General features: G+C 40.4%; 1 protein-coding gene and 1 non-coding gene across 3 annotated transcripts; one reads left to right on the top strand and one right to left on the bottom strand.

The window, feature by feature from the left end:
• Positions 1 to 31939: 31939 nt before the first annotated feature.
• On the bottom strand, positions 31940 to 95850 carry LOC126252997 (tRNA N(3)-methylcytidine methyltransferase METTL2). 2 transcript variants are annotated; one of them, XM_049954029.1, is made up of 6 exons: positions 95667 to 95841; positions 76677 to 76829; positions 76183 to 76593; positions 54108 to 54221; positions 48760 to 48932; positions 31940 to 32155 (listed from the first exon to the last, which is right to left on the bottom strand). In XM_049954029.1, exons 1-6 carry the CDS (start codon positions 95759 to 95761, stop codon positions 32010 to 32012), a joined length of 1092 nt encoding a protein of 363 aa, XP_049809986.1. In that variant the 5' UTR covers positions 95762 to 95841; the 3' UTR covers positions 31940 to 32009. The 2 variants fall into 2 exon arrangements, with proteins under 2 accessions (XP_049809986.1, XP_049809987.1); XM_049954030.1 differs by lacking the exon at positions 54108 to 54221 and having other exon boundaries at positions 95667 to 95850.
• Positions 82756 to 82830, top strand: Trnal-caa (transfer RNA leucine (anticodon CAA)). The gene has a single exon. It is a non-coding gene; the product is annotated as a tRNA-Leu (tRNA).
• Positions 95851 to 144179: the final 48329 nt, after the last annotated feature.

Raw genomic sequence — 144179 nt, 5'->3', positions numbered from 1 at the left:
GTTAGTTAGGTTTAAGTAGTTCTAAGTTCTAGGGGACTGATGACCTTAGAAGTTAAGTCCCATAGTGCTCAGAGCCATTTGAACCATTTTTTGAAGAATAATAAGAGGACGACAGCTGTAAAAGTCACTGCAGCACTGAACTTCGCAAAACCAAACTCTGTCAGGCCTGAAACATCACCAAGCGATCTGCTTAAGCAGGGAATTGCACGGCGAGCTGGAATTCCAAAACCACTCGCCAGCGATGCAGATGCCCGTAACAGGAAAATGTGGTGCCGAAAACATAAAATCTGAACTGTGGACCAATGGAAGAGAATCATTTGGTTGGATTAGCGTTGTGTACATAGTTTCGCGTAGTCAGCGCGTACACAACTTTCCCACTAGAGCGTGCCCCGCTAAGCACAACAGCGCAGGCGCAGCGCTCGTCCGTCTCCACACTACGAGATGGCGCTGCCTTAGAGACGGACCAAATTCTGCTTCCGCCGATCCGCGTATTAATATGTAACGCAGCCAATAAGATTGCTGCTAAAGTAGAACCTTTTCTCCTCGCGGATCACACTCGTGCAGTGATACCTGAACACGCAAGGTATTATAACGAGTGTACAGACCTCCGATTAGTCAGTCTGCATTAGTCTGTATGAGTCTGCATTTATCTGCACCTGTCTGTACCAGTCTGCATTAGTCTCCATGAAGATAAATGAATAGACACTTTGTCAAGTACCAGAGATATGTGAGAATAAGATTAACGTACCAAGACCAAAGGAACTTCAGATTTTCAATTGTAAACAGCATCCAGAATCAAGTTATGCTTTTTATGCTTTTTATTATTTTAATAAATGTGTGTGAAAATTAATCAAGTTCTGTTTAAAGTTGGTCACCGTCAATCTGCTACTCTAAGCGCGCAAGTGGCATTTCTATTGTCTGACCTAACGGCAGAAGATAAACACGCCACAATAAGACCATATTGTTTACATTCGCCTACTTCGTTAGAGCGACAAGTCAAATAATCTGATGGTGTGTGTACCGAAGGTCTTACAGTACGCACACCACAATGAGTCTCGTTGAACACTGTTTCCAACTCGAGTTTACGTCCCAAGAGTGAAACATACCGGGGGTCGGTGACTGTTGGGGCAGCCATATCTTGGTATTCCAGTGGCCTCATGGGTACCCGGCCAGGTCACATTATTGCCAAGGATTATGTGACCATTTTGATTGACCAGAACCTTCCCATGGGATAATATTTCTTCCCAGTGCTGATTCCATGTTCCAAGATGACGGGGCCCTGATGGGCACAGTTCACATTGTCCAGGACTGATTTTGTGAGCACGAGGATGAATTTTCGCATCTCCCCTAACCATCACAGTCTCCAGGAAGACGGTATAAGATACCCTTGAAAATAATACCGAACCTGCATTTATCCATTTCGAAAAGACTGGAAGCCGTTTTTATTGTCAATGCTTTTCCTACACCGTGTTATGTATTGTACTGTATTGTTTTTGTTTCTTTTTTTGTGTGTGTGTTTCCATATTTCTGTCCTCACCCTGTATACGCTCGTGTCAGTGTATTTGTGTGTCCACAGAAAGGTGCAGTCGATTTCACACCTGTGTTTTGGGTGTCAAAGATCGGCAGAACTTAAATTTTTGTTGACGGGTTACCTTCTGACTGCTGTCGTTTCTGCGTGCTGTTATTGTATTATACCTTTTTCTTATGAGTTTTCTAACTGGGGACAAACACATTCGCGTCACTCGCCAACTGTCTCATCTCAGACTGATGCTAAGCAACTCTGTAGGCCCCTGCAGGGATCCCTCCATTGTTGAGGACTGCTTCACGTCGCCTACTCTTAGACGACATGCGGAAAATAATCACAGCATAACTAAGGTAACTATCCAGCGGTGACAGCAGGGCAGACACAGGCCGGGGCACCCTAAACAAAGCCCTGGGACCCCCGAGGACAAAGAGAGCGGAAGAAAGAAAGGAAAAATTGAAATGAAAAGGAAAATGTAAAATTAGTAAAGTGGATCAGTCACGTGAACTTTTACACTACGTTCAAAGCAATCGATGTTGGTTCTGGATATACTTCAGAGGCAAAAGTCTGTTGATCATTTGCCTCTTTCTGCCAAGTCCAATCTGCAGCAGGACTGGAACACCTGTGAACTGAATCTACAGAACGAAAGGGGCTAGAAGTGAGCAAATATTGCAGCCAAATCTATGGCGGGGCATCCTTCATAAGTGGCACGTACAGCTGTGTGCAATCACAATTTAAATTTACACTGAAGAATCAAAGAAACTGGTACACCTGCCTAATATCGTGTAAGCCTCCGTGAGCACGCAGAAGCGCCGCAACACGACGTGGCATGGACTCGACTAATGTCTTGAAATAGTGCTGGATGGAACGGACACCATAGGCTTTCCATAAATCCGTAAGATTACGAGGGGGTGGAGATCTCGTTTGAACAGCACGTTGCAAGGCATCCCAGATATGCTCAATAATGTTCATGTCTCTGGAGTTTAGTGGCCAGCTGAAGTGTTTAAACTCAGAAGAGCCTTACAAGAGCGTTACTGGAGCTACTCTGTACCAATTCTGGACGTGCGGGGTGCCGCATTGTCTTGCTGGAATTGCCCAAGTCCGTCGGAGTACGCAATGAACATGAATGGATGTAAGTTCAAAATGGTTCAAATGGCTCTGAGCACTATGGGACTTAACATCTGAGGTCATCAGTCCCCTAGAACTTAGAACTACTTAAACCTAACTAACCTAAGGACATCACAAACATCCATGCCCGAGGCAGGATTCGAACCTGCGACCGTAGCGGTCGCGCGGTTCCAGACTGAAGCGCCTAGAACCGCTCGGCCACCCTGGCCGGCGAATGGATGTAAGTGATCAGACAGGATATTTACGTACGTTTCACCTGTCAGAATCGTAAATAGACGTATCAGGAGTCCCATATCACTGCAACTGCACGCGCCCCACGCCATTACAGGCCCTCCACCAGCTTCAACAGTCCCCTGCTGACATGCAGGGTCCATGGATTCATGAAGTTATTTCATACCCGTACACGTCCATCTGCTGGATACAATTTGAAACAAGACTTGTCCGACCAGGCAACATGTTTCCAGTCATCAACAGTCAAATGTCGGTTTTGACGGGCCCAGGCGAGGCGTAAAGCTTTGTGTCGTGCAGCCATCAAGGGTACACGAGTGGGGCTTCGGCTCCGAAAGCCCATATCGATGATGTTTCGTTGAATGGTTTGTACGCTGACACTTGTTGAAGGCCCAGTAGTGAAATCTGCAGCAATTTAAGGAAGGATTGAACTCCTGTCATGGTGATCGATTCCCTTCAATCGTCCTTGATCCCGTCCTTGCAGGATCTTTTTCCGCCCGCAGCGATGTCGGAGAATTGATGTTTTATCGGATTCCTGATACTCACGGTACACTCGTGAAATAGTCTTACTGGAAAATCCCCGCTTCATCGCTACCTCGGAGATGCTGTGTCCCATGGCTCGTGAACCGACTATAATACCACGGTCAAACTCACTTAAATCTTAATAACCTGCCAATGCAGCAGCAGCAACCGATCTAACAACTGCAGCAAACACTTGTCTTATATAGGAGCTGCCGACCACAGCACCGTATTCTGCCTGTCTGATGAAACTTTCAGAATCTGCGAAAGACAATGTATCTACGGTAAGTTCTCTAACAAACGAAGAACAACAATAAAGAAATATGAATTTAAATAACCTTAGAATGACGCTTCTTTTACCCCATGGTTGACAACATTTTTTCGCGACTAAATACCAGATTTTAAGTACCGGTAGGTAATGAAGTAAGTTACAAACACAGACAGTTACTTGTCACGGTACGCTAATGTTGGTAAGAACTTCATCGTAACAGTTCGCTGTATAAGACTCAGCAGAACCGGTACCGTGTTATCCCGATGTACGCACAGCCGTTCTGATGTATCTAGTAGAACTTGTGTCTCTTGCAAAAGCCGAGCGTTTCCACGCTAAAAATATTTTAAAAACATAAGCTTTATGCACTCACTCGCGAATGGTTATCTAGTTTCGTAGTACTGTTAGTAGGGGAAGGGCGGTGCGTATGGTCACAGGATTGTTTGACTGGTGAGCGAGTGTAAAAGTAGGTGGGAGAACTCGAAGGAAGACGCCACGGATGTTTCCAGGACGTACTTGGAAATTTGTGAAACCCTCTTAGGACGTAATGCTGCAGGTTCACATTGTCGCCAATCGATGTGGTCACTGTGACTTCTGTACGTTGACAACAGCCTGTGAGGCGCTGCTACTCTGAACAATCGGTATCAGGCACGCAGTCACATAAAAATTACAACTTCTGACGTATTGAATATGTGTATGTCCAAAACACTGAATAATTCGATAACACAAATACTCAACTGCGAACAAGGCACCGATGGCCCTAGCCCGCACCAGTGTCCCGTTCAGAGAGGAAGTCCATATTGGTGAATAGGAGTAAATTCCTCCTGTCTTAAACACTGTTCCGTGGCGATCTCTGACGCCGTCTCTGGGCTGCTGATTTCCTTCGGACTCGTCATCAGCGTGGGTGGCGATTCCTTCGACGAATAGGTCGATGCTCCTCGGCGGTTGAGATGCAAAGGAACTGCTGAATTCGGTGGAACAAGAGCTCCCTGTTACGACACGGAATGGGCATATATCCTGGTTTGCGCAGTGGTATGAAACTGTGCCCTACTTGTTCCACGTGATTGCTGACGTGCAACACCGCTTCACCTTTGTTATATACCGCTTGAATGGCTAACGATCTCACTTCGCCTGGCGAGTAGGTCGCCCGTGCAACCCGCGTTACTAGAGTGAAGGCTAGCTTATAAAGAGGAGTTAACATCACGTAACTCGCGATCACGATGTTTAACTGATCTTGAATTTCCCCCTTTTGAGGGGTATTTTTGTACTTCTATTTCATGTATGCCGACGGCCTTGCCGCAGTGGTAACACCGCTTCCCGTCAGATCACCGAAGTTAAGCGCTGTCGGACTGGGCTAGTATTTGGACGGGTGACCATCCTGTCTGCTGAGCACTGTTGGCAAGCGGGGTGCACTCAACCCTTGTGAGGCAAACTGAGGAGCTACTTGATTGAGAAGTAGCGGCTCCGGTCTCGGAAACTGCCATACGGTGTGCTGACCACATGTCCCTCCGTATCCGCATCCGGTGACGCCTATGGTCTGAGGATGACACGGCGGCCAGTCGGTACCATTGGGCCTTCATGGTCTATTCGGGGGGAGTTTAGTTTAGTTTTACTTCATGTATAGTCGGTCATTCTCCCTACACTCCTTCTGCGAATGGAACAGGAACAGATTTTAATATGTGATTCGATAAAAAAATGTAATAGATGAGCGTGTAGATATTTCCACGGAAAATGAAAGAGTACCAAGTATTAATTTTTCTAAAGTAATAGATCAGTCTGCATATACAAGAACGCATTGAAGTTACATCACGAATTAAGGTCACTAAGCAGTAGCAGTAGCAGTTTACATCTTTTAATTACAATGATGTATTAGAAATTGTTTCACGTCTCATCTGAATGTTCTGTGTTGTAATTCATTTACTTCTTACGTTTTCATTCTGAATGTATAATGATGTCTAACTAGCTAAATACACATTATCAAATGAAACAGTTTGGTTTTATTGTTAGTTAAAATGTACCTTTGGTAGTGTGCAATAGTTGTTATGTGCAATTATGTAGTGATGGATAGCTGTTTCAGGCAATGATAAAAGAGATAAAAATTGTTGAGGCTGCATTTCACTTTACTAAAACATTAAAAACAAAATTTAATGTTTTATTTTTATTATTTATTTTAACTTTTTACTCTAGCCAGAGGAGAGCTTCCAGGATGCAGTGTAGTGTAGTGTAGTGTAGTGTGTGTGGCTGTGAGGGGAGGAGGTGGGAGGAGGAGTAGGGAATGGGGAGGGAGCAGGGTGCAAGAGGGGGAGGGACCTTCACTTTGTGTACTTCACTTTATGTTCGTGTATAAGCATAACAACTTCGTGATGCAGCCTAAGGGGACGGAATTAGATAGCTAGTAAATAATAAATAAAATAAACCAAAAGGAAAGCTTATAAAAGAAAATGACTTCTCTTTAGAAAGTATGTCATAATACTTCGAAAGTTTTATATTCTACTTTTGTAATGGTCTCCCAACCTTTGCTGTTATTAGTATTCCATGAATGTGAGATTCTATTTTCAATCAAACGCGCCTTTCTTCTGCTCCACATCATATCCTGTCTTATACAACTTACATTGAACCAGATTGTGATCTTTTTCCCGTCTTTTATTTCACACAAACCGACATATCGTCTGATCTGGAAGCAATGTTCTTCGTGAGTTGGATAGTAGGGGGTGATCCAGAAACAAAAAGACCAAGTTCGGAGTAGGATGTTCCCCCCATTACTACGAACAAAAAGGGAAAAAAAACATTTACGAGGGATTCAAAAGTAAAAAAAAAAAAAGAAATAATATATATTTGACTTTGTATGAAATGCCCACATCCATTTACTGGATTACTCGAGTGAAAGGATTGTGTGCGTCCACCCAGAATTCCAGTCAATCTGCAACCTGCATCAAAGAGTCGAGACACATTGGGTGTGACGGATTGTTTATATCAACCATCATGATCTATTGTTAATATCTGATCACGCGATATAGCGCCCGGGTTTTTAATAACACGACTGCTGAGAGGTCGACGAACTACCAGCGCAGGGGATTCTATGAGTAGTAAACGAATTATTACTGTTCCAGAAAACTGTAATTCCTTGAACTAACCTGCCGGTGATGCGGCCAGTGGAGCGATAGTAACTGGTCGTTGACAGAGGGCTGCAGGACACTGTCGCGATAATGCTGCAGTGGTCAAAGAACGCCAGACTGCGCCCTCACTCATCTGAAAGGATTTGAAAAAACAGGGTGTATCAAGAAGAATGATTCGATTTAAAAAAATCATAACTATAATGTTATTTAAGATATTTGCGTGAACAACGTACTGTTGGAAAGAGCAAACTCTCAAGTTTCACATGGGTCCCGCTAGGTGGCAGCAGTGTGCTCCCACTTCAGTTCTAGTAAAAATGGTGACGGAACAACAGAACGCGTTTTGTGTCCTGCGTTTTGCACAGTGCGGGCCAGTAATAACTGTTCGGGGTGACTTTCGCACTATGTATGGTGTAGGTTCTCTTCCAGCACAGAGCATTAGACGATGGCATGAACAATTCCGAGAAACAGGTTGTTTGCGTAAAGGCAAATCACCGGGCCGTCCCCGAGTGTCTCACAGATGTCGAACGCAGCCGCCAAAGTTTCACAAGGAGTCCACAGGAATCCACACTCACCGTGCATCTCGATAACTCAACATGCCCCCCAATATCAGTCTGGCGTGTGTTGCGTTGACATTTGCACATGACACCATACATAAGTCAGCTACTGCAAGCTCTTCGAGAAGGTGCAAGCAGCAACCTGTGGATTTCTGCAAATTTCGTTCTTCACAAGACAGAGGATGGCAGTTTCCTTCCACACTTAGTGTTTAGCGATGAGGTAACATTCCATTTAAACTGTAAGGTGAAGCGTCATAATACGATAATATCAGGTAGGCCTACGGAACAATCACATGAAGTTGTACAACATGAGAAGAACTCTCCAAAATTTAACGTATTATGCGTAGTTTCACGGGAAAGGTATATGGTCCATTGTTCTTTGCCGAGGATGCTGTTACAGAAAGCAGATATCTCGGTATGCTTGACAAATTTCTTTTCCCACAGCTGGTAACTGATTCGAACTACTTCGTTTACCAACAGGATGGGGCACGCCACACTGGCATCTGGAAGTGTGGGAATTTTTAAATCAAAGGGTTACTGAATGATGGATAGGTTGGACTGGACCAAATGGTTCAGCCCTACATTACTGGCCTCTGAGGTCACCGAGCCTGACTGTACGTGATTAGCCGGCCACTGTGACAGAGCGGTTCTAGGCGCTTCAGTCCGGAACCGCGCTGTTGCTGCGGTCTCAAATTCGAGTCCTGCCTTGGGTATGGATGTGTGTGATGTCTTAGCGTAGTTAGGTTTAACTAGTTCTAAGTCTAGGGGACTGATGACCTCAGATGTTAAGTTCCATAGTGCTTACAGCCATTTGAACCATTATTTTTTACGTGATTATTTCTTGTGGGGGTTTATAAGAGACTCTGTTTACTTACCTCTGTTATCAACAACAATGAATGAACTGAGACATCGTATAACAGCAGTTGCGGAAGCTGTAACTCAAGGCATGCTCGCTGCAGTGTGGGAACAATTTGAATACCACATTGACATATGCCGTGCATCTCAAGGGGGGCGAGTCAAAAAACAAAATTCATTGGGGGGCGGTCTTGAGTGCCTGTGTGTGTGACAGATTAGGTTTACTTGACTGGAATTTGAACTGAATATTACTGATAGCTAGGGAATTACAGCACGGTACCTGTATAACACTAAGAATGATATATCGCTACTGATTTTCTAAAATTCTTGACCTGTGATTGGTAGTGGACTTCATCGAGTGATTTTATTAATGTGCTTGCTTGGTTGAAGTTTTATATAGAGAAGGAATATTCTTTGTTGTGTGTAAAAATATTAAAGTTACAGATTCTTTATTCTTTGCAAGAGCTATAGCTTCCGTGGAAGTGACAACTTTTAGCAGTTGCAATAGTTGATGTCTCCACACATTGAGTAGGAAGTCAGATTATTGGAGAGAGTATCCAGGGCTGCTTAACTGAAATAGTTAACAAAAATTACTAGGGGGGATGTATATTTTTAGGCCTGTTTGTGTAGCATCCACTTGGATCAATGATTCTAACTAGGCATGTCCATGTTCGTGAGGGGTGTTGGTGAACTGCGACCTAACCACTCAGGATAAATCGAAGCTCATCGATAGCTGGTGTGCCACAAAGTTGCACGACCACCTTACAATCCAAGGCTGGAACCATGCGACTTCTTTTGTCTCCTCGCATAAGATTTTACCTTTACTGAAAGCATTTTGCGCTACCGAAAACGCCCAAGCTGCTGAGACAAGCACTTTGAGTAGTATCTGTGTTGAAGAATGCCAGCCCTGTTACACAATCTGAGGACGTCGCGATGTCCCAGTTCAGTTCATGTCCGAAAGAACATACACCATTGATGACCTGCACCTGTCTAGAACGAAATTATAATTATATATTAATACCTTCAGCTGCTGACAGGCGTTGATGTACATCAATGGGGACAGGTGAAAATGTGTGTCCCGACCAGGACTCGAGCCCAGGACCTCCTGCTTACATGGCAGACGCTCTATCCATCTGAGCCACCGAGTGCACAGAGGATGGTGCGACTGCAGGGACTATCTCGCGTACGCCTCCCGTGAGACCCACATTCTCACCTTATATGACCACATACTATATCCGTTGTGTCCCCAGAGGTAGCTTTGGGTAGTTACTCCTAGATATTTCACGGCAGGTACTGTTTCCAGCATCGGTTATCATTAATCTAGCTATACAATAGGGGATTTCTTTTCCTACATATGCAAAATATGTTACATTTATTTAATATGTTACATTTATTTATGTTCAGGGTCAACTGCCAGAGCCTGCACCATTCGTCAGTCCTCTGGAGGTCATTACATAAACCATTAGTATCTTTTGGCGTTGCTACTTTGTTACAAACAACCGCATCATCTGCAAACAGCCACATAAAGCCTCCCACGCTTTTACTAGATCATTTATATGTACTGTGAACAGTAACGGTCCTGTCACGCTTCCTTGCCGTACTCCGGAAATTACCTTTACATCTGTCGATTTTGTACCGTTAAGACCGACATGTTGATTTCTGTCTACAAGGAAATCTTTAATCCGGGCGCAAATCTGCTCCGATGCTCAATAAGCTATCCCTTTTTTTTTTTTTTTTTTTTTCTTTCACTAAACAGCAGTGCGGGATGGTGTCAAATGCCTTGCTGGAGTCAAGGAACTTGGCACCAATCTGAGCGCCATTGTTCACGGAGCTGTGGATCTTGTGGAGGAACACAATGAGCTGAGTTTTGCAGGATCTCTGTTTGCGGAACCCATGTTGATTTTTATAGAGGACATTTTCCTTCTCTAAGAACTTCATAATTCGTGAACATAAAAAATTTTCAATAATTCTATGACAGATTAAAATGATCTGCAATAAATTACTGATAGATGGGGAGCAAGTTCTTTCGCATAATCTTTGTAGAATCTTATAGATATCTCATGTAGTCCTAACCTCGATGCTGAGCGCCCGTAGTCTCCAAACCATCACAAGTGGTCCTGACGCCTTTCCACTACTAAGCGATTGTTGTTGATTTCCTATTCCATGATCAGTTATCTCACTATCTGCCATTTCGAGCTCGTACAATGATTGAAAGGAGTGACTTTATTAACCTGACACGTTCCACAACATTACGAAGTGTCGTATTCATGATCTATGGAACAAGTATTAATCTAATCTAATCTAATCTAAGACTGTGTTGTGATCTTCCTCGGTGAAACAATTTCAGAAGACCAAATTCAGTATTTAGCCCTTCTCTCTGTTACCTTTCATTTCGGTACCAGTGTGATCACTGAGTGAATGAATAGATGATTTTGACCCTCTTTCTGATTTTATGTACGACCAAAAACGTCTTAGGGGTTTTTACTCAGATTGGTTGCAAAGTTTTACTTTCAAAGTCGGTGAAGACTTACATCATTGGTCTCCTTATGCTCATGTTCACTTCGTTCAGCTTTTGTTTGTCAGCTTGGTTTTTACTTCTCTTGAATCTGAGAGGAAGTTCTCTTTGTTAACGTAGCAGTTGTCTAACACGTCTATTAAACCCTGGTGGGTCTTTCTTATTTCTTAAAACCTTACTCAGAACATACTTGTCTACGGAATATTGCATGATTCCTTTGATTTTTTTCCACTTTTTTCCCCATATCTTCATCCTTGTCACCTAATATTTGATGCTGACTGCTCAGATACTCTGAATTTTGTATACCGTCACTCTTGCTGAGCAAAAATATCTTCCTGCCTTTCTTAACATTCTTTGTCAGACCAGTTGTCATAGATGCTATCACAGCCTTTTGATCATTGATACCTTCTTCTGCTTGTTAATGATACTCTGCAAGTGCAGTCTGAAGCACTCTACCCCTAGAGCTTCTGACCAAGGCAGTTCTTAAAAGCATCTGATTACCATAGCTCTGCTGTGACTGACAGGGGGGATCATTCCATTGATGTTCCAAAGCGGCAGCTTTGTGAGCTGTGATGGAATGGCGAAGGATGATGTTGAGGTGGCAGTCACATAGACTTGTACATGTTGTACGATTTGGGAGGCATGGGGTATCATTACAGATGTGGCTAGTATTGGTGACGATGCCAGGAAAAACCATTTCCATTGAGGGTGAAGGTGAGACAGCTGTGCGTCCCTCTGATGATCGCCAGGTCCCATCCAGTTTGTTGGCTACAGCCGTGTGCCCACACAGTGGTGCTGGCAGCATGTCAAGTGTGAGGTTGCTTCCTGTTATGAGGTGCCACCTGCACCATGTGGAAAAGGGTATCGGTTAGTTGATGGTGCATGAGTTCTAATAGGCACTTCATATTTGTTGGAATGGAATTTTGGGTTCTTAAAAAGACAGTTAATGCACCTTCTGTTTGCCCAGATTGAACAGGGGATTTCATTTCTTCTTTGAGGCCCTCAACACACAATCTGCTTCACCGTTCGATTGGGGGTTGACTGTTGTGATCAGTAACTGCCTATAACCCTGTTACAAGTGGAAAACTGATAATGAGGACTGAAGGCCAATATCTGGGACTATACGGTATGGGAGACCCCCTATGACAAGGTCAGAACGGTTCTTTACTATGTGGTGCAGTGGTAGAGATGAATATATAAAAGTTTTGAGTAGGCTTCCATGATAATGAGGCACATCGAACTTAAGAAATGACCCACAAAATCAATGTGGGCGCTGTCCTGTGGACTTGTGAGAGTTTTAGGCTGATGGTTGAAGTCAGGGCATGCATGGGCAAGGTGCTAGATGCTCTGTCCATTGCTCACCAACAAAAGTGGTTGTTGGTTGGACTCTCCTTTCTAGAGTGTGCATACAATAACTTGGTCTGTACCTCCATAGATAGGGCAATCTTAGACTGCAAGGAGCAAAACATCATATATAACAGACAAGAAGGGCAATAAAATTTAAAAGAAGATGACTGTGAAGAAGTGAATAGGTTGTCAACTGTGAAAGACAAAAATCATGTTGCAGAAGTTAATACAGAACTAAAAGTCAAAAAAAGAAGAGTTCATGAAAAATATTGATGAAAAACATTTGGAACACTAGGGCTGAATGATGAAGAAAATAATGAGTTAAAATGAAAATATAGACCATTTCAGTGCTATAGACAATAAAGACAATTTCAGTGCTATAGCAGGTAGTGTAAAGAATTTTGAATATGTACTAAAACTGAAACCTCATGGACCATTTTTTATAGAACAAAATAATGTGCCAATTGCAAGAAGACCAGCTGTTGAAAAGCAGTTGCAAAAGTTGTAAGGGTATGATATATCTGAGATGGGTAACAGTGATTAAAATAATCCTGTGGCACAGCATGCAGCTGATCATATTGTACTTGATTTGAATGGCTGCTTCACTACCTGTGTAATCTGGATCTTCTCCTCTAACACCAGATTTTCTAAACTGTGCAGATGGGAGTTATCCTTAAAAAATATTCTCCATTCCCATATGTACCCTGGAGGAGGGAGAATATAGAGTTTAAAATTATGTATTGGAATAGAGTTATAGATGAAAAATTAATTAGGACCATCTTTAAGGAGATCAATAGAAACCAGAATCATTATGATAATTGGAGACTAGGGGAAGTTATTTTGATAAAAACTATTGTGAGAAAATTGATAAATATTACAAAATACACAAGATAATTCTATTTTAAAGAAAAAATTTAAACTCAGATCATTGGAAATTCTGTTGGCCAGAACAGCATATTGTCAAACTTATCATATACATTCATAAAAATTATAGACAGCTTGGTGCTCAAAAATGCTTAAACAAACTACAGAAAAATGTATACTTTTATAATATGGCAAAAGGGACAGAAAACAGATGTCATCCTGTGAAAGATGTCAACAATGACAGCAAGTATCAGAACTTGTCAGGGATATGTACAGAGAATATTCCAGAAAAAACCATGAGTCTAGTTACCATTAATTTGTATGGTTCACTACTATGAACAAAATGTGGAGGGTTACTGTTTTATATTTGTTATGACAGACATATTTTCAAAATATATAAAATAGGATCCCACTAGAAAAGCAACAAGTAAAAACTGATTTTGAAAATATAAGAGAGTTACTTTAGACATGTAGGTACACATGAAGCAATGATGTCTGATAATGAATCACAGTTTGTCTGAAAATCTTTAAAGTCATTTATTGAAAGGGAAGGAATAAAATACATTTTAGTATCTGCTTACCTTCCAGCCATTAACCCTGCAGGGAGGTGCATGAAAGAAATCAGTAGGCTTTACCACACCTATTGTAGTCACAAAAACCCACCTTGGATTGAACACATAGCTAACTTTAAAGATGTGATGAATAGTTTTCAACATTCATCCATGCTATTCACCACATGAAATACTACTTCACACAAAACCTGCTAATCCTATTGATGAACTATCTACCCCTTCTTCCTTGGTTGATCGTAAATCTTCCTAATCTCTATCAAACTCACACTAATTTTGGATCCAGATTTTCTCCAATCATGTGAGTTTCAGGAATGTATACTTGAACCATTGTTGGGTTGGTTGCATTGTGATAAAAATACTCCCTCCATGAACTGTTTACAGCATTTTACTCTTTGTCCTGTCTTCCTATTCATAATGAATCTTTGGAGTGCCTGTATTCTATTATGTGACTGGGAAAGAGCAATGGCTATGTATGAAACACCTACTGAATAGGATCTTCAGTCCTAAGTTAAAGCATTAGTATTTGAAACAACATTATCATTTATGGTGTTTATGTGTTTTGATCCAAAATATTTGTTTAAAAAAAGACCCCTTGTATTTGCATTGCAGGTGTGACACAAAAAATTCTCAAAATTGTTTTTGAGGAAAGATGAGCCATACAATCACAGGTATGATTATAAAGTTTTTTTAAAATATTTCAGAGTTCTTGGTCTGGAATCAATGTTAATAAATTCATTACAAAAAAGTCAAGGAACTCATTGACCAAGTCGATTTTTCTCTCAAATATTCAATTCTGTTCAAGACAAGGGCACCCATTTAGCATTCTTAGTGAACTATGTTTATAGTATGTTGAGTTATTAGATTGAAACTCATTAAATTTAATGTTTTCATTTTTTTTTTTTTTTTTAAAAAAAAGAGTGTACTACTTGGGGGCATCTGGCAGTTTGAAGAGCACTCATACACTTTTCTAATACCTTTGAGTACTGCAGAATTTTGTGTACTGTTGCTCCTAACTGGGTTTTACTCAAAGTGTTGTTAACCATGAGCAGTTTAAGTGAAAGATAGTTAATTAACAAAAATAAAGTATTTTCAGTTTACCATGGGAAAATAAGTCACTTACCAGGGCATTCCAATGTGTAGGTAAGATTTGGCATCCTGAATTACCACAGTTAATATGACATTTCATTTTCTATTACACAGACCAGTGCTAAAATATTTATTATTTATGACATTATATTTTTTATCTTAGACTGACATCTAATGACCTGGCAACTGTAATACTGTTGTGAAATTAAAAATTTTCCTGGGTTACAGAGTGTTCCATAAACGCCTGGAAGAATGGCCGGATGTCTGCAACTTGCTGCTGTGATATTTTGGCACAAAGTCTTCTTGCCATCTTCAGGTGAACACTGATGACAATGCATTGATTTCACATATTTAATACTTCACTGGCACATGCATGGTATATCCAGTTAGCACTGTGCATATGCTGCTTGAGTGCATGTGCTTATGCTGTAAGTCTGTGCACTGCACTGCACGCCATCCTTGGTGAAAGCTCACCTCATCCATATCAATTTGATTGTCTACATACAGTAAAACTGCACAGTGATGCCAGCTATGCAGAGCATGGAGTTTTTCTATGACAGGATTCCATGCAGAATTTAACTGGATCAGACAGTCATATTTCGACTGATTCAATGATAATGGAGATCCAAAAGTTTGGCATATGAGACACAATTTTTGTTTCATTGTATTTCATCAAATGACCAGTAGAAATACAGTGTTTGATGATAGCAGACTGATTGACATAGAGGAGGCAAGTATGCTTCTGATGTGCTACAATGTGATCCTGCATAATGTGTGTCATTTGCCCTTGTAAGATATGCCACTCACACACAGAATCCTTTGAACACCTGCCTTACAGAGCTCTGTCTTCTTTAACAAATTCAGATAGGCCCAAGATCTTGGAACAAGGATGAAAGATGGCTTCAACTTTATTTCTTCATAATATTCTGCCTATTTTTGCTGAAACATTTTCAGTATATGGTATATGAGCAGTCCAGTTAAATGCTGCATGGAATCCTATCATAGAAAAACTTCATGCTCTGCATAGCCAGTGTCATTCTGCCATTTTACCATATGAAGGCAACTGATTTGATATTGACTAGGTGAGCTACGACCGTGGAGGGTGCATGGTACAGCACACAGACTTGCAGCAGGAACGCATGCTCTCAAGCAGTGCATGCATAGCACCAACTGGATATCTCATGCAAGTGCAGTTGCCGTCTTAAATACATGACCTCAGTGCCTCCCAATAGTTACTTCTATGATTGTTTTTCTATTAAAATACCCATCATTATCTCTGTTATTCCTATCCTGCTGATGTTCTAAATTTCTCTCTCTATTGACACTTTGATCCTGATAGACGTTAACATTATCTCTTTTTCTGAAGTTATTCCCATTGTGATTTCTATCATTCTAATAACTATGATACATACTTTTTTCTACTGCCCTATCCAGCCTGTCAACATATCATAAAAATTGTTCAAGATAATTATCAGGTCTGTGTACTAAATCCCACTGCAGCCTTTCCGGTATTCTCCTTTTAAGTGCATCAAGGTCATTTTGTCAAATGGTTTGTCAAGGTGTGTTAATTTTTGAAGTTAATTCTTACAAAACTCTCTCAAAGTATTGTCCCTATTCTTATTATTAGGACCATTAAAAAATTCACTTTTGATTATCCCTGTTCAGCTTCTGACCAAAATTAATTTAAAAAACTTTTCTCAAAACTTTGATATGTTTCCCACTGACTTAAATTTAAATTTACCCATGATAGAGCTTGGCCTTCAATACATCTTTAACAAATTTAATTTTTTGACTGTCATTCGTGCCTGACACAAAACTGTCTCTACCGTGGTGCAGAAAATATACTAGATGTAAATTGTCTGATGGAAAAGTTTTAATAGGAGTGTTGGATCACGCAATACCGTTGTTTGCACACAGATGTTTGTGAATGCAACCATCCTGAACTGCTGAAATTTTTTGATCTATAAAAGCTAGTTTGTATATTGTTTTCAACATTTAAAATTTTTTGGTTTAAACTGAAAATATTTTGTTCCATTTTTTCTGCTATGGCCTTCTGTTCATCTCTGATGTCATTAACATTCTTCAATTGTCTTGCCAATTTAACTACTAGTTCATTTTCCAAAACAATAAATTTATTTTCTACAACATCAACTTTTTCATTCACACTGTTTAATCCCTCTGACAATCCATTTTTTAGCCCTGAAACTTGATTACAAAGTTGTCCATTTGATGTCATACCCTGCTCATTTTACTATTGTTTTCAGTTTTCCGGTCATTTAATTGTCCTTGCAGTAAAGTAAATTTGCATCATTATCTGTTCTTATTTCAGTTAACTGATCATTATCTGCACTAAATTTGTTATTGTTATCTGTCTTCATTTCCTCTAGTTTTCCCAAAACTAACTACAAAATATCAGTTTTTACTGTTACTTTGCTGACTACAATTGCACTCGGCTCAGACATGTCCTGACTATATCCTACAGCTTTCACTTCTAGCTCACTCCTACCCTTGTCTAAAGTCATTTTGTTAACAAGCACATGAGTCCACAAACAGATTAACTTCACAAATAGTTTGTACTTATCTTTCCTTTTTGATGTCACTGGTTGTAGTTGTAAAGTGCTCTTTCATTCGATCCGGTCTGTCATTGTTGGTAGTACACCACCACTGTTGATGCGACTTGCTTTTTTGGGCAGTCCTTGATCTTCTTTCTTCATGTGATCAATTCGTACATGAGCTGCAAATGACACAAATCACTCTCCCTTCTTCTGCAACAGACAAAACTTCATTATTAGTCAAATGATCCCCGACGAGCCCCCACTTGTAATCTCCCCTTCCAAAAATGTGGTGTTGTTGTCACTACTACTTTTGATTGTATGGTCTCTTTTTTCAAAAATATGAGAGGAGTAAGATTTACAATAAACTTTTTACTTATCTTCTTTTCTCGTAGCTGGCTCCAGTTCTTCATGTCTAGGGTCTGATTCCTAAAGCTGAAATTTTCATATTTTAGGATCTTGTGGTTCCAATTGACATAATTAACTTTAAAGTAAGCCTCTGCAATTTTTTTGTTATCATCATAATTTATTCTCTCACTTTTTTCTATATCACACTGTCTTTTGCATTTTCACATCAATGAAGCTGAAAGTATATTGTTCTTCCAAAATAAAATAAAAACACATCAGATAACATCGGACATATACCCACTACTACCATCACACAGGAATTCCAAACTGCCCCAGGACACACTGCAAGAACTGTGACAGTTTGGTGGGAGGTAAAAAAACTTGGCCTGCATGGTTGAGTGGCTGCTCATAAGCCAAACAAAGTGCCGGTAAATGACAAATGAGGGCTCATTTAGTGTTAGGAGGGTAAACACTGGACAACTGAACAGTGGAAAAACGTTGTGTGGAGTGACAAATCATGGTACAAAATGTGGCGATCTGATGGCGGGGTGTGGGTGTGGCGAATGACGTGAACATCATCTGCCAGCATGTGTAATGTCAACAGCAAAATTTGGAGGCAGTGGTGTTATGGTGTGGTCATCTTTTTCAAGGAGGGGCTTGCACCCCTTGTTGTTTTACATGGCACTATCATAGCACAGGCCTACATTTATGTTTTAAGCACTCTCTTGCTTCCCACTGTTAAAGATCAATTTGGGGATGGCGATTACATCTTTCAATATGATTGAGCACTTGTTCATAATGCATGGCCTGTGGCGGAGTGGTTACATGACAATAACATCCCTGTAATGGACTGGCCTGCACAGAGTCCTGACCTGAATCCTACAGAACACCTTTGGGGTGTTTTGGAACATCATTGTCATGCCAGGCCTCACAGAACAATATCAATACCTCTCCTCAGTGCAGCACTCCATGAAGAATGGGCTGCCATTCCCCAGGAAACCTTCCAGCACCTGATCGAACCTATGCCTGCAAGAGTGGGAGCTGTCATCAAGGCTCAGGGTGGGCCAACACCATACTGGATTCCAGAACTATCGATGGAGGGCACCACCAACTTGTAAGTCATTTTCTGCCAGGTGTCTGGATACTTTTGATCACATAGTGTGCCTATTAAGCAGTTGTGGAATGTTTCATAAACTGTTTGGACATTGGAATCGCATATTTGAAATAATTTGTCCCAGTTAGTTATGTTCGGCTTGTGTTAGTTTTCTGAGATTGTTTTCTGTTAGTATTAAGGTATTAGATTTTTATAACTTTTGCACAGTCTGGTCCCCACACCCTTTTATAAAATTTCTTAACTCTACTGTTAACATGGAGTGGTCTGCGGAATCGAATTCCTTTACACTGGTGGAGTACGTAATCACAAGCCAGCATAAATGTTTGGGGAAGTATAGCCTTAAAGACCAATTTTGTGTTATACGCAAAACTGTCATCAAATGAAAAAGTAATAACAATTACCTTATAACAATTCTGTTGTGAAGGAAAGCAAATTAATTTAGGCTAGTGTGGATGCTGCTATGCTGCATTTCATGACATAAAACTTTGTATGTAAGTTATTAGGTAGTAAAAGTCCTGTTGTTTTCCTATGCTCATTAGTAAGTGAAATTTTATTTCTGATAGTTTTCCCTGTGTTACCAGCTCATACATCATGTTCAACTTCCCTGTGAGTGTGAATGTACCTTTCCTGTTTCAATCAATAAAAGAATTAAGGCTGCTGCAGAAGTTTAGATTGCACCAACAAACAACAGAAAGGTGGTTGACTGTCTGCAATTTGATACAGGTACAATACAGTGGCAAAGAAACAAATAAAATATAATCTTTTCACTGTGCAATACTGCAATTGTAGTAACCCACAGATTACTACAACTCCACCACCACTACTGTGGTGCATGCCACACATTTAAATATCAGGCTGTTCGGCTGCTCCAGACTCCCTCCAGAGGCCTGTGATCACGGACGGTGCCTTAATCATCTGCAACTGATAGCCAGTGGCACCTGGCAGAAAAATGCTCTTTGTATTGCTATATACAGGCTCTGACCAGCAGCCTTGTACATGTCATTAAACTGTATTGTCTTACTTATGTTTATGCTGTCATGTAGTAATATATTAAATAGTTGTTAGTTTTTCACAACCAGCACTTCATTGCATTTAGGGTGACAGATGCAGACACTTTTAAAACTTTTTTGTCTTGGATTTCTCCTCACATGTACCAGTTGTTGTGCCGATTAGTACCTTTGCAGCAACTGGCCTCACTCTTCTTTTGATGTATCTTGTTGTCTTCTTATCATTGCAACTGTGGTGGCTAATCTGCTAAGGCAGTGAGTTTTTTTACACAAACTGACTTCCGTCACGTGCTGTCCATTTTGCCATGCACCTCGATACCTGGACACTATAGCCATTGACTACTGGTTCAAAGAAGGTAGCTCAGGGTCTAGCGAGACTTCCACCAGCCTAGTCTCACTCAGTCTGGCTCTTCTTCTCATGGTGTCAACATTGTTCCAGACCAAACTCGCGTCTTGATCGACATGCCACATGGCAAGACACTCGAGGTTGAGAACACTAGCCGTCAAGTTCGAATTCCTCCATGCACACCATCCATGGAGCCTGGTGAATAACAAATTTCATGCCATAAACACTTCAACCAGCATGCATTTTGTGTCCGTATGGGTACCGCCATGCGAACTCTGTTCTTGATAATTTGTGTGAGGAATGATTGTTATACTCTCCTTTATTTAGCACTGTAGAATTTTCCAAGTGATATCCTCCAAGGACAGTTAAACTGTGAGACAAATTAATGCTTCCTTTGGTGTAATAATTTGGCTTTTAATAAAAGTGTCATATTCTAGCCATTTGCAGAACTGTTCTTTATACAGCACCTAGCATGCCACATTCCACTACATTGTACTTAGTTTTAGTAAATCGGGTAGGGAAACAGTTCTAACACTGGTGACCTGATGATAAAATCTGGCATGTTGTTGGGCACCTCAGTCCATTAGGTAAACATTCCAACTCCTGTGCATGTTCACAACCTACCACCAGTTTCGTTAAAGTGATACAGGCACTAGAGCGCTTTGCACCACTTCCCTACACTTGTGTTCCATGTGTTCATTCCCTGCGTAATCTGGCAATGGTGCCTGCCACCAATGCCTTGCCACACATGGGTGGTGCTCCATTGCCTCACAACATCGTCACTGATCTAGCTGCACACCCCACTGAGCTAAATACTGTAACAACAAGCTGTGCGTGCAACTCTACCACCGATGGACCAAATTACAGTGCTAGACTCCACAGCAGCGGCCACACTGATCTCTGCATCTGCTGCTGCCGCTGTACCTACCAGCCCCAACGAGTCAGTGTCCTACATCCGACTGCTGCTGTCACTCTGTCCGCTCCGGCCACAGCCCACTTACCACCCTTCAATTTCCAAGACCCATAGTTGTGGTTTTCCTCTACCAGTGCATCACCTAGGATGCCACCAATTTTGCTATGGTGATCAATGAGCTTGAGCCAACATATGTGATGGAGGTCCATAACGTCATCTCATCACACCCAGCCACAGACCGCTATGAGACATTCCAGCACTACCTCATGATACAAATTCATGTTATCAGAGATACAGCATGTCCAGGTCCTTCTTTCCCTCTAGCAGTATGAGGACTGGCAACCCTCACAATTCCTGTGCCACCTCTGAAGCCTGATGGAGTCACACATGGTCTCCAGTGGTTTCCTATACAACATCTGCCCTGCTTGTATCCCAGTCCTGATACAGAAAGCTGTGTTGTTGCATGCTGATCCCTCCCTCACCAATGCACTAGCCTTGCTGACAGGGTGCTTGAGACATTGGCCTCCCTGCCTACCACTGTTGCTACAGTGCACCAGCCACAACCCTACCTGGCACAATCAGCTCAAGATCATGCCACTCTCCCCACAATGGGTTCACTCCCACTATTCAGTGCACCACTAATGTTGTCACTGGCTGACATGCTCGCCCAAATCAGTGCCAACATGGCAACGCTGCAGGCAACTGTGACCTGCCTCAATTCCGACTGCCATCCTCTGTGCAGCACCAGCCACCAGCGTAACAACAGCAATCACAGCCACAGCTCTAGCCAGCCAGCCTGCTGACACTGCTTGAGACACAGTTGACCTCTCCTGTTACCAAGAGGATTTTGGCCTGGATGCTGAGAGCTGTAATGAACCCTGCCCTTGGCACCCAAACACAAATAGCCACTAGGATTAGGCATGCTTCTTAGTCTCCCAGTGCCTGTTCATCCATGCCACTCAACCTGCCACATTGTTCCTGAATGACACCAGCCCCAAGTTATCCATCTTTCCACAGTGTCTTTGATGGGGCCCTGGTGATGCCTCAGCCATCCTCCTGACAGTAGCAAATAAGTCTACCTTCACTACTTATGGCATACATCAATGTATCCTCAACGTCAGCCTGTAACAGTATCTCCCCTGGACTATAACCATCGCCAGTGTCACTGACCCCATTGTTGGAGTGGACTTAATGTGGCACTACCACCTGCTTCCTGAGCCAGTGCCTCATTGACAGCAATATGGGGACATCAACAACAGGCATCACTCATTTCACCGTTTTCTTCGATGTGAAGCAGGTATTTCAGCTCATATGCTGACCTCCTGGCACAATTTCCTGCAACTAAACATCTGTCAAAAGCACCTTGGTACGTCCACCATTCAACTGTCCACTACAACGGCAATCAGAGTGGCTGTTTCACTCCTCAGCTCTCAAATGTATGAATGGTTGGGCTACCCACCACTAGCTCCCATTAAACGCCATCTGGTAAGCTACAATAAACAGCAGATTCCCATTCTTTGTTGGTTTACTGCCACCGCTGCTATAGGACTGTAGTCAGCCCTATCACAAATTTGATTGTTAACAATGCCCATAATGAGAATCTGTTTAGGTTTGACATTTTTATTGCGTTTGAATTTTCGATTACTGATACTGTACATCTTGTGTCAGATCAGGTTCCTTATAAAGATCTAGATTCATTGTACTCTGAATTTAGGGATTTGTTTTCTGAGGGGTTAGGATATGCAAACAGCTTCATGGCTTGCATCACACTTAAACCTTCAGCTTAGTTACTTGTTTTCTGGGGGCAGCACTACCTGTGTTCTTATATGAACAAGATAATTCTGAGTTGGATCAGTTCATATCACTAGTCATAGTCTGAACAATTTCAACAGGAGTGTGGGCTATGCCACAGTTGATCATCAAAAAGCCATCAGGTCACTCTGACTTTGTGGAGACTTCAAAATTATCATCCATGCACAGTCTGTTATTGACACATACCCTCTGTCTCAAACTGACAAATCACTTTCAAAATTGGTCGGGGGCAAGTTCTTTTCCAAAATCAACTTAGCTGAGACCAACTGGCAGGTTCCATTACATAACAAGTCAAAACAATTTTTATCATGAACATGCCTTTTGGTCTTTATCAACATCAATGTTCAATATTGACAGTGGCTATTGCCTCAGCTATTTTCCAACACTCTTTGGAGCCACTGATGGCAGAAGTTCCTTGCTGCATCATCTATCTTGGAAATATTGTATTTGTCGACGCTACAACAAAAGAACACTTATGTAACTCCTATTCTCTCTCTATTGTCTTGCGATCTGCAGGCCATAAATGTAATTTTAGTAAGTCACAGTTTTTTGATCCTCTATTGTGTAAATCCATTATGAACTTTCCCAGCAGGGTGTCCGACCCCTGGAACAGGATGTTGTCACTATTATGGCTTTACCTCGTCAAGCCAATTTACTGGAATTCCAGGCATTCCTTCATAAAATAGCATACTATCACAGGTGTCTTCCAGGTGCAGCCACTCTGGCTCACCCTCTGCACCATTTGCTTCATAAAACATCCCTTTCTAGCGGTCATAGGTCTGCGAGTATGCATTTATGCATCTCAAAAACAATTTTGCTTCACACCTGGCCTTGTCATCTCCCAGATGCACAGATGCATCCCAGTATGGGGTGGGCCAGTTCTGGACCATCGTCATGCAGATGTCTCTTAGCAAACTATTGTGTGCCTAGGGAGATTCTCAAACTGTTACAATGATGTCACTGCAGAGCCTCTGGCACTAAACAACTGGCACATTGGCAAGTATGCTAGCCTTCTCTTGATCACAAGGTGGAGTGCCTGCTCACGGCTGCCACAAACTTTTCTCCCCTCCCCACCCGCCCCCTTGATCAGCACCCATACTACCTTGGGGAAAGAATCCATTTCGACTTTGCTGGACCTTGCTACACACTTTTTGATTGTTGGTTGTAGCTGCCTTTTCCGAGTTTCCTTATGTGCATTGTCTGTTTACCACATCATGTTGTTGTTGTGGTCTTCAGTCCTGAGACTGGTTTGATGCAGGTCTCCATGCTACTTTATCCTGTGTAAGCTTCATCATCTCCCAGTACCTACTGCAACCTACATCCTTCTGAATCTGCTTAGTGTATCCATCTCTTGGTCTCCCTCTTCAATTTTTACCCTCCACGCTGCCCTCCAATACTAAATTGGTGATCCCTTGATGCCTCGAAACATGTCCTACCAACCGATCCCTTCTTCTAGTCAAGTTGTGCCACAAACTCCTCTTCTCCCCAATTCTATTCAATACCTCATCATTAGTTATGTGATCTACCCATCTGATCTTCAGCATTCTTCTGTAGCACCACATTTCAAAAGTTTCTATTCTCTTCTTGTCCAAACTATTTATCATCCATGTTTCACTTCCATACATGGGCACACTACATACAAATACTTTCAGAAACGACTTCCTCACACTTAAATCTATACTCAATGTTAACAAATTTCTCTTCTTCAGAAACACTTTCCTTGCCATTGCCAGTCTACATTTTATATCCTCTCTACTTTGACCATCATCAGTTATTTTGCTCCCCAAATAGCAAAACTCCTTTACTACTTTAAGTATCTCATTTACTAATCTAATTCCCTTAGCATCATCCGTCTTAATTCGACTACATTCCATTATCCTCGTTTTGCTTTTGTTGATGTTCATCTTATATCCTCCTTTCAAGACACTGTCCATTCCTTTCAACTGCTCTTCCAAGTCCTTTGCTGTCTCTGACAGAATTACAATGTCATCGGCGAACCTCAAAGTTTTTATTTCTTCTCCATGGATTTTAATACCTACTCCAAACTTTTCTTTTGTTTCCTTTACTGCTTGCTCAATATACAGATTGAATAACATCGGAGAGACGATACAACCATTGCTTCCCTTTCATGCCCCTCGACTCTTATAACTGCCATCTGGTTTCTGTACAAATTGTAAATAGCCTTTCACTCCCTGAATTTTACCGCTGCCGCCTTTAGAATTTGAAAGAGAGTATTCCAGTCAACATTGTCAAAAGCTTTCTCTAAGTCTACAAATGCTAGATACGTAGGTTTGGCTTTCCTTAATCTTTCTTCTAAGATAAGTCGTACGGTCAGTATTGTCTCACGTGTTCCAGTATTTCTACAGAATCCAAACTGATCTTCCCCGAGGTCGGCTTCTACCAGTTTTTCCATTCGTCTGTAAAGAATTCGCATTAGTATTTTGCAGCTGTCACTTATTAAACTGATAGTTTGGTAATTTTCACATCTGTCAACACCTGCTTTCTTTGGGATTGGAATTATTATATTCTTCTTGAAGTCTGAGGGTATTTCGCCTATCTCACATATCTTGCTCACCAGATGGTAGAGTTTTGTCAGACTGGCTCTCTCAAGGCTGTCAGTAGTTCTAATGGAATGTTGTCTATTCCCAGGGCCTTGTTTCAACTCAGGTCTTTCAGTGGTCTGTCAAACTCTTCACGCAGTATCATATCTCCCATTTCATCTTCATCTGCATCCTCTTCCATTTCCATAATATTGTCCTAAAGTACAGGGCTATTACAAATGATTGAAGCGATTTCATAAATTCACTGTAGCTCCATTCATTGACATATGGTCATGACACACTACAGATAAGTAGAAAAACTCATAAAGTTTTGTTCGGCTGAAGCCGCACTTCAGGTTTCTGCCGCCAGAGCGCTCGAGAGCGCAGTGAGACAAAATGGCGACAGGAGCCAAGAAAGCGTATGTCGTGCTTGAAATGCACTCACATCAGTCAGTCATAACAGTGCGACGACACTTCAGGACGAAGTTCAACAAAGATCCACCAACTGTTAACTCCATTCGGCGATGGTATGCGCAGTTTAAAGCTTCTGGATGCCTCTGTAAGGGGAAATCGACGGGTCGACCTGCAGTGAGCGAAGAAACGGTTGAACGCGTGCGGGCAAGTTTCACGCGTAGCCCGCGGAAGTCGACGAATAAAGCAAGCAGGGAGCTAAACGTACCACAGCCGATGGTTTGGAAAATCTTACGGAAAAGGCTAAAGCAGAAACCTTACCGTTTACAATTGCTACAAGCCCTGACACCCGATGACAAAGTCAAACGCTTTGAACTTTCGGTGCGGTTGCAACAGCTCATGGAAGAGGATGCGTTCAGTGCGAAACTTGTTTTCAGTGATGAAGCAACATTTTTTCTTAATGGTGAAGTGTACAGACACAATGTGCGAATCTGGGCGGTAGAGAATCCTCACGCATTCATGCAGCAAATTCGCAATTCACCAAAAGTTAACGTGTTTCGTGCAATCTCACGGTTTGAAATTTACGGCCCCTTTTTCTTCTGCGAAAAAAACGTTTACAGGACACGTGTATCTGGACATGCTGGAAAATTGGCTCATGCCACAACTGGAGACCGACAGCGCCGACTTCATCTTTCAACAGGATGGTGCTCCACCGCACTTCCATCATGATGTTCGGCATTTCTTAAACAGGAGACTGGAAAACCGATGGATCGGTCGTGGTGGAGATCATGATCAGCAATTCATGTCATGGCCTCCACGCTCTCCCGACTTAACCCCATGCGATTTCTTTCTGTGGGTTATGTGAAAGATTCAGTGTTTAAACCTCCTCTACCAAGAAACGTGCCAGAACTGCGAGCTTGCATCAACGATGCTTTCGAACTCATTGATGGGGACATGCTGCACCGAGTGAGGGAGGAACTTGATTATCGGCTTGATGTCTGCCGAATCACTAAAGGGGTACATATCGAACATTTGTGAATGCCTAAAAAAACTTTTTGAGTTTTTGTATGTGTGTGCAAAGCATTGTGAAAATATCTCAAATAATAAAGTTATTGTAGAGTTGTGAAATCGCTTCAATCATTTGTAATAACCCTGTACATCGCCCTTGTATAGACCCTCTATATACTCCTTCCACCTTTCTGCTTTCCCTTCTTTGCTGAGAACTGGGTTTCCATCTGAGTTCTTGATATTCATAAAAGTGATTCTCTTTTCTCTAAAGATCTCTTTAATTTTCCTGTAGGCAGTATCTATATTACCCCTAGTGAGATAAGCCTCTACATCCTTACATTTGTCCTCTAGCCATCCCTGCTTAACCATTTTGCACTCCCTGTTGATCCCATTTTTGAGACGTTTGTATTCCTTTTTGCCTGCTTCATTTACTGCATTTTTATATTTTCTCCTTTCATCAATTAAATTCAATATTTCTTCTGTTACTCAAGGATTTCTACTAGCCCTCGTCTTTTTACCTACTTGATCCTCTGCTGCCTTCACTACTTCATCCTGTAAAGCTACCCATTCTTCTTCTTCTTCTTCTTCTTCTTCTTCTGTATTTCTTTCCCCCATTCCTGTCAATTGTTCCCTTATGCTCTCCCTGAAACTCTCTACAACCTCTCGTTCTTTCAGTTTATCCAGGTCCCATCTCCTTAAATTCCCACCTTTTTGCAGTTTCTTCAGTTTTAATCTACAGTTCATAACCAACAGATTGTGGTCAGAGTCCACATCTGCCCCTGGAAATGTCTTACAATTTAAAACCTGGTTCCTAAATCTCTGTCTTACCATTATATAATCTATCTGAGACCTTCCAGTATCTCCAGGCTTCTTCCATGTATACAACCTTCTTTTATGATTCTTCAACCAAGTGTTAGCTATGATTAAGTTATGCTCTGTGCAAAATTCTACCAGGCTCCTTCCTCTTTCAATCCTTGCTCCCATTCCATATTCATCTACTGTGTTTCCTTCTCTTCCTTTTCCTACTACCGAATTCCAGTCACCCATGACTATTAAATTTTTGTCTCCCTTCACTATCTGAATAATTTCTTTTATCTCATAATACATTTCATCAATTTCTTCGTCATCTGCAGAGCTAGTTGGCATATAAACTTGTACTACTGTAGTAGGCGTGGACTTCGTGTCTATATTGGCCACAATAATGCGTTCACTATGCTGTTTGTAGTACCTTACCGGCATTCCTATTTTTTTATTCATTACTAAACCTACTCCTGCATTACCCCTATTTGATTTTGTACTTATAACGCTGTATTCACCTGATCAGAAGTCTTGTTCCTCCTGCCACCGAACTTCACTAATTCCCACTGTATCTAACTTTAACCTATCCATTTCCCTTTTTAAATTTACTAACCTACCTGCACGATTAAGGGATCTGACATTCCACGCTCCGATCCGTAGAACGCCAGTTTTCTTTCTCCTGATAACGACGTCCTCTTGAGTAGTCCCCGCCTGGAGATCCGAATGGGGGCCTATTTTACATCCGGAATATTTTACCCAAGAGGATGCCATCATCATTTAATCATACAGTAAAGCTGCATGCCCTCAGGAAAAATTACGGCTGTAGTTTCCCCTTGCTTTCAGCCATTCACAGTACCAGCACAGCAAGGCCGTTTTGGTTAGTTTTTCAAGGCCAGATCTGTCAATCATCCAGACTGTTGCCCCTGCAACTACTGAAAAGGCTGCTGCCCCTCTTCAGGAACCACACATTTGTCTGACCTCTCAACAGATACCCCTCCATTGTGGTTGCACCTATGGTACAGCTATCTGTATCGTTGAGGCAGGCAAGCCTCCCCACCAATGGCAAGGTCCATGGTTCTTGGGGCCATATGCAACAGTGAAAGCACTGTCAGCCATTTTTCTTTGTTGAAGGGATACCTCACATGGCAGTTTTGGACGATGATCCTCAATTTTTAGCTCAGTTGTTGGAGGATTTTTGATCATGCAATGGCATTCGTCATGTCATGGCACCTCGCTTTCAACCACAATCCAATGATGGGGCAGAACGTCTTGTGCAGACTTCCAAAATGCAAATGACATGTAACTTATGGAGGAGGAGGCCCTTACATTCTTTCTCAGTTCTTACAGAATGGCTCCCTTCCAGTACAAGAGCCCAGCCGAACTCCTGCATGGCCAGCAGCCATGGATGCTGCTTCATCTCCTGCTGCCAGACACATGTCATGCAATGGCACTGATGTCATTGCGGTTTGCACCTGGAAATCTGGTCTGAGCATAAGTGTTCAGACAACACACACATAGAATTCCAGGCACCACCTACAGGCAGCCAAGTGCTATGTGATCATGGTGTGTACCAATGAATGGTGCTGCTTACATTACCTTCAATCACCACAGCTCCCCAGCTCCTGGCACTCAGGGACAAGTCCGACATCATAATGAGCCTGATTACTGGGTGCTGGGATCATTTGTCTACTCTCCTGGAGGGGGAGGAAGGGGTGTGTGTTAGCATTCATGCCACTTCTGCCCCTAAGTGCTGGTTCATTTGGTCCAGGAATTATTCATGCCCAGTACAACCATTCCAGACACTATGGATGTGTCAAGCATCAGTGCATCACGGTGGAGCCAGCATCTAGTCACTCTTCCTCCAAGGAGGGATGGATGTAGTGTAAGCTGCACATTACTACACCTCCACCACAAATAGTGTGATGCACACCATTTGGCTCCTCCAGGCCCCCAAAAGAGGCCGCTTACTATGGACGATATCTCAATTGCCTGCAGCCGACAGCTGGTGACCTCTGGCAGGCAAGTGCTTTTTATACTTCTGTGCTTCAGCTTGGGCCAGCAGTTTTGTGCATGTCATTAAACTGTATTGCCTTACTCATGTTTATGTTGTTTATGCATGACATAATAAATTATTATTGGTTACTCATGACCATGTCTCTTATTGCATTTGAAGTTAGAACAGTAATGACTGCCAAAGCCCTGCAAAGTAATACATTGCTCTAGTTGACAGCAATTACAAGCAGTAGGAAATGTTCAAAAGTCTGTTGTTCAATACTGTGGAGAACTTGTGGGAAGGGGAGGGAGGGGGCAAAGGGAGATGTTCATGGGGCAATATGGGGATCTCAAGGAAAAGTTAATACAATATCATTCTCATTGACTTTATTTTCTAGCACAAAGACAACCCTGACACACAGCATTAAGCAAAGAACACTTTTTTTTAATTAAACATCTGTTAACTAAACACATTTAATGTTATTGAGAAGAGTTGAGCTCAGAGCTTGACTACTACTTATGGAAAAAAAGGAACATCTATTTTCATCACTCCACAATTGTCTATAAGTGTTGCTTTAATAGCATCTCAATGTTTGGAGTGAGATTATGGGTTATCATACACACTGCTCCAGTCAGCTGAATGTCATTAAGACCATTCCTAACCTCAAATTTTGTTAATTTCATTGTTGAAAACACTTTCACACAAATATGTGGTGCTGACTACACTGCTTACTCAAGAAGCTATTCAAAACAACTGCAGGAACTGTTCTCGAGGGAAGTTCTTGTAAGACATTTCAATATTTTCTGCAGTATGGAACTTCTCTCTTAGCACACTGCTACACTGAAAGTAAATGAGCTGCAACTGAATTTCACAGGTGCACTTTCAATGTTCACTGGAAAAGGAATTGCAAAAGTACTAAAATCTAGTTCAAATTGATTTACATCACTAAATCTACTATCAAAGTTTTCTAACACTGCCTGTAGCACCATAACAAATTCATCAAAATGTCTACCCAATGTCTGATTTTCAAGATTTATTTCATTTATAACAGTTCAAAATTCAAAAAAATGTACAAATGACCTATTTGAAAGTGGCTTTATCCACAACAGCAATTTTCTTTTAAAACCAAGAATAGTGTCAAAAAAAATCAGTAATTAATTAATGTTTACCCTGCAAAGTTGTACTCAAGGCATTCAGGTGCTTTGTCAGGTGTTAGAAATGCGAGGGCTAATAATATCCACTGGGGTTCAATGAACTCTTTTACTGGCATTCCTTTCATGTCCACAAATAATGCTGTGTCTTTATGCAGAGTGAAAAAAAAAGGATCTAAAACAACACCTCGACTCAACTAGCATACTTAACAAGAAGGCACACTGCTACAATCACACTCCAGCTCTGCTGGCAGAATTTAAATTGCTGATGTCAGTTTATTAACTGTTTTTACAACAGCCATGACACCACTTATTTTGACACATTTTGCCAGCAGATTGGTACGATGTGGGACACAGTGTATTATTGGTACTTCCTGCTAGATATCAACTTCTTCCATCCCCCCCCCTCTTTTTTTTAAATCAAAGCCACATGTTACAAAACAGAAACTTTGGGCTGGTATGCATTCCAATAAAAAAGTAATTTTCCTCCCACTATGAGTTTATGTGTAGGGGTTTGACCGATTTTTGTTTTGAGGACCTTAACTCCTCCTCAGCCCTTTTCCCCCTCACTGATTTTGTCCTATCACAAGCCCAAAGGGACTTTGACAACAACAACACTAATGACACAAGATAAACAGGTCTGCTTTGCCATCTTGCCACAGACGTCATAACAAATGAGAGGTGTTTAGCAGAGAGGTAAAGTGTGAGCTGAAGGCTGACGGCGCTCAAAGGCAAGGAATGCTGGCACACATGGGCACAAACATTAACTCGATTGCCCAACCCTGTTCTAAAGTATGCATTTTACAAGATGCTATATACTATTAAGTTTTTTATTCATGGAAGTTTGCATTCAGAAAAGAGCGTGTGTTTATAAATCAAGACTATCAGTAAAACAATGTTCTTCTATATTTTTGCTTTGGACAGGGGCACTGTTAAACTGCAACAGTCAAGTGTATGAACAATAAAATGTAAGTTACAGCTCAAAGGTAATAAACATTTTATTTTTGAAAGTCCTGTAGAATAGTCCAGCAAATTCAAGGTAAGCCTAGTAAACAACAAACCCCAAGGGGGTAAAACTGGATTAATCATTAATTAAATGAAGTGTTAGTTTCAAACAAACAAAAAAAAAAAAAAAAGCCTCACAGAGGAAAACGACTTCTTTCAATAAATTATTAATGGCTACAGACCCAAGCTAAAAATAACTACTGGTTCATGTGTAGCTTCAGGGAAAATATCTGAATATTATTAAGCAAACCAGACTTGCCCATTTTATCAGTTCATCACATGTTGTACAAGATTATTTGCATTTGCAAGTTGTGATTTACTGAAGTGGATGACTGTAGTATAATATAAGTAAATGAAACCACCAACATTGTATTATATATAAATAATTAAATTTATTGTATTATATACAATCATGTCCATAAAATATGGAATATCAGTCAGCTGCAAACTGGTTTTCTATACTTTGCTTGAATCCAGACACGATACATTTTAAGCATTTTGCTGCGATTCACTTGAAGCCGTCTATCTATGAGATTTTGCTCTTCCAAGAAACCAGCAGCTGTGAAGATATTTCTCACTTCATCTGTAATGAAAAGAAAATACATCATGGTTAAATTTATCTGAAAGGCAACAAATATAACACAGTCAAGACAAAAAGAGAGACATGAAAGTAGTACTATCTGCCCACTACAACAGATCGGAACAAAGTTTGAAGTGGTGCAGTTCTTAAGTATTGGACTCAAACTTGGCAGGTACTGTGTACAGATCCATAAGTACTAATGCTGATTTAGTTGCTTTTTTCCCCTAGTTCCCTTGAATCACTTTACGTGATTGCCAAGACAATTTCTTCAACGTCTTTGACAAGACAGCAGTTGGGAACAAGTGTCATTATAATGCTTGTCAAAACATAAGTTTTGACTGTACTCATATTTTTATTCTTTCCTGTCTTTTTTTAATATCTTTTGCAATTTATTTCGTGGGTGTTATTGCAGGTTAGCCTGTACATTGAATTTCTGATAGTCATTTTCCAGGGCTGCCTTTTGTGTATATACTGAACTCAATCCTCATAAAAAGCTATGTATATTCCATATTTCTATAAATACCTTTTGCTGTGAATAGCTGCACAAGTGACTTCTTTATTGTCATACAAGGAAAGATTTAGTTTCTTTGTTTTAGGTTTAGCAAGTAACTAATCTTGTTTTAAATTTGTCAGGTATGACTTCTGTCACACATTTGTTTATATACAACTGACATTATCGAATAACCTTGTGTTTGACTTTACTGAGCTTGCAATGGTAAAAAACATGAGACATTATCAGAGGTTACATTCTTTTGTAGTGAAATAAACATACAAGGTGTGATGAAAAAGTAATGGAAATTTTTTAATTTTGCAAGCTTTATGCATCCAATTTTCAAAACTTTTTTTATCTTGTTCGTACACATGTTCCTGATGTATATTTGCATTTTCAGATGTTCTGAATATGTAGTTTATTGCTGACCATCAAAAAGGTTATATCTGTTTTCAAGTGCTTTTATGAAAAAGACGGATCGAGGAAGTTTCATTAAATTTTGCTTGAAAAGTGGAGTAAAGTACAGCACCACATTCGAAATGTTGACTGTGGCTTTTGGCAAATCTACTATGAGTAACACAAGACTTTATGTGTGATATAAATTTTTCAAAGCGGGTCGAGAAGACATTGAAGACAACCTGGATGGCCTAGCCCACCAATTATTGACAACAATGTGGAAGTAGTAAAGAAAATGGTTCTGGAAAATCACTGAATCACCATCAGAACGGTTGCTGATGATCTCTGCACATCCTTCGGCTCGTACCATCCAATGTTTTTGCATGTTTTGGGCATGAAATGTGTAACAGCAAAGTTTGTTTTGAAACTTGAATTTTGATCAAAAACAATGCTGCTTAGACATCGCTCAGGAATTACTGAATGAAGTCTACAATGATCCAGAACTTCTAAAGTAAGTTATAAGAGGTGACAAAACATGGATATATGGGTATGACATCGAAACCCAGGCCCAGTTGTTCCAATGGAAACTGTCTGAAGGGCCAAGACTGAAAAAAAACTCGACAAGTCTAATCAAATGTGAAGGTTCTTCTCACTGCTTTCTTCATTTTCAATGGGATAGTGCATCATGAGTTCCTGCCTTATGGTCACACAATCAATAAGGAATACGACCTGGAAGTTACAAGGTGCATTCAAGTTCTAAGGCCTCCGATTTTTTTTCTCCGGACTGGAAAGAGATAGAAACATACGCATTGTTTTAAAATGAGGCCGCGTTCATTGTCAATACGTCCCAGAGATGGCAGCACCGTATGGCAGATGGAATTTTACCGCCAGTGGCGAGAATGAGAACTGTTTCAAATACTTAAAATGGCGCCGTTTTCCTTACTTGAACAGCGTGCAATCATTCGTTTTCTGAATTTGGGTGGTGTGAAACCAATTGAAATTCATCGACAGTTGAAGGAGACATGTGGTGATGGAGTTATGGATGTGTCGAAAGTGTGTTCGTGGGTGCGACAGTTTAATGAAGGCAGAACATCGTGTGACAACAAACCGAAACAACCTCGGGCTCGCACAAGCCGGTCTGACGACATGATCGAGAAAGTGGAGAGAATTGTTTTGGGGGATCGCCGAATGACTGTTGAACAGATCCCCTCCAGAGTTGGCATTTCTGTGGGTTCCGTGCACACAGTCCTGCATGACGACCTGAAAATGCGAAAAGTGTCATCCAGGTGGGTGCCACGAATGCTGACGGACGACCACATGGCTGCCCGTGTGGCATGTTGCCAAGAAATGTTGATGCGCAACAACAGCATGAATGGGACTTTCTTTTCGTCGGTTGTGACAATTGATGAGATGTGGATGCCATTTTTCAATCCAGAAACAAAGCGCCAGTCAGCTCAATGGAAGCACACAGATTCACCGCCACCAAAAAAATTTCGGGTAACTGCCAGTGCTGAAAAAATGATGGTGTCCATGTTCTGGGATAGCGAGGGCATAATCCTTACCCATTGCGTTCCAAAGGGCACTACGGTAACAGGTGCATCCTACGAAAATGTTTTGAAGAACAAATTCGTTCCTGCACTGCAACAAAAACATCCGGGAAGGGCTGCGCATGTGCTGTTTCACCAAGACAACGCACACGCACATCGAGCTAACGTTACGCAACAGTTTCTTCGTGATAACAACTTTGAAGTGATTCCTCATGCTCCCTACTCACCTGACCTGGCTCCTAGTGACTTTTGGCTTTTTCCAACAATGAAAGACACTCTCCGTGGCCACACATTCAGCTGCAATTGCCTCAGCGATTTTCCAGTGGTCAAAACAGACTCCTAAAGAAGCCTTCGTCGCTGCAATGGAATCATGGCGTCAGCGTTGTGAAAAATGTGTACGTCTGCAGGGCAATTATGTCGAGAAGTAACGCCAGTTTCATCGATTTCGGGTGAGTAGTTAATTAGAAAAAAAAAATCGGAGGCCTTAGAACTTGAATGCACCTCGTATATGCCATTTGCATGAAGCAATCCAAAGAAAATAGAGGCAAAACCACTTGTGGAAATTCCTTCATGATAATGCTCCTGCTCACACCACAATGCTTTTCCATGTTGTTGTTGTTGTTGTTGTTGTTGTTTTAAGCAAGAAACACAAACATTATGTTGCCTCAGCCACTGTATTCACTGGACCCCTGTGACTTCTTTCTATTATTGAGGCTGAAATGAACCATTAAAGGACATCGTTCTGCTACCATTGATGAGATGAAAATAGAATTGCTGAAGGAGCTGAACACCATAACAAAAAGTGAGTGTTACAAGTGCTTCCACTATTGTTGATGATTAAACAAAGATACTTTAAGGAAAAAACAATTATTGTTACTTTTTGATTCCAACTCATTAATAAATTTTATATAGTCCTTTAGTGTTTCAAATTTAAGTCTGTTATAGGTATATTTCTCTGGAAGGTGTTGTACAAAAGTAAATAACGGGTTGCATTGTCGGAGTTGTTTGACTGGCGGGGGGCAAGGGGAATGTGACGAGGAGGATTCTGGGGAGGTCCCTGTGGCCCTCTCCTGGAACTGGAAAATACACAGCAGGAATACGTTAACAGAGGAACAGGACGGGACGTGTGCTCTTCAGGAAAAGCTGGACTGAAGTACAAGAGAGCTAGTGAGCATGAGAGAAGGCAGTGGTGAGTGGGGTGGTTAGGAACTGGTAGTTCGCAGGAGGACTGGTAGTTCGCAGGAGGACTAGCAGGGGGATGATATGGTCTGACAGTTTTGCTGGGTCTACAAGCAACAGGTTCCAGCTGCTAGAGTTGAGGGCAGAGGAGCCTCAAAATGTAGAAGTAGGACATGTGCAGCAGACTCTAGCCATGAGTAGGAAGGAGTGTTACAAACTCTTATACCTATGTTAGTGAAATATTTAAATACTCAGGTTGGAATTATTTGACTTGGTCTTGACAAGATCCCCAATTCCATTTCGTGTTGCAATGAAATGAAGTTCATTTTCCAATGACTCACTGGACACTGCACTACGCTAGCAGATCTAATGTACTTCACAAATGTATTTTGATCCAAAAAAGATTTCATTTTAAAAGTGAAGACCATGAATTTTATGTACCAATCTTATTCCATAATTAAATAATTTTGGCATCTGATTCTGTTCTGGAGAGCATGAATACATCATTTTGAAACCCGCAAACTTTTTCTTGAAAATAACTTCTAACCACTCCAAGACTAAAATTATTAAGGCAACTACAAAACTCTTAAGAGACTTCATCAATAATGGAAGGAAGCCTTGAAAATTTTACTTCCATGTATTCTTGTTTCAATTTACAGCATAGTGTAGATGCTCAGTGATAGAAAGGCACAACAAAATGACAATCACACAATCCCAACAAGGCCTTTGTCAAAATTAAACAACATACATGCATGCACACACACACGCACGCACGCACGCACACACACACACACACACACACACACACACACACACACACACACACACACGACCATGGTCTCTGGCAGCTGGAGCCAGACTGCGGGCAGCAGGGCGTTCTGGGAGAGGCAGCCGGGTGGGGGTATGGAGGAAACTGGAGCAGAGAGGAGGAGGGATAGCAGGGTAAGAGTGGGGGATGGTAAAGTGCTGCTGGGAGTGTGTAGGAATGAGATGGAAAATGGGGCAGCTAAGTGTAGTCAGGAGGTTAGACGGAGAACAGGGGAGAGCGGGTTAGCAGAAAAGGAGAGAAGTAAAAAGGTTGGGTTCGTTGTTGAAATAGAGGGCGGTGTCATGATGGAATGGGAACAGGGATGCGACTAAATGGGTAAGGACAATGACTAACAAAGACTGAGACCAGAAGGGTTACAGAAACGTAGGATATATTGCAGGGGGAGTTCCCACCTGCACAATTCAGAAAAGGTGGTGATGGTGTGAAAGAGTCCAGATGGCACAGGCTGTGAAGCAGTCATTGAAATAAAGGACGCCGTGTTGGCTGGCTTGCCCAGCAACAGGGTGGTCCAGTTGTTTCTAGGCCACAGTTTGTCGGTGGCCATTCATGTGGACAGACAGCTTGCTGGTTGTCATGCCCACATAGAAAGCAGCACAGTGATTGCAGCTTAGCTTGTACTTCACAGCTGGTTTCACAGGTGGCACTGTGTTTGATGGGAAAGGTAGTGTTTGTGACAGGACTGGAGTAGGTGATGGTGTGACAATGTATGGGATAGGTCTTGCATAAAGGAACTATTACAGGGATATAAGCCATGAGGCAAAGGGTTGGGGGCAGAGGTTATGTAGAGACGGATACTCCCACCACCACCTACTACAGTCCTGTCATAAACATCACCTGTCCCATCACAGGCAGGGCTACCTGTGAAACCAGTCATGTAATCTACAAGCTACGTTGCAACCACTGTGCTGCATTCTACGTGGGCATGACAACCAACAAGCTGTCTGTCCAAATGAATGGCCACATACAAACTGTGGCCAAGAAGCAACTGGACCACCCTGTTGCTGAGCATGCCACCCAACACGGTGTCCTTTATTTCAATGACAGCCTGTGTCATCTGGATTCTTCCCAACACCAGCTTTTCTGAATTGTCCAGGTGGGAACAATCCTGCAATATATCCTACGTTCCTGTAACCCTCCTGGTCTCAACCTTTGTTAGTCATTGTCCTTACCCATCTAGCCCCATCCCTGTTCCCATTTCATCACTACACAGCTCTCTATTTCACCAACACACCCAGTTCATTTACTTCTTTCCTTTTAACCGCTAACCCCCGCCCTCCATCTAACCTCCTGACGGCACCTAGCTGCTCCATTCTCCACTTTGGCTCTACATGCTCCCAGCAGTAATTTACCGTCCCCCACCCCTACCTTTCTATCCCTCCCCCTCCCTGCCCCAGCCTTCTCCTTACCCGTAGCCAGTTGCCTCTCCCAGTCTGCCCTGCTACTCACAGTCTGGCTCCAGCTGCCAGAGACCGTGGTCATGTGTGTGTAAGTTGTGTTCATGTGAGTGTGTGCATGTATGTTATCTGATTTTGAGAAAGCCCTTGTTGGCCAAAAGATAAATGTATGATAGCCTTTTTGTTGTGCCTTTCTGCAACTCCGCTATATGGTGAGTAGCAACTGTCCTTTCCATTATATTGTTACATTCTATCCTGTATTTATCATTGTTTGATTTTTCCCTGTTTATTTGCAATTTAAACAACATAAGTTTACACCAGAATCTAATAATATCCATATCCTTTCCTTACAAACATAAAATCAAATTACTTACATTATTTTTAAAATCTACTAGAAATTCTAATTCTAATAAAAAATAGTGAATCCTTCAGATTATTTTGCCAAGTCCATAGCCTGCCCAAAAACTTGTAAAAGTTAAGTGCATTTTCCTGCACTCAACCAATGAACTTCAGAATAAAGAAGGATGTCTCCATAATCTGCGTCAACGTCTTCCAAAAATTGTCTAAATTTACAATAAGATATTGTTCGATTTCCTTAGCAATGTTATATTTGTAATTTTCATTACATCTTTCACTGTGGACAGCAGTCTGACACTTTTACCACATAGTGCTTCCTGATGAATAATGCAATGAAAATTTAAACAAATTGTCCCACTTTTTTTAACTGACCAACGAAACCATTTTCACTACTGAACATAGGTGGTGCACAATCAGTATAAATTGCAAATTTTAAAACCAACAATTCTGTCAACACACTTTTTAGCTGCATTCAAAATTTCCAAATCTATTGTTCTGATCATCAGAACTAAAGCAAGTAACTCTTCATGTACAGAAAAACCATCTATTATTATATGAAAAAAATAGTAGTTGACCAAGATCTGTTTTGTAAATAATAGATTTCAGCTATCAGTCGTCCTTTTTAAATTTTATTGGCTGATCTAGATTTCAGCTAGAAACTAGCCATTCTCAATGCCTATCATTTTTTGATCAATGCATGTAATGCCTGTTGGTCGGGCTTTGCTAACAGGCATTACATGCACTGATCAAAAATGATAGTGCATTGAGAATGGCTAGTTTCTAGCTGAAATCTAGATCTGCCCAATAAATTTAAAAAGGACAACTGATAGCTGAAATCCATTATTTACAAGTCAATACAACAGTCACTGTGTGCAACAGCCTTCTGAATGGAAGGTAACCTGATGAAGATCTGTTTTATCACTACTCCCGTCCACACACAAAAAGTAATACCAACAGTTTGCAATTAAATTGTTTAGTTTCTTTTTTTATGCTATGTTCCCTATCAAGAATTCACAGCATTACTTGACAAAACAGCTTTTTTTACAGTTAACAATGGCATCATCATAACTGCATGTTTTTGCTAATTCTATTGCAGAGTCTTTCAGTCACAGGCCACCACTGAAGCATTTCTGAGTTGCTGCTAATTTTACGTATACGACAAACATGCAGTTAAAATTTTTTTCTTTAAGATTTGACGGTTCAGGCAACTCTTGCACCTATTTTTTTAAGTTAATAACAAAAGGGTATAGTTCTTGATAAAGTAAAGACACTTTGTTGTTTTATGAATGAAGAGGAATGTCAAACAAGATTACTACCTTTGCTTTGAATTGAGCAATTTTTACCTATTAAACATTGAGGTTTTTCATCAGAATTGTGTACATAAAAGTACTTAATCTCAACCGCTCCTCAGAAGAAACACAGTTCTCAGTATTCTTTCTTTCCGACATGCTTAAAAATAGTAATAGAAAAATAGCCGTAGTAATAACCACAATCAAAAACAGGATAGTATCCACAGTAATAAATAAAATGACAACCCAAGCAACAGAGCAATATTAAGGAAAGTAAACCTGAACACAATGCCGAAAACCAGCGGATTAATGAAATGGTGATGCCTCTTCAAAACTGAATAGACACTGCCCCACTCGACTCCTGGCACGTTGGCATGTATTCCAGCATTCTATTGATCACGAGGTGTAGTGCCTGCTCACAGCTGCCACAAACTTTTTTCCCATCCCCCCCCCCCCCCCTCCACCTTCACCCGCACCCACATTACCTTGGGGAAAGAACCCATTTTGACTTTGCTGGACCTTTCTACACACATAGTGATTGTTGGTTGTAGCTGCCTTTTCAAAGTTTCCTTATGATGTGCATTGTCTGTTTACCACAGCATGTTGTTGTCGTGGTCTTCAGTCCTGAGACTGGTTTGATGCAGCTCTCCATGCTACTCTATCCTGTGCAAGCTTCTTCATCTCCCAGTACCTACTGCAGCCTACATCCTTCTGAATCTGCTTAGTGTATCCATCTCTTGGTCTCCCTCTATGATTTGTACCCTCCACGCTGCCCTCCAGTACTGAATTGGTGATCCCTTTATGCCTCAGAAAATGTCCTACCAAACAATCCCTTCTTCTAGTCAAGTTGTGCCACAAACTCCTCTTCTCCCCAATTCTATTCAATACCTCATCATTGGTTATGTGCTCTACCCATCTAATCTTCAGCATTCTTCTGTAGCGCCACATTTCGAAAGCTTCTATTCTCTTCTTGTCTCAACTACTTATTGTCCATGTTTCACTTCCATACATGGCTACACTCCATACAAATACTTTCAGAAACGACTCCCTGACACTTAAATCAATACTCACTGTTAACAAATTTCTCTTCTTCAGAAACGCTTTCCTTGCCATTGCCAGTCTACATTTTATATCCTCTCTATTTCGACCATCATCAGTTATTTTGCTCCCCAAATAGCAAAACTTCTTTACCACTTTAAGTGTCTCATTTCCTAATCTAATTCCCTCAGCATCACCCAACTTAATTCGAGTACATTCCATTATCCTTGTTTTGCTTTTGTTGATGTTCATCTTACACCATCCTTTCAAGACACTGTCCATTCCGTTCAACTGCTCTTCCAAGTCCTTTGCTGTCTCTGACAGAATTACAATGTCATCGGCGAACCTCACAGTTTTTATTTCTTCTCCATGGATTTTAATACCTACTCCAAACTTTTCTTTTGTTTCCTTTACTGCTTGCTCAATATACAGATTGAATAGCATCGGTGAGAGGCTACAACCCTGTCTCACTCCCTTCCCAACCACTGCTTCCCTTTCATGTCCTTCGACTCTTATAACTGCCATCTGATTTCTGCACAAATTGTAAATAGCCTTTCGCTCCCTGTATTTTACCCCTGCCACCTTCAGAATTTGAAAGAGAGTATTCCAGTCAACATTGTCAAAAGCTTTCTCTAAGTCTACAAATGCTAGAAATGTAGGTTTGCCTTTCCTTAATCTTTCTTCTAAGATAAGTCGTACGGTCAGTATTGCCTCACGTGTTCCAACATTTCTACGGAATTCAAACTGATCTTCCCCAAGGTCAGCTTCTACTAGTTTTTCCATTCGTCTGTAAAGAATTAGCGTTAGTATTTTGCAGCTGTCACTTATTAAACTGATAGTTTGGTAATTTTCACATCTGTCAACACCTGCTTTCTTTGGGATTGGAATTATTATATTCTTCTTGAAGTCTGAGGGAATTTTGCCTGTCTCATACATCTTACTCACCAGATGGTAGAGTTTTGTCAGGACTGGCTCTCCCAAGGCTGTCAGTAGTTCTAATGGAATGTTGTCTGCTCCCGGGGCCTTGTTTCGACTCAGGTCTTTCAGTGCTCTGTCAAACTCTTCACGCAGTATCATATCTCCCATTTCATATTCATCTACCTCCTCTTCCATTTCCATAATATTGTCCTCAAGAACATTGCCCCTGTATAGACCCTCTATATACTCCTTCCACCTTTCTGCTTTCCCTTCTTTGCTTAGAATTCCTGATAAATGAAACGAATCGAATCGTAGGCAGCAGCCAGGCCACGACAACACCGCCCAATTAGAGAGGGAAGCACTAACTGGAAGGGAATGTCTCACAAGCCACACTTTGCCAGGCCTGGTTTAGGATCTTTGTGTAAGGATTTCACGAGAGATGATCAGGTAGTGACAGCATGTGGGGCAGAGAACAGCTTGCATAGGGGCAGGGCATACAACATAGGTGGTGACCTGACTAAGATAGCTTCCCTAACTAGTGGCACCAATATGAACATGGTAGAGCTATCCCATGGCTTGATCAGTCTTATCTTTCCAGTGCTGTATGGCGAATCAATACAAAGCTGGAGACGGCACTGATGACTGCTGGCAGAGTGCACATTGCGCTGTTGCTAGAGGGGATTATTGGGAGTTGGTAGAGTTAATTAATGAGAGTACAGCAGATGGGTGTGGGATGACACATGGTCAAATACCTGTTGTCATGGGTAGGAGAACCACGCCTGTACAGAGTAATGGTGCTGAGATGATGAATCACCACATATAGTGCTATCATCATATGAATTTGCAGGATGCTACTGTAGAACTACCTTAATGGGTGGGGGATCATGTATTTATATCGGGGGTGGCACGCATTTTAAATCTAGAGAAGATCTGATCACAATTAGTGTACATAAACATTTTAAATCGGCAGCTCTTGATACAACATAGCTAGGTATCTATAACAAGTTAATCATTCTGTGTGTTTACCATTCATCTAACTGTAATATGGAGACTTTCTTCAACAAATTAACTTAAGTCCTAAAAAGAGTCTCAGGCTCCAAAACTAACATAATAATATATGGAGATACAAATATGAACACAGAACTTGCTAAACATATTGAGTACTTTTCACCTGGCACAAATGGTAAACACTGTTATGAGGGTTTCAAAAAGTCCAGCTTCTATTTTGGGCCATGTATTTAATAGGTATTGACAGGGAAACCTGTTAAGAATCTATAAGAGATCTTGGCATTTTGGATCATTACTGTCATATAATAAAGTTAGAAACAGGCTTTGTTAAAACTGCATAACTGTACGCCTACAAAAGTATCTTCTTGGAACATTAGAAAACACGCTTTATTTAGGGCACAGGCAAATCAAACCTGGGATGAAGGGTAATTGTGAAACAATGTGGATGTTAAGTTCTCTAAACACAGTGTTTAAATTAATTTCTGGGGAGACATTTCCAAAAGCAGTGACGTCTACAGCAGCAGTTAATGAAAACAGATGGATGACTGTATGTATTAGAAAACTCTCAAAGACAAAAGTTTCTCAGTTCTTTGTGAAAGCACTGCACTAATCCACAGTTCCTGGAATACTATTATAGAAAAATGATGGTACAGATTGCTGCAAAAATACCATTCAGTGACAAAATAATTTATGATGTAGAAAATCAGAGCAAAGTAGTGTGGGATCTTATAAAACAAGAAACTGGAAAAGTCAGGTACAAGTATAACAACATACAAATCAAAGATAGGATAGAATGTGTTCAGGAATTAGCAAATTTTGTAAAAGATCATATCTCTGCTACTATGGAGAATCTGCATCAAGGGGATGACAGGATTGATGGAAGTTTAACTGTTGGATGGAGGTCGTGGGACTAGTGGGTTCCTGGAGATTCAGGCCAGGATGATTATAGGCTCCCATAATTGTCCTGGCTTCAACTTCTGATAAAGCACTGTCCTCATACTCTCCACCCAACAGTATGTCCTCCCTCCATCCTGCTATCCCCTCCAAATTCACATTACCTTCAGCATTGGTTGCTCCCCTCCGGCTCCGACAACTGTGCATCATGTGCTGAGCCCATGCACTTGCCACCCCCTCCCTCCCTCATTATTAACCAGCAAACCAGCTGCCTCCTTCCAAGCCACTTGCCACCCACCCCTAACCACTCTCCTTGCTCCACCCACCCCGTCAGATACCACCCTCACCCTACCCTAGTCCAACTGCTTAAATGCAGCACTAGCACGAAGTGTAGAGCCAGCACCATGTGCGTGTGTGCGCATGCACGCACTCATTGTGAAGAGCAATTTTAAAAAAATAGGGCATCCTTAATGCACCAAGGAAGTACATGTACCAATCTTTGGTGAATATCAGGGAAAACATTACTAAATACTTCACTAACAGTAAAAGATTACTAAAATGCATCTGTTTACAAAGGTAGCTGAAAAATTCTTCATAAGTACTGCATACTACACAGTTGAAGATTACTTACAGTAGTGGGTAATAGTGAAGGGGGGAAACAACACCACCTTGTCGCATTTCAATATATGATCATGGTTTACTGCTTCCACAAGGGAATAATGCATCAAGATTTGAAATGCATGATAGTAATATCTGATGACTCCGTTATTTGCATGGACTGTGGAGTATAATTAAACAGGGCTGGAAAGAAGTCTGGATTTGGTGCAAGGGGCTCAGCAGTATTTTCACTGTCCAAGAGTCATGAGTGGTTGTCACTGTGTGTGGCAATGAAGAGCAGAACTATGTTTTATATTAAAAATTACCAGATACAGCCCAGGAGTCATCAGCAGGCATCCTTAGTAGATGCGGCAATGAAGAACAAAACTACAATTTTTATTACAAATTACATGAAACAAGTTGTGGGAAAATCGAGGAACATTATACAATAGGGTCATACCAAATGAGACAGTGCAGCTGTTAAGACACTGACCCCATATTCAAGAGGATGGAATTACTCTATCCAGCCATCCTGAGTTGGGTTTTCCATGGTTTCCCTAGATTACTAACACAAATACCAAGACAGTTCCTTAATCAAGACCATGGCCAACTGACTGTCTTAGCTTCACAGACTACCTGTCCTATTCTCATAAAGCATGTTATGTATGATGTGTGTTGCATATTTTGACCTACTGATTTGCACTGTATTATCTTGACAAAGCCTATATCAATGTGAGATAATCTTTGACCAAATAAAGAAAAATAAATAAAAGACCATGACTGATTTTCTCTATTGTTTTTGTCTGACTGAGCTTGTGCTCTGTATCAGATCTTCTTGATGGAATGTTAAACTCTAGAAACTGTCTTACTTTTTAAAAAAAAATTTTTAAAAAAATGGTGGCATGTGTTACTTTGTTTCATACTCACCCTTCCCTCTCTCCATTTTCTCTTACCTAGTACATCTCCTCCAGCCTACTATCATTCAGTTTAACACCCTTTCTCTAGACACCTCTTTTATAGTGAGCTGTCACAGGATATTGCAACAATTACTTTCAAAAATTTTATAAGCAGTACTTAACAAATGTTAATGAAATTTTTGCTTATCTTAGCTTCCACCCTATTCACCTTTAAAGTATTTCTAATGTTCTCATGACACCATTCAGTCAAGTATTGCCAGCTAGTAAATTATGAGAGGAAGCAAAATTGTTAGTACTGAGGATAGATACATATAAAAGAACAAGAGTATCCTAACTTTTGGAACAATTAGTTCCTCCCTCGGGAAAGTGGCTCCTCTCTCAGGAAAGTAGTTCCTCCTTCGGGAAAGTAAGCTGGCCCCAGGATGAGAAGGGTCCATCTGTTGTGAATGTCAAGATCTTTGTCCCCCCACGAGTGAACTGTTTTTTATTTCTACCCTTCCCCAACTTTTATCTCTTTCATCCTCAAGGAAGGCACTAATAGTTCCAGAAGCTGGATACTTTCTTGTTATTTTACATGTGCCAATTGGCAGTACCAACAATGTTGCTCCCTGGCCAGCAATCCTGTCTCACAACTTTGTTGTTTTCTTAAGTACATTTTCCTTCTGATGTAATCACCAGCTAGTAACACAAATTAAAAGTTTCTACCGATCAGAATGTGCTGCTCATCATTCTCCACTGACATAAAAAGTGGTAGATGGCCAACACAGTTTTCTACTCATGGAATTAAACAGCAAAATATTGGTCTCCACAGTATCAGTATCAATAATGACTTCATTAAATCACAACATTACTTGACACTTAAATGTTATATTCCTTGTTCATCATCTTTCAACATGTAACGAAATGTTTTACACCAACTGTTTATGACATAATATCTCTTCCAGTTAAGCAACTAATTGAACTAAGGAACATCTGTACCAAGTAAAAACATAATATATGTGCCATTACAGTTTAATGGATGTGCCATTTACAAAGTACATGTTCCAGTCTTTTTTAACTGCACAATTTAGATGAATGATGTGTGTGCACTTTTGAGTGTAATAGAATGTTCCTATCATTACCAACAAGGATTAAAATAAGACAATGGAACAAACAGCCTCCTGCTGGAATATAGCTCCTCCAGTGGTGAGGCACAAGATGCTTACTAACAAATATGATTCTCCTGCTCTAACACATACATACACTCCTGGAAATGGAAAAAAGAACACATTGACACCGGTGTGTCAGACCCACCATACTTGCTCCGGACACTGCGAGAGGGCTGTACAAGCAATGATCACACGCACGGCACAGCGGACACACCAGGAACCGCGGTGTTGGCCGTCGAATGGCGCTAGCTGCGCAGCATTTGTGCACCGCCGCCGTCAGTGTCAGCCAGTTTGCCGTGGCATACGGAGCTCCATCGCAGTCTTTAACACTGGTAACATGCCGTGACAGCGTGGACGTGAACCGTATGTGCAGTTGACGGACTTTGAGCGAGGGCGTATAGTGGGCATGCGGGAGGCCGGGTGGACGTACCGCCGAATTGCTCAACACGTGGGGCGTGAGGTCTCCACAGAACATCGATGTTGTCGCCAGTGGTCGGCGGAAGGTGCACGTGCCCGTCGACCTGGGACCGGACCGCAGCGACGCACGGATGCACGCCAAGACCATAGGATCCTACGCAGTGCCGTAGGGGACCGCACCGCCACTTCCCAGCAAATTAGGGACACTGTTGCTCCTGGGGTATCGGCGAGGACCATTCACAACCGTCTCCATGAAGCTGGGCTACGGTCCCGCACACCGTTAGGCCGTCTTCCCCTCACGCCCCAACATCGTGCAGCCCGCCTCAAGTGGTGTCGCGACAGGCGTGAATGGAGGGACGAATGGAGACGTGTCATCTTCAGCGATGAGAGTCGCTTCTGCCTTGGTGCCAATGATGGTCGTATGCGTGTTTGGCACCGTGCAGGTGAGCGCCACAATCAGGACTGCATACGACCGAGGCACACAGGGCCAACACCCGGCATCATGGTGTGGGGAGCGATCTCCTACACTGGCCGTACACCACTGGTGATCGTCGAGGGGACACTGAATAGTGCACGGTACATCCAAACCGTCATCGAACCCATCGTTCTACCATTCCTAGACCGGCAAGGGAACTTGCTGTTCCAACAGGACAATGCACGTCCGCATGTATCCCGTGCCACCCAACGTGCTCTAGAAGGTGTAAGTCAACTACCCTGGCCAGCAAGATCTCCGGATCTGTCCCCCATTGAGCATGTTTGGGACTGGATGAAGCGTCGTCTCACGCGGTCTGCACGTCCAGCACGAACGCTGGTCCAACTGAGGCGCCAGGTGGAAATGGTATGGCAAGCCGTTCCACAGGACTACATCCAGCATCTCTACAATCGTCTCCATGGGAGAATAGCAGTCTGCATTGCTGCGAAAGGTGGATATACACTGTACTAGTGCCGACATTGTGCATGCTCTGTTGCCTGTGTCTATGTGCCTGTGGTTCTGTCAGTGTGATCATGTGATGTATCTGACCCCAGGAATGTGTCAATAAAGTTTCCCCTTCCTGGGACAATGAATTCACGGTGTTCTTATTTCAATTTCCAGGAGTGTATTATGCGCACCCTTCATGTAATACAGTACATATTTCATAGAAGATACTGGTGCATAATGAAGTGGTCTGAAAATGAACAGTGTTCCCTTTTCTAATAATATGTACGAATTAACATGATAAAATCAGTTCCATCATGAAGCATGACAATCCACCAGCTGCACACAGTAACAGAATAAACAGTATCACACTCAAAAAATGGATACAATACTGAGGGAATGTAGCTTACTCTCTGCTCCTGCCTCTGCCCCTCCCTCCATCACCCTTCTCTGAAAAATAATTAATCAACAACCAGACAACAACTGCTCCAGCATTGTGACACAGGGATCATATCTCTACTGTTTGTTCTTTTTCTTTTAAAGCTGCATCATTACTTTGAGACATAAGGTTTGAGGATAAATCCATTTACACTGAAATGTACATGAATCCAGTGTCAGGATATATTAAATACTTTTGTAAGATTCCTGTCTTTGATACTTAAAAAAAGATTTTTCAGAGGTCAACATTTCTTGCCTTCACTAACGCATGAAAATATTCTTCATGTTTTAATGTTGACTGCCAAAAACGTGGTTCAAATCTGACTGGCATGAAAAGATTACACCAGCTGCATATGTCATGCTGAAAAGCCAACCAATTTTTTAAAAAATTTTATTTATTTATTTATTTTGCACTATTTCATTATTCTGTAACCAAAGTAACATGTGAAAATATCTTCCTTACCTTATAACTCCTGCGTCATCAACTGCCTTGATTATCAACAGATAGTTATGTAATCTTAAAACTATTCAAATTTTTTTTCATCTAAAATGTTAGTGGTTTGTATAATAACTAAGCAGTTTGTTTTCTTAAGGCATGTGAAATTTTATGAAGTGAGTTTGTTAAATACACCACTCATTCTGTTTTGGCCCTAATTTACATGCAAATGTTACATATTGTCACTAAAATTGATACAGTCAATCTAAGTGTACAAGAATTGCCTGGATTATTACAGTATTGTCAAGTACTTACAAATTTCATTTCCATTAGTTCCTAGACACACCTAATTTTAGGAGTATACACTTGTGTTCTGGTAAACTAATAGAAAAATTTTACCTTGAGTAAAAAAGTAAACCCTTGTTCCATCACCACGAGCATAAAAGTTGGATCCTAAGCACTGCCCCTTCTTAAATCTAAGCTGAGCCATGTCATAGCGGCCATAATCTCTGAAAACCACGAGGCCACCAGGTCGGAGATAGTAAAATATTTTCTCTGCAACATGGCGGAACCTGTAAAAGAAAATGATGATTAAGGTTATGTTTAATACATGTGCAATATCAATCATTATTTAATGTAAAACCGCAGTTGCTCATTGTCATATACATCAGGGAACAAATCATTCACAGACTTAATCTGTAAGCCACTGAGAACACTTGTGAACAATTACTAGACTGGGCAAACTACAGTAGAAAGCTGTAATCAGTGAGAGGCGGCTGCCTCCACAATAATATTATATCTTTGCAAACTGAACTCACATTGCAACTTCCTGGTGTGGCGGACCGAGACTCGAACTCGGAACCCTTGCCTTTCGTGGTGGGCAAGGGCTCTACAATCTGAGCTACCCAAGCAGAATGCAAACATCCCCCAGGCTGTGGCTAAGCCATGTCTCCACATTATCCTTTCTTCCAGGAGTGCTAGTTCTGCAAGGTTCGCAGGAGAGCTTCTGTGAGGTTTGGAAAGTAGGAGATGAGGTACTGGTGGAAGTAAAGCTGTGAGGACAGGGCGTGAGTCGTGCTTGGGTAGCTCAGGTGGTGGCACTTGCCCACAAATGGCAAAGGTCCACTTGCCCACAAATGGAAAAGGTCCCGAGTTCGGGTCTCGGTCTGGCACACAGTTTTAATCTGCCAGGAAGTTTCATATCAGCACACACTCCGCTGCAGAGTGAAAATCTCATTCTGAACTCACATTCTTTCCTGCCAAACAGATGGATGTATTAATTCAATATCAGCTTGAAAAAGGCCAAAACACACACTGGATACTGACTATAGGTTGAACCACAAATGCTGGCAGTTCGCACAGATCGAGACACAGGCAAGTACTGAATTGTTTCCAGTTCCAAGCGACAGATGTGTTAAGTGCATACTCATGCTCTGCACCTAAAGAAAGTGTGTATATTGTAAATTATGTGTCTCGCTTGCTTAAACAGAATTTGTTGCTTACCACCATCAGCTGTGGCAACTCACAACAAATGGAATAAAAATTCACTGAATAATTTGCTATGATCACATTTAATGTTTGCATTGGCTACACCTTTTGTAGCAGAGTGCTGAGAACGTTACTGAATGCACAGTGGTTTTAGAGAATGCATGATGTAGCTGAGCAGTACATGCATAAACTAGACTGTCATTGTTTGTGACTCCAACTGCAGTGGTAATTAGACCTAAAGTCATTTGTAGTGAAATCTGTAAACTATTTCATCATTCAACACAAAATTAACAATTGCTGCTGCCCACCTCCAGCCTCTAGACCCCAGCTCAGGTCAGCCCACACCACTAAATATAACTTCCATGTTTTCCAACTTTTTACTCATACACAGAACATCTCTTTTCCACAAGACATGCCAAATAACTCATGAATGGTTGAAAGAAAAAAACAAAAGCAAAATACTCTATAACAGTCTCTCAATAAATTCACTGCCATCAAAATTAAGTAGTAACAAAGATACTCAATTTGTTGATGGAATGCATGGGTTACTGTTTCTGGAGACCAAAAATTTGCTTTTTCATGCAGCCTTTTAAAAGGATTAATTTAAAATGAAAAATTATGGATATGAGCACACCCAGTTGAGTCAAATGACAACAGCAGGTTCTTAAAAAGAAATCCTTCACCATGTAAAAAAAGTGCTCTATTTTCATCTCCTGAATCTTACTACTTGCAATTCTTAAAATTGATTATGTGACTGGCTACAATATTGTGACTTTCCTGACTGCAAAGTTCACAGATACCTGTATTTTCCACAAGCTGCCTGCCCTTTACATGCACATGTGATATAGTTGAAATTGTCACTTGAGATGAAATGTTGTTGTTGTTGTGGTCTTCAGTCCTGAGACTGGTTTGATGCAGCTCTCCATGCTACTCTGTCCTGTGCAAGCTTCTTCATCTCCCAGTACCTACTGCAACCTACATCCTTCTGAATCTGCTTAGTGTATTCATCTCTTGGTCTCCCTCTACGATTTTTACCCTCCACGCTGCCCTCCAATGCTAAATTTGTGATCCCTTGATGCCTCAAAACATGTCCTTCCAACCGATCCCTTCTTCTAGTCAAGTTGTGCCACAAACTTCTCTTCTCCCCAATCCTATTCAATACCTCCTCATTAGTTATGTGATCTACCCACCTTATCTTCAGCATTCTTCTGTAGCACCACATTTCGAAAGCTTCTATTCTTGTCTCAACTACTTATTGTCCATGTTTCACTTCCATACATGGCTACACTCCATACAAATACTTTCAGAAACGTCTTCCTGACACTTAAATCTATACTCGATGTTAACAAATTTCTCTTCTTCAGAAACACTTTCCTTGCCATTGCCAGTCTACATTTTATATCCTCTCTACTTCGACCATCATCAGTTATTTTACTCCCTAAATAGCAAAACTCCTTTACTACTTTAAGTGTCTCATTTCCTAATCTAATTCCCTCAGCATCACCCGATTTAATCTGACTACATTCCATTATCCTCGTTTTGCTTTTGTTGATGTTCATCTTATATCCTCCTTTCAAGACACTGTCCATTCCGTTCAACTGCTCTTCCAAGTCCTTTGCTGTCTCTGACAGAATTACAATGTCATTGGCGAACCTCAAAATTTTTACTTCTTCTCCATGAATTTTAATACCTACTCTGAATTTTTCTTTTGTTTCCTTTACTGCTTGTTCAATATACAGATTGAATAACATCGGGGAGAGACTACAACCCTGTCTCACTCCCTTCCCAACCACTGCTTCCCTTTCATGCCCCTCGACTCTTATAACTGCCATCTGGTTTCTGCACAAATTGTAAATAGCCTTTCGCTCCCTGTATTTTACCCCTGCCACCTTTAGAATGGGAAAGAGAGTATTCCAGTCAACATTGTCAAAAGCTTTTAATGCTAGAAACGTAGGTTTGCCTTTTCTTAATCTTTCTTCTAAGATAAGTCGTAAGGTTAGTATTGCCTCACGTGTTCCAACATTTCTACAGAATACAAACTGATCTTCCCCGAGGTCCGCTTCTACCAGTTTTTCCATTAGTCTGTAAAGAATTCGCGTTAGTATTTTGCAGCTGTGACTTATTAAACTGATAGTTCGGTAATTTTCACATCTGTGAACACCTGCTTTCTTTGGGATTGGAATTATTATATTCTTCTTGAAGTCTGAGGGTATTTCACCTGTCTCATACATCTTGCTCACCAGATGGTAGAGTTTTGTCAGGACTGGCTCTCCCAAGGCCGTCAGTAGTTCTAATGGAATGTTGTCTACTCCCGGGGTCTTGTTTCAACTCAGGTCTTTCAATGCTCTGTCAAACTCTTCACGCAGTATCGTATCTCCCTTTTCATCTTCATCTACATCCTCTTCCATTTCCATAATATTGTCCTCAAGTACATCGCCCTTGTATAAACCCTCTATGTACTCCTTCCACCTTTCTGCCTTCCCTTCTTTGCTTAGAACTGGGTTGCCACCTGAGCTCTTGATATTCATACAAGTGGTTCTCTTCTCTCCAAAGGTCACTTTAATTTTGCTGTAGGTAGTATCTATCTTACCCCTAGTTTGACAAGCCTCTACATCCTTATATTTGTCCTCTAGCCATCCCTGCTTAGCCATTTTGCACTTCCTGTCGATCTCATTTTTGAGACGTTTGTATTCCTTTTTGCCTGCTTCATTTACTGCATTTTTATATTTTCTCCTTTCATCAATTAAATTCAATATTTCTTCTGTTACCCAAGGATTTCTATTAGCCCTCGTCTTTTTACCTACTTGATCGTCTGCTGCTTTCACTACTTCATCCCTCAGAGCTACCCATTCTTCTTCTACTGTATTTCTTTCCCCCATTCCTGTCAATTGTTCCCTTATGCTCTCCCTGAAACACTCTATAACCTCTCGTTCTTTCAGTTTATCCAGGTCCCATCTCCTTAAATTCCCACCTTTTTGCAGTTTCTTCAGTTTCAATCTGCAGTTCATAACCAATAGACTGTGGTCAGAATCCACATCTGCCCCTGGAAATGTCTTACAATTTAAAACCTGGTTCCTAAATCTCTGTCTTACCATTATATAATCTATCTGATACCTTTTAGTATCTCCAGGATTCTTCCAGGTATACAACCTTCTTTTGTGATTCTTGAACCAAGTGTTAGCTATGATTAAGTTATGCTCTGTGCAAAATTCTACAAGGCGGCTTCCTCTTTCATTTCTTCCCCCCAATCCATATTCGCCTACTATGTTTCCTTCTCTCCCTTTTCCTACTGACGAATTCCAGTCACCCATGACTATTAAATTTTTGTCTCCCTTCACTACCTGAATAATTTCTTTTATCTCGTCATACATTTCATCAATTTCTTCGTCATCTGCAGAGCTGGTTGGCATAAAACTTGTACTACTGTAGTAGGCACGGGCTTTGTGTCTATCTTGGCCACAATAATGCATTCACTATGCTGTTTGTAGTAGCTAATCCGCACTCCTATTTTTTTATTCACTATTAAACCTACTCCTGCATTACCTCTATTTGATTTTGTATTTGTAACCCTGTAATCACCTGACCAAAAGTCTTGTTCCTCCTACCACCGAACTTCACTAATTCCCACTATATCTAACTTTAACCTATCCATTTCCCTTTTTAAATTTTCTAACCTACCTGCCCGATTAAGGGACCTGACATTCCACGCTCCGATCCGTAGAACGCCAGTTTTCTTTCTCCTGATAACGACGTCCTCTTGAGTAGTCCCCACCCGGAGATCCGAATGGGGGACTATTTTACCTCTGGAATATTTTACCCAAGAGGACGCCAGCATCATTTCATCATACAGTAAAGCTGCATGTCCTCGGGAAAAATTACGGCTGTAGTTTCCCCTTGCTTTCAGCCATTCACAGTACCAGCACAGCAAGGCCGTTTTGGTTAATGTTACAAGGCCAGATCAGTCAATCATCCAGACTGCTGCCCCTGCAACTACTGAAAAGGCTGCTGCCCCTCTTCAGGAACCACATGTTTGTCTGGCGTCTCAACAGATACCCCTCCGTTGTGGTTGCACCTACGGTACGGCCATCTGTATCGCTGAGGCACGTAAGTCTCCCCACCAACGGCAAGGTCCATGGTTCATGGGGGATGTAGAGCAAATGAAATCATTTTATGAAAAGTGCAATTACTTCTACCCATTCAGTTGAAGAGAGAAAAAAGGAAAAATAACGCAAATGTTCAATGTGCAAAAAAACACCTACCTGTCTGGGTGAATTGCTGAAATTACAAATATTGCAGCAACAATATCAAGACTATTAGCTTCAAAAGGGGGCTCCCAATCATCTGCTGTCACATCACATACAAAAGCATGGCATCTGGAACATGAAAAAACGTTTATACATCATGTGTGCCTTCTTTAAAAGACCTCAGTAAACCAAAAGCTCCCATGAAACTGCCTTTCTGATGTTTCCTCAGTGTATTCAGCAGATAGTACGTTTTTAGATAGTCAGCTGAGTCAACAATTCCATTCTTGTGCACAATATTTCAACAATTGTTCTAATCATCTTCACCAGGAGTGGCAAAACAGTGTTATTGCCTCAACTTCAACCAGCTTGGCTGGAGAAAACACACTTAAGACCACCATTCACAGCATATGGTAAGGACAATTAGCTGAAAAATCAAAACGTTACACAAAAAAATCAAATCAGCAGCTTGAGTAAACAGATAGACGAGACTGAAAATAATAAGATGCATCTTTTAAATTTAGCTTGTTCAAACAAACTATGTTGTGAACTAAAAACAATATCTCAGTCCATATTGCACTAAGAGCTGAAATACATTGCTCCTTCAGCTGTGCAATACATCACATAATATGGATTAAATGCAAAACTTCTTGCAATAATCTGTTTCATGACACGTGACCTAAGACTTAACACACACATCATTAAAACTATTTAAACAAATTGTAAGAGGAAAATGTATTTACATGCAGTTTTGAAGAATCTTTTTCAAAAGATGCAAAATCAAAGTTAACACTGCAGATGTGCTAAATGACATCATAAAGGTGACAAAGGATCAAATAATGATGTGACACACTGAATACCAGGAATGTAATTCCTTTATTAATACACTGAAAGGAAAAAATTGCAACACCAAGAAGGAGATGTCCAACATAAACAAAAGTTGGTAGGCATGTTTGTACATCTCAAAGATGATGTCTCTTCAAATTTTGTGACAGTTGTACATAGCATCACTATGAGCATGCAAATCAGGTTTGATTTAAATAGATGCAGTAACAGTCATGAGCATTAGTTACCTTTGAGATTGGATGTGGTGAGTTGATGACAGTAAGGAATGCCTTTATGCCATTATTGAACGAGGTCTTGTAATAGGGCTATGATGAAATGGGTGTTCCTTCAGTGATACAGCAGGAAAAATTGGAAGGAATGTAGCCACTTTACATGAATGCTGTCAACGGTTGTCACAAAAATGTAAAATTGCAAGAAGACTGGGCTCTGGATGGCCACATGACACTGCTGATAGAGAAGATATCATGTTCAGCATTTGGCTGTGGCATCACACTCCATCTGCAGCAGCAATTTGAGCAGCATTGGCACCACTGTAGCACAATGAACTGTTTCACATCGGTTACTTCAAAGACAGCCACACACCGTCAGGTGGCTTGCGGAGTATGGATGTAGATGTAGACAGCTCTGAGCCAGACGCCCTGTAGCATGCAGTCTACTGACCTCGAGCCCCTGCTGTTTGTGAGTTCATTGGTGTTTATCGAGAGCTCAATGGAAAGTGGCGTGGAGGTCTGCTCTGTTTTCTGTTGGAAGACAGTTCTACCTCAGTGCCAGTGACAGATGTGTGTTGATTAGTGGGAGACCAGTTGAGGGCCTGCAACCAACCTGTTTGGCTGCAAGACATGCTGGACCTACAACTGCAGTTATGGTTTGGGATGCGATTTTGTACAGCAGCAGGAGCATTCTCGTGGCTATCCCACATGCCATGACTGCAAACCTGTACATCAATCTGGTGATTCAATCTGTTGTGTTGCCATTCATGAACAGCATTCCAGGAGTGTTTTCCAAAAGGATAATGCTCACCCACATTCCGCATTTGTAGCCCAACATGTTCTAAAGAGTGTTGACACATTGCCTGGACATGCTTGATCACAAGATCTGTCTCCAATTGAGAACGTACAGGACATCATCGGGATACAACACCAGTGCCATCCACAACCAGCAATAACCGTCCCACTAACGACAGACCAGGTGCAACAGGTGTGGAATTCCAGCCCTCAGAATGAAATCTGGCATCTGCATAACACAATTAATGCACATCTGCGTGCTTGCATTCAACATTATGGCAGTTACACCTGTCATTAATGTACCAGGATTTCACATTTGCATTGGCTTATCTTGCGCATACATTAACCTTGGTATTGCAATGTTAATCACTTAAATATGTTATGGATATAATAGAGGGAAACATTCCACATGGGAAAAACATATATAAAAACAAAGATGATGTGACTTACCAACCGAAAGCGCTGGCAGGTCGACAGACACACAAACAAACACAAACATACACACAAAATTCAAGCTTTCGCAACCAACGGCTGCTTCATCAGGAAAGAGGGAAGGAGAGGGAAAGACGAAAGGATGTGGGTTTTAAGGGAGAGGGTAAGGAGTCATTCCAATCCCGGGAGCGGAAAGACTTACCTTAGGGTTTTTTTATGAGGCCTTTGGATAGGACAGATGTTTCGGATTGGGAGAGAGGTTTGGAGGAAAGGTTAACTACTGAATTAGGGTGTTGTGGTTCCAGATTGTGTTGATTGGAATTTTGAGGTTTTGGAGGGAGTGGAGCTGGAAGTGGGAGGTTGAGTAGATGGGAGAGACTGGGTTTGTGTGCAATGAGATGAGGTTGAGGTTTGTTGGAAAGGTTGTGAAGGGTGAGTGAGTAGCCTTTACGGAGGTGGGAAACCAGGAGATTGGATAGTTTTTTGAGGTGGAGGGTGGCATGCTGTTCTAATTTGCGGTTGGCCTGTAGGAGGATGCTCTGAACAGCCAGTGTGGATGTGGGAGAGGAAAGATTGAGGACTTTTATTAAGGATAGGAGTTGACGGGTGTGTTCATTGGCTGAGTTGATGTGTAGGTGAAGGATTAGGTGGGTGAGGGCAATGGATTGTTCAGTTTGGAACTGGTATAGGGACTGATGGAAAGAAGGGTTGCAGCCAGAGATGGGAACTTTAGGTGTGAGGCCTTTGGGGGTAAAGCCAAATGTCAGACAAGCCTGAGAAAATAAAATATGGGAGCGTAACCTGGCTAGGGCGAAGGCATGTTTGCGGAGGGAATGTAAATAAAACTTAATGGGGTCGTTGTGGGGGTGTTGTGAGGGTGACATGGTATTAGAAGATGGAAAGTGTAACATGAGGCTGAAATGAAAATGAAAATAAAAATATATGGGGAGAGATAAAGGTGAACTAGAAAGCAACTGGAGATCTGGTGTGAAAAAAGGCGAAAAAGTGTTGGTTAAAGCTGGGCTATGTTGATCTTATTTTCTCTCTCTGTTTTTGCCACTAGTTTCACTTTGTATTCACCTTCTCCTTTTTACCGTAAACTACTATACAATTTTATCCCGCCTATATATACTCAACAATACGTAACCCACTTCCAAACCATAAACAAAAAAAAATTTTTTTTTTCCGCTTTCAACACTACCGCTGCTATAAAATCCACCATTCCTAGTTCACAAACAGTTCCTTTCACCTATTAAATAACCATTTCGGCTAGTTCTAATAACTTTCACTTTATTTCCATTTCTGTTTTTTCCACATCACTGGTCATTTTCAGCCGCTTCCCACAGGTTTTAACATAATTATTTCTTCGTCAGACAATTGTTAGCCTCATTTTCATAATCTGCCACCACAAAACCACTCTTTGAAATACATTTACACGCAGTTTTTTCGAAATTTTCCCGAATTTCTCCACCCTTTAACGTGTTTATTTCTTCGTCAGACAATTGTTAGCCTCATTTTCATAATCTGCCACCACAAAACCACTCCTTTTAATACATTTACACGCAGTTTTTTCGAAATTTTCCTGAATTTCTCCACCATTTAACGTGTTTTGGCGGCAACACAACCACCTAACCTTTGTGCACATCGTTTTCTACCAACCCAAGTTCACCACAGGATCAACATAGCTCAGCTTTAACCAACACTTTTTCGCCTTTTTTCACACCAGATCTCCAGTTGCTTTCTAGTTCACCTTTATCTCTCCCCATATATTTTTATTTTCATTTTCATTTCAGCCTCATGTTACACTTTCCATCTTCTAATACCATGTCACCCTCACAACACCCCCACAACGACCCCATTAAGTTTTATTTACATTCCCTCCGCAAACATGCCTTCGCCCTAGCCAGGTTACGCTCCCATATTTTATTTTCTCAGGCTTGTCTGACATTTGGCTTTACCCCCAAAGGCCTCACACTTAAAGTTCCCATCTCTGGCTGCAACCCTTCTTTCCATCAGTCCCTATACCAGTTCCAAACTGAACAATCCATTGCCCTCACCCACCTAATCCTTCACCTACACATCAACTCAGCCAATGAACACACCCGTCAACTCCTATCCTTAATAAAAGTCCTCAATCTTTCCTCTCCCACATCCACACTGGCTGTTCAGAGCATCCTCCTACAGGCCAACCGCAAATTACAACAGCATGCCACCCTCCACCTCAAAAAACTATCCAATCTCCTGGTTTCCCACCTCCGTAAAGGCTACTCACTCACCCTTCACAACCTTTCCAACAAACCTCAACCTCATCTCATTGCACACAAACCCAGTCTCTCCCATCTACTCAATCTCCCACTTCCAGCTCCACTCCCTCCAAAACCTCAAAATTCCAATCAACACAATCTGGAACCACAACACCCTAATTCAGTAGTTAACCTTTCCTCCAAACCTCTCTCCCAATCCGAAACATCTGTCCTATCCAAAGGCCTCATAAAAAAACCCTAAGGTAAGTCTTTCCGCTCCCGGGATTGGAATGACTCCTTACCCTCTCCCTTAAAACCCACATCCTTTCGTCTTTCCCTCTCCTTCCCTCTTTCCTGATGAAGCAGCCGTTGGTTGCGAAAGCTTGAATTTTGTGTGTATGTTTGTGTTTGTTTGTGTGTCTGTCGACCTGCCAGCGCTTTCGGTTGGTAAGTCACATCATCTTTGTTTTTAGATATACTTAAATATGTTACCTAGACAAACATATTCTCAAAACTTCATTATTCTACATTAATTATTTTTTGGTGTTGTGACTTTTTTCCCGTATGTAGTAAAGTGCCAACTGCAAGTGATAAACAGCTAAACAAGTGTTCAGAATTCTGTTAGTTTTTGATAGGGAACTAAAGTTAATGTGGGGCTGCTGTTGATAGATGACATAAAAATTAAAGCTTTGTGAGCTACAAATACTTAAAAAAACTTTCCTAGCTAAGTGCATTTTTGTGAACAATGACTTTGCAAACAAACAGTAATGTCATCCTGTTTGAGGTCAGATTATTTCTTGATATTTTGCTGCAAAACTACTGTCAATAACAACAAGAAATTGAACAGTCTGTTGATGAGATGATGGTGCCTTCCGGGTACAATGGCTGCAGTTTTCTAATAATGATTGTAGCACCGAAACAAATTTGTCAAAATATTTGTATGTGATAGAGTGTCAGGGACTTTATAAGACTTTATTCCCTATACAGGTGACAGAATACTGCCAGATGTTACAAACAAAAATAAATCATTTGAAATTGATGAGCAAATTGTCATACGTTGGTATAAAACAATATCTAATCATTTGAAATGTAAAGTATATTTTAGTAACTTTTTATTTTTATTTTTTTTATTTTGGTTTTTTTAGGGCACAAAACTGCTATGGTCATTAGCGCCCGGTCCGTGACTTAGGAAACAGTAAAAAAAACGAAAATGGAAACCAGCAGCAATGGGAATGAAAGTCATAAAATTGGAGAAACTAAAAGCAGAAGGAAGGCTTAAAAATCCACTACAGAAAGGGGTTGGTTGTCCCCAAAAAAAGCTTCAAATGACTGACGTCGTGTCACTGGCACTAATAAACTCGAGAACGCGATCGGCTGAGCGCATGTCATCTGCTAAAATCGACGATATATCAGGCAATAGCTGTAGACGGGAGCGTAACGGATTAAAATAGGGGCACTCAATTAAAAGGTGTCTTACCGTCCACGGCTGAGAGCAGTGGGGACAGAGTGGGGGAGGATCACCGCTTAAAAGATGTCGATGGCTAAAAAGACAGTGCCCTATCTGGAGTCTAGTTAAAATTACCTCCTCCCGACGACGCGTACGGGAGGAAGAGGTCCAAGCACAAGGAAGAGCTTTCACGTCCTGCAATTTATTATGGGGAAATGTTGACCAATGCGCGTGCCATAAATGAACAACACGACGACATAAAACGCTCCATAGATCGGTGAAGGGAATCGATTGAATAGCTGGCCGAAGAAGAGAGACTGCAGCCTTTGCTGCAATATCGGCCGCCTCATTTCCACAGATACCAACGTGTCCCGGGAGCCAGAGGAACGCCACCGAGACGCCCCCCAGGAGGAGCAAGCGCAGACAGTCCTGAATCCGGTGGACCAGAGGGTGCACAGGGTAAAGAGCTTGGAGACTGAGGAGAGAGCTGAGAGAATCTGAGCAGATTACGTACTGTATCCGCTGATGGCGGCGGATGTAGTGGACAGCCTGGAGAACAGCGTAAAGCTCCGTAGTATAAACCGAACACTGGTCGGAAAGCCGAAAGTGATTTGGGGTGTCGCCAACAATATAGGCACTCCCTACACCTAACGATGTTTTCGAGCCGTCGGTGTAAATAAATGTGGTGTCCGTCATTTGTGCACATAGAGCAGCAAATGCCCGACGATAAACAAGTGAAGGCGTACCATCCTTGGGAAATCGACAAAGGTCATGGAGCAGGCAGATCCGGGTACGGAGCCAAGGCGGTGCTGTACCCCAAGTTGTCAAGAAGGTTTTAGGAAAGCGGAAGGAAAGAGAATGGAGCAGTGACGGAAGCGGACTCCCGGTGGTAGTACGGAGGAGGGGCGGCCTGCATACCCTACATCAAAGGAGGCGTCGAAAAAAATGTCATGGGCTGGATTAGCAGGCATGGAAGACAAATGGCTAGCATAACGACTCAGAAGGACTGCTCGCCGATTGGACAGCAGAGGTTCAGCAGTCTCAGCATAAAGGCTTTCCACAGGGCTGGTGTAAAAAGCTCCAGACACTAAACGTAATCCACGGTGGTGGATAGAGTCGAGATGCCGAAGAATAGACGGCCGAGCAGAGGAGTAGACTATGCTTCCATAGTCCAATTTCGAGCGCACTAAGGCGCGATAGAGGCGGAGAAGGACCACTCGGTCCGCTCCCCAGGAGGTACCATTCAGGACACGGAGGGTGTTGAGGGATCGCAGACAGCGAGCCGAAAGATAGGAAACGTGGGAGGACCAGCACAGTTTTCTGTCAAACATAAGACCCAAGAATTTAGTGACGTCTGAAAACGGAAGGTTGACAGGTCCTAGATGTAAGGAGGGTGGAAGAAACTCCTTACGTCGCCAAAAATTAACACAAACGGTCTTACTGGGAGAAAAACGGAAGCCGGTTTCGATGCTCCAAGAGTGGAGGCGATCGAGACATCCTTGAAGACGTCGTTCAAGAAGGCTGGCCCGTTGAGAGCTGTAGTAGATCACAAAATCGTCCACAAAGAGGGAGCCCGAGACATCAGGAAGGAGACAATCCATAATTGGATGTATGGCAATGGCAAACAGTACCACACTCAGCACGGAGCCCTGGGGTACCCCGTTTTCTTGTGAGAAAGTACGGGACAGAGTAGTGTTCACCCGCATCCTAAATGTGCGCGCTGCCATAAATTCGCGAAGAAAAAGGGGCAGCCGGCCTCGAAAGCCCCAAGAGAACAGTGTGCGGAGGATGCCTGTCCTCCAACAGGTATCGTATGCTCTCTCCAGCTCAAAAAATATTGCTACCGTTTGGCGTTTCCGGAGAAAATTGTTCATGATATAAGTGGAGAGAGCAACAAGATGGTCAACTGCAGAACGATGCTTTCGGAATCCGCATTGGGCAGGTGTTAAAAGACTGCGGGATTCCAGCCACCAAGCTAAACGGCAATTCACCATGCACTCCAAAACCTTACAGACACTACTCGTGAGAGAAATGGGGCGATAGCTAGAGGGGAGATGTTTGTCCTTTCCAGGTTTCGGAACGCGAACGACGATAGCTTCCCGCCATCGTCTGGGAAAAGTACTGTCGGTCCAAATTCGATTATAAAGGCGAAGGAGGTAACGCAGACTATGGGTTGATAAATGCAGCAACATTTGGACGTGGATACCATCCGGTCCTGGGGCGGAGGAGCAAGAAGAAGAGAGCGCATGTTGGAGTTCCTGCATGGAGAAAACAGTATTGTAGCTTTCGCGATTTTGAGAGGAGAAAGCAAGATGTTGCACTTCCGCTGCACGTTTCTTCGGGTGAAACGCTGGCAGGTAATTTGAAGAGCTCGAAATCTCAGCAAAGTGCTGACCCAATGAGTTAGAAATTGCGATGGGGTCCACTAATGTATCATGCGCGACAGTGAGCCCAGAGACGGGGGAGAAACTAGGCGCGCCTGAGAACCGTCGAAGCCGACTCCAAACTTCCGAGGAGGGAGTGAAGGTGTTAAATGAGCTAATAAAGAATTTCCAGCTTGCCTTCTTGCTATCGCGGATGACGCGACGGCATCGCGCACGGAACTGCTTATAGCGGATACAGTTGGCCAAAGTAGGATGGTGGCGGAAAATGTGAAGAGCACGTCGCCGCTCACGTATTGCGTCACGGCATGCCTCGTTCCACCAAGGAACTGGGGGGCGCCGGGGCAATTCGGAGGTGCGTGGTATTGAACGTTCCGCAACTGTAAGAATAACATCGGTATTATGTGTGACCTCATCGTCGACGCTGGGAAAGTGACGGTCATCAAATGTCGCTAGAGATGAAAAAAGTGTCCAATCGGCTTGGGCAAACTTCCAGCATCGCGGGCGCATATATGGCAGTTGAGGCTGCAGTCTAAGGACACATGGAAAGTGGTCACTCGAGTGTGTATCATCAAGGGCGAACCAGTCGAAGTGCCGAGCTAGCGGAACAGTACCGACCGCAAGGTCTAAATGAGATAAATTTGTCGTGGAGGCAGACAAAAATGTGGGGACCCCAGTGTTGAGGCAAACTAGATCCGCTTGGTGGAAGACGTCTAGCAATAGTGAGCCACGTGGACAAGGATGTGGAGATCCCCAAAGCGGGTGGTGGGCATTGAAGTCCCCAACCAGCAAATAGGGGGGCGGAAGCTGACCAAGAAGATGAAGGAGATCAGCTCGTGCCATTGGTGTGGATGATGGAATGTATATAGTACAAAGAGAGAACGTGTATCCAGAAAGGGAAAGACGGATGTCGACAGCTTGGAAGGAAGTGTTTAAGTGGATTGGGTGATAATGGAGAGTATCATGGAGAAGAATCATGAGTCCTCCATGGGCTGGAGTGCATTCAACAGAGGGGAGATCATATCGGACGGACTGAAAATGAGGAAGAACAAAGCGGTCATGGGGACGCAGCTTTGTTTCCTGAAAACAGAAGATGACCGGCGAGTAGGATCGTAAGAGGATCGACAATTCATCCCGATTGGCTCGAATGCCGCGGATATTCCAGTGGATAATGGACATAGGGTGAACAGAAAATGGAGGAATGTGACCAAAGTTGCTGTCAACTCAATGACTGCTCAGAGCTTGCGACCGACAGCATGGAATGGCATTCAGCCTTAGGCAGAAGATCCTGATCCATAGGTTGTTCAGGAGCAGCTCCTGCCACCAGCGATCGGCCGGTTGATCGGCCGCCAGCAGTGCGCCTCGGCGACACAGAAGACGGCCGAGGGCGATTTCGCCAGGTGGTGCTGTAGATGGGACACACCTTGGCGGAGAAGGAGGTGAACTGGGTTTCTTAGTAGCCTTCTTGGAAATATGATGTTTAGAAGAAGGAGGAACTGATGGTTGTGAAGTTGGGGTACGTAAAAAATCTTCACGAGTATGCTCTTTTTTCGAAGTCTTGGTGTCTGACTTCTGGGCTCGAGATTTAGCAGAACCCGATGAAGGGTGAGCCATAGAGTGGGCAGGCGAAAGGGGTGAGGTTGAACGGGCGATCTTTGCGCTGGCCGATCTGACGACCGTGGTACTAAAGGTGAGGTCGCAAGTCTGCATGGCCGCCTCCTTTGTTGGCCGAGGAGAAGCAAGGACAGTGCTGTATTTTCCTGTCTGAGGCACGGTGGGCTGTCGACTGGCGAATAATTTTCGAGCAGCAAAGGTCGACACCTTTTCCTTCACTCTGATTTCCTGGATGAGCTTTTCGTCCTTAAAAACGGGGCAATCACGAGAGGAAGCAGCGTGGTCACCCATACAGTTGATGCAGCGAGGGGATGGAGGTGGATAAGCACCCTCATGGGCATCCTTGCCACACGTAACACATCTGACCGGATTGGAACAGGACTGGCTGGTGTGATTGAACCGCTGACACCGATAGCAACGCGTAGGGCTTGGGACGTAAGGGCGAACGGAAATTATCTCATAGCCTGCTTTGATTTTCGATGGGAGTTGAACTTTGTCAAATGTCAAGAAGACAGTGCGGGTTGGAATGAGGTTCGTGTCAACCCTTTTCATAACTCTATGAACAGCCGTTACGCCCTGGTCAGACAGGTAGTGCTGAATTTCTTCGTCAGACAATCCATCGAGGGAGCGTGTATAAACGACTCCACACGAGGAATTTAAAGTGCTGTGCGGTTCAACCCGGACAGGGAAGGTGTGGAGCAGTGAAGTACGCAGCAATTTTTGTGCCTGGAGGGCACTGACTGTTTCTAACAACAAGGTGCCATTCCGTAATCTGGAACAAGACTTTACAGGACCTGCAATTGCGTCGACACCTTTCTGAATAATGAAAGGGTTGACCGTGGAGAAGTCGTGACCTGCGTCAGACCGAGAAACAACAAGGAACTGTGGCAACGATGGAAGAACTGACTGTGGCTGAGACTCAGTGAACTTACACTTGTGAGCAGACATAGTGGAAGGTGAGGAAACCATTGCGGAAGAATCCCCCATGCTTACCAGCGTCTCCGATGGCGCGCTCCTCCCTTGTGGGGGCCCTCTCTGAGGGCACTCCCACCTTAGGTGATTTTTCACACCTCAGGTCACACCTCCCGACAAACGGACGGAGGGACCAATCGACACTTTCGGAAGGTATCAGCTCGGGTAATCACCCCTCCCTGGGCCTGGCCGTTACCAGGGGGTACGTACGTGTCCTACCTGTCTACCCGGGGCGGGGAATTACGCGTTACCCCGTCACTGGCTACGCACAAAAATGCATGGGTCGGCCTTCAGACACGCACAGGGAGGAAGAAAGAGAAAGGGAAAGGAAAGAAGACAGGTCTCAAACGCCGCAGCGGAGAAAAGGGTAAAGAAAAGAGGTAAGGAAAAGAGAAGGACAAAGGAAGGATGAAGACATACAAGCAAGGAAGGCGAAGAATGCGGTACATTTACGAGCGTCCGTCTCCGGATGTAGGCACAAACCATACTCCCAGAGGGGGAGAAAGGGAAGGAAAGAGCCAGAGGTGAGGGGGGGGGCGAAGATGGGGGATGGGGAAGGATGCGGAAAGGGAAGGTATGCAGCCCGGAAAGGAAGGAAGGCCACATTAGCTCAGGGTCCCGTGCTCGCTACACACGTACCCACAAAAGAGTTGTGGACCCCCTGGGGGGATTTTAGTAACTTTTGTACAACAGACCCCCCCCCCCCCCCCCTCGCAAGGAAAGGCTAGTTGCTAATGGTGGCAGCATATTTATTCAATTATATCTGGTGTGGTTATTATGGATTCAAAATGTGAAATAATCTGGATGAAGTTAAACATCAAGGGTAGGTCAAAACATGGTAACTGCATGCTTTTATACACAACTTGTGGAGCTGTATGATAAAGCACTTCAGGGAGAACGTGCAGAATATCATGAGTAACTTCCCCTATTACACTATTTGCTAGCTATAGAAGGGCAGAGTCTCAGAATTACTTCAAGCAGACAATTAGAGAATACAAAACACATTCATGAGTGCAACACCTTAAACTTTCAAGTAGCAAACACACCCAAACTTTCTGAATCACATAGGTCTAATGTAGTGGAGGACCTAAGTGATCATATGACAGATAGCATCAGTAGTGCCAAGGACAAATATGTGGAGCAGAAATGGATAAAATTCAAAAGCTCTGTTAAATATTCCTTGGACCATTACCTTCCGAGAAAGTTTTGAGTGACGGGATAGGCTCACCATGGTTTAACAGGCACATTATAAATTTGCAAAAGCAAAGAGAGTCGTAGCATAGTTCACGTTTGCAAGAAGTGTTCAACAAATTTCAAAATAAAATTTTGCAACCAATTCCAACTAAAAATCTTAAGAAGTTTTCGTCTTACATTAATTCAATAAGCAGATTGAAAACATCTATTCAAGCACTCAGTAAACATATTGAGTACTGAAACTGGAAATGACAGAGAGATGGGCAAAATACTTAATTCAGTATTTTGAAGCTGTTTCACTGGAAAAGATCACAACAAAGTTCCTCCTTTCAATCATTTTACAAGTGTCAAAAAGCGTTGTATTGAGATAAGTGGACATGGCATAGAAAACAGACCAACAACTGTTCAGTAACAGAAAGGCATCTGGACAGATGAGATACTTGCGAGATTCTGCAGAGATTATATGAAACTCTTGCCCTCTTTCTGATAGTAGTTTATCATAGACTGCTGATGGCGTGAGGGGTATCTAATGACTGGAAGAAAGGCGAGCCATTCTCTTTTTCAAGAACAGTCACAGGACAGATGTACATTATTACAGGCCTGAGTGAATGACACCATCAGTTGTAGAATTGTGTAGTGAGTTTTATGCTCACGTGTTATGACTTTTTGGAGTATGAAAACTTCCTATATAAAAAACAATGTGGACTCTGTAAAAGAGGTCTTGCAAAGCACAGATCATTCTGTCCATACATGAGGTCCAGAGAGCCATAAACAACAGCTCCCAGCTTGATATCACGTTCCTTAACATCAGGAAGGCATTTGATTTAGCTCTGTACTGTTGTTTAGTGAACAAAATACAAGCTTACCAAGTATCAGAGCAGATTTCTGATTGGATCCAGGACTTCCTTGCAGGCTGAACTCAACATGTCTCTCTCAATTAAACAAAAATCTACAAAAATAAAGGTAACTTCAACATCACCCAAAGAAGCTTAAGATAGGACCATTACTGTTTACAATATAAAGTAATGATCTAGTGGATAACATCAAAAGCTCCATGAGGTTGGTCGCAGATGACAGAGTTGTCTATAATAAATTAGGAAACCCAAAAGACTGCAGATGATCAATGATTGGTTCAGGGATTGGTAGTTACCCCGAATGTAAATAAATGTAACATGCTGCACATAAAATAGGCAAAGAAACACACTACTGCTGATAACACTAGTAGTGATGCCTACGAGTAACCATCTGGATCAAGCTTAATGTAGAATGAAGACGTGGACTGGATTGGATTGGATTGGATTAGAGGGAGAGAGGGAGGGAGGGGGAGGGAGGGACAGAGGGAGTGAGGGAGGGGGAGGGAGGGAGGGACAGAGGGAGGAAGGGAGGGAGAGATCTGACAAACAGGGATGTGTTTCATCATGGAGTTGTTTAGTCAGCAACAGAGTATTACAGAGATGCTCAATAAACTCCACTGACAGATGCTATGCATCAGAGACAGGTTTATAATTGAAATTCTGAGAAAGTTCCAGGAAAAGTTGGAGAACATATTACTTTCTCCAACATAGTTCTCCCAAAATGCCCACAATGAGAAAAATCAGTAAAATTAGTCCTCATACGGAGGTTTACTGACAATCATTCTTCCCAAGTGCCATTTGTCTATGGCACAATTTAGGGGAAAAATATAATGGTATCAGGTGTACTCATTACCACATGATAAGATGGCCTTAGGAGTATATATGTAGAGGTATTTCACTGTTAAAAAGTTGCTTTCATTATCTTATTTCCACAGACTGGGGGAAAGGACTGAGATGCAGAGAAACCACCAAATTTCTGTCATAGATTTCTGAGAGAACCCTCCTCCAAAATCTCAGGAGGAGGTTGTCCACTTAAAAATGGCCAGGACATAGTTATTAGGGAGACTTTACTCAATTCAATGTCCCTTACCCTGCCCTGACATTATTTTATCAGACTTTTTTTCCTCTCTGACTTGTGTTGGTAGATTTTATTATTAGTTCTCAAGTGTTGAAAAGCACAAATTTTATTTTGACAGAATCTAATGATTTCTCATAGCCTATAAATCCAGTACAAGGTGATAACTGATATTTGTTGTTTCTTTCTGCAGTTCCACAGAGACCTGTACATGTTCCATACTGTTAAACCCACTTCTGAAGCCACCTTTTTTTCCCGTGGTTAAAGTCATCAGTTTCTCTAGATTATCAGAAAGGATTTTTGCAAACATTTTGTATGCCACTGACAGAAAACTAATTGGACTGCAGTTCCTTACATCTTCCCTGCTCCCTTTCTTGTGGATTACAATAATTACAGTGCTGTTCCAGATATTTGGCATTGCCCTGTAACACAACATTTTGTGAACAACTACAAGTTTTGCTTTCACTGCCTTTCTCACTGTTTTTCTCATTTCTACACTTTTCCTATCATTCCATGTATCAAACTGCTTTCTTTACTACTTCTGGTAGTAATTCTGGAAAGCATTCATTCTCCCAACCTACTATCTGAGTATTTATTTCCTTCGATGCACTGACTAACATGATATGATGTATGCCCAGCATAAGTGCCCATTTCAGTTTCTTCATACTTCAACTGTTCTCAACTGTTCTTCGCACAGTGCTTTCCAACATCTTCTCATAAATATTTCTGAACAGTTTTTTGATTATTTAGTCCAGTTACTTCTCTCTGCTCTCTGTTATCATTTACTTTTCTTTCTTTTCTCCTCTTCATCAATTGTCTTGTGTCCTCAAAACTTTTGTTTAGCTTTTTCCGGTATAAAATTTGTAAATTATCATTTCTCATATTTAAACACACAGTGTTTTCATTCCAAAGCTTTAAAACTGTTTACATGTTAACTGGTATTCTTCCTGCTTTATACCTAAATCTTTTGAATCAATATAACTGGATTTGTCCTTAAGAGTTTAGTTCTTTCTAAAATAGTGTCCAGTTTTATTTTGCTTCTGACTAGCCAGTCATCACTAGATATCCTTAAATGGTTTAAGATTGAGGAATCTTGCACAGTTTTCTGTTGTCTGACAGCACATATTCAACCTCACTTTTTATTATCTTTGATCCTTTCCATGTTCATTTTCTGCCTGTTTCTCCCCCGTTCCCCTCCTTTAGGATGCACATTCAGTTTGTTCTAGCAATTTTCACAAACGTGCCTACACTATTATTTCTCATATTAAATCCAAACTTCACAACAGAAGAGCCCTGTTTCAATTTTTTTCCCCAATTCTGCATTAAAGTTTCTATTTCTGCGCTATGGAATCCGTCAGACAGCCACCCGTCTACTTCTGTTAGCCAAACTTAAATCAGCTTGGGTCACTGTCACATAGGGCTATAATGTTGAATGGTTAAGATGTATGTGATGGGACATTGTGGTACACACAGTTTCATTCATCTACTGCAACTTGTTTGGCTTGAGAGGCCCTACCAGTGACAATGTTGCTTCTGATGTAAGTGAACATGCAAACCTCCTCACCCATGTGGTCACTGCTATGATACGATGGTGTCCCCTGGAGGGACTATTTTCCATAGATCACACAACAGAAAATCCAGGATGGAATGTAAAAACATTATGAAAAGGAAAGTTGCTACTCACCATAGAGCAGAGATGCTGAGTCACAGATAGGTGCAACAAAAGACTGTCAAAAATAAAGCTTTCGGGCATTAAGGCCTTAGTCAACAATAGATGACACACACACACACACACACACACACACACACACACACACACAAATGCAACTCACACATATGACTGCAGTCTCAGGCAACTGAAACCACATTGTGAGCACAGCACCAGTGGCCTGCATTTATTGTGAATCTCTCAAACAGCACAAAGTCCCAAGTGACTGGAAAAAAGCACAGGTGACTCCAGCATACAAGAAGACTAAAAGAATAGACCCATAAAATTACAGACCAATATCCCCAATCTCAGTTTGCTGCAGAATCCTTGAACATATTCTCAGTTCATGTACAATGAACTTTCTTGAGACTGAGAAGCTTATGTCCATGAATCAGCATGGTTTTAGAAAGCATTGCTTGCGTGAAACTCAGCTTGCCCTTTTCTCATGTGATGTACTGTGAACAATGGATGAAGGGCAACCGGCAGAGACCATATTTCTAGATTTTCCAAAAGCATGTGACATGGTGCCCCAATGCAGGCTGTTACGGATCACATCTCAGTGGTGCCAGTTGGGTCTATCAGTAGAAGGGGTTTCACTAGGCATGGCCTGCACCTCAATAGGTATGGGAAAGGGAAGCTGGCTAAGCTTATAGGTGACAGTGTCAGTGTAGTGGGTGGTGGTGGTAGTGGTATCACTCATGGAAAAATTCCTATAGTAGTTGGTGTTAGAGCTGTACCTTTTTTAGACTGAAGTCAGCTGATAGGTATACCTGCTTAAAGGAAGTGCCTCTAACTAAGGGCTCACCTCCAGAGGATGTAATGTTTCCAAGTAGAGAAGGAATTAGCATATTTCATCAAAATATAAGAGGTATTAGAGATAAAGTTAGTGAACTGCTAATAGATGCTAACTCTGAAATTATTGGTATATCTGAGCACCACTTAAATAATTTGATAATTCAGAGGCTTCCTTTACCAGGCTACAGATTAGCTGGCTGTTTCTCAAGGAATTCCTTGCGGGGTGGGGGAGTGGCTCTGTACATAAAAAACAGTATTTCATTTGAGACCACAGACGTATCACGACACTGCACTGAACAGATATTTGAAAGTTGTGCAGCATTAGTTGAATTTAGTGAAACTAAACTTCTAATTGCTGTTGTTTATAGGTCCCCTAACTCCGAATTCAGAGCATTTTTGCTTAAACTAGAGAGGGTTCTTGATTCACTTTGTAGGAAGTACCAGAAAGTAGTTCTATGTGGTGACTTCAATATTAATTTTGTACATGATTGTGCAAGAAAAAGGATGTTGGTAGATCTCCTAAATTCATATGATCTGATGCAAACTGTATTTTTTCCAACTAGGGTGCAGGGGAACAGTAGCACAGTCATAGACAATATTTTTATTCATTCTTCATTACTAGATGGGCATTCTGTTAGTAAAAGGGTGAATGGCCTTTCAGACCATGATGCACAAATTTTAACACTAAAAGGTTTTTGTACTCTAACCAATGTCGTACTTAATTACAAACTATGTAGGAAAGTTAATCCAACAGCAATAGAGAGTTTTTCATAACTTGTCAAGGAACAAGAGTAGCAAGATGTTTATAGTGCTGATAATATAGATGATAAATACAATGCTTTCCATAACACATTTCTCATGCTCTTTGAGAGTTGCTTTCCATTAGAACATTCTAAACGGGGTACTAGCAGTAATGGACAGCCCGGTTGGCTGACTAGTGGGATAAGGATATCATGTAGAACAAAGTGGGAATTATATCAAAATGTTAGAAGTAGTCACAATCAAGCTACAGTAGCCCATTACAAACAGTATTGTAAGGTGCTTAAAAATGTTATTACCAAGGCAAAAAGTATGTGGTATGCAAATAGAATAGCTAAATCACAGGATAAAATTAAAGCCATATGGTCAGTTGTGAAGGAAGTGTCTGGTCAGCAGCACAAGGTTGACGATATAAAGTCAGTTTGCAGTAATAATATTTCTGTTACTGATAAATCAGATATATGTACAGTATTTAACAACCATTTTCTGAGCATTGCTGGTGAATTAAATAAAAATTTAGTATCTACAGGAAATCATATAAATTTCTTAGCAAATGCCTTTCCGAGATTGACGTCTGAAATACTCCTCTGTGATACAGACAAGAGGGAGATTGAGACAATAATCAAATCACTGAAGACTAAGGACTCTCATGGTTATGATGGAGTGTCTAGCAGAATATTAAAGTACTGTGCTGCACATGTTAGCCCTGTATTTAGCCATATTTGTAATTTTTCCTTTAGGAATGGTCAGTTTCCTGAGAGATTAAAGTACTCAGTAGTAAAGCCGCTTTATAAAAAGGGAGAAAGGGATAATGTAGATAATTTTAGACCTATTTCTATGCCATCACTGTTTGCAAAAGTTATCGAAAAGGCTGTGTATGTAAGGTTAATTGATCATTTTATATCACACGATTTGCTATCAAATGTACAGTTCGGCTTTAGAAGTCGTTTGACAACTGAAAAACGCTTGGCGTATTTTTTGATTTAACAAAGGCATTTGACTGTGTTGATCACACAATATTGCTCCAGAAGTTGGACCATTACGGAATAAGGGGAATAGCTCACAATTGGTTCACCTCTTACTTTAGCAACAGGCAGCAAAAGGTCATTATTCACAATGTTTATAACGGCTGTGATGTGGGATCTGAGTGGGGTACTGTCAAGTGGGGGGTGCCCCAGGGATCAGTGTTGGGGCCGCTCCTGTTCCTTATTTATATAAATGATATGCCCTCTAGTATTATAGGTAACTCTAAAATATTTCTGTTTGCTGATGACACTAGCTTGATAGTAAAGGATGTTGTGTGCAACATTGACTCGGTTTCAAGTAGAGCAGTACATGACCTCAGTTCATGGCTTGTAGGAAATAAACTAACGTTAAATCACAGTAAGACTCAGTTTTTACAGTTCCTAACACACAATTCAACAAAACCTGACACTTTAATCTCACAGAACGGGCATATGATTAGTGAAACTGAACAGTTCAAATTCCTAGTGTTCAGATAGATAGTAAGCTGTCGTGGAAAGCCCACGTTCAGGATCTTGTTCAAAGACTTAATACTGCCATTTTCACTATTCGAACGGTATCGAAAGTGAGTGATATTTCGGCACGTAAATTAGTCTACTTTGCATATTTTCATTCACTTATGTCGTATGGTATTATGTTTTGGGGTAACTCTTCCCATTCTAGAAGGATATTTTTGGCTCAGAAACGGGCGGTTAGGGCAATAAATGGTGTGAGTTCACGAACCTCTTGTCGACCTCTTTTCACGACTCTGGGTATTTTGTCATTGGCCTCTCAATATGTATATTCCTTATTGTCGTTACCAATATTGTTACCAATATTAGTTTATTTCCAAGAATAAGCAGCTTTCACTCGGTTAATACTCGGCAGAAATCAAACCTCCACTTGGATCGGACTTCCTTAACTCTTGTGCAAAAAGGTGTGCAGTATACTGCTGCATCCATTTTCAATAAGCTGCCACTTGAATTCAAAAATCGTAGCAGTAATCCACGCGCTTTCAGATTGAAACTGAAGAGTTTCCTCATGGGTCACTCCTCCTATTCTGTCGACGAGTTCCTTGAAAAATTAAGATGATTCTCATTGTATTGCTGATAGCGTTTACCTAAACTTATGGACTGATTTTCTTTCAGGTTCATGAACATTTGTTTTTATCTGTTATTACTTTTTATGTTGTAAGGTTATGTACTGACACGTTCTATGACCTTGGAGATTTGCTCCTCAATTTGGTCCTACGGAACTTGACATTTAAATAAATAAAACAAAGGTACGAGCATATGGAATAAGTTCACAGATATGCAAGTGGCTTGAAGACTTCTTAAGTAATGAATCCCAGTATACTGTCCTCAACAGCAAGTGTTCATCAGAGACAATGATATGGCCAGGAGTGCACCAGGGAAGTGTGATAGGACCGTTGTTGTTCTCTATACACACAAATGATTTGGTGTACATAAGTGTCGAAAAATATAAGTTAATGCGGATGAGTAGGAAGAACTAACCTGTAATGTTTGGATACAGTATTATTAGTGTCCTGTTTGACACAGTCAAGTTGTTTAAATATCTGGGCATAATGCTGCAAAGCAATATGAAATGGAATGGGCATGTGAGAACTGTGGTAGGGAATGTGATTGGTCGACTTCAGTTCATTGAGACAATTTTAGTAAAAGTGGTTCATCTGTAAAGGAGGCTGCATACAGGATGCTGGTGTGACCTATTCTTGAGTACTGCTTGAGTGTTTGGGATCCCTACCAGTTCATATTGATGAAAGACATCGAAGCATTACCAGCCGGGCTGCTAGGTTTGTTACCAATGGGTTTGAACACCATGTAAATATTATGGGGATGCTTCAGAAACTCAAATGGGAATCCCTGGAGGGAAGGCAACATTCTTTTCAAGAAACACCCCTGAGAAAATTTAGATATCTGGAATTTGAAGCTGACCACAAAACGATTCTACTTCCGCCAACATACATTGCACGTATGGACCACGAAGACAATATATAAGAAATTAGGGCTCATACGGAGACCTATAGACAGTCACTTTTCTCTCACTCTATCTGTGAGTGGTACAAAAAAGGAAATGACTAACAGTGGCAGAGGGTACCCTCTGCCACGCACTGTACAGTGGCTTGTGGAGTACCTATGTAGCTGTAGATGTAAGTGTAGAAAATCATTTGTGTCCTAGCATAAGCAAAACTGATGTTAATGTTATATTTCAGATCTCTGATTAGTTCAAACTTCAGTTGCATTTTATATCATAATTGTAATATGCACTATTGTAACTAGTACAATGTATTCGCACTGTGAGTTTGTCTACCCATGGCCTGAAGGCATCTCTCCTCCAGAGACTATTTACACAGGCACTGCATGTTATGGACATTATACTATACACAAACAATCTGTTGATACACCATCTGCTACAGGCACCACCAGAGAGCACAAACCATGCTTCCAAGCAGTGTGCACTTCTGTGCTGCTATTAATGAAAGAAGTACCATCCACATGTTACATTGTCAAGAATGAACTTCCCCCTGCTGGATACTTAAGGCAAGGCACAGCATCCAACAGCAGCATTCAACTGCCTACTCAGTTCTGGGCCAGGAGCTAGCTACACTCTCGTAGTTCATCAGTCGGTAGTTACTACGACCAGATTGGACATTCAGCTCTAAAATGCACTTCAAGGGACTCCACACAGTGCGGCCCTGATGGACACTGCATCTACAGTCACTCGGGATGAACCTTCCCTCAGAGTTGGCATCACGCCAATGAACTTGTTTCTGTCATTCTCAATTGATCAAGAATGATCTTTCAGTTGTTATTACAAATTTACTTTATTGTGAACTTGTCCATGAACAAAGTGTTCTTGCATTTGGGAACCATTGTTAATACAGTGTGCAACCCCCAAATGGGATGTTACAGTAATGGCGAAGGATTCAATATTAATAAAAGGTATTCAAGAAAAGTTTATGTGAACATAGTTGGGTCTTTCATAATCCACCAAATCCAGCTTCAAAACTTATTTTGTGACTCACAGAAAATTTCAATGGCACTGTTAGTGCTTTTTGGAATGAACCATCATAAACCATTAGTTTAATACATTCACTCCTGCAAAATCCAACCAGTGTCAAATGCTTCATCTTTTATGATCTTCATACAAACTGTCAAAGCAAATTATATTTCCAAATACTTGCCAGCAAAATAAATTAATTGTAGCTTCACAGTAAAAAACAAAAGCCATGAGTACAAAAAAAAAAAAGACCACAGCCAATTTTTACTTCTTACACTCAATGCATCACTGCCTGAATTTGGAACTGAGATAACAAAAATCTATAGAAGTGCTAATTACTCTCAATACAGTTTCCTACAAAGACAGATTTGACTACCAAGATACTGGCCTTATCCAAGATGATACAGTCTTCAGTGTCTAGGTGAACAGTCACATATTGTATTATTAAATGATAAGTGCTCTGGTGATCTAAAAGAATACATAATTTAAATGAGTTCTTTGGAAGTAAAAAAAAGTATATGTGGAAAATAAGTTAAATTTTTGTTTAGAGTGCAGTTTACAATGTTAGAATATTATAATTACAAGTACTTTTCTAGATCATTTCTTGTGACTGAATTTGATACTCTATTATTTTATAATGCTATTTCATGCAGTCAAATCATGACCTCTGTGACCCCCATTAGTCAATGTTATTGAGATTAACAGAATTAAGAATGACGCTGAATAATACACAACTATCACTATACCTTTCAGGTTCATATTCTGGATTTTCTTTGAGTATATTTATGGCTGTTGGCGAAAAATCACAGGCGTATACAAACAAATCTGGATTTTTAGTATACTGAAGAATTGGAAAAATAGTGTTTCCAACACCGCATCCTATTTCAAGTATTCTGAATGGTTTGTTATTTATTGTTCTCTTTTCTTCTGCACGGTTTATAGTTCCTAAACCTTCAGAATTAAGATTGCAAGTTGTTTTGCATGATTCTGCATTTTCCAACTTTGTAGTGTCACTGCAGGAACCTGCACCATCATGCTCATGTTTCACAGCAACACCTTTAGTAGAATTTACACTAAGAGGCACATTTTGGTCCACTTCTGATTCAGGAGCAAGCTCAGGAAATTCTGTGAACAGCCAGTGCCTGTCCTTGAAGAAACTGAAACAATAAATGTAATATAACAGTGTCCAAACAAGTCAGAGAGATTATACAAAGTATAAGTATTATATTCATCAGCATACCGATTTTGATGAATTTCATAAAATGCATCCCAAAACTGACTCGCATTGTTTTCAAATTTTTCTTTCTCAGTTTCATCCAAAACTGTTGACGAATTTTCAAGCACCTTATTTCTAGCCATTTCCTCCTGTGTGGCATCCCATTCTACATTATCCCTGCAACAAAACATCAAAAAGATTACACATTAATTGATACACAGAAACAAACAGAAGATTCACTGACTCATATCAGTAGCTGTCGGAACGATTTATGCAGCTCTGTGGACAAAGACTTTTTCTTTTTCATGGAGGATTTACATATTCCTATGGTTACCCAAGGTCATAAATGAAAAACAATGGGGTTCAATTCTGATTGGCTGCCAGTATGGAACACACCAGTACTGAGCACCTCACTGTGTACCTTGTGTTGGATTTTGTAAAGGTTTATATACGTTTAAGAACTATCCAAATTAATGGTTTGATAGAGCACTGGGTAAGTGTTAGACTGCATTAATCAGCATTTGAAAACACTTCTGCTGCTGCCTGTCGGGTACTTTCTTTCCATGGGCAAATTTATAAATTTATATGTTTTACAAATTGAACGGTTGGCATTAGAAAGTGCTAATCCTCAGTTTAGTAAGTATTAGTCCGATCATGTTATCTGTTGTATATTCAAATGAACAACATTACTGTAACACTTTATTCCACATGCACCACTGGAAAGCAATGTGTGTGTGTGTGTGTGTGTGTGTGTGTTTGAAACAAAAGAGCAATAAGGATACTAAACTGGCTATTAAAAAGTAGTTATACAGGATGCCATTTCTGTATTGTTTCTAAATTTAACTTTAGTTTTATTTTTGTGACGCGTGGGGAAGTCACCACAAACAGGCTGCTCACGAGGTGTGGCATATGACAATTTCATCACGTCAAAGGCTTCTATCCAATCACTTGTTGACAAATCTGAGATAGCAACAGGAAACAGCAAAAGGAAAGCTGAAGGCATAAATTTCACATTTTAGAAATCTTTCATGCAAGAGGATCATACAATCACACCGTTGTTTGACTGTCGCACAGACTTGCACATGGAGATATAGAAACAGGCATTCCTGGTGTAGACAAGCAACTGAAAGAGTCGATAACAAATAAGTTCCCAGGTCTGGATGGAATTCCAATTCAAGAGTACTCCGTGGCACTGACATCTTACTTAGTATGCATTTATGGCACATCTCTTGCCCAACACAAAGTCCCAAGTGACTGGAAAAAAGAGGTGCTGATTCCCATGTACAAGAAAGGCAAAAGAAAGAATAAACATAATTACAGACCAATGCCCTTAACATCATTTTGCTGCAGAATTCTTGTACATATTCTGATATTGAATATAATAAATTTCCTCAAAACAGAAAAGCTTCTGTCCACAAAGCAGCACAGGTTTAGATAGCATCGCTTGTGTGAAACCCAGCTTGCCCTTCTGTCACATTATATTCTATAAACCATAAATAGAGGGCAACAGACAGATTCTATATGAATTACTAGATTTCCAGAAAGCATCTTAAACAATGCCCCACTGCAGATTGTTGAAGGTCCAAGCATACGGACTAAGTTCCCAGCTATGCGAGTGGTTCGAAAACTTTGTAAGTAGTAGAACCCAGTATGTTGTCCTCATCGCAAATGTTCAACAGATCAGGGTATCGTCAGGAGTGCCCCACGGAACAGCGGTAGGATCCCTCTTACTCTCTATATACATAAATGATCTGACAGACAGAGAGAGCAGCAATTTGCAGATGTTTGCTGGTGACACTGTGATGTTTCATAAGATGTTGCCATTGAATGGCTGTAGGAGAATACAAGATGATTTAGAATTTCTAGTTGGTGTGATGGATGACAGCTTGCTCTAAACACAGGAAAATGCAAGTTAAGCAAACCAGCAGGAAAAATAATCTTTAACATTTGAATATAGCATTAGTCGTATGCATCTTGATACAGTCACATTGATTAGACAGCTAGTTATAATGTCACAAAGCAATACGAAATGGAATGAGCATGTCAGGTTGGCAGTAGAGAAGCCAAGTGCTTGACTTTGTTTTATTGGGAAAATTTTGGGAAAGGCCAGCTCATTTATAAAGGAGATGGTATACAGAACTAGTGTGACCCATTCTTGACTACTGCTCAAGTATTTGGGATCCCCACCAGGTCAGACTAGAGGAGGACATCAAAGAAATTCAGAGCCATGCTTCTACATTTGTTAGCAGCAGGTTCCATCAGCACACAAGTGTTACAGAGATGCTTTATGAACTCATATGGGAATCCCTGGACGAAAGGTAACGCTCTTTTCATGAGGCACTATTGAAGAAATTTAGAGAATCAGCACCTGAAGCTGACTGCAGAACAATTCTACTGCTGCCAATGTACATTTTGCATAGGGACCAAAAACATAAGATGAGCGAAATTAGGGCTCATACAAAGGCTTATACATGGTCTTTTTTCCTCACTCAACTGTAAAGAGGAACAGGAAAGGAAATGACTAGTAGTGGCATGTGGGACCCTCTGCCACGCACCATATGGTGGCTTGTGATATACATATGTAGATGTAGATCTGGTGCCCGAACCTATCCTTTTGGTTCTCATAATGAATTCGAAGTTATTGACACTGTAACAATTTTATGGCCCTGATGGACAAAGCAAATAGAATTCATGTAACACCATATTCAGTTCTAATGTATTACTTACAATGAGAGATGAAGTATAATCAGTGTTACTTGAAGCAACTGAGTATGACTGCTTATTTCCATGTAATTGGACTATCAATTTAACATAGTGCACAACCATTCAGTCACTGCTGATAACACTAATCATTCTTCATATTTTGCTGTACCCCACAAACACACAAACTTAACATAAATATAATGCCATACTTTGAGATTCTCGTATTAACTGGCAACTGTGCAATTAGAAACATAAATGATTTCCATAGATAAACACACAGGAGAACATTGTATAACTAATGGTGTTGTATCAACCTCAGATTACCTTCACTACACTGCTTGAAGAAATAAATATTAAAAAATTATCTTTACACAAGATTTTCAAATTTTTGTAGCATTTAAGGTGAACATATGTAGGTGAGCTATTTTCTAAAATAGTATGTTTGATGTATAAAATTGTACTGTTCATTTAGACTGCATCAATTTTTAAAACTGTGGTCAGTTTCAGTTCCACATCAATTGTCTTCAGACCTGTATATATTGGTTACAAAAGTAACCCGTCCAACTCATCAGTAAATTTACATGATATGTCACAGCACAATATTTCATGACCAAAATTTATATTTTCTAATGAACTCGATGGATTACTACTGTATCCGATATTTAGATTGAAGATAGGAATGCAGAACCAAAACAAATCACAATTTTAAAGTTTATGCAATCTATACCAACAATAAAATCTGTTGTACAAAACTAACTGCAGATTCTCTCCCAAAAAGACAGTATGTTGCTTTTTGCAAATGTACATTTGATGTTTCACTATGACTTCTTTTTTCACCCCAGAACAAGCAAAAATACACCATTTTTGCTGAAATGGTCTACCAAAAACTGAATTACTGAAAAAGTTTACCTGCAAACTGCAAATGGGTCTGTAGCTTGAGACTTCATTGGGGACCCCTTTTCTTGTAAACTGGTACTGTGTTTGTTGGTTTTAGAATGTCTGGTAACTCGCCAGTAGCTAGGTATTTATTAATTGCTGGAATATGCAACTAAATGCATCTCTTGGTGCCATGTCTTCAAATATTTACTGCCATTCAACAGCAAACAATGGAGTGCTGAGGGCATCTAATCTTCCTTTTTTTGATAACTTCTACTGAATACAGTTTAGAGTCCATGTAGTGCTGAGCTAATGTATTCACAGCAGACTTCAAACCGGTGGTTAGTCCAGCCAGCATGCTGCTGCTGGAATTTCTCTGTCAGGGCAGAATAATGATGAGTTGGCATGGTGCAAGACACCAGTCTGTCACAATGGAGATTAGTGTTACCTCGTGCCGTGCCCCAACGCTGTGCTATCTCAACCCTCATGCAGTGTGTGACCAGAGTTATCACCCGGCCATAGCAAAGCTTGGCAAATTTACCATATACACTCACTGCCCTGACTTAGCAGTACCTATCTACAACTGCTGACTGTGCCAAAAACTACTCTGTATCAGCTGTTGGCCCAATGTGAGTAACCCAGCCTTTTCTACAACCATTTGCCACCTCCACTAGCTGCTGGTCTATGGACCACTCCTGGATCTGATGCTACCAGTGTCTTAACGGATGCCACATGGGTAGGCTCTCCATCAGTCTTTCATCAACCAGCTCCTGGGAACCTAGAGCTACCTGCGGTCCTGCACATACGTGCCTCACTGACGAAGGAATGCTTGACAACGTTACATGTTACAGAGCTGCTGACCCTACGACTCTGCTGAGACTGCCTTTTGCCCACAATGACTGCTGATAAACACATCATCTCATGTTTTGTTGAGGTGGACTCTTCCACCTGGGTACATTGCACACCACTCAGTTGCTGACTTCTGTGAATGTACAATTTCTCCATACATTATGATGTTGGTACTGAAGCATTTCTGATTCCACGACAGACAAGGATCCCGTTCTTTACATCCAAAGCCCTGCTCACCATCCTGGCATCTAACAGTATCAATGGTCAATGGACCATTCTGGCAATCTAACCAGATTTGATTACTTGAGTGTGTGATTATACACTGAAGCACCAAAGAAACTGTTACAGGCATGCATATTCATATACAGAGATATGTAAACAGGCAGAATACTGTGCTGCAGTCAGCAACGCCTAAATAAGACAAGTGTGTGGGGCAGTTGTTAGATTGGTTACTGCAGCTACAATGGCAGGATATCAAGATTTAAGTGAGCTTGAACTTGGTGTTATAGTTGGCTCATGAGTGATGGGAAACAGATCTCTGAGGTAGCGATGAAGTGGGGATTTTCCTGTACGACCATTTCAAGAGTGTACAATGAATATCAGGAATCCCGTAAAACATCAAATCTCCAACATCGCTGCATGTCAGCAGCAGACTGTTCAAGCTTCTGGACGCTCTGCTATGGTTTGGGGCATGTGCACCTGGAGTGATATGGGATACCTGATACATCTAGATAGGACTCTGTGACACGTACTTTAGCACCCTATCTGATCACCAGCATCCATTCATGTCCATTGTGCATTCTGACAGACTTGGGAAATTCCAGCAGGACGATGTGACACCCCACACGTCCAGAATTGCTATAGAGTGGCTCCAGGAATGACACTCTCCTGAGTTTAAACACTTCTGCCAGCCACCAAACTCCCCAAACATGAACATTATTGAGCATATATGGGATGCCTTGCAATGTGCTGTTCAGAAGAGATCTCCACCTCCTCGTACTCTTATGTATTTATGAACAGCCTGCAGGATTCATGGTGTCAATTCCCTCCAGCACTACTTCAGATGTAAGTTGAGTCCATGCTACATTGTGTTTCAGCATGTCTGTGTGCTCACGGGTGCCCTATGCAATATTATGCGGGTGTACCAATTTCTTTGGCTCTTCAGTGTGTAAACCAAGCCTATTGTCCTAGTGGAGTTTACTGAAAATTATTCATTTATTAATCAGGATGCAGTGCAAGGTTTCCGTAGGGGAAACAGTAAAGCACCAATTCCTCCATTTTTACAAAATCAGATGTTGGAATCTACGAGTATTTTTCATTGTCAGTGTCTGTCTGCCACGACACAGTTACTGTTCATGTTCTTATCAAGGAGCTGATGAAACAAGTAAAAACACAGTTTGCGCATAGTTCCCACATCCATATTTTATTTATGCCTCCAGGACCCGATACAAAACTTTCAAAAATTGTCTCAATTTGTGCGATTACAAAAGAGACTTTGGAATGATGTTAGAATAGATTATTTTTCTACATGTCATACAAAGATATGTTCTCATGGGACTGGAGGAACAACAAAGTGATTAGCTCTGCAAGGTTCGCAGGAGAGCTTCTGTAAAGTTTGGAAGGTAGGAGACAAGGTTCTGGCAGAAGTAAAGCTGTGAGGACGGGGCGTGAGTCGTGCTTGGGTAGCTCAGTTGGTAGAGCACTTGCCCGCAAAAGGCAAAGGTCCCGAGTTCGAGTCTCGGTCCGGCACACAGTTTTAATCTGCCAGGAAGTTTCAAAGATAATCTTCTTCTTTACAGAAGTGGGCTGAAAGAACCCAATTGTCTGCCCTCAATTTATTAACTATTGTAAAGCTGTAGGAGAATGAAATATAAACTTTCAATGATCTATTTGGGAGAAGGAACCAACCAGCGAGGTCATCGGTGCTATCGGATTAAGGAAGGTTTGGGAAGGAAGTCAGCCGTGCCCTTTCAAAGGAACCATCCTGGCATTCGCCTGAGGCGATTTAGGGATGTCATGGGAAACCTAAATCAGGATCACCGGATGCACATTTGAACCATCATCCTCCCGAATGCGGGTCCAGTGTGCTAACCACTGCACAACCTCGCTTTGTCACAAAATTATTTTCTAGGATATAAAAAGCTAAACCACATTTTTTCAATTGTCTATTTTTTTGGCCAACTTTGCTTCAAATTATCTATATGAAAACATATCATGAAATCATTTATTATTATTACATGTACAATCATGCAAGATGACCGAGTTTTCTTTCAAGAAAATAATACCAGAGATATACGTATCTATGGTTCTGGTGGTAATATTGGTTCGTGGCTTCAGTCATACCTTAAGGACCAAACGCAGACTGCAATGCTGAATGGCTCATCCAGGGACCTGTCTCATCTGAGTGGGAGACCTCAAATTGCTGTGGGCCATAAGGCACTGTCTTAGGTCCACTGATATTTCTTATTTTCATTAATGACCTTCCTCTTTGTTGCAATACAATGAGTAAATTTATCATTTTTGCAGATGATACTACAATTCTCACTGATAAACTATCCAGCAAAATTCCTAAACAAACTACAAACAAAGCTTTCACAAAAATTTTAAATTGGTTTTCTTGAAATGGCCTCTTAGTCAATGCAGATGAAACCCATTATATGAGATTTCATAAATCACAAAGAAATCTTAAAGAAATTAACATAAAGTGTATCGACCAACCAATTTAAAAAGGTGAGGACACAAAATTCCTGCGTGCATATGTAGACAGCAAATGTAATTGGACAACCCACATCCTTCATATTTTTAAAAGACTTATCTCAGCAATATTTTCACTATGAATGATTACTTCTGTAGCTGAAGTAGATACCATTAAAGCTTCCTACTTTGGCTACTTTCATTCATTAATGTCATATCCTATTACATTCTGGGGGGGGGGGGGGGGGGGGACCAACCTGTTGCAAAAATAATTTTCACTGCAAAAGAAGAACTATCAGAATAATGAGTGGTGTCCATCATAGACGCTCTTGCAGGTACTTGTTTAAAAAAATGGGTCTACTTACAGTACACGTTTTCCTTGTTGACCCATGTCTGTAATAACTTTTCTCTATACAGGGTGTTACAAAAAGGTACGGCCAAACTTTCAGGAAACATTCCTCACACACAAATAAAGAAAAGATGTTATGTGGACATGTGTCCGGAAACGCTTAATTTCCATGTTAGAGCTCATTTTAGTTTCATCAGTATGTACTGTACTTCCTCGAATCCCCGCCAGTTGGCCCAATTGAAGGAAAGTAATGTTGACTTCGGTGCTTGTGTTGACATGCGACTCATTGCTCTACAGTACTAGCATCAAGCAGGCATTGTTGGTGATGTCTTGATTGGGCCCCATGTTCTTCCACCTACACTCAATGGAGCACGTTAGCATGATTTCATACGGGATACTCTACCTGTGCTGCTAGAACATGTGCTTTTACAAGTACGACACAACATGTGGTTCATGCACGATGGAGCTCCTGCACATTTCAGTCGAAGTGTTCATACGCTTCTCAACAACAGATTCGGTGACCGACGGATTGGTAGAGGCGGACAAATTCCATGGCCTGCACGCTCTCCTGACCTCAACCCTCTTGACTTTCATTTATGGGGAGCATTTGAAAGCTCTTGTCTACGCAACCCCGGTACCAAATGTAGAGACTCTTCGTGCTCGTATTGTGGACGGCTGTGATACAATACGCCATTCTCCAGGGCTGCATTAGCGCATCAGGGATTCCATGCGATGGAGGGTGGATGCATGTATCCTCGCTAACGGAGGACATTTTGAACATTTCCTGTAACAAAGTGTTTGAAGTCACGCTGGTACGTTCTGTTGCTGTGTGTTTCCATTCCATGATTAATGTGGTTTGAAGAGAAGTAATAAAATGAGCTCTAACATGGAAAGTAAGCGTTTCCGGACACATGTCCACATAACATATTTCCTTTCTTTGTGTGTGAGGAATGTTTCCTGAAAGTTTGGCCGTACCTTTTAGTAACACCCTGTATAAAGACAACAGTGAACACCATGACTACAAATACCAAAAACAGTTTGCACAATGAATTGAAAAGTCTAAATCTGCTTCAAAAAGGAGTTTATTACTCCAGAATTAAGCCATTTAATGCATTCCCACCACATATCAGAACCCTTCAGAAAAAACTGCCTAAATTCAAACAAATTCTGAAAGAGTACCTGACGGAAAAATCTTTTTACATGGTCAATAAATTTTTGAGAGAAAATGAATAACACCACGAAATTTACAACTGTATTACAAATACTTATTTTGAGTACTACAATAGGCATTCAAAAATTTGGTTTTTGGTATTTGTGTATTTATTTACTAATTGTAATACTTTCTGTTAAACGGGTATATGTTCTAAATTAGATATTTTATTTACATTGTATATTTTATTTTATTTGTGTAAGATACATCTAAGCTGTGTAGAATTTGACACATTCCATATCTTTGTGATTTACTTACTACCTGGATCTACAGAACACAAAATAAACAAAGAAATAAAAATGAACAAAGTTGCTGAAGAACCTGGGCTGCACTGTTGACAGCTGCATTATGGGGTTAAACAAATGACTACATCTCCCAGAAGTATCAAACTGGTGATTGTGAAAATTTAAGCATGCTTAGTGGGAACACATGCTGATGTTCGCACAAAATTTCATCAAAATATATTTATGATCATGCAGGAACCTGCAGACCACTTGGCATGGAATGATTCAGTTGCTAAACTAGGAAACAGTCCACAGCCAATATGCATTCACTTGCCTCATTCAAATGAAGCTGAATCATAGTGTATCATTCAAATGATGCTGTATCAAATTCACCATCATAACTCCCAGAATAAGGGTACACTAGACAGGCCAAGAAGTTTGCAGGACAAGATAGAGTCACATCCCAATAATGGCCATCAAAAATTTTACTGCACTACCAAACAGTGTTCAGCCCCTTAATAGTCGAGCTGTTCAAAGCAAACATGTTGAGTGACCTAAAGAAACATCATCATACTCTGTGAATGAATAGAAGAGTGACTACCTAATTTGAAAGTCAGTGCTATGGCTCTACTATCAACACTGATATTTTGCTTCTAATGTTATTACAGCGTCCATTTTATTCTTCTTCTTCTTCAGTAGTGCCCTTGGTGAGCCTTGGCTTCTTCAATGATCTTCCTCCATACTTCACAGTTATTTGCTGCTCTTTTCCACCATCGGACTTCCATGCTGGCGAGATCTATTATTACGTCATCAATCCATCTTCTTCTAGGTCTCCCTTTTCGCCTAGCTGAATGGACCACATCTTTCATCATTTTCTTTGGAATTCTATCCTCTGCCATTCTCTCCAAGTGTCCTAGCCATCATATTCACTGTGATTTTACAAATTTTACTATGTCCTTACCTTGTATTAACCCTTATAATACGGCATTGTAACATATTCTCCAGCCTTCATCCTCCCTTATTGGCCCATAGATTTTGCATAGTATTTTCTGCTCAATGGTTCTTAGTGCATTTTTATCATGTTTTGTCAACTCCATACCTCTGACCCGTATGTGATAACTGAGCAGACTGGGGAATTATATACAAGCAGTTTTGTTTTTCTTGTAACAAGGCTATTTCTGAAAAGTTGCATATTTGCAAAGTAAGCTCTGTTTCCTGCTTGTATTCTTTCCCTTATAGCCTTTCCAATACTGTTATCATTTGTTATCAGTGCTCCCACGTAGTTAAAAGAGGACACTCCTTTGAAGCATTTCCCATTGATGTTTAGGTTTTTAGGGGTTCTTCTGGCCTCAGATTGTGACATTACCATATATTTTGTTTTGTTTTCATTTACTATGAGGCCAATTTTTAAAGCTTCGGTTTCCATTGTCTAGTATGTTTCCTTGGAGTGTATTGATATTTCTTCCTACTATAGCAATGTCATCAATGTATGTACATATCTGGCTAGTTTTCATAAATATGGTGCTCTTTTGTTGATTTTATTTACTACACTATGCACGGCTATATTGAATAGGACAGTGGAGAGATTATCACCTTGCTCCATGCCTTTATTAAAGTCAAAGCTTTCACTCGTTCTGCTAAGGACGGGAAAAAAAAATAAAATAAAATAAAATTAATTTGACATGTTCCACATCCACGAGGAATTCCTCAGCATGGATCTATGGAACGAAAACTAATCTAATCTCTTTACTTCTGCTCTTGTCTCTGTCATTGTCATTCTGATTAGTCTTATTAGTTTAGCACATATACCAACTTCTTCCAGTACTCTGTACAGTTATTGCCAATTTATGCTGTCAAAGGCTTGTTTGAAGTCAATGAATAGAAAATGTAGATCTATATCATATTCATAGAACTTTTCCATCATTTGTCTTATCTCAAATATTTGATCAGGTGTTCCTCTGTCTGGAAAGCCACACTGATATTCCCCTTGTATGCCTCCTGCACACTTCTGTATCCTTTCATTTAATATACTTGTGAAGATCTTATAAGTTGTGTTTACGAGTGTTATACCTCTATAGTTTTCACATGCTGTTATGTCCCCTTTCCTATATATGGGGATTATTATTCCAGTTTTCCACTTATCTGACATAGTTTCTGTTTCCCATATATCTGATATTAATGTATGCAGTTCCTTTATTACAGCCTCACCACCAGTTTTTATTAATTCAGCGATTATGCTGTCTTCCCCAGGGGCTTGATAGTTTTTCGACTTGTGCACAGCCTAGGAGACCTCTTGTAGTGTTGGCTTTCTTGCCTCATTGGTACCACTGTCTGCTTCCAGCTCCACTCTTTCCTCCTGTGTGGCTATCTCTTCATCTTCTAGGCTGGTGCTTGGTGTATCTTTACTCTGCCCATCTTCTGACTACCTGTTCTTCCTTCCTTATCATTTTCTCATCTTCACTGGAAAAGGTCATTGTTTTTGGCTGGAATCTATTCTTCATTTTGCCTACAGCATGACAGAACTTTCTTATTTCATTCTGTTCCTTTAACTCTTCTAGTTCTTGAAATTTCTTCTTAGTCCACTCTCTTTTCTCTCTCTTGCACAGTCTGTTAGCTCTTCTCCTTAATTCTCTATATTGGTCCACATTATTTCTGGTTTCTATCTGTAGTACTTTCGTTCTTGTCCTGTTCTTTTCATCTATTGCTAATCTGCAGTCCTCATCAAACCATTCCTGGGTTCTTCTATTCCTTCTTATGCCTATTATTTCGTCTGCAGCATCTTCAAGGGCTTTTTCAATCCTGATACTCCTTTCGTCTATTCCTACTGCAGTCTTTTCATTACTCAACTTTCTGCTTAGTGTTGCTTGGTATTTTTTTACTTCATCAGAGATTTTCAATTTGTCTGTATTTCATTTCAACATCTTTTCTATACTGTTGCCATTTGTTAGTGACAGTTTCTCTCTCAAGAGTGATTTTGTCACAAAATGGTCTGAGTCACAGTTTGGTCCTCTGCAGCTCCATACATCCATAACTGGTGTGGAGTGGTGTGCAATCACTAAAATATGGTCAATCTGACTGACTACTCCATTGACTGCATACTTCCAAGTACCCAGATGGATCACTGTGTATGGAAAGCAGTTACTTTTAATAATCATATTATTCCTTGCTGCGAATTGGCATAGTAAGTCTATAGGCTTGTTGTTTTCTTCATGTAGTGAATATTTTTCAGAAACTCCATATGGATGTTCATTCCTCCCTATTTTTCCCTTAAAATCTTTTATTACTAGCATCAAGTCGTATGTAGGTAAAGCGCAGCATCCTTTTTCCAATTCTTCGTAGAACTGTTCTTTAATTTTATCCTCTGTTGGTGCATGTTCATCCACTATTGATATATTTCTAAATTTCCCTCTTAGTCTGAGTCTGCACATCCATTCACTTATGGGTTCAAATTCCAGAAGGCTTTTCCTGACTTCACTTGTTATCATAAACGTTCTTCCAAGTTGGCCTGTTCTTTCTTCTGGTCCACTACATACCAACGAGTACTCAGGTTTATTTATCTGCCCATTCTCATGCCATCTTATTTCCTGTAGCCCTGTTGTTGTTGTTGCCTTCAGTGCTGAGACTGGCTTTATGCAGGTCTCCATGCTACTCTATCTTGTGCAAGCTTCTTCAACTCCCAGTACCCACTGCAGCCTACATCCTTCTGAATCTGCTTAGTGTATTCATCTCTTGGTCTCCCTCTATGATTTTTACCCTCCACACTGCCCTCCAGTACTAAATTGGTGATCCCTTGATGCCTCAGAACGTGTCCTACCAACCGATCCCTTCTTCTGGTCACGTTGTGCCACAAACTTCTCTTCTCCCCAATCCTATTCAATACCTCCTCATTAGTTATGTGATCTACCCATCTAATCTTCAGCATTCTTCTGTAGCACCACATTTCGAAAGCTTCTATTCTCTTCTTGTCCAAACTGTTTATCGTCCATGTTTCACTTCCATACATGGCTACACTCCATACAAATACTTTCAGAAACGTCTTCCTGACACTTAAATCTATACTCGATGTTAACAAATTTCTCTTCTTCAGAAACACTTTCCTTGCCATTGCCAGTCTACATTTTATATCCTCTCTACTTCGACCATCATCAGTTATTTTACTCCCTAAATAGCAAAACTCCTTTACTACTTTAAGTGTCTCATTTCCTAATCTAATCCCCTCAGCATCACCCGATTTAATTTGACTACATTCCATTCTCCTCGTTTTGCTTTTGTTGATGTTCATCTTATATCCTCCTTTCAAGACACTGTCCATTCCGTTCAACTGCTCTTCCAAGTCCTTTGCTGTCTCTGACAGAATTACAATGTCATCGGCACACCTCAAAGTTTTTATTTCTCCTCCATGAATTTTAATACCTACTCCGAATTTTTCTTTTGTTTCCTTTACTGCTTGCTCAATATACAGATTGAATAACATCAGGGAGAGGCTACAACCCTGTCTTCCCAACCACTGCTTCCCTTTCATGCCCCTCGACTCTTATAACTGCCATCTGGTTTCTGTACAAATTCTAAACAGCCATTCACACCCTGTATTTTACCCCTGCCACCTTCAGAATTTTAAAGAGAGTATTCCAGTCAACATTGTCAAAAGCTTTCTCCAAGTCTACAAATGCTAGAAATGTAGGTTTGCCTTTTCCGAGTCTAGCTTCTAAGATAAGTCGTGGGGTCAGTATTGCCTCACGCGTTTCCATATTTCTACAGAATCCAAACTGATATTCCCCGTGGTCGGCTACTACCAGTTTTTACATTCGTCTGTAAAGAATTCGCGTTAGTATTTTGCAGCCATGACTTATTAAACTGATAGGTCGGTAATTTTCACATCTGTCAACGCCTGCTTTCTTTGGGATTGGAATTATTATATTCTTCTTGAAGTCTGAGGGTATTTCGCCAGTCTCATACATTTTGCTCATCAGGTGGTAGAGTTTTGTTAGGACTGACTCTCCCAAGGCCGTCAGTAGTTCTAATGGAATGTTGTCTACTCCTGGAGCCTTGTTTCGACTCAGGTCTTTCAGTGCTCTGTCAAACTCTTCACGCAATATCGTATCTCCCATTTCATCTTCATTTACATTCTCTTCCCTTTCTCTAACATTGCCCTCAAGTACATCGCCCTTGTATAGTCCTTCTATATACTCCTTCCACCTTTCTGCTTTCCCTTCTTTGCTTAAAACTGGGTTTCCATCTGAGCTCTTGATATTCATACAAGTGGTTCTCTTTTCTCCAAAGGTCTCTTTAATTTTCCTGTAGGCAGTATCTATCTTACCCCTAGTGAGATAAGCCTCTACATCCTTACATTTGTCCTCTACCCATGCCTGCTAAGCCATTTTGCAATTCCTGTCGATCTCATTTTTGAGACGTTTGTATTCCTTTTTGCCTGCTTCATTTACTGCATTTTTATATTTTCTCCTTTCATCAGTTAAATTCAGTATTTCTTCTAGCCCTCGTCTTTTTACCTAATTGATCCTCTGCTGCCTTCACTACTTCATCCCTCAAAGCTACCCATTCTTCTGCTACTGTATTTCTTTCCACCATTCTTGTCAATTGTTCCCTTATGCTCTCCCTGAAACTCTCTACAACCTCTCGTTCTTTCAGTTTATCCAGGTCCCATCTCCTTAAATTCCCACCTTTTTGCAGTTTCTTCAGTTTTAATCTACAGTTCATAACCAATAGAATGTGGTCAGAGTCCACATCTGCCCCTGGAAATGTCCTACAATTTAAAACCTGGTTCCTAAATCTCTGTCTTACCATTATATAATCTATCTGAAACCTGTCAGTATCTCCAGGCTTCTTCCATATATACAACCTTCTTTTATGATTCTTGAACCAAGTGTTAGCTATGATTAAGTTATGCTCGGTGCAAAATTCTACCAGGCGGCTTCCTCTTTCATTTCTTCCCCCCAATCCATATTCACCTACTATGTTTACTTCTCTCCCTTTTCCTACTGACGAATTCCAGTCACCCATGATTATTAAATTTTCGTCTCCCTTCACTACCTCAATAATTTCTTTTATCTCGTCATACATTTCATCAATTTCTTCATCATCTGCAGAGCTAGTTGGCATATAAACTTGTACCACTGTGGTAGGCGTGGGCTTCGTGTCTATATTGGCCACAATAATGCGTTCACTATGCTGATTGTAGTAGGTTACCCGTACGCCTATTTTTTTATTCATTATTAAACCTACTCCTGCATTACCCCTATTTGATTTTGTATTTATAACCCTGTATTCACCTGACCAAAAGTCTTATTCCTCCTGCCACCGAACTTCGCTAATTCCCACTATATCTAACTTTAACCTATCCATTTCCATTTTTAAATTTTCTAATCTACCTACCCGATTAAGGGATCCGACATTCCATGCTCCGATCCGTAGAACGCCAGTTTTCTTTCTCCTGATAACAACGTCCTCCTGACAAGGGAACCTCCCCATCGCACCCCCCTCATATTTAGTTATAAGTTGGCACAGTGGATAGGCCTTGATAAACTGAACACAGATCAACTGAGAAAACAGAAAGAAGTTGTGTGGAACTGTGAAAAAATAAGCAAAATATACAAACTGAGTAGTCCGTGGCCACATAGGTAACATCATGGACAATGTAAGCTCAGCAGCGCCGTGGTCCCGTGGTAGAGTGAGCAGCTGCGGGACGAGAGGTCCTTGGCTCAAGTCTTCCATCAAGTGAAAATTTTACTTTCTTTATTTTTGCATAGTTATTATCTGTCCGTTCGTTCATTGACGTCTCTGTTCACTGTAATAAGTTTAGTGTCTGTGTTTTGCGACCGCATCGCAAAACCGTGCGATTAGTAGACGAAAGGACGTGCCTCTCCAATGGGAACCAATAACATTTGATCGCAAGGTCTTATGTCAACCGATTCCTCCACAGGAAAACACATCTGATATATTCTATACGACACTGGTGACGGCATGTGCGTCACATGACAGGAATATGTTGTCGACCCACCTAACTTGTACACTTGGCGAATGGGTAAAAAGATTCTTCTACCTTGCCCGATTTAGGTTTTCTTGTGGATGTGATAATTACTCCCAAAAAAGTGATGAAAACATAAGAGTTTGTCACATAAACTGAAAATAAAAAACTAAACTTTTCACTCTATGGAAGATTTGAACCAAGGACCTTTCGTTCCGCAGCTGCTCACATTACCACGAGACCTCGGCGCTACTTCGTTCCCAGTGTCCTTGATGTTGCCTATCTTCCCATGAACTACTCAGTTTGTATATTTTGCTTATTTTTTCACAGTTCCACACAACTTCTTCCTGTTTTCTCAATTGATCTGTGTTCAGTTGTTCAAAGCCTATCCACTGCGCCAGCTTATAACTAAATCTGAGGGGGGTGCACTGGGGAGGTTCCTTTGTGAGTAGTCCCTGCCCAGAGATCTGAATGGGGGACTATTTTACCCCAAGAGGATGCCATCATCATTTATCCATACAGTAAAGCTGCATGCCCTCAGGTAAAATTACGGCTGTGGTTTCCCCTTGCTTTCAGCCGTTCGCAGTACCAGCACAGCAAGGCCATTTTGGTTAGTGTTTCAAGGCCAGATCAGTCAATCATCCAGACTGTTGCCCCTGCAACTACTGAAAAGGCTGCTGCCCCTCTTCAGGAACCACACGTTTGTCTGGCCTCTCAACAGATACCCCTCCGTTGCGGTTGCACCTACGGGCCTCCCCACCAACGGCAAGGTCTATGGTTCATTGGGGGGGGGGGGGGTCGCTGTACCCCATGACATCATATTTAAATTTTAAAATTTCATTGGCTATTTCTTTCATTTTTTCCAGGCTGAAGCATTGTCCTCACATTCCATGATGCTACTGCCATATCCTTTATCCGTTTCCTTTGTCAGGGCCATGATACATGTTTTCCATTCAGTTTCCAAGGCTTCTGTCAAATTTCTGTAATATTCTTCTTTTTTTTATTTTTTTACAGTATGGGGTTATTAGCCCCATGCCCAACACCCAACTTGGAGGACCAGGATTTGTATTAGGTTTGCTCCTCCAGGGAAGCTGGCTTCACTATGCCTCTACAGCCCTCCATGCCCTATATTGTGGGACACACTTAATCTGGCTCCTCAGTCGAGACCAATCCCGCTTGGGTGACCCTCCTCGACTTCAATTAAGTATGCAAACCCTCCCGTCCAGCACTGAAGGTGCCTACTATAAGGTAGCGTCCCCTGGGAGGGCATCCATTTTATTGCTGTAATATTATTGGAGATTAATTTAATCCTGACACAGTGCAACCAGTTGTCAATGTCAATGACATATTGCTGGTAACAAATGGTACTAGTAATAAGGAAAATGGTGAGATTTTAGTATGGTCTCTCTTACTCTTTAATCACACTACACATATTCTCTGCTGAATGGGATGTATATGTTTACTACACCTAAAAAGCTGACAGAGAATCGTAACCAACAAGCTCTTCTAGCTGAAATGTCAGTTTGTGTTAAGTATAAATGCTGAGAATGCTTTTGGTAGCTTGAGCAGTCATATCAACAAGAGGTTATGAAGACAGTGCCTAACATGACTGGGTAGCTCTAAGATACATCAAATGTAGACCTACAGAATGTATCCAAGATGTTTTACAGAAATGTCACCTCAAATTTGTCACCTCACCAGTCATAAAACTCACACTCACACTGGCAATTAGGTAAACGGCTCTACGCACTATGGGACTTAACATCTGCGGTCATCAGTCCCGTACACTTAGAACTACTTAAACCTAACTAATCTAAGGATATCACACACATTCATGCTTGAGGCAGAATTCGAACCTACGACAGTAGCAGCAGCGTGGTTCTGGACTGAAGCGCCTAGAACCGCTCGGCCACAGCGGCCGGCAATTAGGTAAACATCACATATTGCCCACCTGCATTTTTCAATGTGGTGCACGATAAATATTACACTGCACTATTAGTCAACCTGTTACCACAAACTTTACTTGGCTTTCACATTCATTGGCATTGTCAATTCTCAACCAAACAGTCACCTTTCAACCTAACCTAAATCTTTGACAGTGCCACAGATCAGTCTTTCACCATAACCAAGAATGTTAAAAAAAATGAAAGCTAATGAACTTGTGCAGAAAAATTAGAGGGAGGGATCATATGTACTTATCAGACCCAAATCCAACACAGGTAATCCCAAAATGATGATTCTTATTTGGTAGAAACCTAAATTTTGTTAAGTAATTACCTTTGGTACATACAAATTCGTTAGTGGCACAGACAATGGTAGACCACTTCAAGTATTAATTACTAAACTGTATCATTGATGATAAACATATCTGCAAGCAGTGCATTTCATAATTCAAGTCACGTTACCCATACACATTATATTTATGCAGCTAGCCCCTAACAGTCCGTAGTCTGGACTTAACTTATTGTCTAATAGTGATTTACACAGGGTGGAAATTCACTGAATACCACAGCTAAAGTAACAATAAAATCGTCTTTGTTTCAGTGGAAACGTCATTTACAGGAATAAGATACAATACACAACTCAATTCAATCTGTCTCTGCAACTGGACAACATACATTTAACTAGTATAATCGTGTAATCCGCAGAACAGTTAGTTGTTATGATCACAAATTTAATGATTCTCGTTTCACGAAATCGACAGCTTTGGTCAGAATTGGAAACACAATTCTTATCTACCGACATCATACTAAGCTTGGATTTTTCAAACCCCTTCTACAAGTTCTTTTGTCACAACTTTCACACACTTCACAAGGAATTCTGATCGTAAAATGGGCTGCATAATGACAAAACAATATCCTTACAGCAACCTTCCTGAAAACTTCGGTCTCCAGCATCAACGCTACGATAGAATCGCCGTTAATGCTTACGTACCAGGCATTGAACTGAAATACTTTTGAATGGTCTTTCAAGTATCTCGAACCATGCTGTGGCTTTTTCCTGTGCCTCGTGTGGCATAAACGCTGAAATTTTCGGTTTATAAGCTCCTTCACAAAATTCCTGCTCAACACATTAGCCAAATGTAAACACATAGTTCCGAAGAACTTAAATATGTCACAATCTTTACCAGGCGTTGTGCTGAAAAACTTGGTCTTCATCTGTCAAATATCTGTTCCCAAATTGTATTCGTTTAGTATCACTGTCGCTGCGGCTTCTTTCCATCGCACCAAAACAGCAAAAGTCAACAAACAAACAGGTGTTTGAAAGATATTTTACACATCTCGCTGCGCGGAAAGATCAGTTTAAGAAAAACTTTGCGAGCAGCGATCAGATACGATCTGTCAGTGGCGCCACTTGAATCGGCGTACTGCAGTGGCACCGCGGTTGCACCTGTGAACATCAAGTTCTCGGTGGCATCACTGCAGTGATACCATTAGTTCCCAGGCCACCATCGCTCAATTCGCGCTGTACTAATTTTCCTCCTACAGTAAATAGTCCCCATTCGATTGGTTCCATCATTTCGAAACACCAACATTCTATCTCAGTTTTCGTTGAATAGCCGCTGCCGCTGTCTATTCGATTTAATTTTTTTTTTAATGGGGTGACTGACAAACTGTCAAAAAGGGCTCAGCAGACGCAATTTCTGCAATTATACAAATAATAAGCTTATACTCTTCGCCCATGAACCATGGACCTTGCCGTTGGTGGGGAGGCTTGCGTGCCTCAGCGATACAGATGGCCGTACCGTAGGTGCAACCACAACGGAGGGGTATCTGTTGAGAGGCCAGACAAACGTGTGGTTCCTGAAGAGGGGCAGCAGCCTTTTCAGTAGTTGCAGGGGCAACAGTCTGGATGATTGACTGATCTGGCCTTGTAACATTAACCAAAACGGCCTTGCTGTGCTGGTACTGTGAATGGCTGAAAGCAAGGGGAAGCTACGGCCGTAATTTTTCCTGAGGACATGCAGCTTTACTGTATGATTAAATGATGATGGCGTCCTCTTGGGTAAAATATTCCGGAGGTAAAATGGTCCCCCATTCGGATCTCCGGGCGGGGACTAATCAAGAGGACGTCGTTATCAGGAGAAAGAAAACTGGCATTCTACGGATCGGAGCGTGGAATGTCAGATCCCTTAATCGGACAGGTACGTTAGAACATTTAAAAAGGGAAATGGATAGGTTAAAGTTAGATATAGTGGGAATTAGTGAAGTTCGGTGGCAGGAGGAACAAGACTTTTGGTCAGGTGATTACAGGGTTATAAATACAAAATCAAATAGGGGTAATGCAGGAGTAGGTTTAATAATGAATAAAAAAATAGGAGTGCGGGTTAGCTACTACAAACAGCATAGTGAACGCATTATTGTGGCCAAGATAGACACAAAGCCCATGCCTACTACAGTAGTACAAGTTTATATGCCAACTAGCTCTGCAGATGATGAAGAAATTGATGAAATGTATGACGAGATAAAAGAAATTATTGAGGTAGTGAAGGGAGACGAAAATTTAATAGTCGTGTGTGACTGGAATTCGTCAGTAGGAAAAGGGAGAGAAGGAAACATAGTAGGTGAATATGGATTGGGGGGAAGAAATGAAAGAGGAAGCCGCCTTGTAGAATTTTCCACAGTGCATAACTTAATCATAGCTAACACTTGGTTCAAGAATCATAAAAGAAGGTTGTATACCTGGAAGAATCCTGGAGATACTAAAAGGTATCATATAGATTATATAATGGTAAGACAGAGATTTAGGAACCAGGTTTTAAATTGTAAGACATTTCCAGGGGCAGATGTGGATTCTGACCACAATCTATTGGTTATGAACTACAGATTGAAACTGAAGAAACTGCAAAAAGGTGGGAATTTAAGGAGATGGGACCTGGATAAACTGAAAGAACCAGAGGTTGTAGAGAGTTTCAGGGAGAGCATAAGGGAACAATTGACAGGAATGGGGGAAAGAAATACAGTAGAAGAAGAATGGGTAGCTCTGAGGGATGAAGTAGTGAAGGCAGCAGAGGATCAAGTAGGTAAAAAGACGAGGGCTAATAGAAATCCTTGGGTAACAGAAGAAATATTGAATTTAATTGATGAAAGGAGAAAATATAAAAATGCAGTAAATGAAGCAGGCAAAAAGGAATACAAACGTCTCAAAAATGAGATCGACAGGAAGTGCAAAATGGCTAAGGAGGGATGGCTAGAGGACAAATGTAATGATGTAGAGGCTTGTCTCACTAGGGGTAAGATAGATACTGCCTACAGGAAAATTAAAGAGACCTTTGGAGAGAAGAGAACCACATGTATGAATATCAAGAGCTCAGATGGCAACCCAGTTCTAAGCAAAGAAGGGAAGGCCGAAAGGTGGAAGGAGTTTTTGAGGGTTTATACAAGGGCGATGTACTTGAGGACAATATTATGGAAATGGAAGAGGATGTAGATGAAGATGAAATGGGAGATAAGATACTGCGTGAAGAGTTTGACAGAGCACTGAAAGACCTGAGTCGAAACAAGGCCCCGGGAGTAGACAACATTCCATTAGAACTACTGATGGCCTTGGGAGAGCCAGTCATGACAAAACTCTACCATCTGGTGAGTAAGATGTATGAGACAGGCGAAATACCCTCAGACCTCAAGAAGAATATAATAATTCCAATCCCAAAGAAAGCAGGTGTTGACAGATGTGAAAATTACCGAACTATCAGTTTAATAAGTCACAGCTGCAAAATACTAACGCGAATTCTTTACAGACTAATGGAAAAACTGGTAGAAGCGAACCTCGGGGAAGATCAGTTTGGATTCCGTAGAAATGTTGGAACACGTGAGGCAATACTAACCTTACGACTTATCTTAGAAGAAAGTTTAAGAAAAGGCAAACCTACGTTTCTAGCATTTGTAGACTTGGAGAAAGCTTTTGACAACGTTAACTGGAATACTCTCTTTCAAATTCTGAAGGTGGCAGGGGTAAAATACAGGGAGCGAAGGGCCTTTTACAATTTGTACAGAAACCAGATGGCAGTTATAAGAGTCGAGGGGCATGAAAGGGAAGCAGTGGTTGGGAAAGGAGTGAGACAGGGTTGTAGCCTCTCCCCGATGTTATTCAATCTGTATATTGAGCAAGCAGTAAAGGAAACAAAAGAAATCTCGGAGTAGGTATTAAAATTCATGGAGAAGAAGTAAAAACTTTGAGGTGCGCCGATGACATTGTAATTCTGTCAGAGACAGCAAAGGACTTGGAAGAGCAGTTGAACGGAATGGACAGTGTCTTGAAAGGAGGATATAAGATGAACATCAACAAAAGCACAACGAGGATAATGGAATGTAGTCAAATTAAATCGGGTGATGCTGAGGGGATTAGATTAGGAAATGAGACACTTAAAGTAGTAAAGGAGTTTTGCTATTTAGGGAGTAAAATAACTGATGATGGTCGAAGTAGAGAGGATATAAAATGTAGACTGGCAATGGGAAGGAAATCGTTTCTGAAGAAGAGAAATTTGTTAACATCGAGTATATATTTAAGTGTCAGGAAGTCGTTTCTGAAAGTATTTGTATGGAGTGTAGCCATGTATGGAAGTGAAACATGGACGATAACCAGTTTGGACAAGAAGAGAATAGAAGCTTTCGAAATGTGGTGCTACAGAAGAATGCTGAAGATAAGGTGGGTAGATCACGTAACTAATGAGGAGGTATTGAATAGGATTGGGGAGAAGAGAAGTTTGTGGCACAACTTGACTAGAAGAAGGGATCGGTTGGTAGGACATGTTTTGAGGCATCAAGGGATCACAAATTTAGCATTGGAGGGCAGCGTGGAGGGTAAAAATCGTAGAGGGAGGCCAAGAGATGAATACATTAAGCAAATTCAGAAGGATGTAGGCTGCAGTGGGTACTGGGAGATGAAGAAGCTTGCACAGGATAGAGTAGCATGGAGAGCTGCATCAAACAAGTCTCAGGACTGAAGACCACAACAACAACAACAAGCTTATACTGTTGTGTAATTTTTGTATAAATGAATGATATAGCTCACAATATGAGAAACAATTAATGAAAAAATAAGATAAATGTGGAAACAAAAGAGAATCGTACAAGGATTATAGTTTGAAAGACCAAGTACATAGGAATTGTGAATTGCATTTGGGAAATAGTCCCTGATAATGATGAGGCAGTCCTAGAAGTAAAATTGAGGGGTATTTTAAATGCCCCCATTAACGAATACTATCATCATCTTTGTATCCGTCCTGTAAGCCAGGCAGGGTTTTTATGGACAAATTGGCTCGATTTTGCTCTGTCTCTATATACTTCTTGTCTTAATATTTTTTCAAGTTTTCTCCTCTAGTCTTCAGATCTTCCTCAATTTGATCCACTCACCTTTTCCTGGGTCATTCTGTTGATATTTTCCCCTGTATATTTCTATCGAAGTGTTGTTTTGGCACGCAGTTATCCTTCATGCTCTCCAAATGTTCAAACCATTTGAACCATGCAGTAGACCATACCTAGTTTCTCAGTCATTGACACATCCACTTTATCTCTCCTCTAATGCCTTCATCCCTAAATTTATCTCTTTTGGTCTTGTACAAGGCTGATCACAAGAACTTCATTTCCATGTTTCTAGCTACATTGTTAATTACACACACTCCAACTTGTATGTCAAAATCAGCATACTATATAATTCTAAAATCTCATAAGAATGGTGTGTCGGCAGATGATATTTGCAAGCCGACCCTTCTGTGGCTCGCTGTACCATTCAGTATATTTCTCATGTAATGGTGTTACTCTTATAAGTATGTTCAACTACTCCCTGGTGGTCGTATTTCGAAACATCAGCAGAATGTCTCAGTTCCTGTGAAATAATTGTTACTTTGATCCTTTCATTTTCAGTACATTTTCACTTCCTTACTGAAAAAATGCCAGAAAAGTGCTCAGAAGGTACAATTTCGCAGTTAAGGTTTAACTTTTCGTCGACGATGATGTTCTGAGAGACAAAGCACTGTCTGACTTGAATTCATGTAGAATGGGAAATGAAATTTTAAAATGAAGGAGGACACTGGTACTGGAGGAACTGAACTCGAAGACACTTGAAGATAGATGTAAACTGTTCTGAGAAAGCCCGTTAAAGAAGTTTCAAGAACTGGCTTTAAATGACGTGTATAGTAATATGTTCTGGCGTATAGTCAAGCGTCGGCACGCCAGCCGGCAACGAGAGAGCAGAGAGGGCTGTGTAGAAGGCATCAGCCAATTGCACGCTGACTGACCTCTCTTCAGGACGACATTGCGACAGCAGTGGCCTCTATGTGAAGAGAACGTAAGTGGCGCGCCCGACTGCCCGCGGCACGGTTCTACGAGAAGCTTCAAGACCAGCGACCTGAATAGAAGTATCCAAGCTCATTACGCTGCTTGTACATTCTATGTAACTCAAACTTAGAACTGTATATAATGAAGAAATGTCTTATTTGCATGTCGCCGTTTGCTTGTAACACATCTATGTATTTCTCAAAGTTAAGTATTATCATTTACTTCTCTTAATAAAACTCCTTAACACAATTTGCTTGAATTGTTGTCTAGCGATCTGAGAAGGCAGGCTTCCTAGACACCCCATATTCGACCACTAGGCAGTGTTCAACTGAATGTACTACAGTCCCCTACATAACGCTCACATAAGAATCGTAAGGAGAAGGTTATAATAATTATTGCTCGCACAGAGGCGTTCAAACTATCATTCTTCCCATGCTCCATATGTTAATTGAATGGGGAGAAATCCTAATACTGGTATAATGGGATGTACTCTCTGCCACGCACCTGACGATGGTTTGCAGAGTATAGATATAGATGTAGATGTAGAAGGAGATTAGGGTTTAATGTGCCATTGACATTGAGGTTATTAGGGAATAAGCACTTGCTCGGATTGTTTGAAGGATGTGAAAGGAATCTCCTGTGCCCTTCCAAAGGCACCATCCTAGTATTTACGTTGAGCAACTTAGAGAAAAACAAGGAAAATCTAAATGGGGAAGGCCAGATGCAGATTTGAATTGTTGTTCTCTCAGATATGAGTACAGTGTGCTAACCACTGCACCACCTTGTTCAGTGTAATGAAACTGTCTTTTTCAAAGGAACCATCTTGGCATTGATATTAAGCAGATCAGGAAAACTACGAAAACCTACATTTCGATGGCTGGATGAGGATCTGAATTGCCATAATCTTTAATGTGAGTCCAACATCCAACTACAGAATCACTGCACTTAATGGAAGTGATGGAGAGATCATGATGGAAATGGATTTGGGTACAGACTGGAATAAAAGACATGAAAATTAAACTGAGATGCCAGAACAAGTAACCAGGAGAATGTATAGTAGATCAACTAAATGATATAGTATGCTGTATTCTAAGAGATAAAAAAATACCAAGGTGTCAGCCAAATGGAAGATAGGTAGATGATACTGGGAAGCAGACAGGAGGAGCATGGATCCATACAGAATGAAATTTTCAGTGTGCACTGATATCAAACTTCCTGGCAGATTAAAACTGTGTGCCAGGCCGAGACTCGAACTCAGGACCTTTGCCTTTCGCGGGCAAGTGCTCTACCAACTGAGCTACCCAAGCACGACTCACGCCCCGTCCTCACAGCTTTAATTCCGCCAGTACCTCGTCTCTTACCTTCTAAACTTCACAGAAGCTCTCCTGCCAACCTTGCAGAACTAGCACTCCTGGAAGAAAGGATATTGCAGAGACATGGGTTAGCCACAGCCTGGGGGATGTTTCTAGAATGAAATTTTCACTCTACAGCGGAGTGCGCGCTGATATGAAACTTCCTGGCACATTAAAACTGTGCGCCGGGCCGAGACTCGAATTCAGGACCTTTCCCTTCTGTGGGCACGTTTGGAAGGTAGGAGACGACGTACTGGCGGAATTAAAGCAGTGAGGACGGGCTGTGAGTCGTGCTTGGGTAGCTCAGTTTGTAGAGCACTTGCCCACGAAAGGCAAAGGTCCTGAGTTCGATTCTCGGCCCGGCACACAGTTTTAATTTGCCAGGAAGTTTCATTGATCCATACAGTTTAAAGGCTGCAATGCTTGCAGAGGTTTAAAGACAAGCTCTGTCTAACACTCAATGTCAAATTGCTTATAATCATGATGAAGGTTATGATGATGATATACTAGTTACTTAATTCTATGAAGATAGCATCAGTGGTATGGCAGAAGATGCCAAGCAGACAAAGGTACAATTTTGTAATGTATACCGATGATAGGTAGAAATACAATAGTTATCTACAACATGGGGTTGTTTAAATACCTTAGTATAAACAGAAGTAAAGTGAATTTTACAACGGATTAGTTATTCACAGTGTAACAGTTCATTCCATTAACTGAATTCTTGCAAAAACTCATTGAAAAAGGATGGAAAGTTTTATGAGGCTCAGCACAACTAAAGTGGGACAATTTGAATGCTATACTAAAATCCTTATAAAACTCCACCTGAATATTGGCCTATCTGAAGATTCAAAGACCACATTGACATAGGCTTTGGTCTCTATTATGTGACAGATGAAAACCAAAAAATATGAGCTGTCATCATTTGTGAGTATTTTTACAGCCCACTTAAAAAGATTAATAATAGAATACTTTTAATGGCACCAGGTGCCTGTCATAATGCTTTTTTTTGTTAAATCTGCATTAATTACTGTTCCAGGGAAAAGTACTGGTGCTAATGCTGATGATGTATTTGACAGCTGATATCCTAAATAAATCTGACATCTGCAACGAATGTACATTGTAATGAAAGCAAATGCTCAACTGCAACAAGAAAAATTAATCATAGAAACAATTCTTACACTTTCACTCTACATTACTGTTGTGCTAGTCCCACATGACAAGTGGGTTAGATCCTATGGAGTTTGGGGATTACAAGGGAGCTATTGTCGACTGAAACTTTAATTTGCTCATACTTCATCCCTGAATGACTGAGCTGGTACAAATGATGCCTGTGAAAGAAAGACCAAGATCTGAAACTGAAGTACAGTTGAGCACACCCTTAGGTTAGAAATGTTATTTAGTGAAGATTTACATGAGCTGCAGCTCCTGGTTGGGTGCTATTTGGTAACTTGTTAGCATATATTCATTTCTCACACTTTCTCTTCCTGTACAAGAAACCATGACTTAGCAGCAGCTTTAACACTTTGGGAAAATGCTATCACTGTCACTGTTTTAGTGTTTGTAATTCTTTTTATGCGTATATTGTGTCTTCACTTGTGTTGTCAGTGTGGAAGTATATTTTGGTTCCTTTCATACTGAAATCACACACACATATATCCGTGTGAAGGTATTCTGTAGTAACATGCATTTGGATTACTTCATTTAACTTGGAAATATTCTAGACTGCTTAGGCAAATAACATATAGAATGGTAGAAACTATACAATTTTGAAAGGCTTTTCAGCAGATGGAATTAATTTTGTGATTTTCAGTGCAAAAAAGTTTTATACAACAATAGAGGTACCTCAGAGTAGGTGATGTGCCAAACTGTTACAACTGAACAGTTATAACAAAACAGATTTCTCTCGATTGGTGTGTGGATGACACAGGAACTGAGACTAGCAGAGCAAAAGAAGTAATGCTGGACTTTGTTTCCAAATGTTCCATTACAAAGGAAATTCCGGGAGTACTGCTCAATTTTAATTTTTTCTAAAATTACACAAAACAACAGAACTGAACCAAGTAACTGGAAGAACGCACAGATGGATAGTAGAAATGACCCACAAAACTACCATCCAATATTCTTGCCATCCACTTGTTGTAGAATCAAATAATCTGAGCTTAAGTATAATGAGGTGTCTAGAACAGAATAATCTGCTCCATGTCAAACAGCACGGATTCCAAATACGCTGATTATAAGAAACCCAACTCCCACTTTTCTCACAAAATTTCCTGACAGCTATGGATTAAGGCAGAAACGTAGGTGCAGTATTTTTTTTATTTTCGAAAAGCATTTGACTCAGCACTAGAGCTATATTTATTACCAAAAGTACAATCACATGGCATATCAAGTAAAGTCTGAGACTGGATTGAGGATTTTTGGTAGGGAGAATGCATAATGTTTTCTTGGAAGGAGAGACATTGACACATGTAGATGTAATGTCAGGTGTACCCTAGGGAAGTAAGTTGGAATTCTTGCTGTCCACATTGTATATTATGAGCCAGTGGCAATGTGTTTAGCAACTTGAGATTTTTTGCAGCTGAGACAGTTATCTATACTGAAGCACTGTCTGAAATGAGATGCATAAATATCCTGTCAAATCTTGATAACATTCCAAATTTGTGCTTTGATAACATTCCAAATTTGTGCTAAGATTGGCAATTAGCTTCAAACACACAAATATATATAAAACTGTGCACTTCACACAAAGAATCAGTCAACTCATACGTACTCCTGGATGTAACAGTTTGTGGCGATATGAACTGGATGATCACATAGGCCTAGCCAAAGTAGAAAACAGACTTTGATTCATTTGCAATGTAGTAGGATCATCCTACAAAGGAGATTGCTTATAAACACCCATGTGACCCAACACAGCATATTGCCCAAGCATGTGGATCCCATACAAAACAGGACTACTAGTGTATATTGAAAGTATATTGCAGTAGCCGAAAGTTTTACATTATATATTATTAAACTGTCCCTGTGTGCATCAGTAACATATTAAGTCAAAGTAATCTCACGATCGTAAATTGCATTTGAGTGTGGCCTTTGCATGTTCAGTAAAAAGATTAAAAGCACCAACAGGAAGAACTTAAGGAGATCAGTCATAAACAATTATTCGTTGAAGCAAAATGCCTTTGGATCATGATTATTCAAATATGTTTCACAATTTACTTTTATTCATGAGAAAAAGGAATAATAATTTGCCCATTATCAATTACCAAATTATCAGGGTCGTTGCCAGGCTGTTTAAATCGGCGTTTCTGTGAGACAAACGGAACTGGCAGGTGGACTTGGATGAGCGCTTTAGTACATTCTACCGAGTGGTGATGAAACTGCTACTGGCATGGCAAAAAACAAACTGCAGACAGCTGGCAGCATCTTGAAGCAGTGCGCAGGCAGCAGGCAGGTGAGTTGCAGACAGCTGGCGATATCTCCCAGCAGCGTGCGTGCAGCAGGAAGTGCCCTCTCGATAACACCTGTTTTCTGTCGCATTTCACCAACAAGTGCGCTCTGTCCCGTCTTGCCAAAAAGGTGATCTGTCTGTGTCATCCAGAACTATGTACCTGTGCATGGCCATGCACACAATTGGCTGGCTTATATTCTTCCCTATCCAATCAAGTTACTGATCACCATCCCTGTTAAATGTTCTGTGCCATTCACAATTCCCATGCCTAGACGTCCACAAGTAGATTTCATTACAGGTGGAATTCATTCACTGCACAAACTCCATGTCGCCAGTTACGGATAGATATCTTGTGTCCTGTCCATTTGTAACCTCCTCCCCCTCCTCTGCTAAAATCACCTTCCAATTTCTATACCACACATCTCTTAGCAATAGATCATGCACAAGTTCTTAAAGGCACCCACAGCTAGAATCCTTTCCCTTATCAGACTTCATATTGTCCATTTCACATCGACATTTCACATCCTATAGAGGATCTTCTTAAGAGCGTTCTAGTGTATGAGAGAGGTTATCTGAGGGATTGGGGGCTCTCTTTGGTCGGTTACCTGCCAGAGCCGTGCACAGAGGCCCACCCTGCAGGCTGTGGCCACACAGGACTATAATCATCTAGGGCCAAATGAACCCGCAACGTTACTGCATGGGCCGAGCAGTGTTGTACAAAAGCATAGCTGTGCAACAGTCTCAGCAGAGTCACGAATAGAGGCACAGCCCATGTGACACGGCCAAACTGCTCCGCACTGTGTGACCCCGTGACATAAGTGCAAGGGCAGACTAGTGCTGTGTGCAGGCACTGGTGTGCCCACGGACATACTAAAAATAACTAGACCGCTCAGTGGTTCTAGTGGAGCGTTCCCACTTTGAACAGGAAGGGATCCGCCATTTATGGGACAATAGTATGAAAATATGTTTCCTTCTTGAGCTGCTTTCAATTGCAATATCAAGAATGGAAGAAAAACAAGGATGGAAAGAATGTTACATTCCTGGTTATTTCTTCCTTTCCAACATTGCTTTTGTGAAACCTTTACTGAAAACTAATAATTCTGCTTTACACAGTTTTTCTGATCTAAATGCTTGTGTTTGTTTAGGCTCCCTCTTTCCGATTATTCACTCAACCAGAAATGGATGGTTGCAACCTGCAGAGAGAAGTTTAGACTCACAGTAAATAATTTACAGTGGTGTGAGCATTCTGAAGAGATTTGCTACCTCGAAAATTACCTTAATAGAAGGCAACTGAACGACGATGCTGTACCCACAGTATCTGACTTTCCACCTCATTTGAATAAGGTACAGTACCCTAGAAGTCGCATAAAATATGTGTAAATTCGTATTCCATTGTGAAAATAATGTAACGATTATATACAATTGTGTACTTGTATCTTTCCCAGGTTACTAAGGAAAGGAAACATGAAAGCCAAGAAATGAAGTCGATGCTATTCAGAAAGTGTGTGAAAATGAAATTCCTGTTCCTGTTTACACTGAACTACACAATTATTGATTTCCACCAACTCCAACGATATTGAAGGAAAAGTGCCATCGAATTATGGATAGGAAGATGGGCAACCTTGTACATTACAAGAGTAAGCTGAAGACAATGAATGACAAGTGCAAAAGACAGACACAAAAGATAAGTCAGTTGGCAAATACTATACAAGAATTGAAAGCGAAAAACTTAGTTAATGATAAATTAATTTCTCTGATTAACGCCACTCATTGTGGCATGTTCTTGGAAATATTAGATTGTAGCAAAAACAGAAAACAACAGCGTTCCGAAAAGTTAAAATATTTTGCTATAACTTTAAACTTTCATTCTCCAACTGTCTACAGGTATGTTCGCTGTACATTTAATTTATCATTGCCTCATGAAAGTACATTACATAGATGGTACAATTCTATTGGAGGTCTGCCAGGATTTACAGCAGAAAGTTTCGAAATTATAAAACCAAGAGTTGTGACATCATCCTACGATATATTTTGTGAATCTATGTTTGATAAAATGCCAATGAAGAAGTCTTTTGAGTGGGATGGGAATGAATGTGGAGGCTGTGTCAGTTATGGGAGTGATCCTACTATACCAGGAATAGAGGGAGTTGAATGTAAAGAGGCTTTGGTTCTTGTGGCAGTAGGATTGCTTCAGTTAGTCTCCCCCCCCCCATGAACCATGGACCTTGCCGATGGTGGGGAGGCTTGCGTGCCTCAGCAATACAGATGGTCATAACGTAGGTGCAACCACAACGGAGGGGTATCTGTTGAGAGGTCAGACAAACATGTGGTTCCTGAAGAGGGGCAGCAGCCTTTTCAGTTGTTGCAGGGGCAACAGTCTGGATGATTGACTGATCTGGCCTTGTAACATTAACCAAAACGGCCTTGCTGTGCTGGTACTGTGAATGGCTGAAAGCAAGGGGAAACTACATCCGTAATTTTTCCCGAGTACATGCAGCTTTACTGTATGATTAAATGATGATTGCGTCCTCTTGGGTAAAATATTCCGGAGGTAAAATAGTCCCCCATTCGGATCTCCGGGCGGGGACTACTCAAGAGGACGTCGTTATCAGGAGAAAGAAAACTGGCGTTCTACAGATCGGAGCGTGGAATGTCAGATCCCTTAATTGGGCAGGTAGATTAGAAAATTTAAAAATGGAAATGGATAGGTTAAAGTTAGATATAGTGGGAATTAGTGAAGTTCAGTGGCAGGAGGAACAAGACTTTTGGTCAGGTGATTACAGGGTTATAAATACAAAATCAAATAGGGGTAATGCAGGAGTAGGTTTAATAATGAATAAAAAAATAGGAGTGCGGGTTAGCTACTACAAACAGCATAGTGAACGCATTATTGTGGCCAAGATAGACACAAAGCCTGTACCTACTACAGTAGTACAAGTTTGTATGCCAACTAGCTCTGCAGATGATGAAGAAATTGATGAAATGTATGACGAGATAAAAGAAATTATTGAGGTAGTGAAGGGAGACGAAAATTTAATAGTCATGGGTGACTGGAATTCGTCAGTAGGAAAAGGGAGAGAAGGAAACATAGTAGGTTAATATGGATTGGGGGGGAAGAAATGAAAGAGGAAGCCGCCTTGTAGAATTTTGCACAGAGCATAACTTAATCATAGCTAACACTTGGTTCAAGAATCATAAAAGAAGGTTGTATACCTGGAAGAATCCTGGAGATACTAAAAGGTATCATATAGATTATATAATGGTAAGACAGAGATTTAGGAACCAGGTTTTAAATTGTAAGACATTTCCAGGGGCACATGTGGATTCTGACCACAATCTATTGGTTATGATAAACTGAAAGAACGAGAGGTTGTAGAGAGTTTCAGGGAGAGCATAAGGGAACAATTGACAGGAATGGGGGAAAGAAATACAGTAGAAGAAGAATGGGTAGCTCTGAGGGATGAAGTAGTGAAGGCAGCAGACGATCAAGTAGGTAAAAAGGCGAGGGCTAATAGAAATCCTTGGGTAACAGAAGAAATATTGAATTTAATTGATGAAAGGAGAAAATATAAAAATGCAGTAAATGAAGCAGGCAAAAAGGAATACAAACGTCTCAAAAATGAGATCGACAGGAAGTGCAAAATGGCTAAGCAGGGATGGCTAGAGGACAAATGTAAGGATGTAGAGGCTTGTCTCACTTCGGGTAAGATAGATACTGCCTACAGGAAAATTAATGAGACCTTTGGAGAGAAGAGAACCACTTGTATGAATATCAAGAGCTCAGATGGCAACCCAGTTCTAAGCAAAGAAGGGAAAGCAGAAAGGTGGAAGGAGTATATAGAGGGTCTATACAGGGGCGATGTTCTTGAGGACAATATTATGGAAATGGAAGAGGATGTAGATGAAGACGAAAAGGGAGATAAGACCCTGCGTGAAGAGTTTGACAGAGCACTGAAAGACCTGAGTCGAAACAAGGCCCCGGGAGTAGACAACATTCCATTAGAACTACTGATGGCCCTGGGAGAGCCAGTCCTGACAAAACTCTACCATCTGGTGAGCAAGATGTATGAGACAGGCGAAATACCCACAGACTTCAAGAAGAATATAATAATTCCAATCCCAAAGAAAGCAGGTGTTGACAGATGTGAAAATTACCGAACTATCAGTTTAATAAGTCACAGCTGCAAAATACTAACGCGAATTCTTTACAGACGAATGGAAAAACTGGTAGAAGCGGACCTCGGGGAAGATCAGTTTGGATTACGTAGAAATGTTGGAACACGTGAGGCAATACTAACCTTACGACTTATCTTAGAAGAAAAATTAAGGAAAGGCAAACCTACGTTTCTAGCATTTGTAGACTTAGAGAAATCTTTTGACAATGTTAACTGGAATACTCTCTCTCAAATTCTGAAGGTGGCAGGGGTAAAGTACAGGGAGTGAATGGCTATTTACAATTTGTACAGAAACCAGATGGCAGTTATAAGAATCCAGGGGCATGAAAGGGAAGCAGTGGTTGGGAAAGGAGTGAGACACGGTTGTAGCCTCTCCCCGATGTTATTCAATCTGTATATTGAGCAAGCAGTAAAGGAAACAAAAGAAAAACTCGGAGTAGGTATTAAAATTCATGGAGAAGAAGTAAAAACTTTGAGGTTCGCCGACGACACTGTAATTCTGTCAGAGACAGCAAATGACTTGGAAGAGCAGTTGAACGGAATGGACAGTGTCTTGAAAGGAGGATATAAGATAAACATCAACAAAAGCAAAACGAGGAGAATGGAATGTAGTCAAATTAAATCGGGTGATGCTGAGGGAATTAGATTAGGAAATGAGACACTTAATGTAGTAAAGGAGTTTTGCTATTTAGGGAGTAAAATAACTCATGATGGTCGAAGTAGAGAGGATATAAAATGTAGACTGGCAATGGCAAGGAAATCGTTTCTGAAGAAGAGAAATTTGTTAACATCGAGTATAGTTTTACGTATCAGAAAGTCGTTTCTGAAAGTATTTGTATGAAGTGTAGCCATGTATGGAAGTGAAACATGGACGATAACTAGTTTGGACAAGAAGAGAATAGAAGCTTTCGAAATGTGGTGCTACAGAAGAATGCTGAGGATAAGGTGGGTAGATCACGTAACTAATGGGGAGGTATTGAATAGGATTGGGGAGAAGAGAAGTTTGTGGCACAACTTGACTAGAAGAAGGGATCGGTTGGCAGGACATGTTTTGAGGCATCAAGGGATCACAAATTTAGCATTGGAGGGCAGCATAGAGGGTAAAAATCGTAGAGGGAAACCAAGAGATGAATACACTAAGCAGATTCAGAAGGATGTAGGTTGTAGTAGGTACTGGGAGATGAAGAAGCTTGCACACAATAGAGTAGCATGGAGAGCTGCATCAAACCAGTCTCAGGACTGAAGACCACAACAACAACAACAGTTAGTCTTACCCTACAGTACGTAACGATGTGACTTGAAATTACAAGAATTTCAGGGGCTGAAGGAACTGCAGGCTTTTGTCTTATTTTTGAACAAATGTTTGATCTCTGTAACTCCAAAAAAACACTGGCTAAAGGATACAAATAACCTGTATGTTATACCAATAAAAGTACATGGGGACCTTTTCTTGAGAGAGTAGCATGTCATTTAATATCCCTCAAGGATTCAAATGGAAAGCTTTTGTGTGCAGGTAAAAGAAAGACTGCAATACTAGGGATTTTAACACATTGTGAAACTGTTAAAGTATTATACATTGGTACAATAAAAACAAAAATATGAAATATTTGCTCATGTACAAGATTTGGCATGATCACTTAGAAATGTATTTGTCTTTAGTTAGACCTAGATTAGGTTTGAATAGCAATCCATCTTACCTCCAGTTTAGAGCAGTGTACGGAAATCTCCTTCTTTAAAATGAAGTTAAACATAAAGCAAATACTAGTTGTCATATTCAAGATAACATTTGTCTGCTGCCTTGGACTGAGAGAAACAAATCTGTTTCACATGATCCAGTAGAGTTTTGTAATAACGGAATAAAGGACCATACAGAAGCAAATGTGGAATCTCTGGCTGATCATTATTATGTCATATTGCCCCAGAACATAACTGAATATACTAGCATTGTGGTTGTTTATATCACAGGATTTGGTGTCAAACATATGGCGGACAAGTTAAATTGCAACACTTGCATACAAAGTGTATTAAGTGTTGAACATGTGAAGCTCTCCAATTTATTAAGAAGGAAAGATAATGATGACTTGATCATGCCATCAACAGGTGTTGTTACTGTGTGCAGAGAGACAGAGAAGCTAATATGGTTGTGAGTTCTGTCATCTAGTAATGTACTTCCAAAAGGCAGAGTGTTCAGTGACATAATGTTAAATGTTGTGCCTTTAGTGATGCAGCAAAATTTATTCCCAGTATTCAAAGAGCATTAATTGAAAATGTTTTCCCTGTGTATCATTTTTATATTAGTGTTAAAAGTGCAGTAAAGTTGTACATTAAAATTCTTTGTCACCATATTGCCAGTACATGCAATGCCAATTTGTCAGGAAAATAATTAGGCAGACACTGACAAAATCTATTTTATTTCATAATTAGTGATGTATGTAACACATAATATGTCAATTTGTTAAAAATCAACTGTTTAAACTAAGAAGACATCAGTTTTCTTGTACCTTTCCTGATCTGCTTTTTTAATTTTTGTGTAAATAATAGCAATGAACAAACATGTAATTATCTTTCTTGGTTATTTTCTTTTGAATATGTACAAAATCAGAGCAATTGTGTAAACTATATAGAATAATGGCTTGAGTTTGGTTGTGCCCCTTCTCCACAGAAATCTTGGTTGTGGTGACTGGCTTTCTGCTGTAAAAAACGCTAGAACTGCAAGTTATATACAGAAAACCTGTATTGCATTGCAGACAAAAATTGTGGCTAGTGTTTTAGTGCATATCATGTACTTAAGTTGTACTTGTACTACGAAAAATTAAAGGGGAGAGGGTGGCAGGAGATGCATAACTCTTATCCACATCAAAATATGAAATGGAATTCACTGAATAATTAGGCAGATAATGTACACTTAGATTAAAAAGAAAATATAAGACTATAATGCAGAGATAGCTTGAAAACTTGCAGGATTTAGACACTTAACATGTACTGTCTGGTGGTGTTTGCATGCACCAAATGTCAAATATCTATCAAAATGTTGCACATACAATCCTTTTGAAACGGAATCTCCCTTAGTAACTGGCGTGAGAGTGGAATGCCTGGTTAAAGCTATAATGGAGCTCACGGATATTCAAGTCCACGCAAGCTGAAGGCAAAATACGACCTATTGTGGAGAGCAAGGTAAACAATACTGTACCACATAAAATTAAGGGCAACGAACCTACACACGCCACGAAAAATTAAACAGGAACTGAAAGTGGAAAAACATAGTAAATGATAAAATAATCGCTCACAAAGATGGATGCAACTGTCTAGAACCAAAACTTGTGGCATTTTCGCTCCCAATTATCGAAAAGGAATCACACATTCTTAAAAAAATAACTATAACTTCACGTCTTTTGGCGTAAATGTAATATGGAAAACTAGGAAACTTACTTCATTTAAGAATAAACTTAAGAAAAGTTTGGTTACGCAGTGAGAATTGTGAAGCCAACATGCTTTTATTTTGTTTCACATTGCTACTGTTGTGTATCACATCCTTCAAATCATCATGTCTACAGTTACACTCGTCCCTGCAAATGGCGGCGCTTAGGGTCTTCAGTTTGGGAGCAGTTGCCTCTCTTTGCCATTAGAGCGTGGTAGGGGCTTGGGTGTGACACAGCCTATTCGCTGGTGGCAGAACTGACCAACTGCAGTTGTGGGGAGTGCAGCAGTGCTTAGTGAGGTGGTGCAGTTTCACCATCTTTTCTTAAACATAGAAATTGGGCGCAGAAACTAAACGTGGTTTTCAGAAGAAGGAGCTAATTTCAAGAAAAAGGGAAGTAAAAGAAAACCTAGTCAGTGCCTAGTAAAGAACCACATAGCCTGAAATGAATGGTGAAAGTTCAGTTTGGACAGCATTTAAGCCTACAGTGGATGGCTATGGGAATAATGTTAATTTTATTTGCTGTTCGCTGTGCAGTGACATTTACACTCATGCTAAAGGGTCAAGTGCCACTTCGTACATTTCTCATCATCCATGCATGTTTAATAAACAAAGGTCTTGTGTGGACAAGAAACTCCTTCCTAAACGTGGTCAAGAGATAACTGTCGATAAATGCACTGCTATGTGTGCGAAAGATCTAAGATCGTGAGTAACTAAGGAGATGAAAGTTCTTCGGGTCTTGTTCGGATATTAGTCTACCTTTTAGCAACATACGGAAAAGCATCCACAAAGGCTATTATACCTCATTCCAGAACTATGTTGCGGCACCTGGCAGAAAGTGCTAAAAGCCTAAGATATATAATTATGCTTAAGGCAACTGCTCATATAACAAAAGGTGAATGGTCGGCAACTACAGACATGTGAACGTGTAGCGCAAGAAGAAACCTTTATCTAATGTGTACTGTCTCCTAGTTTATTGACTGGACTCTCAGATCCCGTGTTTTGTTTACAACCCAGTTTCCACACGAGCCAAAACGGGCGATAACATTCGAAGGGAATTGTTGAGACGATTCTATCTCTTGGCGTCCACCACTCTACTTTGAAACACATGCATCTTACAACCAATCAATATGCCAAAATTGTCTCTCCACTGTGTAATTCTTCACGATTAAATTGTTCCTGATATATGCTGAATATATAGCTACGAAATACCTTTAATGCGAAGTGTATATGCGTCAGTTGCCCACAAGTTAAAAGTCTTTTGACTGCGGCGGAAGAACGCGTTACTTACGCAAAGAAAAATGATGGATCAATGGAACTATCGAACGATAGTCGATGAAATACGCGGCTGGCAATGTTAGAATCTGTAAAAACCAATATTCGTATTTGTGCAAAGAGCTCTCTGAGAAGGGAGAAATAACTCGAATTGAAGAAATTTATATCAAGCTGATGAAAAAACTAATGTGTCTTCTCACAGAATGTATGCTGTTCTGTTACTGTAATTCTTATACGTTTTCATTTATTTTATAGCTTTTAAAAAATGAGGGTTATTATAGCCCTTCAAAGAGGCATCGAAGGAATTAGAAATGGAGAAATCACCTACACTGCGTGTTCAGTTGCCATGGAAGACGACACTATTACAGCATTTGAGTCAGGCACCCCAGGACAGACAAGTCTCTGAAATAGGACTTTTACATAAACACCTCAAATTACACTTAGCGGAAAAGTTAATTCTCAACAGGTGCCATGAGATAGCACATTTTCTCTGGCCACCATTTCATCATTTATCTAAAGATAAGAGACGAAAATACTTTGTCAGAGCTTCCCATCGAACTATAGATTTCCAATCAGCTAAAAAACATTACAATGAAAGGAAAATGTACAAGCCATGAAGAGGAAATTCTTTCATCAAATTGCACAGAAACTCCACTAGCAGAAAAAGTAAAGAAGTTTGCTTTGTGTGCATCTGTCGATGATAGTCCTACTCCAGCAGATAAGTTGGAGAGATGTTTAAATCAAAAGTACAAAATGGAAGCAAATGAGGCTCCTTACTGGAAATCGAGCAGACAACATTTTCTGACTTTTCAGAAGGTCGCCAGATAAATATAGTGCATACAAACATCTAGTTCTGCTTCTGAAAGAAATTTTACTGCTGCTGGTTTTATTCTCAGTGCAAGATGGTCACTTTTACATCTGTCAGCTGTTAATGCTCTTCTTTTTATTCATTAAAACTCTATCCGAGACAAATAAGTATGGTAAAACTCTTTTCGGACATTATGTTACACTTTCCATTGTAATAGCGGTGGAAAAGTTTTTCAAATTAATTTTGAATTTTTGAAATGAAATAGAACTCAGTTTATTTCCAAATTTTGACTGAGCAGCAGGGCCAATATTGGTAGCTTTATTTCAGCATCAACTTAACAAGTTTTAAATTTAGTATTTTGAAAAATATATCATTTCATACACAAGTGTCTTTGATAGTATATATTGGTGATTTTTATTAACGTTTAAAAATCCCCGGAGCGACGTAGATGACAATGAGATGAGTAATTTAACTTAAGACACATGGAGCCGCAAATGTCGGGAAATACCAGAAAATTTCATGATGAATGTTGAACATGCGATGTCAGCAGATGACGTACCTCGCTGCACGTGCAGCAGTTGATGCTTGTCGATCCCACCCTCACAAGTAGGGGGCTGTACTACACATTGCTGATAGTCAAGTATTAACATCATTGTGGCTTTGGGCCTATGATGAAGACTATAGTGCATGAGGCTCTGAGTTCGAATCTTGCATGTGGCAGGAAGTACTTTTTTATTTGGTTAGACAATCATGTTTTTATTTTGAGGTAATATTTATTATTTCATTTACCGGTCTCATGGACCCGTTGGTTTATTGCAAAGTACAGTACAATAAAAAACTATCGTATTGCGCCACAAGTAAATGAGTACAAGCTTCGGAATTGTTCGCTACCAGTAAGTGACCTACGTTTTCTTCCCAAATAAAGTCTGTAAATAAAAAAAGAAGTGACAAAAGGACAGAAACACAAAATAAGAACAATTTTTGCTTAGTTACAGCGAGGACAATAATTTCGTAACTTTTTTAACTTCTACGTTTGTAACAGACCGCATTTACAAAAGATGTGATGTGCAGCACTGCCCCATCGGTGATTCAGAAACAAAGAACAAACTTCAATTCCTTCTTACAGACAAACTGTACAGGATAGAATGCTCATGTGACTCGATAGAGGAAGGTTCAAATTTCGGCACAGCGGCACCTTTGTTTGTTGGTAGTAACATGGTGAGTACACCGCAAGAGAAATCATTTTTATGTTGGAATTTGCGCGAAGTCAATCCGATGTTCAAGTGCAACTTGCATTCCGCCGTCGGTTCAGCAAGAATCCGTCTCTGCACGAGGATATTTATGACTGGCATACACAATTCTTAGATGTTGGTTGTATGGTATGGTATGGCGTGTTCTGAAACAATGACTGCGTACGGAGACTTACAGTTATGGCAGCAGTAGCATCCCGGCGACCATAACAGAAGGACGAATTTAGCATTTCAATTCCCCAGGATACGGCAGAGGACACTTCTTACGAACGGCTCAACTTTTCAAACGAATCGACGTTTCATCTATCTGGTAAAATAAACCGCCATCATGTAAGAATTTGGGGGTCACAAAATCCTGGTGTCGTCGTCGAATATGAAAGAGGCTCACCGAAACTGAATATATTTTGAGCTGTTTCTGTGCCAAAGTTTATGGACCTTCCTTTTTGGGGCGGAAACAGTGACAAAAATGTTGTACCTAAACATACTGCAAAATTGGTTGTTTTCTCAACTTCACGTAGATTCCAATGATTTCATTTTTATCCATGACGGCGCTCCCTTTCACTTTCACCTTGAAGTGTGGCAGTATCTTAATAACAGCAACCCACAACGTAGTATTGGAAGAGGTGGACAACAAGATCGTGTTCTTTGCTTTCGGTCTCACAGGTCACCAGACCTCACACCTTGCGGTTTTCTCCTGTGGGGACACCTAAAAGACACTGCCGGCATCCCACCTACGACGCTATACTTCAGGAGCTGAGAAATCGAATTGTTGAGGCTGTCACGTTAATAACCAAGGATGTGTTGATTGGTATGTAGCACGAAATGGACTACCGTTTCGATGTTTCTCGAGCGACACTTGGTGCTCGTGTTGAGTAGGAGATATAGTGTCTGTGTGAACATGAAACATTGAAATTTTGTCTATCCAGTGACATGGAGCTGAGTGTTTCTGCGGTATGTCCCCCTAGCGTTGCACGCGCTGTGACGCAGAGTACGCACGGGTGCGGAGTGAGGCGCAGCAGGCCGCTATGCGCTACTCTGTTATCTGCCCCCCACAGAGAAGGCCAGTGGCTGGGAGCAGGTGCAGTCGGGCCATTACATAGCTCCCCTCTTAAATGCTGCAGACTTTAACAACACCCAGATTTTCAGTCACAGTGGTCTACAAAAGAAATCCTGCATAGTCTTTCCACTCACATGCAAATAGTTGCACTCTGTGTTGGCTCTTAGCAATCGTCTACACTTTGTATAGCCATTCTACAGATTAGTGTCTAAGCTTGGGCATACCTTACTATTTGTACAATTTATAGCTCCAACCACAGAACGACCCAGTGTCTGGTATTCTCGAATTTTAAGAAAACAGCTTACTTATATGAATATTATTACCTACCAAAAATATGGTTTGTCAATCTTTCATGAGTTTATGGGAAACATGAAACACAAAAAGTATATATATATATATATATATATATATATATATATATATATATATATATATATATATGTGTGTGTGTGTGTGTGTGTGTGTGTGTGTGTGTGTGTGTGTGTGTGTGTGTGTGTGTGTGTGTGTATGCCTCAGGTGTCTATGTACATACCTCTAATGACATGAAACATGTCGTTATGCACTGTAAACAAAAAACAAACAATCCAGAAGATAAAAATCAAGTAAAGAAATATAAATGAAAATAACTACAATAATATATAGATATTCAGTTAAGTAGAAGTAATTATTAACTCTTGTTAGGAAGCACAAGTAACAGTCCTTTCACTGTTTTCAACATATAAACATATCCCTCTGCCATTTATACCTTTTTCACAACTTCGTGTTTCTCATATCACCTACATCACTTAACAGTGTAAAATTTGCGTGCAATGATATTCGCCGACATTGCATCAAATAATTCATGCTGTAATTGTGTTGAAACATGCAACACTATGATGCCATATTCTGCCAGACCAGAAATCTCACTACTATCAACTACTGGCGAGCCAGGATTGATGCTAACTCTATCAGAGCTACTGGTATCTCTGTTTACAACTTTTCATTGGGGCACAACTGCTTCTGGCAGAGACAAATCCCTCTCCTGACCTAGTGCAACATTAACACGATTTGAGGCCTCATCAATCTCATTTATGCCAGTAACTGCTCCACAGACATTGCACATTATTTTCTCTTCTACTTCTGACCTCACTACCATCTTTTTACTCTCTGTTTGAAACTTCACATCACTCAGTGCTTGTGTGGAACTGCAGTGCATATCATCTACTGTATCTTCTGTCACAGTTTTCTCCCACAAATTTGTGATTACACTCTTCTCTGATCTGTTTGAGGTCATTAGGTAAAGCTTTCTGCAGCTCTGAAAAGTTTATGCTCATGTGCTCTATGAGGCATACCTCTCTACTGTTTGCATTGTCTTTTAACATCTCATACAACTGCATTAACATTTCGGTCCCTATCTGATATTTAAAGTGATTTGTTTCCTAGCTGTTAACCTTTCTACTCTCACTGTACCTTGTCTCAGTCTTAGCCAGACTTTTTCCAAACTCTCCACTATACAGTTAATTTCAGCTGTTAATTGCCAGGACAAATGGTTCAAATCGCTCTGAGCACTATGGGGCTTAACAGCAGAGGTCATCAGTCCCCTAGAACTTACAACTACTTAAACCTAACTAACCTAAGGACATCACACACATCCATGCCTGAGGCAGGATTCGAACCTGCGACCATAGCGGTCGCGCAGTTTATTGGCAGGACACCTAGCAAATGTAACATATCTACTAAGGATACTGCCTACACTATACTTGTCCTTCGTGTTTTAGAATAGTGCTGTGTGGTGTGGGACCTTCACTAGATAGGGTTGATGGAGTACTTCAGAAAAGTTCACGTTTTGTATTATCACGAAATAGGAAAGAGAGTGTCACTGAAATAATACAGGATTTGGGATGGACATCATTAAAAGAAAGGCGTGTTTCGCTGTGGAGCAGTCTTCTCACGAAATTCCAACCACCAAATTTCTCCTCCAATGCGAAAATATTTTGTTGAAAACAAACTACATAGGGATAAACGATCACCATGATAACATAAGGGAAATCAGAGATTATACAGAAAGATATGGGTGTTCATTCTTTCCATGTGCTATACGAGATTGGAGTAACAGAGACCTGTGAAGGTGGTTCGATGAACCCTCTGCCATACACTTGAATGTGACTTGCAGAGTATACATGTAGACGTAGATGCACTGCTGTGATGGGTAAAGTTGATATTAAATCATTTGTAAAAAGATATTAATTTCATGCTCAAATCTTTACAATGTGCCATGAATTCTTCCACAGGATAACTAAATAATGTACTACTGAAAAAAGCAAAAAATATTATCTAATGTTTTTAGCTCTTCAAATCTATTTGTCAAGGAAATTAATAGCTGACCTAGAATTCGAAAAAAACTCAACTTTGGGGTTAATAAGATTTCATTAGGATATTCAGTTGAAATTCTGACGATTTTTTCTTGGATGAAGTGTATTTACCAGTGTGAAACTTGCTTCAGCATTTAGTTACGTGCTACCTCAGCAGTTTCCTGTAAAACCGTTTGATGTGTTCATCTGTGCAACATTATCTGAACTTATTAATCAGTCTCTTTAACAAATTTATGCATGCCTGGGTAATAACTGTCAGACTTTGCATCTTTTACATAAAAATTAATTTTGTTCAAAACATTGAACCACATTGGAACAGACCCAATAAATTTTTAATCCTAAATTTTGAAAGCAAACGAATGCATTTTGTGACTTCTGATACAATCTCAGATGAATTTTCTAATGTGTGCAAGAAAGCATAAAATATTTTCTCAGTGTGATATCGTCATTTATTGGTTTCTTCAGTTCTGCTGGATTATCACATAGCACTTACGGATTTTAATTTTAACTTTGGTAAATGTTTGCAGTTGACAAAAACAAAATTTAAATTTCATGGAATATCTCAAAGAAATTGATTGTTTTGTGAGAAATATTTGCTGCATCATTTACTGCTAAGTCTAAAATGTGAGTTGAAAATGAAAAGTAAAATGCGTGCTTATTGAGTCTCGAATTTTTATTGCAGTCTATCGTATTTTCCATGATTTATAAACTTGCTCATACACGTTTGAATGTCAAGCTGTAATTGTGGAATAAAATTTTAAAAATTTAATAATTGTTGCATAATTTAGATAAACATGCCTAAGTATTGCTGTTATCTGTTCTCTGTGGCTTGTGTCTGGTGCATAATCTAAAATGATGGTAAAATATTTTGATTATCTGAAGTAAATTAATAATTTCATTTTTAATCTGATCTCCTAAGGGTGTGTCATACCCTCTTGACTGGAATCTGGTTTTGATTCAGTTCTGAAATCAAAAGATGATATCATTTCTACTGCTTTTGGAAAATTTGCATTACCACATACAAAAAAATTTTATGAAATCCAAAAAGGGGAGACAGTGTCATGGTAAAACATGATGTGATAGCAACAATCATTTCTAGTATACCACACCAGTGTTTTTGCTCACTCTAACAGTCTCACTTGATTCACATTTACAGTAGTCTTTGTTTTAAGCATATTATTCACTTGCACACATAACTTCACATTTCCATTCTGGAAACTGCTCGTCTCGTGTACTCTCAGAGTTAACAGCAAATGGAAATCTGAAGAATCATTCGAATCAAACGGTCTGCTTACACATTTACCAAGCATTTTACAACAGAAACAATAGAACCAATCCAGTCTCCATTAATTTTTTCGCTGTTGGAAAGATTTTTGCAGAGTAAATTTCAGAAAATGTTCTTCCATCATCAACAACGGGAAAATTGTGATTATTTACCTGAACAGAACAATGTTTAACAAAAATATTGAGATGAGCACTATTAATACTAGCAGGCCATAAACTCGAGCCATAACTAATTGTCAAATTGCTGTTGTACTGCTTGAAGATTGGTCAGGAGTACTTTCAGTTTTATCACGATGATCATAAAGAGCATCTAAAAGACTAGATCTGCAACACATCCATATGTTCCAATCCTGACACCAACATCATGACAGAGCCAAGAATTTCATGACATTTCCTTATCAGACTTGCTTAAAAATTTCACAATAGTGCCAATCAGTTTCTTTTTCTGTATTTCCTTTTCTCGTTTCTAATGACAAAATTAAGCCCCAGAAAGTTTTCTTTTATGGTTCCTGAAACAGTTTCTTAACGAGACTAATGAAATTTTCACCTGCATTTGGTTGAACATATTTAAAAATAAATGACATGTTCACTTTTAACTGTTCTATAATATCTCATTTTGCATTACTATAGTCTTCTTAGGCTGACCACTTGTGCATAAAGGTTCTGCATGACTCAGATTCTCTGTGTTTGCAAAGTTTGCCATATCAAAATCAGTCTGCTTTCATCTGCATTTGGTTGAACATATTTAAAAATAAATGAAATGTTCACTTCTAACTGTTCTATAATATCTCATTTTGCATTACTATACTCTTCTTAGGCTGACCACTTGTGCATAAAGGTTCTGCATGACTCAGGTTTTCTGTGTTTGCAAAGTTGGCCATATCAAAATCAGTCTGCAGGTTTTAGTGGGTGGTGCCACATGAGTGAGATCCAGGTGGATGGGAATAAATGACAGGTGAGCTGTGTACGGAAAAAAATCACCCTACATGTCTGCAGTTGCTGGGTAATTCCACACATGGAGCAAAACTGCTCATGTGAATCTTGCCTAAGTTTTTAGCGACTCTTTCATCAAAGCATCTGCAGGATATTTTGTACCAGCTGTGGAAAGTAATTTCCCAGAAGGGTTGGCAGTAAATAATTCACTGCTGGTGCATCATATGTCAGCTGCAAATGGAAATACTATGAGCATGGAAGACTAGTGATAATGAGGAAAAGACTTGCCGGCAAATAATATGATATAGATATTGTGTTTGGCATTATTATATACTTAATGGTAGACGCAAACTAAAGGTGACACTGCGCTTGGATAGTGCCCAGTGACAGCTGTTTGTGTAAGAAATCTTTTGGATTACTTTAAAATTCAGTAATAAATTGAATACAGTGTACTTTGAGTACTCTGATATTTTTCGTACCACTATTCCACAAGTAACGTCCCAACTACTTCTGGTTTATGCACTTATTTTAACAGAAAATACAACTGCTGTAGCAAGGTTGTGATCGAGAAAAGATGAGGGAGATAACGTATTGGTCAGACTCAAATGAGATGAGAAACGAAAACAACATTGTATCTCACTTCCCATTAAAAGGAAGTGATAGTTCAGATTCATTGAAGTATACTGTCTGTCAGACACATGTTCCCTGTGAATCCTGTGTAGCAATGATAGTTCATCCCCTGCTATTGTGCAACTCAGTACCTTGCAGTACCACAAATGACAAATCTTGAGCTATTTTCAATGACGAAGAAATATTTTAGATTTATTTTGCACTTGGCCCTCAATAATACATTTACTGAAATTTGTTATACAATAACTTAAATCTTCAGAAACGTTGGATAATCAAGCCAATGCTTTGATATTTCCTCATCTTTTCCTGTAACAGTTTGCTAATAGGGGAATTCACCTGGCCAAGTCAATATTGAATGCAATAGTTAAAATCAAAAATTTTACCAGAAATTAATTAGCATTAGATTTTTGATCATAGCGAGTATGTATGGGTGAATTAAGGTGTATGTAGGTGTGGACGTATGGAAAATCTCTGTTTTGAAGGATACAATAACTAAGCATACCATTGTTGTGTTCCACTGCTAAAAACCTTCATTTGAACTATGTTGGTTTCTCTTGAGAATTTGCAGTGTTGGTGCACTTTGGATGTATTTCCAGGAGTCAAACTTTTTGTGGCTTTTAATAATCATGCATATAGAGCATGTGAATTTTAAAGGCTTAGTCCAATAGAGTGGCCTGCATGCATGTACAGAACACTCAAATGCCTGTCATGGGTGGTGGTAGTTAAACAGATTGAAGCAGGGGCTCAGCATTACAGTTGTTGAACAAGGCTTGTAGTCGAGTGAACATCCCACAGGCTGTGGCTAAGCCATGTCTCCGCAATATCCTTTCTTTCAGGAGTGCTAGCTCTGCATGGTTCGCAGGAGAGCTTCTGTAAAGTTTGGAAGGTAGGAGACGAGGTACTGGCAGAACTAAAGCTGTGAGGACGGGGCGTGAGTCGTGCTTGGGTAGCTCAGTTGGCAGAGCACTTGCCCGCGAAAGGCAAAGGTCCCGAATTCGAGTCTTGGTCCGGCACACAGTTTTAATATGCCAGAAAGTTTTAAGCCTTTTAGTGATTCTGTCAGCCAAAGAGCAGCAACTCAGATGAGGATAAGCTTGTGCTTTTATTTGTGGCTCCTTCAAGGAAGTGATGAAACTGAATAAATGAAATTAACAAGAAACGTTAAGACTATGACGAATTTAACTGACTTTGCAAAGTTCTTTGGTCATGTGTAGACTGTTCATTCAGTTATTTTCTAATATCTTGCCATCACTTCCGAATAATTCTCGACTTTATTGAACCAAATGTTAAATATTTTCACTGTATTTCTTTTTTAGATACAATACCTATAATCGTTTGTATGCATATGTTGCAGCCGTTAGATCAATGTACAAATATTATTTTTTAGAAAATATGTGAGACAAATTCAGTTCCCAAACATAAAATATGGCCGACACACTGAAAACTGCTCCAGGTGAGCAGTATTTGTGTACTAGTTACTGCAACATGCACATTTTCTGATGCTCAGAAATATATATTGAAAAAGAGTCATCTGTAAAGATTGAGTTTATTGTAATAGATATGAGGTTACTAATATACTTGAACTGTTGTGACAGTAAATGTCATTGTCCAAATTTCTGGACATCAGTACTCAGTGGCAATATTTTTTATCTAGTGAGGAGCAGAGAAGACTATGAGATAACAGCTGGGCTGTTTACAAGTCCACTACTCTCTCATTACATTCATTCCAGTAATGCCTCCTTTCTATTTTGCTCCATAACATGCAGTATAAGTTTATAAATTATGTTAGTGATATTGTCCTGTAATTAGTGCTGTATTCTATTACATTCTCATCAGTGGCACATGTGGTAGCTTTTTAAAATTCAGATTGTTTATAGATCACAGAAAATCGCATGATATAACAAATCCAGGACACGTCAGGCAGGTCCTGAAGTTGTTAGAATGAGATGTTTCTGTTACTGATATTGACATGTCAGATCATGAACATAATCTTGAAAATAATCCACCTGTTGTTTGACAAGGTACTGACAGGAAAAGAGGATGTGTTGATCATATCGAAGATATTGACAGGAGCTGGATTGGAGGGAGCTTCACTTCATGATGATGATCTTGAGGGTGTATCCATCCCCTATGGTAGACGAGTGCAAAGACGAAGGCACATGTAAAAATACCCCCTGTTGAGGGAAATAAACAAATAATATGTTGAAAACATGATGTTAACCTTGGCCTAAAACAGGATGCAAATTCCTTTATTGCTTTTCATACGAAATGCATGTAAAAATTTTTCTTTTCTGTATATGTTAAACTTAGTTACTGTCCTGCATATGATAATATCAGTAGCTGAAATTACTGATATTATGTTTCAATTCTTGTACAATGTAAGAATTCCACTTTGTAATAGATTATCAACAATAAATAATGCTTTAAAATGTTTAATTGTTGAATTCTTATTTTGTGTCTCCAACTATCTCCCAGCCCTGATGTCCAGTTTGTTGGACAATTTTTTATTTCTTAAGCCAAGGAGGATATAAGATGAACATCAACAAAAGTAAAACGAGGATAATGAAATGTAGTCGAATTAAGTCGGGTGATGCTGAGGGAATTAGATTAGGAAAAGAGACACTTAAAGTAGTAAAGGAGTTTTGCTATTTGGGGAGCAAAATAACTGATGATGGTCGAAGTAGAAAGGATATAAAATGTAGACTGGCAATGGCAAGGAAAGCGTTTCTGAGGAAGAGAAATTTGTTAACATCGAGTATAGATTTAAGTGTCAGGAAGTCGTTTCTGAAAGTATTTGTATGGAGCGTAGCCATGTATGGAAGTGAAACATGGACAATAAATAGTTTGGACAAGAACAGAATAGAAGCTTTCGAAATGTGGTGCTACAGAAGAATGTTGAATATTAGGTGGGTAGATCACGTAACTAATGAAGAGGTGTTGAATAGGATTGGGGAGAAGAGACTTTTGTGGCCCAACTTGACTAGAAGAAGGGATCGGTTGGTAGGACATGTCCTGAGGCATCAAGGGATCACAAATTTAGCATTGGAGGGCAGCGTGGAGGGTAAAAATCATAGAGGGAGACCAAGAGATGAATGCACTAAGCAGATTCAGAAGGATGTAGGTTGCAGTAGGTACTGGGAGATGAAGGAGCTTGCACAGGATAGATTAGCATGGAGAGCTGCATCAAACCAGTCTCAGGACTGAAGACCACAACAACAACAACAACAAGCCAAGTATAACAAAGATCTATTTTCATCAAATATACAGTAAATGACATGTAGACATAAAAACATGCAAGAATATCTTTTCTCTATTTTAAAAGTAACTCAGGACAGAAGGGGTTAAGCAAAAGTTAATTTTTAATCTCATATGTGAGTTTTTATCCAAATGTGTTAGGATATGTTTGTGCCTGGCCAAAGGTTAATGTCTAAGAGTATAATGGGTTGTATAGGTATTGCTAACAACTGGTGGTGTGTTAAAACAGGAACCATTTAGTATTACCAATTAGCAAAATTGAGAAAGAAAACTGTACTTACTATATTTATCCTTCTTTGTCCACCTGCATTTTATAAATCTTATAAAACAACCACTGATAGGATGCTTATGGCATTATTTAATTTATTGAAACAGAATTAAGTATTGGCACTGAAAAACGAGTTATATCACAATTGTTTGAACAGCTTGTATCAAATAACAATCAACCTTCAATATATGACTCATAACAACTGGTTGGAGAACGAAATCTCACCAGTCAGAAGACATCATTGGGATTTCCCTGTACAGGGAACTGACACCTGGCTATCAGCCCTCCTTCCTTCTTCTTTCCACATAGGAACATGGGTGAGTCCTTTTCACAAGTACCTACCATTGTTAAAGTTGTTTAAACCTGTAGATGTTTTGTATTTTAATTCCAACATGTTGCAATAAATTTCATTGTTATGAAATGACTGAAACAATAATTAATGTGGCATACATTAAAATGAGTCTGACCATAACTAGTTGGATGAATTTTCTGGCCCCCTAGAGGTGCTGCCTGAGTGGTCTGTACACCTTGCATGCTCAGTTCCAGCAGATCTGGTTGACATGATGACTACCATTACTCGGAACCCAAGGTGACAACCTTGATTACAGGTACTGTAGCAGAATTAATGTCTGGTTGATGAGGTGCTTGAAGTTATTCCAGGTATTAGTGGCTGGGGGTAATGATGGTCAGTTACAGGGTGAGTACCGTTACCCATCGATCAAGGTGACTACCATTATCCCAGATACTATGAGGAGGCAAATGACAGTGACATGGTGACCACTGTTACCATGATCATAGTGGCCAGTATTACGCCAGATACTATTGGGAGGGGCAATGGTGGTCAGTTGACATGGTTATTCCCATTGCATCATGTATATTATTGTGGGTTAACTATTGTGACTGTCATTACCTGATCACTGTCACTACCATTATGCATGATGGATGCTGTTGTGTGGAAATGATGGCCAGTTGACATGGTGACTGCCATTACCCAATATGGTGATTACCATTACACAAAAACAATAGGTTTATTCAGCAATTAAGGAAATATTGTGCTGACAGTAACTGTTACCTGCAGGACCTTAATAGTATTTTAAGACCACAGGCTGACAATGTTTTGTGCCATAACCTACCAGTGGGTGTCAGATACTGAAACTTAGAAGTGTACTGCAAAACCAGAAGCTGGCAGTATATGTACCATAACCTGATTTGTATTATTTGTCATAATCTCAACCCAGTGAATTTATAACACCTAGAATGAGCATGTGCAGATATCAACAAATCTAAACTTGTCTCAGAAAGCATCCATGCACCTATATGCTGGCAAAATTTAGAACAAGTCCCATCACATCTGAGAGCTTGCTGACTAAGAATATGTGCAAATCTCAGCACAGTACTCACTGATGTTATGTACATGCAACCCCCTAAGACCTGCCCCCCCTCCCTCCTTGCCACATGTCGTGTGTTTAGACTTGATGACTTCTGTATGCGTGCAATTCTGTCTGAAAAGCAGCAAACCAGATGGTATGTGCCTTTTCATTTAATATAAGATAAAACTTTGCTTAGAGGACGATGAGGGGGCAGAATATAATAATAATATTTGTAAAGGTGAACTGGACTACACTGACTGTACATACTAACTTCTAAATAACTTCAAATTTTAACTACATTTAACATGGTGTGGGACAGGCACAGCAATATCAGTCATAATGAAAAAACAGCTGGTGGTATAGGCACAGGTAGGCAGCCTCAGGTGTTGCTCCCAACAGCCCTGAAGTCAACCAGAGACCAAGGGAGGAATTTCATCAGTGGGAGGCAGACACTTTCCTGTGTTCTAAAGACTTCAGCAGATAACAATCTTACTCTTTCCTAAAGAAACACAGCGTACAGAAAAATAAGAGCCTAGCCTTGGGCACAGTTTTTTACTTTCAGAGGACGTCTGATGCGAGACTAGTTGGTGGGCGCAAAAACGTGTGATTGGTAAAAATGTTCGTGGCGTTACGAAGACATAGCAGAAGCAGCTGCTTTTATAAGAAAGAAGGGAGACTCGGAAAGCCATTGGCATTTTAATGTGACATGCTTTCTTGGTGGGTTTTTCGTGCAAGAAGAAATAACGCCATTGATGGGCTGAGTCTTCGTATTCCGTGATAGGCGGGAAGAAAAAAACAGGCTGTACGATTCAGCCAGAATGTAAAAGTTGATTATGGCACAGAGATATTGGCAAACTGAACAGTTTGTCCATAGATGGGGAGGTAGGGACTTGGTGCATATCGGCAGGCAGCTAGGGTCAAGAGCTTGTGCTGGCGGAAGTACGACCCTCGACCTGTACCACAGAGACCAGAGACATGGAGATGATGGCACCTTTCTGCATGTCTCAAGATGAATACACAGTGAACATTATTAGTGGCACCAGCGTCATAGGACAACACTTGATCCGCATTTGCGTGGATCATTGCAGCTCCTCAAGTCCAAAATTGCTTTAATAGGTGCATGTGTTCCTTAATCTAACTTTCAGTCCAACAGGAACTGTGTTCATTGGAATAAAACCTTGTGAGTAGGTTTAGAACGACTGTTGTGACTAAAGGGAATGTTCTCATTCATCTTTAAGTAACGCTGCAAACCAGCATGTTTATTTGGTATAACTGCTTTAGAGCACATTTTGTAATATCGACTGAAGTTCCTTCACAGTCATAAGCGTTTAACATATATTTTTCATTTAATAAATTTATGTGTTCATTTGAAAACTGTTTCTACACTTCCCATTAATATCAAAATTAATACTATGCGGTTCTTCACTTTAGGATCCACAGCTAGGGCCATAAATTCTTCGCAATAGTCATTCTGCTATGTGAAATAATGTCAGTTTGAGTCTTAAAGGCATGTCTGGAACTGATTAACTTCCTGGGACAGAGCAAACATTGTAAAAAATGCATGTCGTTTTGCATAAATTGGCAAACCGTGTACAGGGTAGAATTTTTTGGATTTTCTGGTAAAAGTTCAGTAACATTAATATCTGGGTGTGCATAAATTGATTTTGTATTCTTCATAAGTTAGTCTTCCAACATGAAAATACATTGACATATGACAGCTAATAGTACCCTGCTGGCACAATGAAGTAACTCATATAGTACTTTGATCTGCAGTGTTGTGTTAATGATTTCGTGGGTTTTGTTTCATGTCCATTTGTTTATCGGTGTTGTACGTCAGTGTTGTGGAATTCTGAGTGAGTTATATATTATTTTGAGGAAAATTATGACATGTTATGATGAGAACAGGTATTAAATGTGAAGGGCTTTATTAGCTGTATTTCACGTTTAGTTAGTCTTCAGTTTTGAATGTGGACATGAAGTAAAATGCAACTTGAATGGGGTCAGTGCAAATGCAAAACAGATAGCATAACAGAACAAGTTAGTGTCATGGGTACTTGTGAATCAGGAGAGGAACAGATAATTTATTCCTTGGAACAGTCAAGTCCGATCGGTAGCAGTCATGAAGATAGTGTAATGATTAGCATAGAAAATTAATACAATGTAGCGAACTGCAGTATCTATAAAGATGCAACAACATGTTGGTGACAATCTGCAATTGTGAAGCAGAAGACAGTGAGAGGTTGAACAAACCAGTGAGAGATATTAGTCCAGCATTTCATTTTCACCATATGAATGCAGTGGTATTGGAGATGTGAATTTTAACCTTTTAAAATTATTGAGAGCGATGTGGAAAGCAGGAAAGGATGTAGGAGAAAAGGTACAAAACGAAATTCAGGAAATAAAGAGAGAGATTAAGGAAATTCGGAAACTTACAGAAGAATGAACAAAATTGCTCAGGAGACGAAGTAGGAAGTATAAGAAGTCATTAGGGTAGCAAACAAAATGAGATTGCATATTTAGCAAATAACAATAGTGTGGAGAGGGTACGCAATAGTGTCGAAAACGTGGAGGTACAGCAAGAAAATATATAGAAATGGGTTGAGTAGACAGTGGAGCATATTCACAGAAGGATGAAAGCTGCAACAAATCAACTACTAAATCGGAATCATGCGAAAATAGAACGCAACATTCAGAAACTTGTTATAGCATCTGATACAACCCTGATACGAACTGCAGAAACCAAAGGAAAACAGACACTTCACACATTTAAGAACAAACAATAAAATATCAACATACAGCATCAGAGAAAAATCACAGTGAACAGATCCGAAAGACATAAGGTTCAAGTGAAACACACAACTGCGTGTCACTAATTAGCAGTCATATTCTCAGTGGGAGTGAGTACTGCAGTGTACTAAGTAATAATGAGAACCCTCATAGCGGACCTAGACAGAAGAAGTAAGAAGAATAGAAACAACAGGACAAGCATAAGTGAGGAGATGACGTTTTATTAGAAGCATTTCATGTAAATATTGAAATTCCAAAATTGTAAAAACGAGGGGTGTATGCTTCACCCCAAAACTTGGATTTCCAAGTGTGATTTATCAATGTCTCCATCACTGCCATTTGTGTGTGTACGCCTTGATGTAATGGTAGCAGAAATGATGACACGTATAATAGCTACCTGTAGATCATACAGGGAGCTTAGAGACACATTCCTGGTAAAGTACAGGTCGCAGGAGACACAAGAAAGAATTAAACATGAAATGATAACTAACAAAGATTACACTGGGTCAGGCTTCAAAAGCCCAGAGAGATTCCTAGACTTGATGGTAAAGAAGAATCCATTCCTAAATGGCCATGCACTCCCAGTGAGATCGTTTGGTACTGCTACACAAACTATCACTGAATTATCAGAAAATGTTGGCAGGATGATGCAGTGAAGACATAAATATGTTTTGTAGTACACTGAATGAATTGGAGTTCGTGTTCAGTGAGCAAGGTAGCAGAGAAGGAAAATGAGATCATGAGAGCCATTTAAAGGACTATCAGGATGATACCAATTACAACACCAGGAACAGAACTTCAGGTGTGGTGGTAATCATTGTGTACATCATGAGGTGGAGATTACATGCAAAATTATGGACCACAGAATGGAAACTGAACGACCACAGGAGCAGCATGGGTGCTGGAAGAACCACTGGAGCAAGAATTACAGACAATAGGACTGGAACAACCACAGGAGCAACAATAATTGACAACAGTTTATGCAGAATGATGTGACAGGAGATAGGAACAGTGTACAAACATCAGAGAAATTGGGGCATGACTAGCACTGAAGGATCCATGGTACTGACTAGAAGAAGATGCTGGAGAGGCAAACTTTACACCTGTTACGCAAATCAGAATCAGCCACATAAATGTTATAAAATATGACAACTCATCAGACACTCTATTAGAGTAGAAGGAGACTAGAATGACTAAGGGCATCCACTCTGTAGTTAAAATTATGATAGCAGAAATAAAATTTCAAGGTGTTGTGGACAGCAGAAACCATATTTCAGTGATAGTGGAGAATGCTTTTGATACATGCCCAGAAAACTTCAGTTTACCAGTATTAGCGCCAAGAAAGACAAGAATAAAAGAAGCCAAATTGACAAAGTTACGGAAGTAAACCGACAAGAAGGCGAGAGTGAGTGAGTACCAGGTGGGGCAAAATGTTCTTGTTAAATCCCTCGAATTTTCGAATAAACAGACTAATTTGTATCACAAGTTCTTTTGGCATACAACAGGCCAATATGGATTAGATGCATTTGAATTAGAGACCGTGAAGTCCAAGAAATCAGTTGGTGTGGACCATATCAGTCACATCAAGCCTTCTGTAGAATAAACAAAATGGTATCTATGAAAGCAGGTGAAGAAGAGAAGGTGAGAGAGGATTTACAAGAGGGTACTGTTCCAGCATAAACGAGCTCAAACAATAATGAAAGCAACGTTAGCAAATGAAATGTGTATGATCGGAGCCTGTATGGAAGAGCAGCATTTCGGTGAGAATCATAAAAATATGCCAATGTAAGTATGTTTGTTGTACCTCATCATGCGGACGTCCTCAGAAAGGAAAGAGCTATGTTACAGTGAGAAGAAAGTATGCACGTTTGATGAGATGCACTGACATCTGACATATATTACTATGCATTATTAGTATTACAGGGGCTGGAATGCTGAATATCCAGTGTGAGATGCATTAGGAACTCGATATGTGCCCATGTCAGGTAACTGTTTGATGTGAAAAGAAATGTATATGGATCCTTAAAAGGCACTTTGTATTTCCAAGTTTGATATAAACATCCCATCATTGATAGATAGTGTTAGATTATGTGCTCTGGTTTTTTGTCCATGCCAATCAAGATTATTTGGTGAATCTATATTTAAGTCATCACCAGATATTTGAATGGACGTTAATTTCATAGGATGTTTGTGAGGCTATAGTTGTCCAGTGTCAGAGAATGTTGTAACAGAATTATTATTCAGTCGGAACAATTCGTTTTCTGTGTAAGAGCATGACTGGTAAGAGTTTGATGAGGGAAGCAAGGTTGGTTTTTCTTGCGAGGGAGGACAAGAATGAGTTAACACTACAGGAATACACATTGCATTGTAGTACAATCAGATGTTCACCAGTCTGCAACAATCCCACTTTCAGCAACACCATACAATTAATATGGTGTGTACAGGTTACTCAAGTTGTTTTTTGTTGTTTTAATAGCATACAGTTGAGGGAGGAAGCAAAAGAAATAACAAAAATGGATAATGAAATAGACTTATGACAGACACAGATTTTAGATCACACTTGGTTTCCATTAGAGGGAAGAGGGTACAGGAAAGTAATAACTACACATATACATGCACATACTGTATGCAGATTAGAAGGTAATGTAGTGAGGATTTCAGCTCATTTCATGTGGCATATTTTTTAGAGGCATGGATTAAAATGATATTTGTGTAACTCATGCTAGGATATTGGTATTCCTATTGTGACATTTTTGTTGACAGGTAAACATTGCAGCATATGGAGCTCTAGTGTAGAAGATGCTCTATGAAGGAAAGATAAACAGTGATACATAAGGATGGTGCTATCCAAGGAGAGCACTTCAGTTTGTATACAATAAAAAAGAAATGTTTTTCCTTATTAACAATTCTATTGTTTGGTTTGTTCACTCAATCTACATAACTAATGGAATACAATTTGCATCTATTAATTATCAGCCATACACATAAGGTAAGGCATGAGCAGAAGACAGGGACTAATAACTAATCTTCTAACATATACAACTAATCTTGTACTAAGCCTATATCTGCGCGAAAAATATTTTCAAGAAATTGGATAAATGATTTACAATCAGGGACACTATTTTGGGAATCAGATTCTTCCTCCAAAATCAAGATTATAAAGGTATTTAGTAGTAAGAGGTAAGCAGAGAGTTAGGAAGATAATAATACTTAAATTCTGTAAAAAGGGAACTTCCTCTGTTTTATAATTTCAGCATACTTAGGATTACACTAGAAGTCTTTTAATACAATTTTATATACTATTACTCATATGTAGAGTTTGTAGCATCATAGTTATAGAGTGAATATTCTAGGTTTTATGTAATATTCTAATAGTTGTGTCTGTATTAAAACTGGCCCTGAAGATTGTGCAGAATCAGACATTTGAGGAATGAGGGTATGACAGCAGCATGTGCCATGGCAAGTGGCACCATGACAAGTGAGTGAGGAGCATCTATCCCTGGCTAGCTGCAACCCAGGCCAAAGTCACCCAGTTATGCCAGGGAGCACACCCTCGCTGGTGACACAACATGAATGGAAGATCTGCAAGGTTCCAGTCTCAGCTGGAACCGCCAGGCAAATGGAGAGGTGAAAGGTATCTGACCCTTCCGTCACAACAACAGTCATGCCAAAAGGCAGACAAAACTGTTAAAAGTAAGCAAGGGTACCTCATATGCTACAAGTATCCTAATAACTGGTCTTATTGACACATTATCAACAAGTGAACTCCTTTTACTTTCAGGTAACCATGACAAAACAGTTTCACATTACTATGGTGTAAACTCACCACTTTTTATCCTCATGGTGGATCATATGCATTAGTTAGTATGCACAGTGGTGTACTGAATAATCATTCCCCAAAACCAAAATCCGTTCTCTTTGTGAGAATACAAGCATCCATCAGCTCATTTGGTATTGATCAGCAAACCAATTTTCAAGTAAAACTCAAGTCGAGTTGACAACAAATGACCAGCACTGTTAACAGCACATTGATCTTTGGGAAGTAACACAGACTGTTAGTGCACAGCACAGACTCATATTGCCAGGGATTTGATACTCCTGACCAAGATCGATAGAGGGAGAGAATGATCCACCTGCTGTTCTCTGGTTTCTTGCACATACCAGTTGCATAATATCCACACTATGAACTCTAAACTGAGGGAGGCCCAGTGAACTCATCTATGACCCTTCCAAATTACGTTATATGTTAATGAAAATCCCTATTTCACTCTCATGTCAATGCGAATCCCTCAGTGGATGTGTGAAAGTAGAAACTGATACCATCCTTAGATCAAGGTTCATTCATTGAATTTTTTATGTCATTATAATGGACAATTATGTTCTATGACTATGTTCTCTTCTTTATCATGTACTATGTTCTGTATTCTATTTGCACCATTCATATCTTTTGCTTGTCTTGCAACTAATTTTCTGAGTTACCAAATACACACATGTTCGTTTTTCAGCATTCAATAATATGTAGAAATTATTCTTCATTACCGTTTTCACATCAGGCATAGCACACACACCATGTTTTTTGCAGAGAATCTATTTTAGTAAAAGTAATTTTTCGTTTTCTGTCGTTCCTTAGTTGCTTCAAAATTCATGGAGTTACGTTCGGTCTCTGCAACTAAATGAAAGGTATTTTGTTTTTCCCATATGCATTTCACTTCTTTTATTTATGAAGCATCTGCAATAGCCTGTAATACGTGTTTGTTTTTATACATATAATACAATTATGCAACTAACTCTGCAGACCAGTACATACGTTTAATGTATGATGTAGTAGTTACAGTATGTCACTATTTTACATTTTGTCATGTTTTTCTCTTGTTTTTCAGATTAGAAACAACTTCTGTAGCACAAATTTCTTTACATTAAATTTTAATTTGTTGTTAGGATTTCCAGTGTTATTAGTCCATATGTGTCATCCTGGTGATGTGTTAATTCGGTCCCCTTGCTACAGCTGACCGATTTACGGCGTTTCCTCACCAAACATTTTTTATATCACATCACTTGCACTTTTAATTTTGTGATCAACGTGTGTATATTCACAGAGTGTAATGTTGCCAACTTTCACTGTGTGCTTATCTGTCGTCTTTTGTTTGTGCTGTGTGTGAGATTGAGATAGAAAGGGGAAGACAAAGATGGATTAATTGTTTACTCTGTCTATGTTTCAGATTTCTGTTAGTTATTGTTTTAGTAGCTAACATGATGAGGGAGTTATTGCTGAACCGTGAATTTATTTTCAAAAATTTTTCTTAAGAATTTACTTTATTTACTAGCGATTCATCAAGAACATTAACACATTTAATCACACTATGTGAGCGTGGAAGTAGTTGTTAGGGAGTAACTGATGAAATCAAAATGAAATTGCTTTTAACAAATGTGAATTTTATTCCTAAAAGCCTTTTTTTAAGAAACCGATTTAAAATTATAAGCAGAAAGCACCCTCTAAATATCAAGTTACAAGTTATTCAGAGGCAGAAAGAAACAAATTTTTGAGTGTATGAGGTTTCGGGCTGAGAATCTTGCAGCTCCCTTTTGACACTGCTGTAGTCACGAGTGCTCACAACAACATCTGAAAGACTATACAGGTGCAAATCTGCAACACACCAGAATACCTTAAAGTAAAAGTTTTAACAATTCACACAAGCACATAAACTATGCACTCCATAGGAGGGATGGAAATGGTACAAAACATTAAAAGATTAACTTGCCACTGAAGGTGCAACTTGATTTTAACTTCTAAGAAAAGTCTTACGGTGGAATGGTGGCAACTTTATATACTAAAATGACCATTTAAATAAAGACCCATGAAATGCAATCTTACATAAAATTATACAAGGTGGCCAAACATGCTCTACAGTACACATATACCGCCTCTCAAGATGATAGGCAAGATAAAACATATTTCAGGAATTAGGCTGTTACACTTCAAGCAATAAATTCGTTAACACACCGAATCCGACAAACATGACAGAGGCAGCTATTGACATACAGCTGATTGATAAGGAGATTACTGAACAACCTGTACCGCAGTTTGCTCTAACCCGCCCCTACTCCACAAGGGAAAAATGGACCATGCAATTCATAAATAACCACCTTCCTGCAGGTGGGCAAACGGAGAAGAATGGTGGGACGACCCCAAAACAAAGCGACTGGTGACCTCGCCAAGAAAATAAGTAGAATTTAACAAGTAAATGAAATAACATAATACCAGTCACTTAACTTCTAATAAACTGCGATTTCTGGTGAAGACCTGGCACAGCACCCCCAAAACGCTCTGCCGAACCGTCCTCTGCCGGCCGCTTCAACGGACGCAGGAAGGCTCTCAGATCTCCCGTCTCAAGGCGTCGAAGCTCGCACTGGCCAGTTCGATATCGTGGGTTGACTCCTGTTGCTCTCATGTCGGCCGCGAAGCCACTACCCCTCGCTATACTGCGCGGCCCACTGGATTCACGTGGCGACCTCACATGCGCCGACGCTCAAGGCCGACAAGTCATCTTGTGTCTCGGTCCGCGGCCGATCAACCGATCGATCCAACCGTTGCCTGAGCAACTCGACCAGACTGGTGGCCTAATGCGCAGACTCAGATGCAGGAACTAAGCCCCCGACCGGGCGACCACTCGCTGAGTTCTCTCTCTGCACCACAAATGTGGTCCAGAGACAGACCAGCAAGCTGGGGACGAGAGACTGACTCCAGACTGACTCCAGACTCACCCAGACTGACCAACTGGCGAGCTCATAGCGCCCCTTAAATGCACGTGAACAGGCAACCTTTCCCCTTCCCCACTACAGGGAGACACCAAAGCTGCGATTGCCACAGCGGCACCACTACGACAAACGGAGAGCGATTGTTTCACACAACGCGCTGTGGCGTGCTCTTCAAAACAGCATTTTTTACCACGGCTCAATTGCTTATATTGAATTCGTCATTAATTACTTTCTTTTTCGTTTTCTATGTGAAAGTTTTCTTGTAATAGCAGGAGCTTTTCGTTGTGATTGTTCACTCTTGAGCTTAGGTGTCTCCAATCTCGACGGGACAGCATTCCACTGGCGCCACTAACTACTTAGGTTGCTGATATCGATTCGATCGTGTCATGAGCTGAGGTCTTTGGTCGAAGTGAGTGTGTGTGTGTGTTTGCTTTGGTATGGAATGCAGAGTGAGCTGGCTGAAGGACATGTGCCTGGCAAGTTGTGGTTTTTGGAGGACTCTGGCGGTCCGGCGTCGATCTCGAAAAAACGATGTAAGGTTAAATCAGCTAGGTGCAAGCCTGGCTGGCTCGCTTAAGAATTGGTAGCAGTGGGTGGCACGAACACAGATGACCATCGCATGCAACCTGTTCAGCAAGTTCCTGGCTTGCTCTGCGAAATTAAAGTTTACAGTTTGAGAGCATGACCATCGGTCATGTTACTAATTGCTATTTGTTTTCGAGGCCATATTCTGTGCAAGTGTAAGAGATTCCCTGTGATAGGTTTCATGAAGAGAATAAATTGTGACTGGATCTGTGTGGAAGATGAGGTGGTAGATGTGCATGTTTGCGTTATTGTACCAGCAGGCACTGATATGATCACTCTGAATAGTAGTAATTTTTAAAGAAAGTTAAGTTTAGACCTAAAGGTATCCGATTTTCCATTAATTTTTATTTATTTACGCTGCAGCCATTCTTGTATGAAGCTTTATTTATGCAGATTACTGTTCCCTGTTCATGGTTGTTGGCAGGGCAGCTTTGGTGGCAAACGACAAATTCCTGTTCCCTGGGCCTGGAGCAGAAGCATGTTTGTTTGTTGGTGCGCCAGTACTCCTGTCATCGCACATCGTTTGAGTTGACTGGCAGTCTGTGGCCCCTACCAGTTGCATCATGATGGCTCTAGTTAAGTAAAGTTGATTGTTTCATACATGCCACGATGGAGTGTCACCTTTTGTAGAGGAACCAGTAGTTAGATCTGTTTGGTAAATTTAAAGATCTCAAGGAGGTTAAGGTGTGTTTGCCAAGCCTGAGGTTCTTCCTCATTATACCTCTGTTCTTTTAAGCTTGCACTGTTATTATTACTTCTCAGTGCGCTAAGTTAATACCTGTTACTTATCAATATTAACTGCCAAGCCTAACCTTGATCCACAGTCATTAGCTACTACACTCCTGATCATTCCTTGTTGGCTGTGGTAGCCATCTGCTGTAGCTTACAACTTACTTTGAATTTTGGACTATTTTATTGTTATTAAAGGTTGTGTCAAAGTTTCTTCTGGTGTGTACTAGTTCAAGTACATTTCAGTTGCATGTACACCAACTTACCTTGAATTTGAGGCAATTGTATACTTATTAAAAGTGGTGCTAGTGTTTCTGCTGGTGTGCACCAGTTGAAGTACATTTCAATTGCATGTTCTTCAACTTATCGTCAATTTTAGGCAATTGTATATTTATTAAAAGTTGTTGTTAATATTTGGTTTCAATATATGGGAGGGCATTTATATTTAAATTTTATACCTTCCCAGTTGGTCTGTTTGAGGTCCTGTGTATTTTGTGGTTGAAGGTTTTTCTTATTAAGGGTTATGCATTGCTAAGTGGCCTTCCAACAGCTACAATCAGTGATCTGTTGAGTGTCTTGTGATCATTCCCTTATTTGAATGAATGTTGTCTGACTCTAATGGTTACTGAAGCTTGCAATTTGTTAGTACGTTTAACAGCTCTTATTGTAATTCATTTGATTGGTACAATTTTTTCTTGAACCTCCTTGCAGCCACCTAGAGTTGATGTGTCTTCTCCTGTTTCAGTACTTCTGATTTGCAAGTCATGCTCTACAATTGTTAAGGCTGTTTTTTTTAAGATTTGAACCTGTTGAAGCTTTGGTGAAAATTCTGATTCTTTTAACAAGTTTTAAATTGTAATTTTAATGTTGTTGTAAGGCAATAAAGTGTATTATGTGAAACAAAAAATATCAGATATGTGGTCCACTTTCCATGTTTTTCCCTTAAAGCTATCCCAAACCTACTTATGAGGTGTCAACTCTAATAATTTTCGTGTTTTGTTCCATGTGGGTTGGTTCATGTCCGTGTTTTATAGGGTGCTCGGCAAAGTAGAATGACTATTTTGTTTGTCTTCAGACGTAAACAATATACATAAAAAATTCCTGTTCACTATAGATAAACAAACACAAAAGCAAATCATTTCTTGGATATAACAATAAAGAGAGGCAGCATAACCACACATTTGATATCTTCAGAAAGCCAACAGCCACAGATACAATTATACATGCTTCATCTGACCACCCACAAAATCAAACATCAACAGCGCTATGACACATGTTAAAGAGACTAAATAATATCCCAATTAGAAAACTATGAAAAAGAATTACAAACAACACAACTCATGGCCACAAACAACAGTTACAATACCCATATAGGACAAAGATCCATTCAAAAAATGAAAATGCAACAAAAGGTAAATGAAAACAAGCAGAATACACAAACACCAAAGAAACCCACAGACACAACAGCGCACATGGAAACAGCACTCATTACATGACTAACAGAAAGAAATGGTACACTTTAATGTACAAACACAAATCAACATACAGGATGGCAAATGTATAAAAGAAATAGGCATTACACGCTGCTTATAGAAAAAGAAACACACTCCAGTCACATTTATGAATACAACAGACAAACCAGATAAATACCAAGGAGCAGGTACATACCAGTTAGAACACCTAGAATGTGAGTCAGTATATCTGGGAATGACAGCCAGGAACTTCAAAACTTGATATAGAGAACATTTAAGAAGCGTAAGTATGAAAATGGTCATTCTAGCTTTGCTGAACACCTGATAAAACATGGACATGAACCAGCCAACATGGAACAATACATGAAAATTATTAGGGTGAAAAACTACAACAAAAAATGTTCTCATTACAAAAAAAAACATTCACATACAAAGAGCTCTTAAAATGAAAATGAAAATAATTAATGAGCAAATTAATACAAGCAATAACTCATTGATCATATTAGTAACAAAAACAATAACAAACAGGAATTTGAAACATTTCAGTTGGCAACACTACACCCTGTAAACACACACATTATGATCACAAAATGAAAAGTGCAAGTGATGTGCTATAATAAATGTGGTTGAAAAAACACCAGAAATCGGCCAGCTGGAACATTGGGACCAAATGAACACTTATCCAGGCCGCACATGTAGACTAACAACTCTGTAAATCGTAATTAACAATGCACAATAATTTAACATCACAAAATTTCTGCTACATAATACATTTACTATTTTTTTTTATGAATTTGGCCAGCTATGGACCGCATACACCTTAAAACTTATGGTGCTTCTTTTTCTTCCGTTCTTCCCAGTACTTCTTCATTTTCTCGCCAACTGCTCGTCTCTGCTCATCTGTCACACTCTCTTGGGTCGAGGTTTTGGCGCATCTTATTCATAGCTTGCGTTTTCTATAAGTAGCCTAAAGTTATTCCTGTCACATATTATTTCTTCTGTAACACCTATTTTGTTGGCGTCTTTCTTTACTGCTTCTATCCATCCTACAGTGTTTTTCAGCTTACTAACGTATTAAAAATTTTCTTTGTAATACGTGTTTCTTCCATTCTTTTTAAATGTCCATAAAATTTTAGCCGTCTCTTCCTCATTGTATCTGTGATCTTTTCTGTATTTTTGTATAGGTCTTCATTTCTCCTTTTTATTATATGTATAAAAACAAATGTGTATTAGAGCCACTGCTGATGCTTCATAAACAAAAGAAGCAAAACGCATATGGGAAAAAACAGACTGCCTTTCATAGAAGAAAAACAGTTTCATGTGTTTTAGCAAATTCAAACGTAGTTTATTTTACGAGTACATCATGATTAGAATGACCTTTCACATGAATGTTTGACTTCTTAAGTAACTGAATACATGAATCGCCATAAGCAAATCACTGGAATTGTGTTTGTTTCATGTTTGTGTCAAGATTATCTAAGTTGTTTTATGCATCATTGTGAATCACCTTACTGTTTTGTTTCATGATGATTTTGAGATGATTACACTATTATTCTAAAGCTATAGTCATATTGTAGTTTGAACAGATATCAGTAATGTCAATGTACCTTCTGTACACTTTGAAGTAATTATAAATATTCTGGTGAGGTATTGACATGAGTGAACCCACTGTTATTACATGTAATCCACTCATGTAATAAATGGGCAAGGAACCTCACTTGATGATAGACACAGCAACAGACATAATGTCATAAAATAATTAAACTCTGTCCTTGTTAACAGAATCTATATTTGTGTCTTTACAGTCAATCAAGAACGTGCCTTCAGCATTCCAACCACCTTCTGGTAATGTAAGTTGTACAAGCTTGTCGTTCTCTTGGAATCAGACACATTGTGGGTAATAAATTGTAGCTGCCCCTCTATCTGTCTTAAGAAGATCACCTTAGGTATAAAATTTTATTGCTAGGGGGATATTATGAAAAGTGGCAAGCCACCTAGCATGTCCACTTTCATTTAGTATGAGAATAACACTTCACTTAAAGGATAATGAAGGGGTAGAATACGATAATAATATTCATAAAAGCGAACTGTAGAGCAGTGAATGTACATACTTACTTCTAACTAACTTCAGGTCTTAACTACATTTAAGATGCTGTGTACTTTTTTTTCTATTTCTGTGAGTGTGGGAACAGGGCATAATGGATCTGGGATAGCCACAGCAGTGTCTGATGTATCGACAAAATTTCATCTGTCACCATACAGTCAGGCAGCCTCTGCTGTCGCCATGAAAGTCACCTCACCAAGTGAGCTCCAGGGGTCAAAGCTATTGTGCTTTTATGAGCCATACCCAGCACTGCAGCCGAAAGGAGGACAGAAACAGAAGTTTATCAGCAGGAGAATGCCTTCAGAAGATAAAAATCTCACTTTTCTAAAAAAAACACAGCTTGCAGAAAAATAAGAGCCCAGCCTACAGAGCAATTTTTTACTTTCATAGAATCTCTAATGTGAGGCTAGTTGCTATGTGCGAAAACGGATGATTGGTAAAACTGTGATATCACAAGGATGGAGCAGAAGCAATAGCTGTTTTGAGAAAGAAGGATGAACCAGAAAGTCGTTGGCGTTTTGATGTGATGCACTATCTTGGCAGGACTTACGTGCAAGAAGGAATCGCGCCATGGGCTGAATGTTCTTATTCAAAGATTGGCAGGCATGTCCTTTTTGGCAGTAAGAAAAGAGCAGGCTGTATGATTCATTTAGTATACAAGAATTGGTTGTGGGAAAGAAATGTGAATGGATCAAAGAGTTCATGCAGAGATGGCAAAGTAGTGATCTGGTGCATAACCAAGCAGCTGATCAGGGTCCAAAATTCATGTTTGCAGAAGAACGACGTTCTCTCTATACTGCAGAGACACAAGGAAGATGGCATCTTTCTGCACATCTCATGGTCAGTGCCTAGAATGATCAATATTAACAGCATCAGCATTATAGGAGAACCCTTGTTCCGCATTTGAGTATATCATTGTGGCTGTCTCAAGTCCAGCATTGCTTTAGTAGATGCATGTGTTCCTCAGACTGTCAGGCCAACCAGCATTGTGTTCATTGGGATAAAAATTTGTGAGTTGGTTCAGAACGTCTGTTATGTCTAAAGGAAGCATTTTTATTTACCTTCAAGCTGAAAACCAGTAGGTTTAGTTGGTATAATTGACCTAATGCACATTTTGTAAAATCAGTTAAGTTCTTCCATAGTCAGATGCACTTAATGTGTGCTTTTATTGAATAAATCAATGTTTTCATTTAAAACTTGTTTGTGTTAACACCTTCCATTAATATCAGACTTAATACTAAGCAATGCTCCACTTTAGGATCCACAGCTGGAGCCACAAATTCTTCACATTAGTCATCTTGTCATACATAACAATTTCAGCTTGGACCTTAAAGGTGTGTCCAGCTCTTGATTAAGTATCTGGGTCATGTTAATTATTGCAAAGACTCACAGGGTTTTGCAAGTTTTGTGTATTGTTTCATGGCAAGATAAACTGAAGAACATTATAAATGCTTTTTCTCATGACTATTTAGAACAGATGGTACACAAACCCAAATACATTATATATAGTGTCAATAAAGAAAACTGACAACTTAGATGATGCCCATAATGAAGCTCGTATTAGTGAGCATGAATCAGTTACAGCATCAATGAGAACCAGTAAGCAGGATGGCTGAAACAGTTAGAGAGATTTGTATGTTCAATAAACTGGATGAAGAGGCAGTACTGCCTTATCTCAAGGAGGAGCTTCAAACATTGAACTTTGGGCTGTAGCATGTAGGCCAGTGACTCCATAAATGGTTTACAGGGTGAGTCACTAAGTATTGTCACCAAGAATAACTCTGGAAGTATGATAGTAGCTGAAAACTTTGAGGGACAAAAGTTGCATGGGAGAATGTCAGCCACAATATGATGTTGGCTTTTTGTTTTGCTAGGTGAGGTCGCTTCAGAGATATGAAGGTCAACTTTGTTTTTTAAATGGGATGCTATAGCTTGATACTTATTTTCTGATAGCGACTATCGAGACGAATCCAATGATGTGTAACAGTAAGGTCTTTGAAGGTCAACAAAGGTCAAAAAGGTGACATGAACGCCCATTTACAGAAGGTGTT

This window comes from Schistocerca nitens, chromosome 4, assembly GCF_023898315.1.
Source record: "Schistocerca nitens isolate TAMUIC-IGC-003100 chromosome 4, iqSchNite1.1, whole genome shotgun sequence".
In the NCBI taxonomy this organism is placed as follows: Eukaryota; Metazoa; Arthropoda; class Insecta; order Orthoptera; family Acrididae; genus Schistocerca; species Schistocerca nitens.
Note: the sequence above shows the minus strand (reverse complement) of the source record. Positions and strands in the feature narration are given on the sequence as shown.

What these genes read in the sequence shown, in the direction of transcription:
- LOC126252997 (XM_049954029.1), bottom strand. Translation starts at nt 95,761, where the DNA reads ATGGAAAGAAGCCGCAGCGACAGTGATACTAAACGAATACAATTTGGG. An exon ending in GTTTTTCAGCACAACGCCTG is followed by an intron (nt 76,830 to 95,666) that starts GTAAAGATTGTG and finishes GTTTTGTTGCAG; the next exon opens with GGATAATGTAGAATGGGATG. An exon ending in CCAGAATATGAACCTGAAAG is followed by an intron (nt 54,222 to 76,182) that starts GTATAGTGATAG and finishes TTCATGTTCCAG; the next exon opens with ATGCCATGCTTTTGTATGTG.